This window comes from Mus caroli, unplaced genomic scaffold (genome assembly GCF_978045245.1).
Source record: "Mus caroli unplaced genomic scaffold, Mus_caroli_1 scaffold_2, whole genome shotgun sequence".
In the NCBI taxonomy this organism is placed as follows: Eukaryota; Metazoa; Chordata; class Mammalia; order Rodentia; family Muridae; genus Mus; species Mus caroli.
In genome coordinates, this window is record NW_028227257.1 from 31,284,031 (window position 1) to 31,428,209 (window position 144,179).

General features: G+C 43.3%; 1 long non-coding RNA gene across 1 annotated transcript; it reads left to right on the forward strand.

The window, feature by feature from the left end:
• The first annotated feature begins 36,344 nt into the window (after positions 1-36,344).
• On the forward strand, positions 36,345-73,677 carry LOC147005787 (uncharacterized). Its single transcript, XR_015044816.1, has 3 exons — positions 36,345-36,386; positions 54,060-54,151; positions 73,584-73,677. It is a non-coding gene; the product is annotated as an uncharacterized LOC147005787 (long non-coding RNA).
• Positions 73,678-144,179: the final 70,502 nt, after the last annotated feature.

Sequence of the window (144,179 nt, forward strand, 5' to 3'; positions counted from 1 at the left end):
AAACATGCTCTTGTTTGCTTGCCACTCTTCCCAGTTAGTGAAGACCTTTGTGATATTGACTCCCCCAACCAGCCTTTTCTTTGCATAGATAGGTCAACTATCCTGTCTGGCCACCCATGAAAATATTACATGAGGTGAGACCTAGCAAAAGCAACTCTATATGAGATATTCAGAATCTATTTTTTTAAAACATTAGAGACAGTTTAGCTATATAAAGCTATTGACCTTCTGTCAATAGCATTCTTTACTTTTACAAAGAACCAAGTTAATAAGAAACAAACCAATGAGCTATTTTTTGCCCACTGCCAACCCAGAAAAAAATTATCATAAGGTTGTTTCCAGGCACACAGTTTAGGTCTTGTATCTATCTCACTCTAATCCTCTGAAGGCATCTCATCTGTGTCTAATCTGTACTCAAGACTAATGTCAACAGAGCTGGAGTCTTGTTTTCATGGAACTTTTCTTTCTGATTGATGGTTCTTCTCCTTGGCCTACTACTCAACAGTGATTTATAAAAAGTCAATTGAGGGGACTAGAGACATGGTTCAGCGGTTAAGAGCACTGACTGCTCTTCCAGAGATCTTGAGTTCAATTCCCAGCAACCACATGGTGGCTCATAACCATCTTTAATGGAATCTGATGCCCTCTTCAGGTGTGTTTGAAGAGAGCAATGGTGTGCTCATATACATAAAATAAGTAAATAAATCTTTTTTTAAAAAGTCAAATGAGCCAGGCAGTGGTGGTGCATGCCTTTAATCCCAGCACTTGGGAGGCAGAGGCAGGTGGATTTCTGAGTTTGAGGCCAGCCTGGGCTACAGAGTGAGTTCCAGGACAGCCAGGGCTACACAGAGAAACCCTGTTTTGAAAAATCAAAAAAAAAAAAAAAGTCAAACGAATCATCAAGATGAAAGAGATAATTCTGGAATGTCACAGGCCTTAAAGATGGACTTAAATGACATTCATGGAGAATACCAAAGAGTTCTTATTCAATGACAGGGTGACTGAAAATGTTGGAAACAACAAAGCTATATGCCTGTCTCACACGCCCTTTTTTGTGTCATAGGTAAAGTAGAAAGATGTCCCTGGCTGCTTAGTGTGGGGGCACTCCTAGTCCACTGAGTCAAAACACTCTGACGAGAGTCCTTACTGTTTAGACCCTGTGATATCAGAGATACTGAGTCATTTCCAAGGGTCTCTTTCCTGCGCAGGACCTGCTGCTCTCCGACACTCTGGAAAGGTGTTATCGTGTGTTTCTCTTCTCGACTTGCAATTCAGGCTGCTCTGGGTCTTCGGCGGAATGTAAGGCTGGGCCTGTCGGGATAGTAGGTTTGTTTCACTTGCTATATGCTGCCATCAGTATGACCTGACCCCTTCAAGTTCTATAGGACTTCACAATGACTTTCCTGGACATTTTTTTGGGTTTCCCTTCTCTGGGGCTGCCTGTCTCCATATCCTGGTTGGTCTCATCCACTCCAAGGGTCTTGCTTGCAGGTCACCTCCTTTGCACTATGTCCACCTGTGCCTACTCAGTACCTCAGCAGTACACGGTCTTAATTAGTGAGCCACTTCACAAGCTCCCTCCAACTTCTTTTCTTTTCAAATAATTATTTATGGAGCTTGACAGGTGGCTCAGAAATCGAGAGTACTGGCTATTCTTCCAGAGAACCTGAATTTGACTCCCAGCACCTATATGGTGGCCCACAACCATCTGTAACCTCAGTTCCAGGTGATTAAATGTGCATCTTCTAGCCTCTGTGGACACTGAATGCACATGGTACAAAGACATATACCATCAAAATACTTACATATGTAAAATACTAAAAATATATTTAAAAAATAAATATTTATTTTATGCATATGGTTGCATGCCTGAGTCTATGCTTGTACACCATGTGGATTCAAGAGCCCATAGAACTCAGAAGAAGGTATTCTGATTTCTGTCTATTGCTAGATTTGTTAATGTTTGAAGATGGAGAGCCTTCTTGGCAGCTTCCACAGTAGTCTAGCTCTGCAGGCAATTGGACAGGAGTGCTTCTGCTTTAAGCAAAAGTTCTTAAGATTCTTTAAGTTCTATATGTGATATCCTCTCAGGTAGGGAGTTGATGCTTCATTAAATTGTTTGAAATTTTAGAAGAGATTGAAGTTAATCAGAGGAGCAAAAGGCTTGAGCCAGAGTAGCTGAGAGAAGTGGCCAGATAAATACAGCTGGTTCTTAAAGCTGGCACAGCCAGGGACAGGAGGAATTTTAGGCCAGCAAAACCACAATCAAGGGTTTGGTGACAGATGTTTAGGTAAAGGCACCTCCTCAGAACTCATTTTATGACAGAATTACTACTTAAACAGTTTATAAGACACCATCAACTGGAAGCCAAGCTCAAGAGCCTGCATGTCCTTCATTAGATTTCAAAGTCCTTTCCCTACACAGAAAAGAACAAGGAACAGAGGGTCTCTTACTGGGAGGAGAAGGTGTGCTCTCTACATTTGGTGAGATAGGAGGGGATATGACTCCTCTGTGTCAAACCCTGGTTATATCGAATATCAAGCACAATGCAAGTGGCCATGTATTTTGACCCTGTGGACCTTCTAAGAATCAGTCATGGGCTTTAAACTAAGCATTTGCTAGTCTATCAGTCACTAGATTTAAACACTGGGCCTATCGCCACAGCTTTATAAACCTGATCTATGAAATTCCTCCTAATCTTCCCATATTATCTTTATGTCATTTAGTAATACGCTATAGGTTCTTCTCCTTTAAATTGTGGTGTAAGTTGCATGAAATTCTAGTATTTAATAAGGTTTATATTTTGTCTTTTGTGGTTATATTCATAATTTTTCTACAACTTAATTTATACCTGCAAATAATGCTTGTATTTTTTAATTATTGCAGTTTATCCATTCTTCCAGAAAAAATACTATATATGTAAAAGAATCAGTCATGGGAAATTAAATATGATCTATGAAAGTGTGTAGTGATGTCACTAAGATTGCTTATAATACTGAAAATGAGAAGTGGTATGTTTCCAAAGTGGAATTTGAATCTGCTTTACATTTCCTGCTTCTGCTGAGCAGGGAGAAATGACAAAGCAGCTTTATGAGCTCAGTGGTCAGAGCACCAATTCAACCTCCTAACAGGAGCAGGAGGAAGGTGCTTCCTTACCTCAGCCTCCCCATACTATTGTTAAGATCCTCAAGGCTCATCAGGTACCACAGTGAATGTGTGGAAAGGCTCTCAAAGATACACATGAGCAAGGAAGATGTGACCCAAGAAGAGGAAATGACCTCTCACAGAGACCAAGCAGACTGTGACTGCAGCATATGCATAAGCATATGGAAAAGGCAGCCTTTCAGAGAACTAGGGATGATGGAATATTCAATAATGACATTTAGATGCGGTGATATTTGGATATGCATTTGAAGGGAGGCAAAGTAGATCCCCTTTAATGTCATTAGCGCTTCTGGAAGTTATCATTGAGAAAGCAATAGATATAAAAATCAAAATCAGAGTTGGCACACATGGGACATTGATACGAATAAGACAAACCCCATAAAGTTATTAAGCAAGAGAGCGAAGTGTAGTTCCCTCACCCTGTGTGACAGATTCTTGTTGTGCAGCTCACATTGTCCTTGAATGTTTTAATCTCATGTCTCCACCTCTCCAATGCTGTGATTACAGATATGCACCACAATGTCTGGCTTGAGGGTTTTGACTACATAAAAGCAATTTGAAAATCTTCTCCATCTGATGAAATGAACAGGCAGTTCCCCAAAGAAGAAAAGCAAATGGCCAACAAGTACTTTTCAAAGTGTTTAACATCCCTAGTCATCAAAGTAATGCAAATTTAACTACCTTGAGGTAGCACTTCACCCTAGTCAGAATGGCTATCACCCAGAAATCTAACAGCTAGTGCTGGCAGGGATACAGAGAAGGAACACCTACCCACTCCTAGTGAGAAAGAATACAAACTAGTACAGACACTGTGTAAATCAGTATGAAGGCGTCTCAAAATATTAAGAGTTGAATATGACCCAACTGTACCACTCCTGATCATTCATATATATACATATATATGAATTATATAATATGAAGTTTATATATGTGTGTATTATATATGTGAAGTATATATATATATATATATATATATGTGTGTGTGTGTGTGTGTGTGTGTGTGTGTGTATTAGCTTTCTGTCTAAGCTCCACCCCACAGTTACCTGGCAACAACCAGGTGGGTATGACCCACTATAAAAAGGGCTGCATGCCCCCTCTTCTCTCTCTTGCTCTTCCTTTCCTGCTCCTGCCCTCTTCCCATTCCCCTCCCCACTCTCTCTCTACATGCTCATGGTCGGCCTTTTCTTCTTTACTCCTCTACTTCTCTACTCTCTCTTTGTCTTTCTTTGCCTCTACTACCCTCTTAACTCCCCTCCCCATGCCCTTAGTAAACGATATTCTACACTATACCGTCATGTGGCTGGTCCATCTGGGGTAAGGGATGCCTCAGCATACCCCCCCCCACTTTATCTTTTTAAAAACACAACATTGGTGCCAACAATACACACACACACACACACACACACACACACACACATTAAAAGGTCTCTAGATCCCATCATGGAGACACTCGCACATCCATGTTTATCACTACCCTATTTGTGATACCAAGGAATTGAACCACCCTAGATGTCTGTCAACAGATGACTACATACTGAAAATGCAATACACATACACAATGGATTTTTTCAACTGTAAATTTCTCCACAGAGAAAGTGGGAGAGGACAAAAGGACTTGGCTGACCTGAAAGCAGGAGAGAAACTAAGGCAACAGGTCAGGGACTCAGAGACAGGGATATGGAGATGAAAAGGGGCGACATTTACTAAAATACACTTGGTTGAAAATGTCATATGGTGTTTGCTAATTTTAAAAAATGAGAAAAAGGCAAAAACGTTCTTGCTATAAAAGGTATCCTATCATCTTCAGGGACATGTTAAAATTTGGAGAGTATACATATTTTACATCTGTCTTTAAAAGTTGATTATATGAAGGAATTCTGAATTAGTGTAAAAAAAAGGATTAGCAACAGTGGGGAAGAAGAGAGGTGACCAGGTTGCTCACAGTGGAAGGAGTTCCCCAGCCAATGCAAACATAACCGGAGTTCAGGGAAATCCACACTGGAACATCCATGAGGTAAGACCTTGGGGCTATCAGCTGGCAAGCATTAACATGTGTGGTGATTTCAGATCTGAGCAGGTGTGGGAAACAGCTGTTTTCACTGGGAGAGAACAAGTAAACACAGCTACTTTGAGAAAAGACACACACTTTGATTCAGTGAGCCCACTTCTCTGCATCCATTCTAAAGAAGCAGATGAATGGAGGGCCGTGTGTGAAGATGTTCACCGCAGTGGTATTTAGTGGAACAGGAAGTCACAGGAGGCAGGGAATGCATGAGTGTGGGGCTATCCTTTTCACCTGGTAGGACTCTTGCTGTATTTTCAGCTACTGAAAACAAATCACTAAGTAAACAGATTATTAGACTGCAGAAGGCTGGGGTTGTGGTTAAGCAGCAGAGCACTTGCTGAGCGTATGAAGCATACATACAAGCTCAAAAGCTTATTTTAGATCTGTGTGGCTCAAAGGCTTAGAGCCTGTGATCCTACTACTTGGGAAGCAGACACAGGAGGATCCCCAAATTTGAGGTCATCCAGCATTACATAGCCAAATCCTGCTTCTAACGAGAGAGGAAGCAAAAAAGAGCATTACTCATGAGCTTACATTTTGTGGAAGGCAATTACACATGTAGGTTACATGAGGGAAAGAAAAATATGGAAGGATTAGTGGGTGAATGAGGTCACAGTAAAACGGGATCATAGGCATTTCCAACTTCTTGTGTGTGTGTGTGTGTGTTTAATGAAAAAAAATTTTTTTACAAAAGTATAGGTCATAAATGCACTTTTTCTTTTTGTTCTTTTTGAGACAGTGTCTTGCTACAAAGCCCAAGTTGGCATCAGGTGGTCTCAAATTCAATCTTCCTACTTCAGGTTCCTGAATATTGGGGTCACAGGTGTGTGCAAGTATGCCTAGTGTTTACTACACTTTAAACAGGTGTTATCACCTAAAAATTGCCCTGGTTACTTGGACTGATTGTAGAGCATTTGGTCCTTGTGTGAGGGGCTCTTGACCTGAAAGGGTTGGGGTCATGGGCTCTATTCTAGATTGTTCTCTATTGTGCAATGAACTCCATAACCAAAAGCAAAATGGGGAGGAAAAGGATTATTTTTCACATGTGTGTTTTTTATTGGTTATTTTATTTATTTACATTTCAAATGTTATTCCCCATTCCCATAAATCCCCTATCCTCTCCTCCCTCCCACTGCCTCTATGAGGGTGCTCCCCCCACACCCCTTTCCTGCTCATCGAGCCTAGCATTTCCCTATCCTGGGTCATCAAGCTTTCACTGGACCAAGACACTCCCCTCCCAGTGATACCAGATAAGGCAAACCTCTGCTACATATCCAGCTGGAGTCATGGGTACCCCCTCTGTACTCTTTGGTTTGTGTGAGCTTTGGGGGTTCTGGTTGGTTGATACTCTTGTTCTTCCTATGAGATTGCAAACCCCTTCAGCTTCTACAGTCCTTGCCCTAACTTCCCCATTGGGGTCCCTGCACTCAGTCCAATGTTTGGCTGTGTACATCCGCATCTGTATTGGTCAGGAATTGGCAAAGCCTCTCAGGAGACAGCTGTATCAGGCTCCTGTCATCAACCATTTCTTGACATCTGCAATTGTGTCTGGGTTTGGTATCTGCATGTGGAATGGATCCATAGTTAGGGCAGTCTCTGTATGCCCTTTCCTTCAGTCTCTTCTCCACTCATTGTCCCTGTATTTCCTTTAGACAGGAGCATTTCTGGGTTAAAATTTTTGGATATGGGTGGCTGGCCCCATCCCTCAACCGGGGTGCCATGCCTAACATCTGGATATGGTCTTGACAGATTCTCCCTCCCCTTTGTGGGGTATTTCAGCTAATGTCATCCCTGTGGGGTCCTGGGAGGCTCATGCTTTCCTGGCATCTGGGACTTTCTGTTTGCTACCCCCCCCAGTTACCCATCTCCCCCCATTGCTGCACACCTCTGTTCAATTTCCTGACCTCTGTACATCTCCCCCTTCTCCTCCCATACCTGATTCTTCCTCTTTTTCCCCTCCCTGACTTCTCTTCCTCCCAAGTCCCTCCCACCCTCTACTTCCCTTGATTATTTTGTTCCCCCTTCTAAGTAGGACTGAAGCGTCCACAATTTGATCTTCCTTCCTCTGAGCTTCATGTGGTCCATGAGTTGCACTGTGGGTATTTCACACTCTTTGCCTAATATCCACTTATCAATGAGTACATACCATGTGTGTTCTTGTTTTAGAATGAAATGTTCTATCGATATCTTTTAAATCCATTTGGTCCATAACTTCTGTTTCACTGTGTCTCTGTTTAGTTTCTGTTTCCATAATCTGTCCATTGATGAGAGTGGGGTGTTGAAGTCTCTCACTGTTATTGTGGGAGGTACAATGCGTGCTTTGAGCTTTAGTAAAGTTTCTTTTACAAATGTGGGTGCCCTTGCATTTGGAGCATGGATGTTCAGAATTTTGAGAGTTCTTCTTGGGAGATTTTTCCTTTGATGAGTATGTAGTGTTGTTCTTTATCCTTTTTGACAACTTTTGGCTGAAAGTTGATTTTATTTGATATCAGAAAGGCTACTCCAGCTTATTTCTTGGGACTATTTGCTTGGGAAATTGTTTAGGGATTATTTTTCTTAAACTTCCAAGTCACCATCCACGAGTGAAGTCAGGGCAAAAATCTTGGAGGAGAACTGCTTACTGGTTTGCTCCCCTCTGCTTGTTTAGCTAGCTTTTTACACAACGGAGAACTACCTGCCCCAAGATGTATCATAACAGTGGGCTGGGCTCATCCACATCAACCACCAACAAAGAAAATGCCCGACAGACATGCCTACTGGCCAATCAGATCAAGGCAATCCCCTAATTGAGACTCCTTTATACTATGGGTTGTTTCAAGTTGACCACTGAAGCTAAGTAGACAAGAGTCCTTTGGAGAATCTGAGGACAGCATACCTAAAAGAGGCTCCTCTGCCACTTCCAGTGCCAGGGTCTTCCCTTCATTCCTGCATATAGGGGTGGAGTCAGTCATGTCTGGAAGCCTGAAGGCAACATGGGCTCTTCTATTGTCCACTGACTCAACCTCTTCAATGGCTTTGAGGGCATTTGAAATGCAACAAACCCAAGGTGCTCTGCTCCTGATCAGGCATGCCTGAGTGGTAAGCATCCAGGCCAAACCCTTCCAGGCCAACCCATCCCTATATCCCTGGCTACTGCCAACTGGGCATTTTAGGCCCTCTACTCACTGGACCTCAAATCCACTAGCTCCTAGATCTGTGTCTAGAACTTAGAGGTTCTAGGTAGGAAAACCCCTCAGTCAGTGACCTCAGGAAGAGGTGTGAGCTGCAGAAGAGCATGGAGTGGTCACAGAGACTAGCCACAGCTGGTGGCATAAGAGTAGGAGCTTCCTTTCAGGTGACAGAATGGATATTTGAGACAAGGAGGAGCTGGCAGGGACAAGGTGGTATCCTGAACATCAAATCAGCACATACAAATGAGGAAAGATAAAGACACTCCTTTACCTTGATCTTTTAAATGACAGGATACATGGGGTTTTGGTAGGAAGTCACTCCCTTGTGTAGACAGGATTGGATGGGAAAGATGGCTAAGAAAGGGGACATATGGATATAATGGCTACATGTGTGTTTGCTAATGTACCTCTGAAACTAACTTGATGTGGGTAGGAAGTGACTGTGAAGGGGATGTGGAAGATGACTTCTATGTCGACACAGGAGAAACTGGTGGGAGTGTTGCCATGGTGATCAGACACCCAGTGTTATAGTGCCATTTCTTCCTTTCCCCGTGGGTTTGGGTCATCCTCTTGGCAGGTACCCTGATGGAATATCGGTTATAGTCACAGGGTCAGTTTGAGGTGTCAGTTCAGCTGCTCCAGGGTTCCAGTGGCCTTTGGGCTCCAAGACTAGCTGGGCTACACTGACAGTGATACACTTCCTCAACAAGGCCACACCTAATCCAACAAAGCCAGACCTCCTAATAGTGCCACTCACTATGAGCTAATAATTCAAACACATGAGTCTAGGGGACCATTCCTATTCAAACCACTGCATAGTTCTACAATACAATGGTCATTCACTAACCCTCTGAAACTATAAGCGAGCTCTAAGTCAAATGCTTTCTCTTCATAAGTTGCCTTGGTTTTATTATAGGCATTGTCATTTTCTGAGCTGTATTAGTGACACAAAATTTGCTTTATAAACAGTTGATTTGCTCCAACTTTGGAGAATTCTTTGATTTAGTTTTCAATTTTGAGGTAAAAAAGGACCAGGTACACCATGGTTTGGGTGAAAGAACTACTGAGATGTGCCCAGACGTCAACACCTGCTGATGTGTTAAATCAGGAAAAGAGCAAAAGCAAAGCCATCAAACAAGAGCCACAGACGAGTGCTTGGGTGGAAAGTCTCTCAGCATCCTGTAAACCACAAGCACTGTGCTTCCAGAGTCTCAGCTGGGCTGGCTACTGCAGATCAGTGCATGTACCTAGGGGAAAGTGAGGCTAGAGCTCCAGGAACCAGCCCATTAAGTGTTGGCCAATTAATTAATTTTGGTTAAGCAAAGTATACCTGTTAATTTTTGTCAGCTTGATGCAAACCTAGACATATCTGGAAAGAGAGTCTCAATTGAGGAGTTGCCTCCATCAGATTGTCCTGTGAGCATTTCCAGTACTGATGGAGTAATATTAACTCCTATGATTAGATGGTAAGATTCAAGATTTTGTAAGAATCTCTCTCTCTCTCTCTCTCTCTCTCTCTCTCTCTCTCCCTCTCCCTCTCCCTCTATCTATCTATCTATCTATCTATCTATCTAATTTGTAGAATCATCAAGTATTATATAAGCACCTCTGTGAGTCAGATCCCAGTGTGATTGTGTGACACACAAGTGACCATAATTCCTCTTGACTGCAGTTCCCTAAAGGAATGTGGACACAAATGAAGCTGTTTTATTTGCATCTTTAAAATATGACCACAAAGCTCCACACAGAGTTCACTGCTGGTCACAATTCACATCCTAGATCTCACAAACCACAGCTTACTACTTGGGACTTTTCATTGTAATGTCTGACTAGGGAACTCACAGGAAGACAGAAACAAGATGTTGTTTTGAACAAGAGAGGCTCCAACCTGCAGTTTCTACATTGACCCCATGGCTACATGCTGTGCATTTTTCTTTCTCTATTTGAAGGAAATCCAAGGAAGGGTTTATGTACTAGGACACTAGGACCATTCCTGGCCAGATGCAGCCCCTACCCCAGATCTGAATTTTATTTTTGAATAATATTTTTATCTTTGACTTCATATTCATAAGGCAAATAATAAGACTGGCCATAGGTGGTGAATCAGGAAAAACCATGCTGTTTCCTGAACCAGTATAAACAAAACACCCTCCCACCCCAAAGCATCCTGGGGATAATACAGCCTCCTTTTTACCTCCAGGGCTAGGAGAGGTCTGGACATTTGTTTCTGCTTGTTTTATTTTGTTTTGAAGCAACATTGGCCACGACGAAATGGTACTCTGGGCATGGCTTGTCCTAGTCTCTGTGCTGGCAGTTTTTCTGGAACTGTGTCTGCCATAAACTTAGCAGTTCTGCTCTGTGGCTTGGAGGTCACTCACTGTTTCATTATTAGGCTTACTACACACCAATTGGCTTGATATTTTCACTTCAGCTTTCATGCTATGTGGTCCAAACTGGCCTAAAATTCATAATCTTCCTCCCTCCCAAGTGCCAGGATAATGAGCATTCACCAGCACAGCTGGCAGAACCACTTTGAAGACACTGTTATATAACAGATTACATCCTCTGGCTAAGTAGCCACTTAACTGAACCATTAGTGTGCACAGGTGTGATTTGTTAACATCTTATAACTATATGTCATTATCATATTCTGTCAAGAAAATTCATGCATTTAGTCATGAAGGATTTAAAAGTAGGCTGATTTTTTGTTTTATTTATTTAATTCTTATGCTATATGAAGAACATTATAGGGACAATTGATGGAATCAAAATATGGACTGTGGGTTAGACAATATCAAGGCAGAGTTTTCTGGTTTTGAGAACAATTGTTTAGCTGTGTGCTAATGGGTTGTCTTTTCTTTTTCTTTTCTTTTCTTTTCTTTTTTCTTTCTTTCTTTCTTTTTTTTTTTTTTTTTTTTTTAGGAATTAAACATTGCAATAAACGAGAGAACATATCTACAGCTTAGTCTCAAATGCTTTGAAATAAAATGTGTGTTAGTGTGTATTGGATGGGGGAGGACAAAGCATGTGGACCAATATGTAATTAATTTGTAAATCTGAATAAAATGCAAAGAGGAATTCTTGTGCTATTCTTGTGACCCTTTAAAATTTGAAACAATATCAAAGTAAAAAGTTATCCCAAGTGCTGTGTTGAGAAGAAAACAACCATATGGTGTATGACCCAGAAAACAAATGGAGATCCTATGGCCTTACGATTTATTATCCATATAATACATATTTATGTTTATTATTTGTCTTAACACTTTAAAAACAGGCCGACAACACAGTGTTTCTTCTGAACCATTAGGGGCTTATGACAAAACAGAGTCAGTTTCTCAAAGAGCACTCTCTGCTCAGCCCATTCCTTCTGTTCCTTTTACTGACACACGGTGGTGCTATTGGCGATGGAACTCACATTCTGTGGCAGAAAGACTCTGACCTGGCAAAGGCTGCCTTGGAAGTGCAGAGTAGCTGGCATGTAGGCAATTATGGTGCAGGAAGAAGAGGAATAAAGTCTTGCAGGGAAATGTGGCAGGGTTAATTGTAGTGAGATAGTTTTAGCCTTGGTGAAGAGGTTTTGTTAAGAAGGAGACCAGAAGTCCCAATTGCATATGAAACAGCAAATGTGGAAATGTAGTGAATGAATGATTTGGTAGTAGTTGGGCTTCTCCATGGATACTGGGACATGTGTTCCACCTCTTCCAGGGTCTCGGCATTTGCAATAGAACTTGGATGCTCAGCCTCTTTTCTCCCCTTGAACCTGTTCTGACTGTCTATTGTATTCTAACTGGAGGGTGGGACCCCAACAGCAGAGCTGAACTGTCCACACCGAGGCCAGAAGAGTATCCCTCCCTAGCAGCTTTTCTGTAGACAAGAGTTAGTATACCTGTGGTTTAAAGAACAAAAGCAAACAGACAGATCGACAGACAGATAGACAGACCAAAAAAATAAAACCATGACAAGACAAAACAACAAAAACAAATCAAGAGAGAAAACATGGTGGTTGTTTAAAACCATTCTTGTAGGCTTAATTATGGGCATTCACTCTGCAACAACAAAAAGTATCACTGCTATTAATCTCTACTGCTCAGAGCCTGTGAATAGAGCCCCCCACCCCCACGCCCGGAGCAAAACGACTCTGACTAGGCTCCTGAGAGGATCCTGGATGGTACAGGCAGGTTCTAGTAAAAGGATCACAAGAAGACAGCAGAACAGGGCTGGGAGCAAGGATGCCAGAGATGTCAGAAGTCTGGAGAAATCAGAAGAGGAAAAGGAAGGGTTTTCCCCTTAAGCCCTCCAAGGAAGAAGCCTTAATTCAAGCCCTAGATGGCTCACTTTGCAAGTCTGATGTACAGAACAGTAAGAGGATTAATTTGTGGTACCTTAAGTAGCACCTTTGTGGTAATTTATCATACTGGTCATGGGAAACACAGTTAACCACTAAGCTTCTAGAGAGCTCCTTGTGCACCAGAGGGTAACTGATATGTGTGTGCTCTTTTAGCCTTGTGGAAGCTTTGGGACAAGAAAGAAAGGAGGGTGAGGAAGGAAGGAAGGAAAGAAGGAAGGAAGGAAGGAAGGAAGGAAGGAAGGAAGGAAGGAAGGGAGGGAGGAAGGGAGGGAGTCACTGAACTCGGAAAGGGGTGTATTGAGAGAGACTAAAATATACCTTGCCAAATATTTTGATGAAAATTTCTAACATAACATGCTATTTTAATGCATATTTGAACAACCATCTCAGAGACATAAATTTTCTTGTCACTTCATTACAGAAGCTTATGTCCTATATGCTGGAAGCGAAGAAATGAAACAGATTCTGTGCATATTAGAGTTTGGGTACACACCCTACTAAGGCCATCCATGAACGAGCAGTGAGCTAGGAAGGAGGAAGGCTTAGTGGCTGGCATAAGGTCACTAGGGTGTGTCTTTGAGGTGGGATGTTGGATCTGTACTTCCCTATTTCTTGACTACCATGAGGAAAGCAGCTTCACACCACAGCCACAGCACGTTTCCCTGGACTTTCCAGCTTCGCCACAAGCCCCAAGTGATAGGCTGGGCTAACCATGGGCTGAAAACTTTGAAAGTGTGAACCAAACAAATCTCTTCTTTCTTTAAACTATTTCTGGTGTCTTGCCACATCAAGAGAGCTGACTTGTATAATGCCCTCAGGGAAACTTCCCATAATTGTGTCCAATTCCATGTCCCCCATCCTTACCCTCTTCACCCCCTCCCCCGTCCTCTTACTCCTCCCCATCTTCTAAGGAGCTGAGCTGCTGTGACAGGTGTAAAGGCAAGGGCTTTCACCAGTATACATCCGGCATGCTTCCTACCTGGCCTGACTTTACCTTTTCATATCTTGCCTCTTTTCCCATCTGCTCCTCTGCCCTTACAATTTTCTTCTTCCTTTTTTATATTTTTCTTCTTGTTGGCGGTGGATAAACATTCTGTGTTTTTGTGCCTTTCTTCTAAGGTGAATGGACCTTCAATTTTTCTTTTTGCTTTTGAGACAGACTCTAACTTTATAGCTCAGGCTTACTTCAAAAATTCACTTTGTAGCCCAAGATTGCTTCAAACTCACTGGGATCTTCCTACCTCTCCCCTAAGGTGCTGAGATAACAGTATGTGCTGTTGACATACTGAGCTGGGTTTAGACTTAGCCATTCAAGTTGCTAAGTTTGTAGTGTTTGGAGAATCTAGATCTAAGGGCCACTTTGGTCTAGAGAGGGCCTCAGCCGACTCAGGGAATGTGATGTGTTGGCCAAGCCATCTAAACCACAACACTCATGTTTATTGTCCCACACACCACACAAAGTCTTGTGTTGACATGTGGCTGCTGGGGACTGGGGGTGTGGCTTAGTGATACAGCATTTGTAAAGGATGTGGGAAATACTGGGATCTAGCCTCAACACCACCCACATATGTCAAGGAGCTGCATTTTAATTTACATTCTTAAATAAATAGCTCCAGGCCACACCAAAACATCCTGGAAGAATTTTTAGATGGTTGAAGAAGCAAGTTTCTTTAGCAAAGAGATGTGATGGCTTCTCTAAATGACTGGCTTGTGTTATTTTGATGATGAAGTTGTACAGGGATAGAAGCAGTGGTGTGGATCATTTACATGTAGAGGGAGTGTCTTTGAAAAAGCAATTCTTTTGTCACCCAGGATTGCACACATCTTTGAAAGATGGCTACAGTGAGCACTGGTGCACTTCTTTTTTCCCAAAATCCTGCTGGATTGAATGTTGGTGACTAGCCTTTGTTTATAGGGGGCAGTTGTGCCGTCATTGTTTTGTTTTTATCAGATAAAACCACCCATCTGAGAAGGCCATGCTTGAGTCCATCAGAGGTGAGGAGTTATGGGCAGAGTGATGTGGAGATCCTTCTGTGTCAGCTCAGTTACAGAGGAGACAAATCGATCCTAAGACCTGAGGGTGGGAGTCTCAGGCAGCCCACTACATGCAGAGGAACTCCTGGGCTCTCTCAGAGTAACTCATGTTCTTCCAAGATTGCAACACTTGGCCAGGCGGAACTCATTTTTTCATTCACTCTCAGAATGAATTAGCATCTTAGGCAGAATAAATCTGGAGAAGACTGGGAAGTTTGTCTCATGTTTTGCTGTGGTGTCTTGTATTTGCTTGGGACAATGCTTACCTTAGAGTTCACTGAGTAGGCCCATGGAACACTTATAGGAACAAGCTTTGAGGTCTATATGACCTGAATTGCTGCCCATAGTGTTATCTTCTGTAAGCCCAACCTGATGCTGTATATCAGAAACAGGCCAGCTGCCTTGGTCCATGCAGGGTGCTGAAACCCAATGGCAATGAGATTTTAGGCTTAGTTGCAGAAGAGACAAATTATATTTCAAGCACAGAAGATACTAATCCAAACAGGAGGACTCACTCCACTCTTATGACCCAGTTGCCTCCCAAAGGCCCCACCTCCTAATAACATCACTTTGAGTGTTTGATATATTCTGCACTGATATATTAAGCACAAGTCAGTGCTTACATGAATTCATAAACCTATCATGTGTTGGGAAAATGTATGGCCAACACGGTCACTTCACAAAGAAGGTGGTTCTAGGCTATCATGTACCTGATAAGAAGTCTTTTGCTTCACCAGGTATCATGCTGAGTGTCTTGGATAGATGTTTTTGATCCTTGTATATTTGTAACATAGATGAATAGTATAGATCATGGAACTAAGCTTTAAAGGGCTAAGACCTCAGGTTGGAGCATGGCAGAGGCAGGAAATCAAATGGGCTGTCTCGAATTCCTAATGCCTAAGATATTTACACCATGTCAATACCTCTCCGTTTCTCTCCTGCCTTGCATACGTCTCCTTGGCTGTCGAGAGGACGTCCTTCCAACACAGAATGATTCACTTCACTACAATAAAATGTCAACCTAGAGATGTACAAGTTTGTTGTCTCATCCCTCCCTACTCAAGGCCGGGAGGGGAATATGAGGCTTGCAGGACAAACCTTTGTGGAGGCTCTGGGTCAAATGATTTTCAACTTCACTCTGGCTCTTCCTTGGCTTTTTCAGGGTAACTATTACCAAGCTTAGGAACAGGTCTCCAGTGTGAATACACCTAGGGCTTCTCTTCCTGGTACAAGTTGTCATAGCACCACAATGAATTTGAAGGATTTTTTTTTAATCTCATCATGGCTGCCAGATTCCTAAACCATGGTAGACCCATAGAGCTTAAGTTTGTATCTGCTGAGCCAACTGGGACTTCCTGTTTTTAACTTCTGGGAGGTTTAAAAAGCCTAAACAAATGGAGGTTGTTTTGAAGCAGGAGTAAATATTTCCTCAGAGTATTTTGCACAAATAAGCTTCCTTCAAAATACACACATTTCAGAGGAAAGGGGCTCAGGGAAGCATATCCTGGACTGTCGCTGAGTGGAAAATATAGCTGGCTTTTGTTTTCACCTTGCTCTCTCTCTCTCTCTCTCTCTCTCTCTCTCTCTCTCTCTCTCTCTCTCTCCATTTTGCTCTCTCCCTCCCTCCCTGACTTCCATCCTTCTTTCCTTCTCTCCCTCCCTCCTTTTCTATCTCTCCCTCTCCCTTCTTCCTTTTCTCAGTAGGTAATTATATCATGAATTCTGCTTTAGAGGCCAGCTCTCCTAACATGGCCATTACTGAAAGGTCTCTCCCCCTGGTCTCATTCTCTTGAGAATTTACACATACTGTGGGTAAAACTTGCTGTCAATCCTAAGACCTAGCCTGTTCTAGTAGTTGTGGGCATGAGAAAACAACCTTGGATTTGGAAGATGAAGAATGGTCTCTTGACACCCCAGGGAAGGGAAGTTGCTGCTGTGGGTACTGTCTAGTTCTACTTTGTTCCATCTGCCCTAGGTTCTGCTCCATACAGCTGATATCCACAGAGAAGCCTTAACAATGTCCAGAAATGTAAGACTGCTGCAGGCTGGGGCAAAACACTGAAGAGAAGAGAAACTGCTGTGAGGACACTGAAATACAAAGAGAACTTAGAGGAAAGGAATTAGAGGATAAGTTGGATAGCTAGGTTTGAGGAACTCTCATGTATGTTGCCATGCTGACCAGGATGTGGCCTTGATCCCAAAAGCCAGCTTCACATTCCAGACTCCCAGAAGTAGGATATTGGACTTTAAGGTGTATGACCCATCTCTGGCCCCAGGAAGAGACCTTCCTTCTACCTTGTCAGCTTTGAACAAATAGGTGTGTTCCTAATTATTCAATTCCTCACCATACTCTTATTTGTGTACACTGTTTGTTTTACTTTGTATATACTTTGAAAGCTTTAACCAGCCTTTTCCCTTCCTTCACTCTTTAAAGGCATGGATATCTATTTTAAACAACAGAGCAGCAAATCTTATTACAGCTGTTTGCTTGCTAGTTACTGTAAGCTGGGCCAAGGACTTGTCAGCAGTATCCCATCCATTCTGTACATCCCCCACAAGTGCTATTCTTGATTATCTACCACCATCACCATGTTAGAGCAAGGAAACTGCAGCATATGGACCCAGTCAAGGAACAAGGACAGGGGCAATGTGGCTTTTTAGCTTGCTTGTTACTTGCCCCATAGAAACAACTTCAGTCTAGGGTCACAGTTGATCATTGTGTCCCTAAGCACACCTCAGCACAGAGCCTTAGGTAGAAGGGGCTGTGGTCTCTGGTTGAATTACATTCGGTTTCTGGACTGCTTGTGGGAGTGTCTGCCCTGGCAGTGGGTAGAGAACTAGGGGAACAGAGTTTGGTGAACTCTGAACTGATTTAACGTAAGATAGCTATATGTGTTGTTCCAGCAGGCACACAGGCAGGATATGTGGCCTTCACATGAAGCACTATGGAATCCTTGGCTGCTGTCTCCTTTGTGGCATGAACTTAGCCAAATTCAGAGCAAGGCAGGTTCATCCCAAGGCCCAATAAATGGTAGAGCCCCAACAAAACTCGGGTCCCACATAGGGGAAGAGAAGACAGGGTGTCATGACTTCAGTTTTTCTTTTGTTGAACAGCCAGAGTGCAATTAGAAAATGACTTGGTGACAAAAGAATTGTTCCACTGGCTGCAAAGTAGCAACATCCAGATGCTGAGATAGGAGTGCTGTGAGTTAGAGACAAGCCTAAGGTACACAAAAACACTCTGCAGTATCAAACAAACCTTAGTAACTGAAGTCGTTGGCCATGCCACAGATGATTAATTATCCTGTGAGCAACTATCAGTACCTTCTTGGTTGCCAGGCAGGAAGGAGATGGAAGCCTGTAACCTAGGAATCTTGATCTCTACGCACTGTGGTATAGATGGAAGCCCAGAATATACACCACATGAATGAGTAGAAAGTGGGTAACAGGGTCACCAGTACCTGAGAGTGCGAGCACAGGCATCTCATATGGGCAGGCCAGGGATGAAAGGGTAATGAACTCTATACAGCATTTCATTTCTGTCAGGATGATCTATGCATCCACTTTCCAGTCTTATAGAGAGAAGCAGAATGTGACCTTCTCAACACATCTCGCTGTGTATTAAATTTCAAATACAACATTGGTTTTAGCCACACAGGAATGTGTTATGAGGCTTATAAATCAGCACTTCAGGGCTTTAGACAGCATAGGTTTTCTATAGTTCTACATTTGACCTATTAGATTTAAAAAGCCCATTGAAGGGCCCTATTGATATTTCATTTCTGAGGTTACAAATGACCACAAACACAGTGGCTTAACACATTAGCGTCTAACTGATGTAAACTGACTAACAGGCATCATTCAGAAGCCCAACACTGGTCACACTGTGCTAAGTCCAGAGGTTTGCAGGACTTCTCTGCTCTGCAACTTCTGGGAGCAACTGAGCAATCTGCCTCGATTTCCAAGTCTGGGCACCCTCATCTCTTCAAAGGCAGAGCCATTGCCCCTACCCTTTTGTCCCCTCTGTCACTGATAAGGTGTCTTGTGATCATGTTGGTCTGATCTAGATAAGAAGGACACAACTGTGTCCCAGCATAACATGGTTATAATTCTTTTCCTTACCATTAGTTATTGTTGTCAATCTCTTTCTCTGCCTAAATTATAAATTGAACTTCATCACAGATGTGTCTGTATAGCAAACCATATCAGATCTAGCATTTGGCACAACCCCTAGTCTTTGGCATCAGCTGAGAGCTGTGGACTGTGTCCCCTGTGGATAAGGAAGGACTAGTGGGTAGCATGCTTCAAAGGAATCATTGAAAGTACTAAACTAATATAGACTATTTTAATCAGTTTACATGAAACTGCCCAAGTGCTGAGCAAAGAGGAAATGAAAGTCTACTTAGATTTACATGTGTTTTCCAAAATGTACAAACAATAATTTGTAAGTCAAATTTGAAATTTATGAGGAAATTGAGGCTTCAATTTTTTTACATATTTAATAAATGAGATGTTAGCATGAAATATCTTTTCTCCTTGGACACAGGAGTTACTGATAGAGCTCCTCCCCCAGAGCCTCTTTCAGGATCTGCTACATACTTTGTTTGTAGGGCTGCTGGTGGCTCAAAGCCTTCCAGACAATTGATCTGAGTCTATAAGACCTGTAGGTCCAGTGACCCCTTAGAAGTGGGACAGCCCACTGTAAGGTCACAACATGTAGAACAGGCTTTCCATCCTCATGGAGTCAGATGCAGCTGACTCTGGGGAGCGTCTTGTTTTTTTTTTTTAAATTTTTTAATATTTTTATTACATATTTTCCTCAGTTACATTTCCAATGTTATCCCAAAAGTCCCCCATAGCGCCCCCAACTTCCCTACCCACCCATTCCCATTCTTTTGGCCCTGGCATTCCCCTATATTGGGGCATATAAAGTTTGCAAGTCCAATGGGCCTCTCTTTCCAGTGATGGCCAACTAGGCCATCTTTCGATACATATGCAGCTAGAGACAAGAGCTCCGGGGTTCTGGTTAGTATATCGTGTTGTTCCAACAATAGGGTTACAGATCCCTTTAGCTCCTTGGGTACTTTCTCTAGCTTCTCCATTGGGAGCCCTGTGATACATCCAATAGCTGACTGTGAACATCCACTCCTGTGTTTGCTAGGCCCCGGCATCGTCTCACAAGAGACAGCTATATTTGGGTCCTTTCAGCAAAATCTTGCTAGTGTATGCAATGGTATCAGCGTTTAGAAGCTGCTTGTGGGATGGATCCCTGGATACAGCAGTCTCTAAATGGTCCATCCTTTCATCACAGCTACGAACTTTGTCTCTGTAACTCCTTCCCTGGGTGTTTTGTTCCCAATTCTAAGAAGGGGCACAGTGTCCACACTTTGGTCTTCATTCTTCTTGAGTTTCATGCGTTTATCAAATTGTATCTTATATCTTGGGTATCCTAAGTTTTGGGCTAATATCCACTTATCAGTGAATACATATTGTGTGAGTTCTTTTGTGATTGTGTGATTTCACTCAAGATGATGCCCTCCAGGTCCATCCATTTGGCTAGGAATTTCATAAATTCATTCTTTTTAATAGCTGAGTAGTACTCCATTGTGTAAATGTACCATAATTTCTGTATCCATTCCTCTGTTGAGGGACATCTGGGTTCTTTCCAGCTTCTGGCTATTATAAATAGGGCTGCTATGAACATAGTGGAGCATGTGTCCTTTTTACCGGTTGGGACATCTTCTGGATATATGCCCAGGAGAGGTATTGCTGGATCCTCCGGTAGTACTATGTCCAATTTTCTGAGGAACCGCCAGACTGATTTCCAGAGTGGTTGTACAAGCTTGCAATCCCACCAACAATGGAGGAGTGTTCCTCTTTCTCCACATCCTCGCCAGCATCTGCTGTCACCTGAATTTTTGATCTTAGCCATTCTGACTGGTGTGAGGTGGAATCTCAGGGTTGTTTTGATTTGCATTTCCCTGATGATTAAGGATGTTGAACATTTTTTCAGGTGCTTCTCTGCCATTCGGTATTCCTCAGGTGAGAATTCTTTGTTCAGTTCTGAGCCCCATTTTTTAATGGGGTTATTTGACTTTCTGGAGTCCACCTTCTTGAGTTCTTTATATATATTGGATATTAGTCCCTTATCTGATTTAGGATAGGTGAAGATCCTTTCCCAATCTGTTGGTGGTTTTTTTGTCTTATTGATGGTGTCTTTAGCCTTGCAGAAGCTTTGCAGTTTCATGAGGTCCCACTTGTCAATTCTCGATCTTACAGCACAAGCCATTACTGTTCTATTCAAGAATTTTTCCCCTGTGCCCATATCTTCAAGGCTTTTCCCCACTTTCTCCTCTATAAGTTTCAGTGTCTCTGGTTTTATGTGAAGTTCTTTGATCCACTTAGACTTGACCTTAGTACAAGGAGATAGGAATGGATCGATTTGCATTCTTCTACATGTTAACAACCAGTTGTGCCAGCACCATTTGTTGAAAATGCTGTCTTTCTTCCACTGGATGTTTTTAGCTCCCTTGTCGAAGATCAAGTGACCGTAGGTGTGTGGGTTCATTTCTGGGTCTTCAATTCTATTCCATTGGTCTATTTGTCTGTCACTATACCAGTACCATGCAGTTTTTATCACAATTGCTCTGTAGTAAAGCTTTAGGTCCGGCATGGTGATTCCACCAGAGGTTCTTTTATCCTTGAGAAGAGTTTTTGCTATCCTAGGTTTTTTGTTATTCCAGATGAATTTGCAGATTGCACTTTCTAATTCTTTGAAGAATTGATTTGGAATTTTGATGGGGATTGCATTGAATCTGTAGATTGCTTTTGGCAAGATAGCCATTTTTACAATGTTGATCCTGCCAATCCATGAGCATGGGAGATCTTTCCATCTTCTGAGATCTTCTATAATTTCTTTCTTCAGAGACTTGAAGTTTTTATTATACAGATCTTTCACTTCCTTAGTTAGAGTCACACCAAGATATTTTATATTATTTGTGACTATTGAGAAGGGTATTGTTTCCCTAATTTCTTTCTCAGCCTGTTTATTCTTTGTGTAGAGAAAGGCCATTGATTTGTTTGAGTTAATTTTATATCCAGCTACTTCACCGAAGCTGTTGATCAGGCTTAGGAGTTCTCTGGTGGAATTTTTAGGGTCACTTATATATATTATCATATCATCTGCAAAAAGTGATATTTTGACTTCATCTTTTCCAATTTGTATCCCTTTGATCTCCTTTTGTTGTCGAATTGCTCTGGCTAGGACTTCAAGTACAATGTTGAATAGGTATGGAGAAAGTGGACAGCCTTGTCTAGTCCCTGATTTTAGAGGGATTGCTTCAAGCTTCTCACCATTTACTTTGATGTTGGCTACTGGTTTGCTGTAGATTGCTTTTATCATGTTTAGGTATGGGCCTTGAATTCCTGATCTTTCCAAGACTTTTATCATGAATGGGTGTTGGATCTTGTCAAATGCTTTTTCCGCATCTAACGAGATGACCATGTGGTTTTTGTCTTTGAGTTTGTTTATATACTGGATTACATTGATGGATTTCCGTATATTGAACCATCCCTGCATCCCTGGGATGAAACCTACTTGGTCAGGATGGATGATTGTTTTGATGTGTTCTTGGATTCGGTTAGCAAGAACTTTATTGAAGATTTTTGCATCAATATTCATAAGGGATATTGGTCTGAAGTTTTCTATCTTTGTTGGGTCTTTTTGTGGTTTAGGTATCAGAGTAATTGTGGCTTCATAGAATGAGTTGGGTAGAGTACCTTCTGTTTCTATTTTGTGGAATAGTTTGTGAAGAACTGGGATTAGATCTTCTTTGAAGGTCTGATAGAACTCTGCACTAAACCCATCTGGTCCTGGGCTTTTTTTATTTGGGAGACTATTAATGACTGCTTCTATTTCTTTGGGGGATATAGGGCTGTTTAGATCATTAACCTGATCTTGATTCAACTTTGGTACCTGGTATCTGTCTAGGAACTTGTCCATTTCATCCAGGTTCTCCAGTTTTGTTGAGTATAGCCTTTGGTAGAAGGATCTGATGGTGTTTTGGATGTCTTCAGGATCTGTTGTTATGTCTCCTTTTTCATTTCTGATTTTGTTAATTAGGATGCTTTCCCTGTGCCCTCTAGTGAGTCTGGCTAAGGGTTTATCTATCTTGTTGATTTTCTCAAAGAACCAGCTCCTTGATTGGTTGTTTCTTTGAATAGTTCTTCTTGTTTCCACTTGGTTGATTTCGCCCCTGAGTTTGATTATTTCCTGCCGTCTACTCCTCTTGGGTGAATTTGCTTCCTTTTGTTCTAGTGCTTTTAGGTATGTTGTCAAGCTGCTAATGTGTGCTCTCTCTAGTTTCCTTTTGGAGGCACTCAGAGCTATGAGTTTTCCTCTTAGAAATGCTTTCATTGCATCCCATAAGTTTGGGTATGTTGTGGCTTCATTTTCATTGAACTCTATGAAGTCCTTAATTTCTTTCTTCATTCCTTCCTTGACCAAGGTATCATTGAGAAGAGTGTTGTTCAGTTTCCACGTGAAGGTTGGCTTTCTTTTATTTATTTTGTTATTGAAGATCAGCCTTAGTCCATGGTGATCTGATAGGATGCATGGGACAATTTCAATATTTTTGTATCTGTTGAGGCCTGTTTTGTGACCAATTATGTGGTCAATTTTGGAGAAGGTACCATGAGGTGCTGAAAAGAATGTATATCCTTTTGTTTTAGGATAGAATGTTCTGTAGATATCTGCCAGATCCATTTGATTCATAATTTCTGTTAGTTTCACTGTGTCCCTGTTTAGTTTCTGTTTCCGTGATCTGTCCATTGGTGAAAGTGGTGTGTTGAAGTCTCCCACTATTATTGTATGAGGTGCAATGTGTGCTTTGAGATTTACTAAAGTTTCTTTAATGAATGTGGCTGCCTTTGTATTTGGAGCATAGATATTCAGGATTGATAGTTCCTCTTGGAGGATTTTACCTTTGATGAGTATGAAGTGTCCCTCCCTGTCTTTTTTAATGACTTTGGGTTGGAAGTCAATCTTATCAGATATTAGAATGGCTACTCCAGCTTGTTTCTTCATACCATTTGCTTGGAAAATTGTTTTCCAGCCTTTCATTCTGAGGTAGTGTCTATCTTTTTCTCTGAGATGAGTTTCCTGTAAGCAGCAAAATGTTGGGTCTTGTTTGTGTAGCCAGTTTGTTAGTCTATGTCTTTTTATCGGGGAGTTGAGTCCATTGATATTAAGAGATATTAAGGAAAAGTAATTGTTGTTTCCTGTTATTTTTGTTGTTAAAGTTGGCATTTTGTTCTTGTGGCTGTCTTCTTTTAGGTTTGTTGAGGGATTACCTTCTTGTTGTTTCTAGGGCGTGGTTCCTGTCCTTGTATTGGTTTTTTTCTGTTATTATCCTTTGAAGGGCTGGATTCGTGAAGAGATAATATGTGAATTTGGTTTTGTCGTGGAATACTTTGGTTTCTCCATCTATGTTAATTGAGAGTTTGGCTGGGTATAGTAGCCTGGGCTGGAATTTGTGTTCTTTTAGTGTCTGTATAACATCCGTCCAGGATCTTCTGGCTTTCATAGTCTCTGGTGAGAAATCTGGTGTAATTCTGATAGGCTTGCCTTTATATGTTACTTGGCCTTTTTCTCTTACTGCTTTTAGTATTCTATCTTTATTTAGAGCATTTGTTGTTCTGATTATTATGTGTCGGGAGGTATTTCTTTTCTGGTCCAGTCTATTTGGAGTTCTGTAGGCTTCTTGTATGTTCATGGGCATCTCTTTCTTTAGATTTGGGAAGTTTTCTTCTATAATTTTGTTGAAGATGTTTGCTGGTCCTTTGAGTTGAAAATCTTCATTCTCATCCACTCCTATTATCCGTAGGTTTGGTCTTCTCATTGTGTCCTGTATTTCTTGGATGTTTTGAGTTAGGATCTTTTTGCATTTTACATTTTCCTTGATTGTTGTGCCGATGTTCTCTATGGAATCTTCTTCACCTGAGATTCTCTCTTCCATCTCTTGTATTCTGTTGCTGATGCTCGTATCTATGGTTCCAGATTTCTTTCCTAGGGTTTCTATCTCCAGTGTTGCCTCATTTTGGGTTTTCTTTATTGTGTCTACTTCCCTTTTTAGGTCTAGTATGGTTTTGTTCATTTCCATCATCTGTTTGGATGTGTTTTCCTGTTTTTCTGTAAGGACTTCTACCTGTTTGATTATGTTATCATGTTTTTCTTTAAGGATTTGTAACTCTTTAGCAGTGTTCTCCTGCAATTCTTTAAGGGATTTTTGTGCTTCCTCTTTACTGTCTTCTACCTGTTTACCAGTGTTCCTTTGTATTTCTTTAAGTGTGTTATTAAAGTCCTTCTTGAAGTCCTCTACCATCATCATGAGATATGCTTTTAGATCCGTGTCTAGCTTTTCCGGTGTGTTGGGATGCCCTGGACTGGGCGAAGTGGGAGTGCTGGGTTCTGATTATGGTGAGTGGTCTTGGTTTCTGTTAGTAAGATTATTACGTTTACCTTTCGCCATCTGGTAATCTCTGGGGTTAGTTGTTGTCGTTGTCACTGTTTAAAGATTGGAGCAGAAGCTGTGTTCCACTCACCAGCAGTCTCAAAATCCTGTGGCGGGGTCGTGGGTAGCTGGCGGGTGTCAGCCGACCCTGCGCTCTAGCTACCCAATGCTGGTCTGGCCGGAAGAGGCCTGTGGTCCTACTCAGGCCGGTTTTCTGCTTCCCTAAGTAATGCAGTCTCAGGTCCCACGTGCAATTGGATTGGAGCAGAAGCTGTGTTCCACTCACCAGAAGTCTTAAGATCCTGTGGTGGGTGTTGTGGGTAGCTGGCGAGTGTCAGCCGACCCTGCGCCCTAGCTACCCAGGCGCTTTTCTGACAGGAGAGGCTTGTGGGCCTACTCAGGCCGGATTTCTGCCTCCCCAACCAAAGCAGTCTCAGGTCCCGCGTGATTGGACTGGAGCAGAAGCTGTGTTCCACTTACCAGCAGTCTCAAAATCCTGTGGCGGGGGTCGTGGGTAGCTGGCGGGTGTCATCCGACCCTGCGCTCTAGCTACCCTGGTGCTGGTCTGGCCGGAAGAGGCCTGTGGTCCTACTCAGGCCGGTTTTCTGCTTCCCTAACTAATGCAGTCTCAGGTCCCGCGAGCAATTGGATTGGAGCAGAAGCTGTGTTCCACTCACCAGAAGTCTTAAGATCCTGTGGCGGGTGTTGTGGGTAGCAGGCAAGTGTCAGCTGACCCTGTGCTCTAGCTACCCCGGCGCTCGGGGAGAGTCTTGTTGACCGTGTCTATTGTAGTTCCTGTTTGTAAAGCTCCTCTTGGGTGTGACTTCCTGGCAGGTCAGTTTCACAGAAGCTCAGGTGAAAGAGTTAATTTCCCTAGGTGACCCACTTTCTGTCTCAAAATGGAGCCTCCTGGGTGGACATGTCACTTTGTTAATGCATTCTAGACACGTTTGTTACCTGTGACATTTCCACTAATAGTTCTATGGAAGTGGCCTTTACTGTTTCTCAGGATTCATTCTTTTCATACACCAAACAAAAACAGTTATGGGTGGTTTTCCCTTAATGACTTAGAGTTTCATTTATTCATTTGGTGATGGTTAACCCAGTGCCTTGTGCATATGCTGTACTACCAAAATACACTACCTGCCATATTGATTTAGAAATAAAAGTTGGTACTTTAATTATCTGTTTCTTGACTTTCAAAGTATTAGCAGATTTTATAAAACGATGTGGAACTTACAGGAGAAGGTTAGGGTATTAGATAATCTCTCTTAGATTTATTTATGTATTTATTATCTCTATAGCTGTGTTCACAATTATGTGTGTCCAGCACATTTTAGCAATGCTCTCGACAGCCAGCAGAGGGTGTCAAATCCTCTGGAACAGTGGTCTTCGCCTTCCTAATGCTATAGCCTTTAATACATTTCCTTAAGTTGTGGTGAATCCCCAGCCATAAAACTATTTTGCTGCTACTTCATAACTGTAATTTTGCTAATGTTATCGCTCATAATATAAATATATGATATGCAGGATATCTGATATATGACTCCTGTGAAAGGGTCCTTTGACCCCCCCCCCCACACACACACACATACACAAAGCGGTCATGACCCACAATTTGCTTCAAAATTAGATTTACAGATGGTTGGGAGCTGACATGTGGTTGCTGGAAATCAAAGTTGGGTTCTCTGAAAGAGCAATCATTCTTTTAACCACTGAGCTATTTCTCTAGCCCAGTTTCTTAGGTTCTTATATGTGGCATGACGTCAATTGGAAAATATTTTTGCTTAGGTTGTTTGTATCTGTATTCATAGGCAGTGATTTGTTATTGTTTCTTCTCTCATTAACCATGTACAGTTGTTTTATAAAAACATTTTGGGGTTTTTCTGTTATCTCAAGTATGCTGGCCAGTCTAGTGGCCAACTGCCATATGTGGGTGGCTATTAAGCTTGTCAAGTGCCATTAGTGAGTACTAAGGCATTGAAACACAGTAGATTTTGAAGACTTTGTACAAAACATAAGAATATAAAATATCTCAGCAATTTGTATCTAAGAATGGTAATATTTGGAGTATATAAAACCAGATAAGATTTATTATAATGTTAGAATCTAAATATGCATGTATTGTCAACAGGAAGGCAACTCTACTCTTCATAGTATGTCTTAATATTACGGCACTGGAAGTAGAAAAGGACCAGAGGGGAGAAGGAGTAAGCGCTGATGTGGAGAGGGCTGTTTCTTCGGGGAACTGGCCCATGCCGCATACATGTTTGTATTTCAGGCCTGGTTATTAGGAAGATGAACATGGTGAGAGTTGTCTCCATACAAGTGGAAAGCCCCTTCAGGGCCTTCTCCTCAGGCTTCCAACCAGTGCTTGGAGGAGACCCAGACCACCAACTGTAAGAAAACAGGAGGAATCAGTACAGTGCCCAGCACAGGGCAGCTTACTCTCCAGGACAGGCTCGACATGGCACGCACACCAACTGGGTCTGTAGGACTCTTGCAGTGTGAAAGGAGAGCATGGTGACTTCATGACCTTGCTAAGCCAATTAGTCATCTTACTCTGAGGAGAAGAATAAGCACGAGGGTGGAGAAAGCAAACAGAAGATTGTTCCAGCTGCTCCTAGAACAAACAGATCATTTTATTCGATATTTATGGGGAGCTATTAATTTCATCCCAGACAATCAAATAGCAAAGGATTTTCTATTTATCCTGACAGCAGGAATTCCAGGCTGATACCATCCTTTCATTACAAATGTCATCACTTCAGTTATCATGGAATTCCTAGGCAGATAAATAAATAAACAAAAAAAGAATGAAATGAGAATCTGGTTCCTGGGGTGGTCACAACTTTGATGTGTTTTGCACTTTTCTCTATGTGTAATGTCCAAGGTGATGGTCGTTATCTACTATAAGCTTGGTCCTCTTTATAGCAATAACACTCATTATTTTCCCACTTCCAAGTCACTAGGACAAGAAGTTGGTATCTGGCTCTCACAGGTCATATGGTGGAAGCCTCGAGTTCCGGGGCTTGAGATCAGGGCTTATCTCAAAGTGTAGGGGTACAACTTTCCAATCTATTGCGCTGATCTTTGATAATTGTATGGTGGAGATTGTTTGCAGACCCTCAAAGAAACATAGAAGACTCCTTGTCCAAAATCCCAGTACAAGAGAATGAAAAAGCACCGAAACCCTCCCAAGCAGTAACTAAATCAAGATACCACAGCTCATTGAGGCACTTGCATATTATCTCAAAGAGAAAACTCACCTACAATGTGCATATCTTGGCATTAAGTTTGAGTCAGTGCATAACTTAATACGCAAATGGGTTCCAGGTTTGGATGGATGCCATGATTGTGGTTGGGAACAGAGAGCTGTGAAGTCTGGGCAGGGTAGTACAGAAAGTGTCCTGATTCCCCTGGAAATTGAAAGTTTCTACCTAAGCACAGCCTCTATGAGGCTACACCTACATGTGTACTGGATGAGGAAGGTGTGGAGCAGGGAGAGGGAAGAGGACTACCAAGAGAAAAAGCATGGGATGTGGGCTCTGGAAAGAACTTTGCAAAGAGGAGGGCTCTAAGAATATGAGAAGCAGCTCACTATGGGAAATGTGGAGGGACATCTCTCAAAATTGAGTCTGAAGCCTGGCTCAGGAAGAACTTTGGTGGCTCTATTGGGCAGGAGAGAGAATGCTTTGATAGTGGAAAGAGCAGGCTTTGTTTTGGATCAGAAGTCAGATCATAGACATCCTTAGAGGCCAAGAAGAGTTTAGATCTTAATGGAAAGCCAACAGAAAAGACACATGTAGCAGTGTTGAGTGGATGAGGGCTTTGAGTAGAGGAATAACATACTAGAATGTGTGTAAAAGATCATTGAGGATAATGGAGAACAGGGATAAACTGTAAGAAGGAAAATGAGACCAACAGACGGACAGAAAGAACACTCTGGGTGGTTGTGGAAGTAGTCCTAGGGTTTGAGGAGGGCTGGGGCATGAAGGAAGCAGTAGAGCCAAATTCCTTGCTCAGAGTTAGCTTTGCCTTATGCCTGGTTTAGAATGTGACTTCAAAGCCCCTGCTCATTCTAAGTTCTAAGGCTTAGACCCCCCTTTTCCTTTACTAGTCTAGAGCTTTGTCAATACTCACTGACAATCCTTCCCATTGGTCCAGTCCTTGACACTCATTGAGTCATTTAAAACTCATTGACGCCGGGCGTGGTGGCTCACGCCTTTAATCCCAGCACTCGGGAGGCAGAGGCAGGCAGATTTCTGAGTTCGAGGCCAGCTTGTTCTACGAAGTGAGTTCCAGGAGAGCCAGGGCTATACAGAGAAACCCTGTCTCAAAAAACCAAAACCAAACCAAACCAAACCAAACCAAAACAAAACAAAACAAAACAAAACAAACAACCCCCCCACACACAAAACAACAACAACAACAATAACAACAACAACAACAAAACCTCACTGACATGTTTTCTTATTTCAGACTGCTACAGCAAATGGCTATATACTGGGTGGCTTAAGAAATATGTACTTCTTACAGCCCAGGGCACCGAAAGATGAAGTTCACAATATTGGCTGATTCATTCTCTAGTGATATGTATTTATTTCCTTCTATGTCTTCAAGTGACAGAAGGGTGAAAAGCTCTCTAGAATGCAGTGGCACTAATCCCTTTCATCAGGGACTCCTTCATGACCTAACCTTACCTGTTAATACTATCACAGCAGGGTTAGTGTTTAAAATAAAAATCCTGACAGAACTATCCAGTCTACAACATTCCAATCCTGTATTCCACCCCATAATCATATTCTTCTTGCACAAAAATTACCCATTTTATTCCAAGAGCTCACAAAAATCTTAGCTCATTCTAGACTCTAAAGTATAAAATTCAAATTTTTAATTTAAATATCATCTAAATAAGATATGAATGAATCTCAAAGTTTTGATTTGTCTGGAGATAAAATTCTTCCTCATAGGTGAATGTGTCAAACCAGACAATGTGGATGCTTTCAGATTAAGGTAATGTGGTGGGCACAGGATATATTCTCACTTAGAAGAGAAGCTGGAAAGAAGACAGGAATGATGAATGGAGACAAAGAGTGACACCTGCCAAGCATATTGGCAACACGCCTCCTGCACATTTAAGCCTGGAGAATAATCTTCTGTGGCTTACAGACCCACCGGAGCTGTGGTCACCTCTGCTGAGAAGAAGTAGAAAGCCAAGGACTTGGGAAAAGGTCATCTGGCCTGCTGAATGTGAACCAGTCGCCTCCCTTTTTTAAAACCAAGGAGGTGACCCTGATGATCTCTGGATTTCCTGTGAGGTCAGTCTTTCCTTGTTTTGAAGAATAGAACACTTTCAGGGCCAATAGCTCCATGAACTTGTCCTATAAAATCCTAGACATCAGATAACTTTGCTTCATTCCTTCATATTCTTGTCCAAACTGGCAGTTTTTCCTGCTGGGGTAGCTGATTATGTCCGTGGTTCACGCCCACACTAACCTTATCAAAAGGTCAGTTGGCCACTCTCTGTGTGTTCTCTTCCAGCAGCATTTCTCCTTTTTGGCCACATAAATAGCTTGAGACTTTTCAAAGATTGAATGTCTGGTTGTCTCTTTGCTTAATAAGTTTGTCCTGGAGTCACTTCTTCCTCTTGGCTTTTGCAGCCAAGAGGAACTAAGACACTCTGTCAACACTGCTTAGAAATTTCATCACTAGCCTTTTCAAGCCCCACCTTCCATAGAACACAAGACCACAAGCATGACCCAGCCACTTTCATTCCCACTTCATACAAACCATGCCTTTCCTCCAGTTTCCAAAACACATTCCTCATTTTCATTGGAGATCTCACCAGAATGACCTTGATCATTTGTCCTTTGCTTGCTTGCTTGCTTGCTTGCTTGCTTGCTTGCTTGCTTGCTATTTTCCTTTTTTGTTCATTTTTAGATAGAATCTCATTCTATGGCCTTTGCAGTCACTAACCTTGTGACTGGTTTGGGTTCCCATGGACTTCAATGACATAACAAATACCCTAGAGTCATGTACCCTAGAGTCAGGGTAGACATATGCTGCTATCTATCCGTCAAAAGTATAGCCAAGAAAAAGTAGGTGACTGCAAGGCTCTTTGGTAGCTTGCCTAAGAATTTCAATCAGGAGATTTTCTACTTTTCAGGGAAAATTCCATTATCATTGTGTTCTTTGGAAGTCTTGTGCCCTAGAAGGTAGCCAGTAACTCTAGAGCTGTTCCATCTGTGGTCAGGCCTCAAGCACCTTTTGGTGGCATGTAGAGAGTGGAACAAATAGGTATGAGAATCTTACCTGAGAGCTAATGTGAGTGCTAACCTCACTAGGGCCAACAGGGAAGGGAAACACCTTCTATGTCCTCTGCCTCCTTCATCAAATCACTGCCCATTACACAGCATTTTTTTTTTGTTGCTTTGCATGAAAGCGTAAGTCTGCATAGACATGAGATCTCGAAGTTTATATTGTTCAGATACAAACTTAGCATATAACTCACTGATACCTCCACCCTTTTGCTGTAGATAAAGATAAAAGTGGAATAGAACGTGAGACTCTCACGTATAAAAATCAAGAGCAGTAATAGTAGAAAACACTAAGTATCGGCTGTTTGTCAGGCAGTATACTCAAAATTATCATATATTTCCAATAAGTTCTTTTAATCACTTTTGGGGTGGATAATATTGTTACCCAAAGCCATTTTTTTCTATTCAACAAATGAAAGGCTACAATGTGACAAATATCACTCTGGTGTTAAATAAGAGGACAGCGGGATGTCTGTCCCCATGCTAGTCTAGATATATGGGACTCTGAAGCTTACAGTGACTAGGTCAGTCTTGAAGGTTAAACAGTGAAAATAGTAACTCCGGGTTGCTAACAGGGCATGGGTGATCCAGTTGCTGCCTTAGTTTAGCTTGGACCCTTGAAGTTCCTGCGAGTATATGAACTTGCCTCTGTGGATCTGAATATCACTTGTTGAGACTATTATCCATGTGTGAAGCCTTTTTACTTCTTTTTGATCAATACAGCAACATGGTAAGCTATCTTTCTCCATGCAATAATTTCTAATGACTATCTGATAGAAGTGGCTTGATACACCAAGGTGGTGATAACCCATTGTTCACAGCTTCTTGGAATACACTGTGCTCCCATCTCTCAGCTTCCCTTGCTGTTCATACAATACAGTTTCAACACTCCACAGAGTCTGAATTCTGAACCCCTGAAATGGTATTTCAGAAACCAGTGGCCACTGGAGGCCTTTACCTGAGAAAATGATTATCTGTGCTTAGTTTAACATGTTTTAGGCTCTGCAAAAGACAGAGTGAGGTCAGCGCCCACATTGCTTATGGCAGAGAGACCTGGTTGTTTTGGTGAGATGAAATGTCCTTTTAAGCCATGGGCTTGGTGGAGGGAGCCATGCTTGCGGTGTCTGCCTTCTAGAGTTTGGCTCTGCACTCTTGGCTTCAGGTCAGGGGGGTTAGAGTTGAGCTAAAGGTTTGCCTTTCTGCCATGTTTCAGGGATCATGCAGGGACTGCTGGTAAAAACCCTTCTTTAGAAAAGGCCTTTGCTTGGTGGAATAGGGCATTACAGGTTTTTGGAGACAGATATTTCTATAGGACACTGACATATTTTCTTGTCTTTGTTGCCAATCATGGCAGGGTGATCTGGTCATGAGGGATTCAACACTCCTCTTGGAGGGGTGGAAACTGATATATGCTCATGTTTGAACTACTTCTTAGGAAAATCTCTCTATTTTGCAGCTGAGATAACTCAAGGTCAGAAATTAATAGCCAAACTGGACTCAGAATTGGGCTGGCATGGTCAGGCTGTCCCCCACCCTATAAGCTTTCCTTCCAGCAATGCTGCACCCTGGTTGAAGATGGTGGGACAACAGGACATTGTATTAGTTTGTATTAGTGATCTTTTCCTCTAAAACTTCTCCATTAAGGAATGAATCCCTTTGCATAGGCCAACTCTATAAGAGGGAGATGAAAGCACGTAGGCCAGTTGGCAGAGTGAATAGAAAGAGGCTCAGAGACAGGGACTTGATATCTCACATAGTGAAGCATATCTGGGCTGCCAGACCCTGCATGTCTCCTCCTCAACTGAATGAACAGCACCAAGAGTCTGAGCAGTGCAAATTGTAGAATCTAGCCATAAGGACCTTGAAATGGGTGGGAGCTGGGCCATGCATTTTTAATGCTTTCTTACAAGGTGAAAAGAATGTTTCTGAGGATAACTCAAGTGTTCTAAATACCCGTGACACAGTGGCCATCTCTATAAAAAGAAACTGAGAATTTTGATTGTAAAAGAGCTGGCTACTTAATGAGGGGAATTTGTCAGCACAGAAAAATGCATTTATGAGTGTTTGTACTCAGGCTTGACTCTCTTTCACAGCACTGGGGTCCCAGAAGACTTTCTACTGGGACGAGTGTCCTTGTATGGGAAGCCATGGGAGAGCAATGGTATAGGGCCGTCCTAGGCCACTGCTGCTTGCTCTGTAGTGGTACCTCTCATATTTGAATGCCATGTTCACCCCCAAGAAACCATGTTAAGATAGAGATTCTCATTCCTGAAGTCTGACACAAGGTCCAGGAGAGATGAATTTTGACAAATTGACGAGTGTCCTTGAGTAAAAGGCACTAGAGCAGTGGTTCTCAATTTGTGAGTCACAACCCCTATGGGGGGTCGAAGGACTCTTGTACAGAGAGTTCATATCAGATATCCTGCATATCAGATATTTACATTATGATTCACAAAAGTAACAAAATTACAGTTATGAATTAGCAACAAAAATAATTATGTGTCTGGGGGTCACCACAACATGGGGAATTGTACTAAAGGGTTACAGCATTAGGAAGGTTGAGAACCACTGCTGTAGAGAATGTTACTCATAGGTATGAGGGGAAAGTGATTGAAATGTGTTTTGTAGGTAGGTGTTATTGCTGAAGGAAGCCAGGCTCTGGGTGATAGCTTAGGAGTCAAATGGAATCCAAGTCTCAATTTCTTGGAGAGGCAAGAAGGAACATTGGGACTGTAAGGCTATAGCAAAAACTTCAGCATGGACTGCCTTCCCTTTGAAGTCAGAATAGAATCAAATAGGGATGTCTCGGGACTCAAAGACATAGAATTTCATTGGGAGAGGCTATGGTACTGCAATAGGAGGGGATACCAGTGCAGGAGAGAGAAGTCAGAAACATGAGAGCTGCAATATTTTGCTACCATGATAGAATATTTTGACAGCACAACTTAAGGGACAAAGTTAATTTTGATGGGAAGAAGGGAGTGGAGGCTAGATTTAGCCTTCCAAACATGCCCCTTTATCCTACTTCCTCTAGCCAGAGCGCTCACCTTTCAACGTTTCTATAATTTCCCCAAATAGTTTCACCAACCAGAGATCAAACTTTCGACATAGAAGCCGCCAGGGGATATTTCATGTTCAAACCATAACGGCAAATATATCAAAGGTCAGATGAACAGAAAGGAAATTTATTTGAAAGGGAGGAGTGTGTACAGCTTCAAAGAAATATTATGGGAAGTGAGATTAACAGGTGGCTGGATAGGACAGTTGACAAGAAACGGACAGTGCCCCTTTCCTGTTCCCTCCCCACTTCCTTTGCTGTTTCTCTTTCCCCACAGAGGGTGGTTGTGGGAGACAACTGGTGTTTGTTTCATCCAGACCCAGAATTTGACAGGCAATTTCTTTGGTTAGAGAATCATTTCAGCTGATCATAGATATGGCAAAGAAAGAGAACTGGGGACATATGTGAGCTTGTCAAAGAGAGGGGCTGTCTGGTATCTTCTTTAAGCACACGAGGGCACAGTTTTATGCAGTAAGCTGCTTTTAGGAAATAAAGAATGTGGGTATTTCCTATTTGTGACTCTTTAACAGGAGCTCAGGCTCTGCCCCCTTCATGAACCCAACATATGGGTCAACAGGTTTGTAAATTTTTCTTCTTGTGCAAAAAATTAACATCAGGACTCAGAGAATGAACATCAAATGTCTTATTAGGTCATTAGTAAGAACTCAGTAGGAAGGAAAAGCTGACTCAAAGTAAAGAGGGGCTGAGTTTACACACACACACACACACACACACACACAAAATCTTGAAGCTGATTGTGGTGATGCCTACTCATTATTCCAGCTCTGGGAGACCGAGGCAGGAGGATCACTATGAGTTAGCAGCAAGCCTGGACTATGTAATGAGATCCCGTCTCAAAATACAAAGCCAATCCAATCCTAAGTAGCTTAAGTTTGCTGACAGTGACACCACTAGCTAATATCGTGCAGGACAATAAACATAATATTGGGGTTTATTTCTCTAAAGGATAGAAATTATACATGTCTTTGCTAGATGGGCCCTCCAGAATATCACACAGTCCCTGTGCCCTGCCTCAAGTAATGGTTTAATGGCAGATCACACACAGGTGCATTCCTCTAGATAATTAAATAGTTTCTGAGTAGTCTCTAAACATTGCCCGTTGTGGTAATAAAAGTGAATATCCACTTTCAGGCCACATTTTAAGTGGCTTTTTATAATATCCCTCAGATTTCCATACCAGAGAGCCTGTTCATGAGCTGACCAGGAGACAGTGTATCTTAGCCAGAGCTGTATCCCTTGGGAGCACCTGAGGCAAGGACAACATCCAGGCTCTTCGTGACTGGCAACTGGCATGGAGATTGTGGCAAGAATGACGTGTTCTTGTTTGGCCCTCTGGATTTTCCACAAGGACCATTTAGGAAACTTTAAAGTAGTAAGGGATTGCAAAGGGAGTGTGCTCCTGACACTAGAGAGCAAAAACAGTTTAATAAGCTTCAAAACAAAAATATTTTTCTGAAAGCTGAACAATGCACACTACCAGTGGCCTAATGAGTTAAGACTTTGCTGCAAAGTGCAGCCAAGAGAAGTTATTATTAGTTCTCCCATGACCCAGAAGCCCTTGTTTGCACACCCAGATGGGGCCACACTTCCTAAAACCATCAAAGCCTGCTTTAATTAGTCTGTTAATAGAAACTTGTTGTGAGCCCTGGTACTCCCTATGGCCAGCTTTTGCCTCCAATCTCCGTTAATTCAGGTAAGTATCACAGTAGCTGGAGGAACACAGTGATTTTGTTAATAAAAATAAGCTAACTGGCTTACCAAGTGCTAACAATCAGATTGAAAAACAGGAATCATTTGGTGATCTTTCCAGCTCAAATGTGAATAACATGATGTTTATTCTTTGGCAAAGCCTTCCATGCTGTATACAATGTGTTATTTATGAAGAAGGTCTTTGGGGGATTGGTATGAGACTTTTAGGCTCCCTGACAAGCTGAGGTCAGCATTCCAGTGGGTATAGAGGATGTACAAAAATATGTAAGGCAAAGGTGAGTAGAGAGAGGGCTCTGCCTGGGAGAGTTGAGAACATACCCTGGATGAGAGAAGTCATCCTCAGCTTCAGTTCTTTCTTATTCATCCCTACCTGTTTCCCCATTCTTCCTCATGGCACCTATCCCCCTCAGAAATTGAATTTATTTTGTATTTGGCTTATTTCTATCCACCCCCACCTACCTGATATTAGTGTTCCTGATCTGAGGTAGATGCTGTGTAGGTCCTTGATGTTCATTTAATTTTCAGAAACCACAAGAGGTGGTGGGTTTGACACTGGGTAGATGGATAAACTTGGGTTCTGGGAGATGAAATGACAGTCACCTGTGGTGGTGGCATGGCTCATAAGAAATACAGTAGGATTTGAAGATGTTTGACCTCAAAGATCATGCTAGCTAAGAACATGATGACAAAAAGTCACATTTCCATCAGTTTCTTCATCAGTTGGGGCAGTGACCATTAAGACTTACCTCTATTCCAGTGTTCATTTCCTCCCCATCCTGAAGGATGCTTACTTTCTCCAGGATATCTGGTAAGTTTTAAGCCCCCCCCCCATTTATGTTTGTCAGTCTGCCAAGTCCCATCAGATGTCATGCTTCCTGCCAGGTCCCCACTGCCTACTAGGAATTAATGTTTCAGCTCCAGGATTCTTGTGGCATCTTATGGCTCAGCCCAGCCTACCATGCCCTTGGTTTCCATTTGATGTCATTCTTTCTTCTTCTAGCTGCCCCCTCCCACCCTCTCCACATCCAGAAGGGACCTCCTGCCTCCCCATTTTGTTTAAAATGGGAGGCTAGGCCTCAGACTGTTTTCTTCATCCTTATGACTTAAATAAGTCTGCTTATTGTGTAGCTGTTATATGTCCCCACCAAAGTTCAAACTGAAAACTGACCATCAGTATAAGAGTAGAGAGGTGGTGGGACCTTAAGACAGTGATTAGGTTATGGTGATCTACCATTTTGAAGGGATTTGGGCTGTTCTTCCTTCCAGGAATAGGGAGCTGGGTAGATTCTAGAGGACTTACTCATGACACCTGATTATTCACCAAGACAGAAACTTGTCAACAAAGCCATGAGCTTCTCTTGTGTGCTCTCTCTTTCACACTTTTTTATGTACTTCTGCTTTTCTGCTATTCTCTGGTACAGTGTGAGGCCTTTGCTAAGTAAAGCTGTTCAGTCTTGGAATTCCAGCTGCACAATATTATCTAAACAAATCTCCTTCTTTACTAAATCACACACTCTCAAATAGTCTGCTATAGCAACAACAGACCAAGACAGTGCCTTTTCCAACAGTGGAAAAGTATCTCCTCTCCGTTGATGTAAATGAGGCTCAGACACAGGTTCCTGGAGATGCAGTGGGGAGGGGTGCATCACCCAAGCCTGTACCAGTGTAGAATCCTGATGAATGGAGAACACTTGCCTCATATGGGGTCTGTGGCTTGGGTTACTGGATTCATACAACCCAAATGTTCTGACCAAAGGAAGGCCACTTCAGCCACAAGTACACCTGACTCTTTAGACAACTCACATGGCTACAGTGCAAGGCAGAGGCCCTTCACCATTCATTCATAATAGGTTTTAGTGGTCTCTGCCACAGGGTGATTGTGCCAGAGTCCAAATCCCCTATCCTCAAGTTGGTCTGTAGTGGCAATATTTTGAACACTAGAAGTTTGACAGGCAATATACCCTGTTGTATTCATGATAGCTGAGCACCAGTCCTCTCTAGCCTGGTACCATCATCACATGTTTATTGAGCTGCAGAGGGAATAAGACATAGCTGACTGAATTGCATGTTTGGTCCTTTTTTTCACTGGGCCTAGTGTTGAGGCATTAATTCCAATGTACTTTATATTTTAAAAATGATTCTGCTCAATTTTTCAGTGAACCTGAACTTGCTTTGTAAAAGAAAGTCTATAGAAATCAAAGTAAGCAGATTTGACATAGATTATGAATTAAAAAGAAACGAACAGATCATTGCTGTGTTTCCCTGCAGTCCAGTTGGGAACTACATGGCTGCAGATTTCTTGCCAACAAATACAAACAAAGTAAAATATTAATCTGTTCATCAGTAGCCATGCAATCAGGGGCTTACTTCGACCTTGGAGCTGAGTCCTGGGACTGCAGAAATAGTGTATATTCACAAGAACAAACATCTTCCCATGGGTTTCTGAGTTAATTGCAGAGTGACCTGGAATCACATGGCTCCTGTCCTTTGGACTCTGCACTGTCAAAGTTATTAAAGTTCTTGGCTGGAAAGAAGAAGTGGAAAGGTGCTTCGCTTCGTGCATTCCAGAAACTTTGTGAGGAACCTCAGACATCTCTCTTCTATTCTTATACCCATGGATGTTACTAGAGTGGTTATAGAATCCAAGCCTGGACTCTATCAGTCCCAACAAGCTAGGGCTGGCCACCTTAATCCAATATACCAACCAAAGAGATATATCATGCACCCATTTACTCCTTGGCACTTCATGACAAAATTGTGCTCTGGATTGTCTTGTGTCATATGAAGGTTGAACTTTATTCTTTTGCATTTGAACATACAGGTTTCCTAATACCATTGTTGAGATGTCTGCCTCTAATCACATCAAATGGTCTTGTCACCTCAGAAGTCCAGAATCTCTTCCCTTGCATCTCTATCCCACTTGTCAGAATGTTCAATGGTTCAGATGCAAGAGGGTCTCACTAAGACTCAGGTTTTCTTGGCAGGGATCCCAGGTCAGTGCTAACTTCCTGTCTGGCCTCAATCAAGGCTTTGGGGGAGATTTTGCTTCTTCATCTGAACATTGAAACACTTGAATCAAAGCAGTGAGTTTTCAGATGAAATGTTCTCAATGTGTGGAAATGACCTGCTTGCATGGGCATTCCAGGAGAATGTTTTGGGGTTCTCTGTTTCTAATTCTCTGACTTTCTTGCCTCCTATACCATCCATTCAGGCACATTTCACTCTCTAGGGCTCCATGGAAATGTCTCATCTCCTGGTATGCCAGTCTCTGTTGACCTTGACATTTGCTGACATTTTATTTCTTCCTCTGTAAAAGCAAAAAGGACTAGATTCTGTTGTCTCCAAAGATTAGCTGGTACCTGTCATTCAGCACTAAAATATAACACTGAGTGGCTGCTTCATTTTAGGAGGCAATGAGGCTGTGCAGTTTCCTCTATGAGAGGTCAGGTGTGGGTGATCCATTCACCATGGTTTCTGAGCATTGCACTGCCTCCTACTGGCATTAAGAGGTATTGTTTTTCATGTGGCAATGTAAGAGGGTACCTGGATGATATAATGGCCTCTCATAGGGTGATCCAGCTACATGCTTGGGATCACACCTCTTTTAAGATATCATTTTCCTAGAAAAGACTGTTTTTACTCATAAGATAGACTGATGAGTTGAATTTTGGGCAAATGGGACAATTTTAGCCTAAAAACAAGCAACAAAGAACAAAGCAAATTAACTAACAGAAGCACACATAAATAATGGTTTTCCAGATAGCAGATAAATTGAGGGAAGTAGTGTATGACTTTAATCTCATTGCTGTGTGTATGGATCTTTGTGTACTTGAGGCCAGTCTGGTCTACATAGCAAATTTCAAGCCAGTTAGGGCCATGACATCTTATCTTAAGAAAAAGAGATGGGGGGGGTGGAGAGGGGAGAGAGGGGAGAGAGGAAGGGGGAGAGAGAGGGGAGAGAGAGGAGAGAGGGAAGAGGGTAGAGGGAGGAGGGTGGAGGGAGGGGAGAGAGGAGGGAGGAAGGAGGGAGGAGGGAAGAGGGAGGAGGGAGGAGAGAGAGAGAGAATAGATATAGCAGAGAGCCAGCAAGGGAGGATAAGAAAGCCCGAGGGACAGGAAAGAAATGACCATGATGCTTCTGCCTTGAGAGTTTCCAGGTCACAGAACAAGGGGAAGGGAGTCCTGACTAGAGCTTCCTTGAGCCTCCAAATTAAATGATTGAACTGAGAGTTCAAGGAAACCCAGATGGCTAAAATGTATAGGCCAGAATTCCCAAAAGAAGAAATCTGCATAGATAGAGAAAGCACTTCCAAAGATATGCACAGGGTCTCCTTAATATCCAGAGTTTCTTCTGAGTTTAGACATTAGGAAAAAAATGCCAAAGACTCAGGAAAGAAGCCCCTGAAAGGACATGAATGAATGGGGCTATGGGTCTGCCTAGAGTAAAGATTCATCCCTACAGTGTTAGACCTCTTTGTTGAATTAGTAAGTGTTTGGGGGGAAATATTTACCCATGTCCTTTGTTTCTTCTGCTTGGCTATAGTAATTTATATATTTCCCTCTCCTCTTGTGTATACAGATATCTGAAGTATATAACCTTAAGATTGTGTTCAGGCTTCCACATGCACCAATGTGCATGGACTTACTCTACACACTAACACACACACTCAAAGACATATACACAATACACACAAAAAGAGAAATTGAGAACAAATAATGGAAAAGTCTCCATTCTTGGGTCAAAAGAAAACCTTCTATTCATGAATGGGTGTTAATATTAAGATGTCAATTCCACCCAATGTAATAGATTTAACTCAATATCTATAAGTATAGCAATGACATTTTTATTATAGAAGTTACAGAATTCCATTCAAACCTTCATATTCACTTCTATGGATTCCAAGTAGCCAGAAGAATCTTGAAAAAGAGAAACAAGGTTGGAAATCTTCCCGCTTCAAAATTTACCATAAAGTTATAGTAATCAAAATAGTGCAGGGATAGTGTGACGACAAACATAAAGATGAATAGAATCAAGACTTCAGGTTTAAGCCTTTTCATGTGTGGCCCACTGATTTTCAAAAAAGGTACCATGACCATTTGATGCGATTAGAGACAGACCTCCCCAAAAGGGTCTTAGGGAGCCTGTATGTTCAAATGCCAAAAAATGCAGTTCAGCTCTCACACGATACCATATACAATGTTAATTCAGAATGGATCAGACACCTAAGTGTAAGAGCTAAAACTATATGAAAACGTAGGAGGAGACTAATCAAATGTGACTATAATTAACTGTACATTAAAACAAAGTACAAGGCAATAAAATAAAATGTGCATAAGCTAAAGGAGACCCAAACTTAAAACTTTTCAGGCATCAAAAACAATATGAAGAAAGTGAAAAGTAACCCATTAATTGGAAGAAAATATTTGCAAGCCATGTATTTGAGAGACACCTTTAATTTTTGAAAAATTAGATTTATTAATTTTATTTTATGTGTGAGTGTTTTCCTGCACGTATGTATGTGCACCACATGTGTTTAATGCACATGAGGGACAGAAGAGTCATTGCATTCCCTGGTGCCATGTGGATGCAGGGAGTCGACCCTGTGTGGGTCCTCTGCAGAAACAACAAGTGCTCAAAACCACTGAGCCATCTGTCCAGGTCTCCCTTGCTTTGTGAGGCAGGGTGTCTCATTGGTTTGTGCTTACCAACTCACTAGGTTGGCTAGACAAGTCCTAGGCATTCCCTCACCCCCGACACAGTCCTGGGATAATAAACACCTTCTAGCATGGCTGGCTTTTATACATGGGTACCAGGCATAGAACTCAGGTCCTCAGGCTTATGCAACAAACACTGACTAAGATATCTCCATAGCCCCATTAAAATATATCTTTTATTGATATTTTACAGCTTTCAATACAAATGTTTTTCACTCTTTTTGATATGTTTATTTTTAATGAGGTTTTTTTTCTTGGCACTTCTATAAATGGTATTATTCTCTAAATTACCTTTTCATATTATTCATTGCAAATGGATAGAAATACAACTAATTTTTCAATGTTGATTTTTCCCCTGAGGCATTTTCTTAGAACTATATGTATACTTAGACAGCTAAACTGAATAGAATTATTTAAAATACATTGTGGTCCAACCTTTAGACATAGCTTGATATCATATACTAAATACATGCCCATGGAACAGAGCATTTCTTTCAAACACAGTTTTAATAGCAGTTTAGTATGTTGTTACAGGAGGTTCTTTTCCCTTATCATTAGATATAGTTCCAAATTCTAAACTTATATAATTATAAATAAAACAGTGATATGCCGTTCTTGGACATACATATTTATGTTGAACTATTTCTTTTCTTAGATTAAATTCTTAGAATTAGAAGGTTAGGGTACAGTGTATTACAGGCCCCTTCCCATTGGCCCTTAAGAAAGATAGCCAGATTCAGTTCTACATGAAACTGGCCATGAACTGTTCTGCTCAGGAGCTCTGGGGGCCATTCTTCATACCATTTGAATGCTCAACAGTTAATGTTTTGTGCTGTTTCACAAGATGGAGGTAATGTGCCCCCAAGAGGAGATGCAAGAGAAACAGAACAAACAGTACTTACAACTCATACACGGACCTGGAAAGAGGTTGTCACATTCTGTATAGGATCGCAGGGGGAATTACTATGTTTTGGTCAGGAGGCTAAAGATGGGAATGAGGAGAGAGCTCACTGATCTACAGTTTTTACTTTGGTTTCCATGGGAAAGGAAAGATAGGGCAGTATCAGCAATTTAGGGTACGTCTGTTGCCTACTTTGGTGTGGGGGTTGTTGTTTGAGCACAGTGATTGTCTTGAGCTGCCTTCCATTGGCATCAGAATGCTTAAAACAGAAAATAATAGGAGTAGGACCACAGGCCTCATCCGGCCGGATCAGCGCCGGGGTAGCAGGAGCGCAGGGTTGCCTGACACCCACCAGCTACCCATGACCCCCGCCGCAGGATTTTGGGACTGCTGGTGAGTGGAACACAGCTTCTGCTCCAATCCAATTGCGCGGGACCTGAGACTGCATTAGTTAGGGAAGCAGAAACCGGCCCGAGTAGGGCCACAGGCCTCATCCGGCCGGATCAGCGCCGGGGTAGCGGGAGCGCAGGGTTGCCTGACACCCGCCAGCTACCCACGACCCCCCGCCGCAGGATTTTGGGACTGCTGGTGAGTGGAACACAGCTTCTGCTCCAGTCCAATCACGCGGGACCTGAGACTGCTCTGGTTGGGGAGAGAGAAATCCGGCCTACATAGGGCCACAACCCTCTTCCGGTCAGAAAACCACCGGGGCAGCTGGGGCGCAGGGTCGGCTGACACTCACCAGCTACCCACAACACCCACCACAGGATCTTAAGACTTCTGGAGAGTGGAACACAGCTCCTGCTCCAATCCAATTGCACGCAGGACCAGAGACTGCATTAGTTAGGGAAGCAGAAAACCGGCCTGAGTAGGACCACAGGCCTCTTCCTGCTGGACCAGCACCGGGGTACCGTCAGCTACCCACGACCCCCGCCGCAGGATTTAGAGACTGCTGGTGAGTGGAACACAGCTTCTGCTCCAATCTTTAAACAGTGACAACGATAACAACTAACCCCAGAGATTACCAGATGGCGAAAGGTAAACGTAATAATCTTACTAACAGAAACCAAGACCACTCACCATCATCAGAACCCAACACCGCCACTTCGCCCAGTCCAGGGCACCCCAACACACCGGAAAAGCTAGACACGGATTTAAAAGCATATCTCCTGATGATGATAGAGGACTTCAAGAAGGACTTTAATAAAACACTTAAAGAAATACAGGAGAACACTGCTAAACAGGCAGAAGACAATAAAGAGGAAGCACAAAAATCCCTTAAAGAATTGCAGGAGAACACTGCTAAAGAGTTACAAATCCTTAAAGAAAAACAGGATAACATAATCAAACAGGTAGAAGTCCTTACAGAAAAACAGGAAAACACATCCAAACAGATGATGGAAATGAACAAAACCATACTAGACCTAAAAAGGGAAGTAGACACAATAAAGAAAACCCAAAATGAGGCAACACTGGAGATAGAAACCCTAGGAAAGAAATCTGGAACCATAGATACCAGCATCAGCAACAGAATACAAGAGATGGAAGAGAGAATCTCAGGTGCAGAAGATTCCATAGAGAACATCGGCACAACAATCAAGGAAAATGTAAAATGCAAAAAGATCCTAACTCAAAACATCCAAGAAATACAGGACACAATGAGAAGACCAAACCTACGGATAATAGGAGTGGATGAGAATGAAGATTTTCAACTCAAAGGACCAGCAAACATCTTCAACAAAATTATAGAAGAAAACTTCCCAAATCTAAAGAAAGAGATGCCCATGAACATACAAGAAGCATACAGAACTCCAAATAGACTGGACCAGAAAAGAAATACCTCCCGACACATATAGTGTCTGGTATAGTGACAGACAAATAGACCAATGGAATAGAATTGAAGACCCAGAAATGAACCCACACACCTATGGTCACTTGATCTTCGACAAGGGAGCTAAAAACATCCAGTGGAAGAAAGACAGCATTTTCAACAAATGGTGCTGGCACAACTGGTTGTTAACATGTAGAAGAATGCAAATCGATCCATTCCTATCTCCTTGTACTAAGGTCAAGTCTAAGTGGATCAAGGAACTTCACATAAAACCAGAGACACTGAAACTTATAGAGGAGAAAATGGGGAAAAGCCTTGAAGATATGGGCACAGGGGAAAAATTCCTGAATAGAACAGTAATGGCTTGTGCTGTAAGATCGAGAATTGACAAGTGGGACCTCATGAAACTACAAAGCTTCTGCAAGGCTAAAGACACCATCAATAAGACAAAAAAACCACCAACAGATTGGGAAAGGATCTTCACCTATCCTAAATCAGATAAGGGACTAATATCCAATATATATAAAGAACTCAAGAAGGTGGACTCCAGAAAGTCAAATAACCTCATTAAAAAATGGGGCTCAGAACTGAACAAAGAATTCTCACCTGAGGAATACCGAATGGCAGAGAAACACCTGAAAAAATGTTCAACATCCTTAATCATCAGGGAAATGCAAATCAAAACAACCCTGAGATTCCACCTCACACCAGTCAGAATGGCTAAGATCAAAAATTCAGGTGACAGCAGATGCTGGCGAGGATGTGGAGAAAGAGGAACACTCCTCCATTGTTGGTGGGATTGCAAGCTTGTACAACCACTCTGGAAATCAGTCTGGCGGTTCCTCAGAAAATTGGACATAGTACTACCGGAGGATCCAGCAATACCTCTCCTGGGCATATATCCAGAAGATGTCCCAACTGGTAAAAAGGACACATGCTCCACTATGTTCATAGCAGCCCTATTTATAATAGCCAGAAGCTGGAAAGAACCCAGATGTCCCTCAACAGAGGAATGGATACAGAAATTATGGTACATTTACACAATGGAGTACTACTCAGCTATTAAAAAGAATGAATTTATGAAATTCCTAGCCAAATGGATGGACCTGGAGGGCATCATCTTGAGTGAAGTAACACAATCACAAAAGAACTCACACAATATGTATTCATTGATAAGTGGATATTAGCCCAAAACTTAGGATACCCAAGATATAAGATACAATTTGATAAATGCATGAAACTCAAGAAGAATGAAGACCAAAGTGTGGACACTGTGCACCTTCTTAGAATTGGGAACAAAACACCCAGGGAAGGAGTTACAGAGACAAAGTTCGTAGCTGTGATGAAAGGATGGACCATTTAGAGACTGCTGTATCCAGGGATCCGTCCCATAATCAGCTTCTAAACGCTGACACCATTGCATACACTAGCAAGATTTTGCTGAAAGGACCCAAATATAGCTGTCTCTTGTGAGACGATGCCGGGGCCTAGCAAACACAGGAATGGATGTTCACAGTCAGCTATTGGATGTATCACAGGGCTCCCAATGGAGAAGCTAGAGAAAGTACCCAAGGAGCTAAAGGGATCTGCAACCCTATTGTTGGAACAACATGATGTACTAACCAGTACCCCGGAGCTCTTGTCTCTAGCTGCATATGTATCGAAAGATGGCCTAGTCGGCCATCATTGGAAAGAGAGGCCCATTGGACTTGCAAACTTTATATGCCCCAATATAGGGGAATGCCAGGGCCAAAAGAATGGGAATGGGTGGGTAGGGAAGTGGGGGGCGCTATGGGGGACTTTTGGGATAGCATTGGAAATGTAATTGAGGAAAATATGTAATAAAAATATTAAAAATCAAAAAAAAAGAAAATAATAGAATTCTCAGAGGTGAAGGAAGGTAGAATGGGCTCAAGCCAGTTAGAAAGGGATGGTCCTTGATTAAGTGGTTTGCATGTCAAAAATATTCTCTGGGTCACTCCATTTCACCCTTACAGCTGAACTGAAAATAGAAGAGTCTATCTGCCCCACCCCTCAAGGGCCGAAAGTTCCATCACTGGTGACTCCTGCAGATCTGGCTCACCTTGAGCTTATGGAGTAGGAGTTTGTAGCATTTGAGCTGTCATCAAAATTTCTGGAGCAGTTAAGAGGAAAGCACTCCTCCCCCATGATCACCCTAGCTCTAGATCTGAAACTGCAATCTCCTGCTGGTCAGAGGTTCTGCATTCCCTGGTCTTAGGATCTTTGAGGAGCAATGATGGAGGAGGAGGGTGCAGGACTGTATGGTGTGTTGGACTTGTCCTGGAGACACTTCTTTGCCCAGATTGTCATTTCAACAGCTTCTTACATGAGTCTAATTGCTTAGAGAATACTCTATGGTGTCAGCAGACCTTCTTTGTATGGTGGCATGGACAAGATGGACAATATCAGTCAGCATATCTTAGAAAACCTCTGTCAGAGATATTAGACTCTTTTACTGTCCTACTGGCATAAGGACAGAATCAGGCTTGTGGGATCAAACATCAGAGCATGAAGAGCCTGTGTGTGAGCTAATTTAGTTCAGGGGTTGGTATACAGACGCCAACAATAGGATCCATAATAACAGTAAGTAAGTACCAAACATTATTGGCAGTTGTCTTTGAACATTAAAGGATGTGTAGGGGTCACTTCAAGTTATGTCAAACAGTCTGAAACTCACATGCATTTATAGAAATGACAGGAGGGACAAGTGACAGTTCTAGGAGAGTTAAGGAAAATATGTATAGGGAAGTTCTGTCATTTGCCTGAAAATCCTATGCCAGATTTGAAGGTAAACAGGAGTTAGCTACTTTACCCTAACCCTACCCTAACATTCTTTTGTGTTATGTATTGCTTTCCTTCAAGGCCCAGAACTTATTTACTTAAAAGTTTTTGCTGGGATTATAGAAGCTGCAAGAGTTACTGATCACATTGGCTGGGGTTTACATAACTTAAATCCTTCCTCTGTGAGGACTCATCTCAGGGTAAAGGACCTTCTACCTGAGAATACAGAGGATCCTTAAATATCTTTAAGCCATAGATAAAAATAAAATCACCCTGTTTCCTTGCCACCCAACTGATCCTTCATCTAAAAATACCCATAAAGTCCCTCCCCATAGGAATTAAAAACTTTGTGATTGAGACATACATCTTCTAGCATCTCATCCATCTTCCATCCTTTCCTATACCCACATCTCCTTCACTCATCTTCTTATTGACTTTCTTACAATGTACAGCTCAGAAAACAACCTGTAACTTCATTTCCAAAGGATTCAATGGCCTCCTTTGGCCTTCACAGGTGCCAGGCATGTATGTGGTACACATATATGCATTCAGTCAAACACCCGTATACATGAAATAAAAAAAAAGAAAATAAAAAGTAAATTTCTTTTTGTAAAAAGTGCCTTTTCTCTGTGCAATCTACTTCCATGATAGTTTAACCCAGGCCACTTTAAAAGTACTCAGCACACAGGCTCCCCAATGAAGGAGAGCTATAGAAAGGGCCTAAGGAGCTTAAGGGGTTTGCAGTCCCCTAGGAGTAACAACAATATGAACCAACTAGTACCCCCAGAGCTCCCAGGAACTAAACCACCAACCAAAGAGTACACATGGAGGCACCCAAGGCTCCAGTCGCATATTTAGCAGAGGATGGCCTTGTGGGACATTAATGAGAGGAGAGGCTCTGGGTCTCCTGAAGGCTCAATACCCCAGAGTAGGGGAATTCCAGGACAGGGAAGCAGGAGTGGATAGGCTGGTGAGCAGGGGGAGGGGGGAAAGGATAGAGGATTTTCAGAGGGGAAATGAGGAAAGGGGATAAAATTTGAAATGTAAATAAAGAAGATATATAATTATAATTATAATAATAACAATTTTTATTATTATTATAAAAGTGCTCAACAGTTGACACTAGCCTACTGTTGGACAATTTCATGTGAACCTGATCTTATGATAAGGTGTTGAATCCCTGATGGAACTCACTGTGTAATATGCTGAAGGTGAAAAACCAGAATGATTGTATTAGTATGCTATCACACCATAGTAAAGTAGAAACATTACATGGTGAATTGGGAAAAGCTTGCACCTCATCTGGAGAGAGAAATTCTGCCCTGTTGCGTTCTCATGATGCTGCTTCCGTGGTTGAGGCTTATCTGTGTCTGAAACAGCCCAGTGCATGATGGGTTCTGACTTGTTTGTACTTGGAGCATCAGGTCTGAAACTTGTATTTGTCATTCCACCATAGCCTAACCTTCCTTAGGTGTGCTTGAAGAATTGCCTCTTAGTAATTAATTGGCGATGCATATGTGGAGTTGAAGTCTCAAGGGCTTGCTGAGGATCTGTAAGATGCAATGGGGTCGTGTCTGTGTCCTCAGACTCCAGAGCGGGTAGGGGTGTGAGCAAATTGCATCCTAGCCTAAGCTTCGTGTAACTGTAGGGCCTGAGGCAGTGACCACCGCTGCTATTCCTTAATCCTCTCCCCTGTGAAATAGTTACTGCTTTCCTCATCACAAAGGGTGACCCCAGGAAGGGTGGCCCCAGGAACCCCTCTGAGGAGGGCGTCAACAGCTGAGGAAGCAGTGCTGGAGTATCTCAGCTTCCTTGGTGGTCCAACATGCCAACATGTTTTAAAATGCCAGAAGGCCTTGAATCCCCCCACAGGCCACCTGCTGTGACAAAACTAAACAAACAAACAAGTAAAGCATGCTATAAGCCCAAATACTGAGAGTTTAAATCCCAGACCTAAAATCTATTAGCTTTACAACTAACCTCAGTAACCTCAAGCAGTTTCCTTTCCTGCCTGAATAATGGGATGGGATTACTAACCACAGAGTTCCAATCTACAGTCTGGACAGACCATGGGTACTTGATAAATGTGGTTACCGACACTCGAAGAGGCACTGTGGCTACTGAAGATGAGTGGATGAAGGATGGTATTGTGAGGGACAGATGAGGACAGTTTACTGAGCCAGAAAAAGACAGAGAGGTTTGATTGGCGCTTCATATGCGTGTCTGTTATCGAAAGGGAGGCTTCTGGGAATGAGAGTAGACTCTCAAGCAACACGTCTTCCACCAAATAGCACAGGATGCAAAGAGCTTCATTGACAACAGATCTTTGCTATAGAGGGGCTCCTGATGCTGCAAGGATCACTAAAGGCAGAGGTATGGGAAGGCTGTATCAAGGAAAGGGACAACGTGTGGTGCTTGGCCTTGGAGATATCAGAGATTGGTAACTACCCTCCTGATACTGGATTGGATCCTGCCTACAGGTAGGTGTGCCTGGGCCCAGGTTGAATCCTATATTCTGTTTTTCTATTTAATATGGTGATATTCATCTAGCCCTACTGTGAGGTAAGCTCTATCCTATCTTCTGTCTACAGTTGCCTCTGCATTGTTACTCACGTTGGGAAGGGCACATTGCTCTGAGGCCCTTACCTCAGGAAGGAGAAGACTGCTCCTAACTTAGGATCATCACCAGGGAGGTCTTAGTGCTTCAGGAAGGGTCTGTTGCAGGGTCTCTGAGGTCTTCTGGGTGGCTCTCTTCTCCTTAGTCCTCCACCCTCCACTCAATGTAGTGAGGAAGCTACAGTGCACAGTGTGTGGTCCAGGATCTGGAAAGAGACTAAGGGAGGGGACTGGACTGCAAGAGGTCACTCCAGTTCATTCTTGACGCTCATGCACAGTCTACCCAGCAGATGCTATAGTTCTGATGCTTTTCTTGACCTTTGCTATGTCTCTCTGATCTCTTGGAAGGGTTTGTACAGGCAGCTGCCAATATGCAGGATGAGACTCAGGGGAACCATCTTAGTGATACCCACGGGTAGTTCTATCTAGAAGAAAAGGGCAGCAACTGAATAACAAGCAGCCTATTCTGGACTTCTTCCAGACCCTGTCACCACTTTCATGGGCCTAAGAAGTTCTGTTTACTTGTGACACTGGCTCTGAATTTATACTTCTCTATGTTCCAGGAGGTATCCTGTATCCCTCCTTGTGATTCTTTGCCCAGTTGTCTGCTCTTCTGCTGGAGAGAGATGACCCAGAGATCTTCAGTCTTGTGATGACAAGTAGTCTGTCCCTAATAATTACTTTACAGTTTTTATTCATGACATAAGGCATGATGACATTAAATAGCACTTCTCTCAGGGCTGAGGACTACTACCCTCATTGTTACTTGCCCTCATAGCCCTGGCCATAGGTGGGTTGGTGCTGGACGAACTCTCCTGGAAGACTTGGCAGTAGAGCTGGGTTTTTGAGAGATGAACTGGAAGTCTCCTATGTGTAGTGAGCATGAGAATGGAGATCATACATGGTTTGTTCAATGACATGGGTCAAGCTAGTATATTTAGGGAAGTTGACATGTGAAGAAAAGATGGATCTGTGAAGAACACTCATGAATGCTGCCCAACATTTCCAAGTGTAGCCTATTCAATTCACCATCATATAAACCCCTCTGTCTAGTTTCCTGAGGCCTTCTCTGGCCAGCCACTGTTAACCCATAACATTCTAGTTTAGGCACCCCTGTGTCTCCTGGCCAGGTGAACTTATTAACAGCATTAAATCACACCTGCATTCCAAGCTGTGGCTTCTCAAGCAGAGAACCCTTGCTGGAAGGCAAGACCACTTTTCTTGCGGGCTTGTTATTCTGACTCACACTCATCCGATAGAGATGGTGTTGCAGAGACCCACTGCCAATTGAAAAAACAAGACTCAATAACAATAAAGTGTTTAAAATGAAGAGCCAGGAAGCAGAAAAGGGTCTTATGATCTGGTTTTTGGAAAAAGCATGTTTCTTCATCAAAACTACCCATAGGGATTATAGTGTCAACATAAGATGATTGTAGGGGAAGGAAGTCACCAGACTCCCCAGGTCACCAGACCTGGGAGTCCATGTTCAGAGAGCAGAGACAATGATGCCTGTGACTGGTCTTTGGGGAGGCCATCCTGTGTGCATCCTATCTTCTATAATTTACTCCTCTCCAGTTTTTTTTAAATTTTTTTTTATTACGTATTTTCCTCAATTACATTTCCAATGCTATCCCAAAAGTTCCCCATACTCTCCCCCCACTTCCCTACCCACCCATTCCCATTTTCTTGGCCCTGGCGTTCCCCTGTACTGGGGCATATACAGTTTGCGTGACCAATGGGCCTCTCTTTCCAGTGATGGCCGACTAGGCCATCTTTTGATACATATGCAGGTAGAGTCAAGAGCTCCGGGGTACTAATCCTCTCCAGTTTTTAATGTGAGGAGGTTTGTTTTCACCTGTTCTTCAGGAGAGAGCACTGAGGGTTGACAGCTTATGAACATTAAGGTCTCAATGAACCTCCCTCTGTCAGCCCAGCAAGACAGAAAGACAGTGCTGAGGGCCTTGTGGCCCCACAACATCCAGACCAGGCAGCAGCTGCTGGACAAGCAAGCAGATAAGCAACTGGATCCTGCCATTGTCTCCCTGAGAAGTGGAGGAAGAGGAAGGGCAACAGCTCACAGCTCCTGGGTCTGCCTGCCCTGGTGACTGCCTCCACTCACATCAGCATTTAGCCCCAACAAGCCACTAGATTGGCTCTAGTTGGGGGGGAAAAAGCAGGAATCACACTGCTACATTTTGTTCTTATGGAAAGAGCTGCTTGGAGCTAGGGGTGCTAAAGGAAACATATTCTTCCCCTTTCCTCTTTAGGGAAGGCTGAGAAGATAGGTGAGCTCACACACTAGTCTTCCCTGTCCCCCCTCAATTCTCACAGACATCTCATTGGCCCTGAAAGTGTCCCAACTATTAGATATTTCAGGAATGATGACAAAATGGGGTAGATAGCATCATCAGGAGGACTTGTGGCATCAACCCTGTGAAGGTTAAGGTGGTTGGTACTTGGCATTCTTACTTTGAGTGCAGCAAATTTACTTTTATGGATGGAGTTGGCCTTAGATACAATTGGTCTTCCACCTTCTTCTCGTAGCAGTAATAATAGAAGCCCAGAAGAAGTGTATGCTTTTTGCTCAAGGTGATGATGGTTCATTGTCCTTAAATGGGAGTTTGTTACTCATCTTGTCTTACTGTTACCAATAAGGCTGTCTGTATCAAGGTCATGAGTGCAGCAAACATTTTTGAGCCCCTGCTAACATGGCTATAGTGGGTTATGGTTAATGAAGAGAGTGGAAAGATGCAATGACAAATAACCATGCCTTATGGCTTCCAGAAGGATGTATATGGCAACCATGGGGACTATGCTTAACTCTTTAGACAGCAGGAAAAAGTGTTACATTCATGGCAAAAGAAGACATGCTGGTCAGACTTTCAGCAAGACAGATCTTGAGATGGGAAGAGAGAGCCAAACCCCATATGAAGTGTTCCTGAGACCATCTCAGAGATGGGGTGAGCAAGGTACAGGATGGGGAGGGGCACAGTAGTCTCTGATATTAACTCTTGAGATCCCATTCTGCTATGAATTTCTGATGCTTCGATGACTCTTTGGAGTTGTTTTAGACAGACAAGAGATACAAGTTACCATGCCTTGATTTTGAAGTGATTTTTTTTAATGCTTCTCCCAAAAGGGGGTGCGCTTTTAGAAAAGGTATTCTTTTCAGCCCATGCAATCTCCAAGGGGCTAGGCCATGTAGTTGACACCTCTGGGATCAGTCTTTTACTCCTGGATTACTACAAAGAGTTGCAGGACTCCATCCTCTTTATATGTCCTTGAGGCATCAGTATCTTACCAGATTTGAACAATTTAGAGGGGCCTGTCTCTTTGCAGAGTTCACGACTTCCTCCATGTTGTCATTTATTTGTGTCCCTAAGTTTGTCCCCCCTGAATCACAGGAATTTGTACAGAACCTCCAGAGGCCATGTGCCTGATTCAACTGAGGGTACAGAGGCAGGAGAGTATGACATTGAGCTTCCACAAAAGGAATGAGACACTATTTGGATAATCAACAGAATGTGTCCCTCTGAAGTTTTCAGAAGGAGGCCCAGGAGTCTATGTTGAACTTGGTAGTGAAGAAAGTATAATGTATTTCATGACAGGCAGATCTTAAGTGTAAGGGCTGGTAACTTCTTAACTGAAGCTTGTCAAGAATATATATATGCCTTTGGTTGTAGGACCATCCTGGAGGGACCAAAGGAAGTCTGATCTCCTACCGCCCCTTTTGCACAATAGCTCAGTTATATAAATACTAAATACCCGATTCCATCTTGTTCTGCTATTAGATTCCTTATCCAGAAATGTAATGTTTAAGGGAAGATGGGAAGTGAGCCTGGAACAGTTGCTAAGGACTCAGTGTGACATCATGTGGATAAAGGTAAGGATCTCTGGTTTGTTTCTCTCCTCAAAGTCAGGTAGAAACTTGTTAATTTTCTTTGCCTTTTTTCCCTTCTTTTTGTCCTGTTAGTCAAGTACAAAGTATGTTTATAAAGTACACAAGTTAACCTGTGTAGATTTCATTGGTAGTATGGCCATCACAACTATGAGTTCTTCAATCCATGAACATGGAATATCTTCATTTGCTTAAGTCTTCTGTCATTTATTTCAGCAAAATTTTTATATGTTTTACCTGACTGTACTATTCTCATTAAATCTATTACTAAGTATCCTATTTTTTTGGTAATATGACAAATAGAATTAAATTTTAAATTTAATTTTAGGTTACTTATTACAATGTAAAGAAACATTTTTGAATGTATGTTCTTATCCTTTATTCTACAACTTTCAGAGGTTGTGGTGCCGCTTTCTTTTCTGTTGTAGTCTTGTTCTGACGGTAGTTGTCATCTGCAGAGGTGACCCCATCCTTCTGTGCTTCTCAGAGGGCCAGGACTCTTGGCTGGTTTTCTCCCATGATGAGCATGTTAGTTGGTTCCAGCCTCCTGATGTTGAATATTGTGTCAGGAGCTAGCCACACTGACCAGATAAATTATGGAAAGCTAAACAGAACACATTGGGACAGATTCCTTCTTCTGTGGATACAGTCAGAGTCTGAAAATGTAAAGAATGGTAAGCATGTGTACTAGGGGTATAAAAATCCAAGGAGAAAAGCTATGCTGCACCATGATCAAAAGAAGACATAATAACAGAAGCAGGTCGAGAGTAAAGGCTCCATAAATAACCCTAGGGAGACCAGAATGAGGAAGGTAAGAAAATAAAACATCCCTTTGAGATGCAACATCACCCAGGGTTCAGGAGAACCTCTCACCCCTTGATACCAACAACATCCTGTGCCGACTAGAATGTAGTAGAAATTATTCACTAATGATCTTTCCCAGAGGTTTCACTTTTGTATATCATGGCCGGCCATTTGTCCTTCCCTGGACCTTCTCTCTGCTGTGGACATGAATCCTACTTGATTTTCACTGGAGATGCACTTGGTTTCAAAGCCATGTGCCATAGCTCTGAAGGCCAGGCCCCCTCACTGCAGTGCTCTGAGTTCTTCTACATTCCTGTCCTTGTCAGAATGGCTCTGGGACTTTCATTTTCTTGGAGCTCCTTGCATAGGATTGATCTCAGCCACCCACCTAATGACATTGGCTTTGTGAACTGATGCTCTTTGAAGAAGCTACATCTGTATTAGGCATCTGAAGACTGTTGACCATGGCTGACTAGGATGTAGTGACTTCATGATGCAACGTTTCAAGTCTCAAGTGAAAGTTAACTTGGGCTACCTTAGTGCCTTTAATAGCCACTACTATGAATTCCTGCATCTGACCTAATGTTCCTGTGACTGTGAGATGTAAATCTTAGAATTATTGCTGTACTTAGCTGGTTTTCAGTTTGCATCAGTTCTCAAGTCAAGAATGCCTAACACTTAACATCTATGAAAGAGAGATCTGGCTCTGCAGAATTCCTCTTTTCTTATGCTACTGTCAGTATGTTCAATAAATACATATATGTATTATCTTATGGCTTCTGTGGCTAGAGTTCAAGCCACTTCTTCCACGAAAGCACATGGCTCTGTATCTATATAATTGAGTTTGTGCTCCTGAACCATGGTTGTTCATATTGAATCACTGTAAACTATTTTCTCTGTTAAGAATACATATTTGTGTGTGAGTGAACATAGTGTGTGAGCATGTGTGCATCAAGTGACCTCTTCTAGTCTTTTCCACTTTATTCCTTTGAGCCAAGGTCCTTTCCTTAACTTGGAGCTCACATTTTTGACTAGGCTGGCATACATTAAGCCCCAGTGTACTTCTTGTCTCTGCCTCTCTCAGTGCTGGAGTTACAGGAATGCCAGAGGCCATTTCTAGACTATTATATAACACTGGAATCTAAACTTGGGACCTCATAGTTACATAGCAAGTGCACTTAATTACTAAGCCATTTCTCCAGCTTCAATGTATCCTATATTCTTTAAATCAAAGGCATTCTTTTATGTCGACTCAGGGAGAACCCAGATATGGCTTGAGGGATAAATGTACCTTAATGGCATGTACCCTATTGTGTGGCTTGAATAGGTATGGCCCCCTTCACAGCTCTGACACATGCCTTTGACTCATGTATTTGAATGCATGTATTTGAATTTGGCCCATGGAGAGTAGCAGTATTAGGAGGTGTGGCCTTGTTGGAAGAGGTATGTCACTGTTGAGGCAGGCCTTTGAGGTCTTAAATGCTCAAGCTACTATGCCCAGAGTGAAACACATCTAGTCTTCTCCTGGCTACCTTCAGATCAAGATGTAGAACTCTCTGTCCCTCCAGCACCGTGTCTTCCTACACACTGCCATGCTTCCCATTGTGATGATAATGGACTAAACACGTGAAACAGTAAGCCAGCCCCAATTAAATGTTTTTCTTTATAAGAGTTGCCTTGGTCATGATGTCTCTTCTAACTAAGACAAGGCTTGCGGTTTAAATACTTGGTCCCCAATAGACGGTGTTATTTGGGAAGGCCTTCATTCTGAAACTTTTTCTGGATTAAGCTTGTGCATGATGTCTCAATTGCTGCGAATTCATATGTAAACCATTCTGATATGTCTAGAAAACACTTTTCTTGTAGTTCTCCACCAGTTCTGGCTCTTACTACTCATCTCTCAGCCTTTCGACCCATCTTCCACTACAGTCCACAGATGTCTCAGATAGATTGAACATTTCACAGTCTCTTATTCTATGAACCATGACCAGTTGTGGTCCTCTATGTTAATTGCTATGACGGTTTGAGTAAAAATGGTCCCATTCATAGGGAGTGTGGCACTATTAGGAGTTGTGGTCTTGTTGGAATAGGTATGGTTTTGTTGGAGGAGATGTGTCTCTAGGGGTGTATAGGGTTATTGGGGTCCCAGGTCCACCCAGCCACAGGGCACGGCTGCTTGGGGAGGCGGGACACAGGAGTTGACCTTGCTTACTGTCCCCCACAAGCTGTCTCCAGGCCAGTGTTGGGCTATAGGATAGCCACAGGACACCCCTCCAGGGGTGGGGAAGCACAGTCTGATGTAAGGGACAGCTGGAGCTGGTGTGGGGGTCCCCAGGCCTGCAAGAAGGCTGGTGCCATCTGGTTCTCAGGCTCTTAGACACCGAGGCACCGCTGGGAGCCGTGGAAGAGCTGAGAACTGAGTGGGGGCCCATGGGCTGAGGGGGAAAAGTGAGACCTCTGACTGGTCCCATGGGGAGAATTCTTGTCTTGACTGTGGTTGGCTTGGGCTTGGTGGCAGCCGTGGCTGGGAGCATAGAGAGGCCTTCTACTGGAGATTTGTCGGTGCCTCTGTAGGCGAAGGCCTTCTCCATGGCTCCCAGAGACATGGTTTTAAGGCATTTATTGTCTTGGCAGAAAGTGGATAAGTAAAACCATACCCCACATCTCAGGGTGGGCCTGATGTTAGATACATTTTGCAGGGAGGAACGTCTGGGAAGGAAAGCTTATTGGCTAAGCCCTCCAGGCCTTTAGGTACCTCATTAAAATAGAGATCTGTCTTGAGCCTTTGTGACCACAGGTCATATCCTCCACAAGTGGAGGGGCTTGGGGCACTGCCCTGACATGACTGATGGCTACAAATCTAAAGAGAGCTGTGGCTAGTGACAGGGGTGTGGTGCCGGGGAACAGGTGAGGCACCTACCATTCCTTCAGGATTTCTGAGGTTTGGAGCCTTAGCTTAACAGGGAACTATGAGCTCCCACAAGCTCAAGCCAGGCTTAGTGGCTCACTGTCTTCTCATCTTGCTGCCTGCCAATCTGGGTATAGAACTCTCAGCTATCTATCTCTCTAGCACAGTGTCTGCATGTGTGCCACCATGCTTCCCACCATGATGATAATGGAGTAAATCTTTAAACAGTAAACCACCCCAATTCAATGTTTTTCTTTATAAGAGTTGCTGTGGTCATGTCTCTTCATAGTAAGTAAAACCCTAAGACCATTACCATAAGCTTCTTTGATAAGTATACTACATTTTAAAATGTGCTTCTGGTTCTCTTAGTTAACACCTAGGTTACTTTGGTAGCTTGGCTATTGTGACAAGTGTCTCAGCAAACATGAAGTATGGTGATTCGGAGTCTTTTGGTACTCCTGTAGCTGGATCCCTTGATAGTTGTACATTTAATTATTTGAGGAATTTCTGTGTTGGTCTCCACAGTGACTACATCAGTTTACATTCTTGGACAACATTCTTCAAAGATCTTTAGCCATCACTAAATAGGGATGATATTCAATAACATTTTGGTTTCAAAGACAGGCTAAATATAATCTGTCCTTACAGGGGTGCTAGTATAGGTTTTCCATAACAGAATTCACAACACACAATGGCTGGCCCAGGTATAGACTGACACCACTCTTAGTTCATCATCAGCCGTAAGAAGGATGCTGGGTTCTTCCTTCTGCTGGACAAGTATCTCATGGTGGGCCCTAGTGTTGCTCTGCTCTTCTTACACTAACTTTGTTTTTGTTCTTTGCCATAGCAGCTTCTTTAGCCTCTGGGATCCTTGAATTCCCTGACTTCCCCAACCGTCAGCCTTCCTCAGGACCCTTGTAGTTAGCCTCACTGTCACCTCAGGTCCCAGATCAGTGGACACGTTGTCTCTGAACACCCTGTCTAAGGAGACACTCTCTGCAGTCCTTATCACAGAATACCATTTAATACTAGTTTGAGGGAAGAACCCTTTCCTTGTGTACTGTTTGTGGTTATCTAAACTGGAACATAAACCCCAGACACACAGAGCTCTTTCTGTACTTTCTGCCTCTCCATCTACAGCATCCACAACAGAGCTTGCCTAGCACATGTTGGGCTCAAGAGTTCCTAAGTGAGTGTTGGCTCTCATTCCTGCAGCATTCCATACATAAAATAGAGATAAAATAGAGCCAGATCAGAATATATGCTGACTCAAGTCCCATTGCCTGGCATTCTTAGGTTATGTAGAAAATTTTTCACATTGCTGAAGATGCAAAATGTAATGCAAACTGCAGACTTTTTCTGAGACATATTAAAGCAGACATCTTGTCCTTAGTAAATAAGCATGCCTCCTGGATGATCTTTGTAAGTCCTTCATTCATTCTAGGTATGGTCCAGGAGGCCTTAGGGACCAGACATGCCCAAAGCCTCTGGCTGTACTTTATAAATACTGAGATACTTTTCTGGAGTCTGTATTTTTAGTCATTATCCACAATATTCTTGGAGGAGCCTATAGATATCTTACTTGCCTGTCACCAGGTAACCTATTCAGAGATGCTTTACCCTCCCTTGGTTGCTGCTTTAACCTGGCCTTGGGATAGAAATATCTGGGTGCTGAGCCCTGGGGAGACCTGGTGGGGATAGAGTAACATGGTTCCTTCCCCTAGGACAGGGCTCCAGTGTGAGCTTCAAGGAGATACTAAGCCCGTGTGTCCCTGATGGGGACAAACTGGCATGGTTCCATGCTTCTTGCCCCTGGGAGAGGGCCCTGGTGTGAGCCTCCATGAGTGTCAAAGGCTGATATGGGTATAAGGCTTGTTTGTATAATAATGTACATATTTTCACATTTCTCTGAGAAATGTCCACTCGGTTTATATTAATTACTCCATGAGAATTAGAAACAGCACAAGCCCAAGAGTCTAGGGTGTGACAGTCTTCACAAAATGGTAAATGCTAGCACCTTCAGGACAGCCTTTAAGGCTATGGAAAAGAGCTCTAAATATATGCAAAATATAAGGATGCATTGTGGACTGTGAAGGGCTTCATGAATTTAAAGGAATAAAGGAACGCAATGATCCAGTTTGTTAGAGAGATACAAAAGCTGGTAGATTCCTAAATTCATCGTCTGCCTAGGACAGAATGAGGTAGGCCCAGGCATGGGAGAAATGGTAATTTTAGGGCAAGGTTCCACCTAACTAACTTATCATCTCTGCAAAGTCAGACAGATCTCTGAATTTTTTTCCCAATGTTAAGAAAAAAAAGTCTCTTAAGAATCAAAGGGCTGGGGTCACAGGATGCTGATTCATAAGATAATCAAAAGGAAACCTGGAATAAATAACTGAATTGATATGTAAATAAAAACTGGACTTTTGGTCTGCATGAGATGAGCTAGCAAAAAGCAATAGCAGTTCTTTTGATTTTTCTCTAGCAAAAGCTGAGCTGTTTGGAGATCTCTGGGGAGCAAGAATTTTTCAAGAATTTTTTCTTAACAGGATTTCTGACTTGGTCAGAAGATCCAATCATTTTTTTATAGCAACTTTTCTAACTTTAGTCAGAAAAGTTATATGCTATCCTGATTACTTTTAGAATTTTTATTAGCAGAGAGAGCTATCTCAACCAGAGAGTTTTTAGACTAGCAAGAAAAAGTTGTCTAAAGCAGGGCAGAACACACACACAGAGAGACAGACAGAGAGAGAGAGAGAGAGAGAGAGAGAGAGAGAGAGAGAGAGAGAGAGAGAGAGATAGAGAACAGTCGGGAAAACCATCTCAGCAGAACCTAGGCTGCCAACTTGGACTGTCTATTTGATTTCAAGTTGCTGCTCCCAGATACCCCTTTTTCAGAACCCCTCTCCATGTTGAGGCTGGTCCTTGGCATCTGGGGACCACTTGGATATTGCCAGGGTCTGTAACAATGTTCATGCTAGACACATGAGGTACTTGGGTATCTTTTGAAGACACAGGTCTGCTAGGAATGGGAAATAAGAGGTACCTCTGGAAGGCAGTGGAGCCAGCCTGGCAGAGATAAATATACCCTAAGGAGAAGCTTCTGTCTCTCATTCTACCAGAATGTTGAAGCCATGTCCCCAAGAAAAGTGGGATTTCTCTAGGGAACAACATGCTGGAAGAAGCAAAAGGCTCCAGACAGAGGGAGAACTTGTCTCCCAAATGAGATTAAACACAGTTCTAACAACTTGTTAGACTTGTTACCTTACAGGGAAATACAAAAGTCCAGATGAGGATGAGCCGATGGTAGGTGGGACCATACCTTCACCAGGACTGCTTAGCTGTGCTTCGATGTACATATCCTTGATTCTGTATTTAAACTTTAAGACTCCAAAGACAGACTTGGAGGATGTGTTGGATCTCTTTGTTCCTTTTCCCAATGTGGCTGCATTGATTATTTCTCAACATTTTGCTTTCTATTATTAATTTGGTTCTTTTTAAATGGTGTTTTGAAACGAGTGGCTGAACCTGGCCTGAAGCACAGGCTGTGATCTCCGAGACTGAGAAAAGTAAAAGGTATGGGAATGTTCCCTGTGGGCTACTGACTCCCTACCAGCAGCACTGTTACCAATAGCCCCTATCATCCTGATGGGACAAGCCCAGTCACAACCCTAAAAAGCACCTCCCCCCACTTTTTGGTAAAGGTCCGTTTGAATTTGTTCCAATGAAAAATTTTGTCTATCTTTCTTTATCTTCTCTCCCTGATCCTGCCTCCATCTCCTTCTCTTTGATACTTGCTGAAAAAACTTAAATCTTTCCTTTTTGAAGCTGAATATTTTAGTGGGTGAGAGATACAGAGCCCAGGAATAGAAGTACAAAAGGGAAGGGAAAAGGAAATAAGAAGAGAGGAGCACAGGAGGGGACAGATGGAAACTCAACTAGGCCAGCCTCTTGATAGAAGAGGGGACGGCAAACCACATCCCCACAATGTGGCTGGCAGGATGGATCATGAAATAATATTTGTCCATCAGATATCTCAGGCATGTGTATGCATTTTCTCACAGTGAATGGAGGTTGTTTTCTCCTGGAAAACATCCTAAATGAATAGAGCTGGCAGAGGCAGAGAGCAGTGGAAAACAGGGCCCCAGTAGCACTGCCCGTAATTCCTACTAGCAGGGAGGGGCCCTCTCTCCCATGTTAGAATGATCTTAGCAAAGGAAGTGTTTCTGCAAGGTAAATGCATCTCTTCACTGATGACAGGCCACCATCAGCTTGTTCTCACCATTTCTGTGCCCACACTGGTGTGACAGTGATAGGTAGCTTGATACTTCACCTAAGTTCAGCCATGGTCCCAGCTATCGTCCCAGGATGAATGCTGAAAGAGGGTGGTTTAGAATTTTTTTTTCTCTTCTAGCCTGGTGTGAATCAAAGAAGAAGCAAGAAAACAATGAATTATCTGTAATTCTGAGGTCCCCAGCTTAACCTTTGTTTTGTTTTGCCTGTGAAGACTCCTGCCCCTGTAGCCAAGACTCTCCGAGGGGACCACTCAGGCGGAAGGTGCCACCCAGCCCAGCTCAGAAGGGCTTTGAGGAGGCCATAGTTCTTTATATGCACCTAGGGTTTCACATTTACTTCTACGGTTCAACAAATATATACACACACGTGTACATATATGTTATATATACATACACAGAAATTAAGACACAAAGACAACAGTAAAACACTAAAATTGGGACTCCAGCTAAAGAGTGTGGAAAAGTTTATTGTACCTCCTGGCTACTTTGCTGTAGCTTTGTCGTTTTAAACACAGGGACACAGATTTCAATAAACACATAAAGCTAACTTACTCTGTTTACAAATAGAAACACTGGCAAGGAAGTGATGATTCAGGGCAATGGAATTCTGGGAAGGATAAGCTTATGAGGGAGAACTTCACAGGAGTATCTGATACTGCAAGTATCTTCACTCTATTATGGATGTTGGATTTTCCTGTGCTCACACCACCAGGGTGAGCTCTCCAGCACTGCCTCAGCTAGCTCACCCAATGTCAAAGCAGGCAAGGGAAGGGCCAGCTCTCCCATGCTCACTCCTTCCTAGGTGGGCTTACCCACACCTATGCCACCAGGGTTAGCTTTACCATGTTGCCCAGGTAAGGTGCAGGGGCCCCTCTCCAGAGTGCTGCAGGGTGAAGGGCAAGGGCAAGTCTCCTACTCTCATGACCAAGGGGCCAGGTCTTCCAACTGTAAGTGACAAAGGAGGCCGTAGTTCTTAAGCCTCCGTTATATCAGAAGAATCTGAGTTAAATTCAGGTATCCAGGAATTAGAAGCAAGGTCCTTTATAGAGCTTTCCAGGTGATGTGGTATATAGGAGTCCGAGATGCTGCCTTTGCAGTAAAAAGTGACAGTTGTCAGCAAGGCATCATTGCTAGGACATGGTCTCTCAGGCTCTGTTCTCATTGCTCCCCACTGCCCTACCTCAGGTTGTGAGTGAGGCTTCCTCTTTGCTCTTTCTGCTGTCCATTGCCAGTCCTCTGTGACCCTCTTACTCCACACAAGAGGAAGGGAAATCTTTTCAAAGGCATATGGCAAGAGCTAGCTATGTTCCCTCTTCTGTTGAATCAAGAGTGACCTCATGTACTTGGTCCTGTCCTTGGCCGTCTCTCCAGTCTATCTGGTCCTTTGTATCCAGATGTTTCACAGTGACTCATTTTTGGTCTGTGGGGCTGTTCGTCTGCAGATGTGCGTTAGCTTAATTGTGTCTGTTTCTGCCATCCATTATGCTGCTAGCCCAGGGTTGTATGAGGTTTCAACCCTGACCTCATCAGAACTGCAAACCTGACACAGCTTTTCCGATGATGCTTCTGGGGCTCCTATTAAGACTTCCTGTCAAAAGTTGGGCAGTGGTGGCCCATGCCTTTAATCCCAACACTTGGGAGGCAGAGGCAGGTGGATTTCTGAGTTTGAGGCCAGCCTGGTCTACAAAGTGAGTTCCAGGACAGCCAGAGCTATACAGAGAAACCCTGTTTCGAAAAAACAAACAAACAAAAAACAAAAACAACAAACAAACAAACAAACAAAACCTTTCTGTCAAACCCGTGGCTTTGCCTTTCAATGTCTTCCTTGCCACGCAGCCACTGAATCTCCCTTTTGAACACTGCCCAATGCATTTGTGAACCTAATTGAATGGATTCAAGAAGGCTCTGGCTGGGCAATACTGTCTTAGAAAAAGGTCAGTTGTGGTCACAGGGATCAAAGTACTTTTCCATAGAGGCTTGTGAACGGACGCAAAGGCAATTTCAAAGTTAAAGAGTCCATGTGGGCCTCTGGGTCCTTTCGCAGCACATGGGCTTACTGCATAGGAAATGCAGGCTGCTTGGCAAGCAAGGCCACTGTGAGCCAGGCACTCACAGACTTCCCTTCATGATGCCTGGATGCAGAATCCCTGCCTGAATCAGCTGACTCCCAAACTGAGTCCTGCAAGTGGAGGCTGCCTCCTATCTCTCAGACAACTCTTTGCATAACACAAGAGTGTGGTCATTGAGGGATCAATCCCTGGAGGGAGGAAATGTGCAGAAGAATCTCATTTTTACATACTGGCTTCCAAGTTTGAGCAAGGCTCTGCCAGCAGAGGGCATGGTTGGCTTCTTTGCTGCCCAGACCTTCCCTCCAGGCTGTTTAAGATGCCCTGTTAGGAACTAAGATGGGTTAGATGTCCCTAAGGACACTGCAGATTATAGCTTCCTTCCTAAATACTTCTTAAAGCCAGGGTGGAAGTGGCGGTATTCCCCTGTCAGGAGCCTCCCATCTCCCTCTCTGTAGATATGTGTGCCATAAATCCAGGTCCTGCCCAAGCTAGGTTCCCATCTTGATGTCTACAGGAGGATAATGGCAGCCAACCACATTTTGAGGTTCAAAGTTCCTTCACTAACCTCTCTACTGTTCATGTCTATGATAGTAGGACAGCAGACCACTGCCCATGTTTGTGACAGCAGCATCGCAGGCCACTGTCCATGTCTTGAGAGACAGAAAGCTCCAAGTTATTCCACTCTTGTGAAGGCAGAGTAACCTGTTGCTATGTGATTCTTTGAACACTTAGAACTCAGGGTACCAGATCTTAAGGTCCATCAGGAATGCATTGCACTGCCAGGTGGTGGGCAGACCTCTGCACAGCATTGCTGGGCTTCCTATATATAACAAATGGAATCCATGCCCATGATGCTAGGGGGCTGAGGTGTTGCTTCCAGGGGTTCCCCCTCCTGAATGTGGAAAACCGGGACATAGATATCTGATGAACACATCTGGGTTCTTTGTCCCTTTGGCTCTGAGAAACCCTGGCCTAAACTATAGCACTACCACTGCTGTTTTATGACACATGCCTTCAGCTTTGCCCATGCTTGGAGTCCTCTTTAAACCATATCATTTTATCAATACTGTGTGATACTGTTCTACCAGCAGATCAAGGGTATAGACAGAAATTCTATGCCTACAGGGCTCATATCCTGGGCTTATAGAATACTCAACATGTTATTTACAGGACTTCTGTTCTGTACTAGCCCAGTGGAGGAACCCCAGGATAACGTGCTGTAGTATTGATTTGGAGTGACTCCAAAGGCCAGGTCTCACAATGGCACTTCTGGAAGGTGGTGGAATCTTTAGTAGATGGAGCCTAGTGAGTGGTCTTCTGGATTCAGGAAGCATAACACTGAAGGGGATCATGGGATCTCACTCTATCTCTTTTATTTTCTACCATGAACAAGTGTCTTTGTTGTTCTCATCCATATTCTCCTTCCGCAAAGCAATGGTACTAACTGATCATGGGCTGAAATCTTCCAAGCAGGTACAAATAAACCTTTACTTTTCATACACTGAATATCTCAGTTATTTGTTATAGTAACAGAAAGCTGACCAACACAAACAGTGAACCAAATAAACACCAAGGTGGAGGTATAGATATACTCATTTTATTAGGGTCAATACCTGTAAGAGTACCATTAGGGAGGGAGCCAAGACAGCTAGAGTGCTGCCATCTCCCTCTGAGGATTAGAAAGCCAGTGGCTTATATGGCAGTTTCTTGGACCCCCACACACATGTGCTGGCGTTGCGCAAGCACACTGAAACCGAGTAGTCACTTTGAATACTTTCTTTGAGCTCCCTGTGGTGTGCACAGAATGGAAGTTTTGGTTGTGAAGTGATGGAAAGGCCCCATAGTACCACCAGAGGTTCTGAAGAAGCTGACACATGGCAAAACCTCTTCTATGAAGGTTCACAGGCAAAGACCCTACCTACATCCATCAGACACCCTGAGGTCTGGGAGAAATGTGAGGATCATTAGCCCAGGGGAATTTCAGAGATGGTACTCACCGCAGGAAAATAAGTGTCTTTGAGAACAGGACTCTGCCTGTGAGTTTGTGTTGCCCTGGCTGGAATACATCACCATGGAATTTTCTATGAAGAAGTCTATACTGCTTGAAAGGAGAAGTACTATGACAGCCTGATTTGCATGAAAATAAGTCTTCTACGTTTCTTGCCTTGCTTTTTGGGCCCTCACCCAATGTCTTGTATAGAACTTTGAAGATTGCAGCTCAGCCTCATCTCTTGCTTACTCCTGAGAAGTTTAGTGTTAGCCAGTTAGGATAGGGATGCAGAAGCCATTGAGTGGGTAAAGAAAAGACTGTGGGTGAAAGGCAGGGAGAAAATGAGAGTCTTGCCTCTTGGATCCTTTTTGCCTACAAGAATCCTTTTTTGTTTTGATTATCTTTTCTTCTTCTTCTCCTCCTCCTCCTCGTCTTCTTCTTACTCCTCTTCCTCTTTCTATTAGTATTATCATTATTACTATTTTTATAAGCATCTGAGTGTGTGTGTGTGTGTTTACTGAGGACAACTTTGTACTGATCCTTTCCTTTTACCTTCACATGGGTCCTGGGGTTTGAACTCGGGCAGTCCAGCTTGCACAATAGTTAATTTTGTCCACTGAGCCACATCACCACCTCTGTTTGGAAGAGTTCAGGTCACACACAAAAAAGGTTGGACAATATCCAGTCTGTAAATTGCCCACGGAGCACAGACAGGGTTAAGTAGGAAATACCAAAAGGCCAGATGTGTTGGTTTTTGTCATCTCAAGTGAGAGACTACAGAGTTAAAGGACAGGAAAATACATCTGGAGACTCTTAGTTCAGTGTTGCTGTGGTCTGGAATCCAGTCTAGTCTCAGGCATGGGAGTGAAACCTGCAATTAACCTTTCAAACTTGTGCTTTGGAACTGCACTTCTCTGACTGACTGTGCTGGACCACACAGAGCTCCAGGTTAAATGTTGATACTTTACATCTATTCAACATTTGGAATCACATCTCAGAGACGCTGCCAGTGCCCTGCGTCTGATTTCTAAAACACACACACACACACACACATACACACACACACGAAAGTCTCAGTAGTGTATTTTGAAGAGAACAGCTGGGAGTATCCATCACGTCATGCTAATGCATGCATTCATCCAGGAAGCCCTCCTGTCCATCTCATAGGCTGATTCAAGTTCAGTTTTATTTCATTTCTTTCCTTCTCATTGGCAAAGATATTACCTTCAAACGGTGTCCTGCTCAGGCTAGGAGAAATGTCTTTTTTTGATGGAAATTTCCCAGTGACCTCTGCTGCAGAAAGAAGTGGTAACAAAAGGAACTCTATCATCTACTTGAGACAGGCCTCAGAGCATCTAGCCCTATCCAATCAAAGCTGAGGACTGGGAGGCCACCTCCTCCTGGGGACACATCCTAATGCTCACTAGCAGACTCCCTGGGATTTGTGGAGAGAACTACAGCTCAGCCATCATGAACTGAGCCTTGATGAAAAACCCAGGGTCAAGATGTGTGGAAGTCCTAGGCTTGCATTTTGTGTCCTGTGCAATGGCCAACAATGTCTCCTGTAAATTGCTCTTACAATACAGTTCTGGGGGTGACTCTCTCCTTTTGTCCCCAGTCAGGACTGGTTGCCTGCCCCACCTCTAGCTTGTGCTTTCCCTGATTTAGGAGTGGAGTGACCTTCTGAACAGTCCCCTTCAGGGAGCTTGTGTTCCCTCCACCCTGCCCACACTTCCTCTGCATTTCCCTTCTCCAAACAAGGCGTTGCCCCCTTCCTGTTTCCCTGTCACTAATGACTGCAACCCAGGGAAGGGAAATGTCGCACTAAGCCCGTTCCTTTGTCCTTACCTTCAGACTTTGCTTTAGGACTAAAGCCGGTGCATGGCAGGATTAAAGGATGGGTGCATCTACCCAGTCTCCTATTCTGATGCTTCCTGTCTGAAGATCCAGTCATATGGTGGGGGGGACCCCAGTCTTCAAGCCAGTCTGCAGGAGCTACAAATGCTGAAATGGTACTCCAGGCAAAGGGTGGGATGGTAAATCAGCCCACATGAATATCCTGTCAGCATGAGAGATCCAACAGCTCAACTGCTTCCAGCCTCTGATACCAGAGTATCAGAGACTGAAGATAAAACAAAAAAGTAACTTCTACTTTTAAGGTTGCAACACTTTATTACAACACACATAGTGTCAAAGGACAGTATTGGACATTGGTTTCCCTATTATGTGTCCCTATTATAACTATGTTCTTGTTCCACATTGTCAGCACCAGTGCAAGTCGAGTTTTCCCAAGTTGCTTCTATGTCTGCTAGGGGATGTCTCCCCCAGAGACAGAGCTATGAAGAGCCAGGAGCAGCACACATGGCCAAGGAGGCACCTCCATCAGCAAGGCTAGTGGGTAGGTCACCCTTTGGTTATGGTGTATAAAAACACCTTACCAGGGGGGACAAAAGCGCGGGCAATAAATGGCCCCCAGAACGAATGGTTCAGGGGCATGTAGAAGGCCCATTGTAATAGCTGACCTTTCCCCCACTGCCCTCTAGACCTGAGCTTTTGTCTTCAGTGTAGAGATAGAGCAGGGATTGCAATCCCACTCCTCCACAGCTGTGCCCTCACTGCTGCCTCTTGAGTAAATGGGCATTGCTGCAACTGAAGGAGACCTGTGGTCAGTGGAGGTGTGGTTTACTGGGTCAGAAGGTACTTTTCTGGGCATGGTTGCCAGTTTCTGACAATGAGTAGCAAAGATAACAATCCTATGTTCCGTTTCACACTGTGGCTATTGTGAAGCATCCTTATGAATCTCCTTTAATCCCTTTGGGTAGTGCTGGGAGGGACCCTAAATTTAGTTTCCATTTTGTTGAAATGTAGGCTCAAAGAAGTCAAGTAACTTTCCCAAAATCACACAGTAATTTAAAAAACTATAGTTCTACCATTTGTGGAAGGAAATCCCAAGACTTTGACCTGAAACCCAGGTATGGTTCCCTCTATATATACATATCTATAAAAATTTACCTTACAAGTCAGACACAACATGAAGTTTATATTAGCTAACAAGACAGAGTAACCATAGCAATGCTATTTAAAACCGATGAGTTGTTTGTTCCTGGAATTTTTCATTTAATATTTAGAGGGGAGGAAGTGACTGTATTTATGGATTATCTACTTTATTAAGCACCATTACTGTCGTCACATGATCTACAACAGTAGAGGACAGAAGGTCCCTTGGTCTGGCACACACAGACGATACTCAGTACTTCCTGTAAGTGACCCGGTCATGACAGTTTGTCCCAGAATGGAGCCGGGAAGAAACACAGCACTTCTGAGTGTCACTTTTAGACGAACCAAGTTGGCCTTTAGGGATTTGCTGTGTCATCCAGACAGACACATATTAGAGCAAGAGACACCTCACTGTCCCTGGATGGCCAGTAGGTCTGATTCACAGCCTGCTCAGCTCACAGCACACATTGTTTCAAGCGAGTTAACAGTGTCCAGAAAAAGTGGAACTCAGTGAGAAACACTAGCCAGTGCCCACGGTGAGTGTCACCTGCCCTTGGAAAAGACGAAAAAACCTCTGAGAAATATTACAGGATTTATGGAAAACCAAGGAATATATAGGAACCAACTCCGGCATCAAACCCAGAAAAGCACACGTGCAGCCTTGTGAAAAAGACTTAAAACATTCTTTCAATGAAATACTACCCTCCTATTTAAAAAAGAAAGAAAGAAAAGAAAAAAAAAAAGCCAAGACCAATAATGGGGAGGGAGAGGGAGGGATGGGGAAGACAGATAAAGAATACAACGACATGCCTTGCATTGAAAGACGATGCAGCCATAAGATGAACTCTTCAGAGTGAGGCAAGAATATGGCACATCTGAGACAGGAGCCAGGGGAAAGGTATAATGTGCAGTTACATAGGTTTTCTCAGTTGCTGGCTAAGAGGTCAGGCCAGGGCTGATCATGTTATGATGCGCCCTGCCTCTGGGTTCCAGGGAAAGGAGAACTGTTCGTAGCTAGCTCTCTCTCTCTCTCTCTCTCTCTCTCTCTCTCTCTCTCTCTCTCTCGTAGCCTTCTCTTTAAGTAGAATCATTATCTGTAAGGTCACATGCTATAAGCAAATACTGTCTTTAAAAATTCTCGAGTTCTGTAGATTTCTAAATTGAGACCTTCAGAATGACGAGAAACTGCCTGCAGGGATTAAGAATTGAGTAACTTGAACCTGTACACAAGAGCCTCCGTGTGTCTCTGCGGCGTGTGGCAGGGGATGCATTTTTGTAGGAAAGGTTTTGATGCATTGTCTTATCTATGGCAAACTCAGGGTCCGGCCACCTGCAGATCCCCCTTCTCCCTGTGATGTTATGTTTTTGGCTACCATCTTGTCCCTGAAAAGTCCTGCCTCTCCCTTTACTCACAACCTCATCCTGTGTCAACATCCTGTTCCACTCCCTGGCATCACACTCACACTGTTTCAGACTGGCCAGCTCTGGTGTTCTTATATAAGATAGGATCCTGCCCTGTTTTAGGTGATAGGACAAATGCACAGACAGCTCCTCTGAAATGAGGGCTGGCTATGTGGAGTGACTGCAGATGAGTCTTTGTAAGTTTCCCTTTCTGTCTTTCTATCATCTGCAGTACTCTGGGACCAGAAACCCTGTGAAAAGTAGTGTAGTGGGCACAGCTTACACTCATCTTTGCGAGTTTTGTCTGAAGCAGGGTACTTGTGCCAGCTGTTTTAACAGCCCAGCTGTGGGTTCAGAGTTCTGTGTATTAATTAATCAGGGGAGGCCAGTGTCTCGTTAAGGATAGATTGACCATCTGAGATTGGTACAAATCTGCCTACCTCCACCCAACTGAAATGACACAGTTGGTGGCAGGCTAGTGTCAGGATGATTAGGGAAATGACTCAAATGACCTCACTCTGACCAGTACTCCTCAGGCTACAGTGTCCTAGGAAACTGTCTATGGTGCTTGGTGACGTCTTCAGAGTAGCAGAGAGTAAGCACAGGCTATCACTGACAGGCCCTCAGAGACACAGCTCCTTCCAAGAGAGGTCCTCCCATGGGCTGCCTAAGTGCTGGGAAAGTATGGACCAGCATCCAGCTCATCTCCCTCTTGGGGCTTAAGAGGTCCAGAAGCAAGAGCAGGAATTACCATTGAGTCAGAACGCTTGTCACAGAAGCAAATCCTTGGCTATCGTTATGAGGTTGGACATAAAGGATGCTTCTTCCTTGTTTCTCCGTTGGGTGGGAAAGAATGGATGACCCAGCCCCTTGTACCAAACCCTCTCATGAGCATCTGGTGCTCATAATTTTTGGAAACCCTTTGTCAGAGCTACATCCCCAGGAAGGAGCCTGATTTTCATGGGGAAATTTCTTCCTTGTATCCATTTCCAGCCCTTTCTATTCCACTTTTCATTTTAACTAATCAATTATTAATTATTAATTTATCATTAATTAGCTTATTATTAATCAATCATTAATTTATTATTAATTTATTATTAATTGTGTGCATGTTTGTGTGAGTAGGTGTATGTGTGTGCATGTGCATGTGGAAGCCAGAAGACAACCTTGGGTGTAGTCTCTCATGTGCTGTCTGCCTTGTTTCTTGAATAGGGGGTCTTTCAATGGGACCCGAAGTTCACGAATTAGGCCCAGCTTGCTGGCCAGTAATGCTAGGGATTCCCCTGTTTTTGAATCTCCAGTGCTGGAATTAAAGAAACAGACTATCATCCCTGGCTTCTGTACATCACTGGTTCTGGGGCACCTCAGGACCTCGTGATTGCATAGCAAGCACATGCCTACTAAGCTATATCCCCAGATCCTTTTTACCCCTTAGGCTTCGGTGTACCAAGTATTCCCAGAGGGTCGCTATGGTAATGGTAATGGGGTTCCTCTCCCTTTCCCTCTTCAACAGTGTACACTGACACACTCACCTGCTTATCTTCAAGATCTTCACACTCCCATGCACATCGGCTACATGTGGGAGGTGGGGCCATCTTCAGGAAGCCAGTGGTTTGAGAGGAACAACCTCTGCCATCAGTAAGATTGTGTGTGCCCTTCTCCCTAGTTATCACGACAAAGCCCCACCCCCCAGGAAGTACATCAGGAAGTAACTGGTTTGAAGACATACTCTTTCTGTAGGCGATAAGGCCAAGTGAGGTCATCAGGGCAGGTTATGATCTAATATGACTGGTACCTTTAATAAGCAGCAAGCGGGACACAGACATGCAGAGAAAATAAATGAGATCCTAGCAAGGCTAGGGGCTACAGAAGAGCCCCGACCACCTCACCTTGACCTTAGATGTTTCTCTTCCAGAAACACTAGGAAACAAACTCCTGCTGCAAGACTTCTAGAAGAATGCCAATCTGCTGTTTGTGAGGTCTGTCTGACTTGTGTTCCAGATGTTAAAATAGACACCACAGGAAGGCATTGGGGTGTAACCCAGTGGCGGAGTACTTGCTTGCCTTTAGGCCCTGGTTTCCTAGCCCCGAAAAAATCTAGGAGGCCAGGCTTTAGATGAGACCCATGCACGAAATTCTGACAGACCAGGATAAAAATGAAAATAGAATCAACTCTGCTTAAATTCCCATCACTTGCCTAAAATGAAGCTGTCTGGCTTTCCAAGAGACTAGGATTAAATGTTCCTTTTGGGTCTGTCCTTGCGCTGTGTAAGGGACTCTACGTGACCTGATGGTAACTAATCAGCCAACTTCCTATTGTTCTGTCACCTCTGGATTATAAGGAACGTGACTTTGAAATAATTGGCTCAACTTCTGCATTTGTTTCTTCTCTTTTCAGCCCTTCTCTGCCTAAGAAATATACATCCTCCACTCAGCCCAGAGGCCACATGATCTATTTCATGGAACAAAGTTTGCTTGATTCTAGAATAAAAATTAAGCCTTGTAATATTGTCCTCTGATGTAAGCTTTACTCCCTTAGGGAGGTTCTAGACTGATGTTCACTTTAGCGACTAGCCCTCAGGGATAACACAGAGGACAGCTTTCCAGTTACTTGCAAATAAAAACTGTGGCATCATGAAGAGAAGCAGGGTAGCTGACAGGCTATGATGGCTGCTCTTCATTGTCAACCTGACTACAGCTGGAATTAACTACAACCCAAGTGCATGAGCTTGAGTAGTTTCACCTGTTATGAGGAATTTTTTAAATTAAATTATTTGAAGTGGAAATGGAAAGATTCACATTTAATCCTGGTCTTTTGGAGACACACCTTGAATCTTGGCCACATCTCTGGCAGTCTAAAGGACATGGAAGAAGAAAACTAGCTTATTATCTGTCTCTCTCTCTCTCTCTCTAACAAGTTCATTCCTTCACTGACAACAGAATTCTTCTTCAGGATTCTGGGGTATACTGAAGACCAGCTGAGACATGCAACCTTATAGATTGAACAACTACTGGATTCCAGACTTTGAAGTAGCTGCACCACAGACTTTAAGGTATTCTAATAAATTTCACACACACACACACACACACACACACAGGCATGTGTGTGCATGGACACACTCATTTTTTCTATAAATTCTGTTCCTCTAGAGAACCCTGACTTATACACAGCCTATTTATTGTTCTGCTCTGTTAGTTTGAAGTTAGTATTCTATCTCATAGATATACTTAGAGCAGTGGCTCTCAATCTTCCTAATGCTGTCACCCCCAGATACAGTTCCTCATGTTGTGATGACCCCTACTATAAAATTATTTTCATTGCTATTTCATAACTATAACTTTGCTACGGTTATGAATCTTAATGTAACCATCTGTATTTTCTGATGGTCTTAGGTGACCCCTGTAGAAAGGTTGTTGGACCCCAAAGGTCTGGCTTAGAGCAAGGTTCTGGAATTTAGGGTGTATCTGATAAAATCTCCAGCCCTCTCTCATCCCTGAGCCTTACCCTGCAGGTTCTATCTTCTTTCCATATTAACTTCAAAAGGTCAATTCCAGAGTATTTCAAAACTCTGAGTTAAGTTCCAAGTGCACTAATCTATATTTCTTTTTTTTTTTTCCTTTTCGAAAATAACAATTTAGAAAGGCCACCAAAGATGGCCTATGCCCTAAATGCTTAAATTTTGTTCCTGATGAAATGCAGAAAATGGCTTAAGCATTACCTAAGAGGGACATGATTAATGCTTATTAGCCAAGACTTATGCCTCAAAATGAAATGCTTTCGTCACCATCTATGCTTGAGGAGAGGGGCTGGAATGCCTCATTCCTCCATGGGACTGGTGATGCCTGTGACACAGGGGCCACTGCTTCTGATTCAGACATGCTATTTTCTGCTGGTCTTGGCTAAGTGGCTTCAGGTCACGTACCATAGTCACTGGGGTTATCGCAATGGTGTTCTCCATTCCCCATTAGGATGCAAGATCTACCTCAAAGGTGACGCACACACACTATGACAAAGGGTAGCAATCATAGTGACTATACAGTATCCTTTTGACACAAAGAGACTGCCAGTAAGGAGACTGGTTTGCTGACTGGTGTTTGGCACGTAGGAGGTTTCCTAAGGCTAAAACTGCTGTCGGGGTCTTTCAGATTACAATAAAGTTGTAACAGAATTGTTTAGCAGTAGGGATGAGACATGGTCTTTTCATAATATTCTCATTTTCCCTCAGAGCAAGCAGGGCTGCCACAACATTGTTTGCCTCCCTGCCCCTATACTGATGCTATGTGGTGACTTTAGTGCTGCCAAGAAAAGCAGCCTGTCTGCATAACCTAGGTGATGTGGGCATAGTCTCTTGGTCAATAGAAGGAGAGCCAGGCCCACAGGCTCTATGCAGGGAGCTATCACGATGGTAGCTAATGTATGTATTTCAGTGTGTGTGTGCCCTCATTCTCCAAGGCCTCTGACACCAGGGTGAGTTCTGGTCATGAGAATTCCAACAGAAACAGAGGTGGAGGTTATGGTATATGGGTATCAGGAGAAACAGGTGGAGACCTCCGTGTTTGGTATCTCTTCTCTAGTTAATCCTCTTGGCTACAGCAACAGAGCAGGTTCTCTCCCATGTCCAATGCTTAAGAAGAGGGAGGGGTTCTTTTCTAAGATTCCCAGTGGTTGCTAAAGAAAGCAAAGTTGCTTGGGTGACTCCCTAGTATATGTGCATGTATGTATTAGTACACACATGAGAGAGAGGAGAGAGTGGGGGGAGGGAGAGAAAGAGACAGATACACACAGAGACAGTGAAAGAGAGAGAAAGATACACACAAACATATACACACGGAGAGAGGTTTCTTTCTTTTTTCTTTTTTTATTAGATATTTTCTTCATTTACATTTCAAATGCTATCCACCCCCCCCCCCCCGTCCTGCTCCCCAACCCATCCACCCCCGCTTCCTGACCCTGGCATTCCCCTTTACTGGGGCATATGATCTTCACAAGACCAAGGGCCCAGAGAGAGGTTTCTTATGGATAATATTGCCTTTTTCCTCTGTTCAGGAGCAATAGAGCTTCAGGGTTTATTATTCTCTCTGGGGTGGTAGAAGAGGCTTGGTTGCTGTTGTGGTGGCATAGTCAGGCTGCATGAAAAGCCAGGCACTAGTAATCTGGCTTCTGCATGTCTTTACTCTCTAGATCAATGTCAGCTTCTCAGCTTTTGTTTTTTCTACCTCTCCCTTCTGATTGTCCAGCTTTTAAATAGTATCCTATCAATTATAGAAAGTATCAAATGTCGAAGATCAGCTGTGGAAAGAGCCCACTCTCTGGGATATGTAAAATGCAAAGAGGTGCTTCAGTGGGCAGGCCAACATACTGTGAGTTCTGCATGAAAGTCTGTTATTCTAGACAACCACATAGGGACCAGGAATGAGGAGAAAGGTAGACTGAGGCCAGAGACACAAACTGCAGTAATGTTGCTGTTTAGAGTCAAGTTTAGGACTCCAAGAGATGGGGTGAAGCTTGCTTCTCTCAATACTGTGAAGAAGACATAACTTGGACCTTGAATTGAGCTGTGTCTTGGGCTCTCAGCAACTGTAGGAGACAAATCCTGTCCTTAGAGAGCCTGCCACCTGGGGACCTGGATCTAAATGAAGTTCTCCCATGAAAAATGACTCACAGAGGATGTCTGAAAGGGACTCCTGGAAACATGTACCTGGTCTCCCAGTTGTCCCTCTCCATGAGTAGCTTCCTTATCAGAGTAGGAGAAGGTGACAGTTCATGCACATTTTGTCTAGGAGCACAGACATGTCCACAGGAATGCAAAGCTGGGAGACTCCAGCTGTGTTGATTCTGAGGTCTCGTTGGATGGACTATAGGGTTACACCACAAGATCTCAGCCCTCCAACCCACTGCCACTATCCTCGTGGGAACCTTTGGGAGTCACAGTGTGGAAATAAGAAGCCATTGATAGGAAGTTGGGTGCAGCTTATGGATGCACAGGCTACCCCATCTTCATCTTCACCTGACCTCAGTGTGAGGAAGGTAGCATAAGTGATCTGAGCTCTGCTCACAGATCCTGTATGCTGGGACCTCAGAAGAGAAAATGTTGTCTTTGGGCCATGGCTTTCTATCTTGTTTATTCAGTTGGTAAGAGAAAAGTCAAAGAAGACATGAGAGGCACACCCACAGGTTTAAAAGACTGAACACAAAACAGAAAAGGACCTGCCCTGTGTTTCCTAATATTAAAGCCAGGGGGAGAGAGAGATGTGTGTGTGTGTGTGTGTTTGTGTCTGTGTGTGTGTGTGCACATATGTCTGTTTGTTTTGCATATGTGTATTGCTTTATTTTTTGGCATTCTGCCTTTTCCCTACAGGATTTGAGAATGAAGAGGAAGCAGAGAAAAATAGTAAGTGTTAAATTGGTATTTGGAAATCAGTAGTTTCAGTGTGTGGTGCTGGATAGAATGCAGAATGTAAATCTTTATATTAAAACATAATTCAGTTCTCTGGGGACTTAAGAGAAATGCAAATTCCTCAGCCCACCCTAAATTCAGTGATTTGTATACATGCTCAGGTGCAAGGGCCACACTTCTAAGAATAAGGAAAATCTCTTCTTTAAAACAGGTACAGCTCGCTGGGCGTGGTGGCGCACACCTTTAATCCCAGCACTCGGGAGGCAGAGGCAGGCGGATTTCTAAGTTTGAGGCCAGCCTGGTCTACAGAGTGAGTTCCAGGACAGCCAGGGCTATACAGAGATACCCTGTTTTGGAAAACCAAAAACAAACAAACAAACAAACAAACAAACAGGTACAGCTCTCTAAAATGAGGCAGCAAATCACATCTCTGGGGGCATTTAAAAGAAAACCCAACAGCCATAAGCCACATGTGTGACTAAAAAAGTGAGCGCACCCAACAGAGTTGAAACCGCTATCTGGTTGCTCTTTTATTTAGTAAATATTGAGCAATAGGTGACAGGAAGAGAAGAATAGCAGATGTCACATGCTTCAGAAACTCTGAATCCTAGCATCCTCCTCCCTAGGCTATGACCCTTCCTGCTGCTCCTTGTTTTGACTACCAGACTTTGGTCAGTCTATGTGACTACTGACTGTGGTATGGCTTAACTGTGGTCATTAGACCTCCCCACAAACCACTGCTTTCCTGCATGCCGCTGCTTCATACCCAGAAAAGGAGCACAGAGGAAGAAGCCATGACCCCTAAACGCCTGGAACTCCAAGTGAGAGGACTGAGGCAACTTCCTGGGCCATGCACAGTGACGCTACTTTCTCTGTCTTTTTGAGTCATGTCTTGTCACCCTTGCGTCACTGATTACTCAGCTGGGCTAAGAAATCCTAGGCTTGTATTTCATTCATAGAGAGAGGTGGGGTTAGAGGAGAAAGCTGCATGCCTTACCATGAATTTGGTCCCTTGGGCACAATCCCTCAGGCATGTTCCAGATTCCTGAGGCTTAGCACTTATGATAGATAGGGAGCAGGGAGTAGCTGTTTCCATTTACTTAAAAACATGAGCTATTATGCAAGTGAGGCACATTTGTTGGAGGAAAATCAGCAGAAGTGAAGAAATGAACCCAAACTCTAATCCTCACAACAATGGCTTGAAAATGGGTTAGCAGGAAAACCAGCCTATGCATATCTGTCTCTGTCTCTCTCTTTTCCCTCCCTCCCTCCCTCCCTTCCTCCTCCCTCCCTCCCTCCTGTGTGTGTGTGTGTGTGTGAGAGAGAAAGAGAGAGAGAGAGTAAATGTATGCAAATTGGGGCAATAGGAGAATCATGCTGTAATGATATATTTCTCCATAGAAAGTTTTGTGAATATTTTTCAATTTGCCAAATCCATTATAAAGCTATGGAGCATTCTGTTAATCTTGATGTTTAATTGTCTAAGACTATAATTATTTCTGTGCCTGTATGCATCTGCATTATAAATACTTATATATGCATATATTACTGTGTTCCTGTGGCCATCCATGTGTGCCTATGTGCACATATACATATACATATCGAGAGAGGTCAGAGGTGGAAGTTGGGTGTTTTCTTCAATCACTCTGCACCTTATTACTAGAGGCCAGGTTGCTCACTAAATCTGGAGTTTGCCAGTTTGGCTAGACTGTGGTCAGTGAGCTCCAGGGATCCCTCTGTTTCCAATGCTGGGATTACAGGTGTGTGTTCCCATACCTGGCTTTTTACTTGTGTGCTGGGGATCTGACATCAGGTCCTGGTGATTGCACAGTTGCCATTTTACTGACAGCAGCATCTCCCCGGCTTCATTTTACTTCTAAAGAAATCTTTGTAAAGTACCTCACGTACTTCTTTGCCTTCTTTCCCTCCTGTTTCCAAATCAGAAGCTGGAATGTGACACAGATTTGTCTGTGGCTGCTTGGGGACAGCTATTATTTTTTTAACCTAGTGAAAGTAAAGTTGAAAAGAGGAAGTGGCTTGGCAGAAAGAAAAGATCTCTGGACTAGACATCAACAGTGACTCTAGTCATACTCAGGTTAGCTCTGGCCCTTGGGTACATTCTGGAACTATTCCTGCCTCTGCTTCCCTGATCTAATTAGGACTCACTTGGAAACACCTCTAATCCCCTGTGGTTATGAAGAACATTCTTAAGCTTGCTACCTGCAGGATGGATCCAGTGTGGAATTCTTGGTTATGACATCATCTTCAATGTTTAGCAGAACCAGTCCACACCAGCAGTTGCCCTTTGGAGAAGACGGGATCAGTTACAAAGGTTAAGTTCATCACATTTCCTGGGGGGACACGCTAAAGTTGTAGGTTCCTGGGTCCAGCGCTGCTTCTCCAGATTCAGCCTCTGTGGGTGGGTGGGACTCGGAAAACATGCTTTTTGATAAGCAGCTCTGAACTCCACCAAAGGAAGTTTAGCTCATTGCACCCCTCCCGCAGTGGTATTGCTCCTAGAATTTTGGAGCGAGTTCCGTTCATTGTTGATTGCTTGCTAGATGCTTAGCCCAGAGTGAGCAGGGGCAAAGAGAAGACAGACAAAAATGAGCGTTTTGCATTTTTCTCTCCATGTTTCACAAAATATTCATTCCTTGTGCCTCTTGTTGTTTTAGTCCCAGACCAAGAACCTGTCTCTTTATGCTTCCCTTCTCGGAATGTGTCTTCACTCTTTTAATCCCTTGTTTTAAACCTCATCCTTCCTGGATGGGGATTAACCCTAGATCCAGATTCTTAACAGCTGTGGAGAACAGTGTGAGCTGAGAAAATGTGAGACACGTGCTGTGCTAGATGCAGATTGCCCTTACGTGACAGTTTGGTTCACTGGAATAAACATTCCTGTGAGGATGATTGTGAAGGTCTGTGTGGTCTGTGCAGATTCCATCGGGTTTATCTTGGCTCTGCCCAGTGATAACATGGCTCTCGTGAGAAGTCACTTAGCTGAGTTGTTTCAGTTTCTAAGAAGCTGGCAAAATCACTGGGTTCAGATTCTCCAAGAACACAAGGCCATGCCTTGTCTGGTTCTGACGCCCTCTTGGGAGCTTGGAATAGTGTGATTCCTCATCAACTAATGTTTATTGATTAATTACAGACTCTTGAACCTGCCAGATGCCTTAGGAGGAGGCTGTTATTCAGCAGGCTCACTGTGGGTGACCTGTAACACTTGGAGAATTGAAGATGTAATTTAAAGCTGCTTCAATGAGATGCAACCAATTCTACATATGTCATTATAAACTATGATAGAGTAGATAGGCCGATAGCTGTTCACTAAGAATCTGTTTTTCATAAACAGATTTTCATTTTAATAAAATCATTTCATTCCTGTGAATTGTTTCCATGAAAAACTTTCATAAGCAAGATACAGCTCTCTCTCTCAGCAAGATGTTTTTGCTTATATTTATTTTTCTGTTGTATATTATGCTGCATGGGGTTAAAGGAATGACATGGCTGACTGTCATCACCATACTTGATATGCTTCCTTCCTGATTTGGCATTTCTAGGGATGCCTGCCTATCTGTGTCCACTTGTCACGGCTAGCATATGCTCTCTGCTAGCTCTTTCTAGTCCACAGACTCTTATCTTGACTTGGTCCTTGTTGCATGGCTGTCACCTCATACTTTTCTCACTGTTGGAGCCTTCTAAGAACCCTCCCTGTTTCCAGTATCTTCTACTCTTATCCTGTCGTCCTCACCTACCAGTCAGGAGAGGCTTTATTTTTAAATAAGTTTTTCAGATTATTTCATTTTTCTCTTGAACAGCCTGTGTTATTCAGGTTTCTGTTATTTACAGTGTCAAGCATAAGTCAGTTTCTGTAACAGAAATTTACAACTGGTCAAAATGTCAAGAATACATGATTAGTGGTCACATCTGCAACACAACCCTGATACCCAAGGTCCAGGGAACATTGTGGAAGGGGGCTAAAAATGATTACAAGAGTCCGAGGACCCAGACACCCACTATGAGATAGGGCCTTCTGGACACAACAGAAATTTTATATCTATGATCTCTCTACAATGTGGCTGCCTGCACAAGTCTCCAAAGACAACACCAATTGACACACCAACATGAGTAAAAGGACATTTCACTAGCTCCAGGAACAGATGAAGCTTCTGAAGAAGAGAGATCCAATTGGTTTTGTTTTCATGGGGAAGATCCTAATCCTAAGCCACAAGTATAAGCAAATATACGAAATTTAGAAAGAGAATGGATGTTTTTGGCTCACAATTGTAGTTCTAGTCCATGGTCAGTGACCTATCATTCTGGGACCTTAGGGAGGTGATATATCATGGTGGAGCGTGGAGCTGAGAAAACTGCTTACTTCCTGGTATCTGAGAAGTAAAATAAATCAGAGTCCCACAGCCCCCTTCAAGTCCCCCACAAAGCCCTAACTAACCTTCTCCCACTAGACCTTGCCTCTAAAGGCTCCACTATCTTGTTGTATGCTAGGGAGCAAGCCTTTAGTATATAGGCCTTTAGTGCACAGTAGTACAAACTATAGAAGATTACAGTTATATTCCATAGCAGCAATAGAATCTTCCTTTTTGGACTTCTGTTGCTAGCTTCTAGTTGCTCCTGGGATTATAAGACTTATCTTTGTACCATCTTTCCCTTTATTTAAACCAAGCCTTTGCCCAGACTCTTTTTTCCTCGTGGGCTTCTCTTTCCTCCTGAGTGCCCCCTGCTCAGTCTCTTACTGTTGTTTGTTTCTTTACCTAAACAAACTTTCCCAAGCCTCGTCTCAGGTTACTAGCCATGCTCTGTCATAGCCATCTGTTTTCATTCACCATTGACACTGAATTAAACCCTGGCATGTTAGTACCTGTCATGTGGAAGAAAAGGAACTTACTGACATTAGCAGCCCCATGAATGTCAGTGAGCATGTGTGTTTGGGGGTATGTGTGTTGGAACAAGATTTTTTTGTCCCAGGGACAGAATTGAATCTATAAAGCTAAGAGGAAATTCCCATCAGCCCACAGAGAGATGCTTACACTTGTTTGGCAAGAGTGGCGACCCTCACCCCTTCCTCACTTGCTTCTCATTCCTGCAAAGAGAACATTTGGGAAAGGGTTTCTATGGCAGTGGATCTGGGACAAAGAGATTCTTGCACAAGAGAATCCCCTTGGACTCTTAACAAGGCTAGAGTGTGGCTAGAACACCAAACCAAGGGAAAATATATTTCTTAAAACTTTCCAAGCCAAACTAATTCATACTTCATAGTATGTCTCAAGGGACTTCTGTATTGTGGAGCCAGCTTTGGTCAAGAGTGTTTTGAGAAACAAATAACATTATTATGCTTCCAATCACATCCTGTGTTTGAGATGAGGGAGAGAAGCAATAAGCCAACACAGATTTGGGAATGTATATTAGTAGCTTTGGGTAGCCAAAACAGGAGTCTCTAACATAGAAAACATGGGCTCACTCTCTTCTGTTCTATGACCATGCACAGATGAACTGTTTCTAGGGACACCAGGCCTGATATTCTTTCCCCTGAAATCCCAGAAACAGATGATAAAAAAATTCTGCATGAATCAGCATCACACTTTTATGAGAAACGGGCTATTTGCTCTAGGTCTGAGTCTCAAGTTCACGTCAAGGTGAGCTAAAACATGTAGTGGAATATGCAGGCTTCCCAAAAGATGTGAAGAAGAAAAAGAATTTATCAAATATTGATATGAATTTGTCAGTCCAAAACCCTCTTCATTCCTCAGCCATCCCTGTACCAGGCCTACCATATGAGGAGAAAGGCAGTAAGCATAATTCAGACAAGATCAGGGCTAATGTGAGGATAAGATACATCACAGAGATACTCAGATTTATGTGCACATGTATGCACAAATATATATGTATACAAATGTTTGTGTATCTATGTACACATATATGTGTATCTTCATCTATGTGTGTATAACTTTCTATCTATCAAATATCTTTCAATCATCTGCTTGTCTGTCTCCCTGTCATGTATCTATTTGTGCCTTCCTTTTCTCTTCTCTCCCTTCTTCCATTCTTTTTGTGGAAATAGAACCTTCTTCCAAGAAAATTAGTTTCTAGAAGTTCCAGAATTCCTACATTTTTATTTTCTGAATCATTTTGGGTAGAATAATTCTTTTCCCCCTCCCCATAAGTTGTGTGCTTTCGACACAATTTAAAGGCTTGTACAACTTCAAAACTTGGTTCTGTAAGAGTTTTCTTTGTTCTTTATCCATCTCCTAGAATCCCAAGGTTAATGGAAACTTTCTGAAGATTTAAAAGTGTGTATTTAAAGTGATTATTTAAGGATCCCCACAAGCCTGAGTTGTTGGCATTCCCTTCAAAAGGTCCCTTTTATTCATTCCTACCATGAGATGACAGACTCTGTCATACACACTGGATTTTATGTTGTCTTACTTTCTTATAACATCACAGAAATTGGCCTGGTTTCAAGTCATCTGGGGATTTCTGGTCATAGGCTGCAGGGGTGACCCCTTTCCCTGCTTTGAGAGTACTAGCACGTAACACAAGCATGTAGGACAATATTCTCCCTTTCAAATGATGCATGCTTAGATAAAAGATTCAGCAAATGTTTAAAGATGCACAGGCAAGGCCTAGGTATTAGGCATCTGGCTGTGAGGAAGGGTGCTATTGCTTAAAGGTGACATTCCTTTTTTTTTTTTTTTTTTTTTTTCGGTTTTTTCGAGACAGGGTTTCTCTGTATAGGCCTGGCTGTCCTGGAACTAACTCTGTAGACCAGGCTGGCCTCGAACTCAGAAATCCGCCTGCCTCTGCCTCCCGAGTGCTGGGATTAAAGGCGTGTGCCACCACGCCCGGTTTAAAGGTAACATTCCTGTGGTTGGTATTCAGTGTTGTTGAGGCTCAGGAACTACTGTTATTTTCAGAATGTCACTGTTTATTAGCTCAGTATACTACCATAAATTGCCCCAAATGCCAGAATGTTCAACTGGTATGGACTTTATCTCTCTCTAATATAAAAGCTATGGAATGGGCTATGAGTGCAATTACAAGAAAATAGAAATTGCTGGATCTTGCCTGCAGCATCTCTCAGTTCTAGTTATAGCATCCCAAAGAAAATGTCCTGTGATGTACCTTCATAGGGAGCTAGTGGCTTCCCTGGATGGACCAAATGATGCTTCTGCTGGTATAGAACCCACCCAGAGGCATCTCTCTTTACTCATGTCATACCTAAAGAACTGGAGGCCTGGGGCTAGGAGGAAGGAGAGAGTGGATATGTGGATGGGAATCTGTTGACTTCAGACCCCTTATGAGGCTCTCTCCATGCTTGGCTGCTCACTCTGTCTGTAGCCAGGTATTAACCAAGCTGATGAATTTGAAGCATGGTGCTTTGGGCAATATTTATTACCCATACCTGAGGCAGTACTCATTCCTGAACATTAATCAGGTTCCTGCCACAGCACAAATGTCAACTTCTTAGGCATTGCTTGGCCACCCTCCCAAAATATCATCCCTTCCTCACTTTGAGGCCCCATGATTTTTATTTTGCTTACTGCATATATCTGCCTGACACCACACAGTGTCTAATTGGCTATTGGTGGTCACCCTAGCATAAGGTAAGTCCCACGCAGGGCATAACATGATTCAGTTTGTTCCTTACCACGTCCCTAGTGTTTCACAGTAGGAACTTGACAAATGTTTTATGACTGACTGACTTACTGAATGAATGAAAGAATGAATAAAAGAATGTGTCCATCTCTCGGCTCCCTACTCTCTTGAGCTATTAGGCAGAGTATACTAATTTTGATCACAAGAATGCTGAAGTCTTTCTGGTTGTGTTGAGGGGACAAAGCCATGGGAGAGTTTGTCTTTATCCTTTATTCAGTTTCATTGATTCCAGTAGGAGACACAGGCAAGTGCAACGTCTCAAGTCCAGGGACAGGAGGCTGGAAGAATCATGACCTCAGACTTTCTAGCTCTCTGCTAGCTTGCTCTTCCAGGCTTCAGCTCAGATTCCATCCTCTCCTTAACTGTTATCTCTGTACCTGTTGGGGCTCTGTGGCTCTCCCGAACTTTGGCCTTTTGTCACTTAATTAGGTGTTTGTTCCCCAAATACTACTTGCCCCAAGAGGTGAGAATCATGTTCTGTATGTATCTGTAAGCTTGATGCTGGCATGTGAATGTTCATTGAACAATCAATCTCAGGCTTAATTGTCACTGGAGATCTTATGGCCTACGTTCAGGAAGCAGGGGCAAGAAAGGGGGCAGAAGGTTCCTCTGCATTAGAAGTACATTGTGACTAGTCATTCATGAAAGCAAAATCTTTCACAAAGAGCAAGGCCCAGGTTCTGAGCTTGGCTTCTGGGGCTCTGGCGGTAAGTGGAACTGTTCTGTGACAGCTCTGTGGCAAAGCTCTTTAGGAATGACATAGAGAATCAGTCAAGCCTGAGATCCATTTGGCCAGCTGGGTCTTGCCAGTCTTGGCCAAGTCTTTATACACTGCACTCAGATCAGACTGCTTTGGGCTGGGTGTGGCCAACACCCTCTCACATATGCCATATTGAGAAAGTGAAGTCAGGTCAGCCCCCAGTTCTGGAAAATCTGACCAGACGACCAGAGCTAATAGCAACAGGTCCTCAGACTTATGACATTTCTCAATACAGAATGTCATGATAAATGGGGAGGGGTGTGTGTGTGTTTCACATGAAGTCACTTCATGATGATAAAGTCATGCAACATTTAAAGGACAATGTCTTAATTACATCTTTATTGCCTTGACAAAACATCATGATAAGGAGCTCAGTAGCGACAGGAATGGTATGGGAACAGAAGGCAAGAGATTGTATATCCTTTTTTGCAAGTTGGAGGCAAAAAGCAAGCCAACTAGGATGCTGTGGGCCTTTGAACCTTCAGTAGCATCCTTCAACAAGGCCACACCTTCTAATCCTTTCCGAATAGTTCTACCAACTGCAGACCAAGAATTGGAATGTATGAAGCTATGGGGGCCATTCTCATTAAGATCACCACAGACATGAACTCTAAAACAACTTAAAAAAATAACAAGCTAAAACCTCAGCAGAGGACAGAAGGGGTGTAGTACTACTTGGGAGTGCCTAGGCCCATGAATCAAGACTCACATCAAGTTAGACATAGATTCCAAATATCCAATGTTAAGGAGCTTGTGTACCCCAAGACAACTTGAAACATGAAATAGAGTACAGGAAAAAAAAGCACACAATGGACCAAGCATTTTAATGTCAAATGTTGGCCCCCTAAAAGTTAAATCACAAAGAAGTGATTATCCCATTGTATATGTGTACAACATTTTCACTATCATTCACAACTTGGTGTTCTGAGACAGTCTACTTCTGGGACCTGGGGCTTTCCAATTTGTGTAGGCAGGCTGAAGAGTGATCCCCAGGGATCTACCAGTTTCTGCCTCCCCAATTGTACTGGCTAGTTTTGTGTCAACTTGACACAGCTGGAGTTATCACAGAGAAAGGATTTTCAGTTGGAGAAATGCCTCCACAAGATCCAGCTGTAAGGCATTTTCTCAATTAGTGATCAAGCGGGGAGGACCCCTTGTGGGTGGTGCCATCTCTGGGCTGGTAGTCTTGTTTCTATAAGAGAGCAGGCTGAGCAAGCCAGGGGAAGCAAGCCAGTAAGAAACATCCCTCCATGGCCTCTGCATAAACTCCTGCTTCCTGCCCTGCTTAAGTTCCAGTCCTGACTTCCCTCAGTGATGAAAATGTAAGCTGAATAAACCCTTTCCTCCCCAAACTGCTTCTTGGTCATGATGTTTTGTCCAGGAATGGAAACCCTGACTAAGACAAATTGGTACTGGGAGTGGGGTATTCCTGTGACAACCTGACCATGTTTTGGGGAGGACTGTGGAAGGACTTTGGAACTTTGGGCCAGAAGGTTGATTCAGTGTTAAGACCTCTTGATATGTTGTGTAGGAGCTTGGAAGATAATGTTGAGAACAGTGCAGAAAATGGAGGCCTGGCTTGTGAAATTTCAGAGGGAAAATGAAAGACTCTTTTCAGGGCCATTGCTATTTTGGATTGTGAAGATTCTGTGGTTCTGGTTAGCTGGGGCTGAAGAATCAGTTGTGATTAACAAGACACCAGAACTACTAAAACAAAAACTTTGCATTACTGGGACTATTGATGCTAGTTAGCTGGAGCTAAGAAATTAGCTGTGATTAAGAAGAGACCAGCATCATTGAGGTGACATCTTCTGGGAAGTATTTTCTGAGAGCACAGAGGCTGTGTTCCAGAGATAACCAAGGTTGTACCTTGTGCTGTGGCTGGTCTTGGTAATGTGTAAGAGTTAACCAGGTGGTACTGGTTTGGAAGGCATGAAAGGGTCACGCAGAGCAGCTGAGGCTCGGCACTGTGAGAGGCCATGGAAGGACATTGGTGACAGTGAAGACTCAGTTGCAATTGATGGCCCAGGACTGAAGGGGTCATTCAAAGGATTTGAGGCTTAGCACCATGAAGAGAGCCTATGAGAGGCTATTGTTGAAGCCAAGTTACAGTGGAAGACAGCAGCATTTTGGTAATGCCAGTACCATGAGATGACTACCAAGAACAGCAGCAGCAGTGGAGTACAGGCAGCTGGAGCCTAGAAGACAATGTGTGTGCTACAAAGGGCATGGCTGGAGAAGTGACCCAAGCCCTTGGAGGATCCCAGAAGACCGTGAGTTGGATCCCAGACATTGGATGGTTGGAGATTGAATTTTGCTTTTGATTATGACTGTGTCCTGATATTTTTCCCTCTTGAAGGAAATTTTTTAGTGAAGCCCACAGTTAAGAGACTTTGAATTTTAAACTACTTTGTATTTTAAAAGATACTGGATATTTTAAAGGGATTGAACTTTTAATATGTAAAGACTGTGAAACTTTTAAAGTTATTTAGATCTTGGGGATAAATAAGAACTAAGGGTTGAGATGGATCCCCGGATATGGCAGTCTCTAGATGGACACCATTGTATACACTAGCAAGATTTTGCTGAAAGGATCCTGATATAGCTGTCTCTTGTGAGACTATGCAGGGGCCTAGCAAATGCAGAAGTGGATGCTCACCGTCAGCTATTGGATGGATCACAGGGCCCCCAATGGAGGAACTAGAGAAAGTACCCAAGGAGCTAAAGGGATCTGCAACCCTATTGGTGAAACAACAATATGAACTAACCAGTACCCCCCGGAGCTCATGTCTCTAGCTTCTAGCTACATATGTATCAGAAGATGGCCTAGTCGGCCATCAGTGGAAAGGGAGGCTGATTGGTCGTGCAAACTTTATATGCCTCAGTACAGGGGAATGCCAGGGCCAAGAAGTGGGAGTGGGTGGGAAGGTATGGGGGACTTTTGGGATAGCGCTGGACATGTAAATAAAGAAAATACCTAATAAAAAAAGTTAAAAAAAACAAAACTAAACTAAGGGTTGAGGCTTACTAGTGTTCGAGAACACTCTAGCTCCCAAAACTAGTGTTTGTGTGTCAAATTGACAAGGGGTCAATTATACTGGCTAGTTTTGTGTCAACTTGACACAGTTGGAGTTATCACAGAGAAAGGATTTTTCAGTTGGGGAAATGCCTCCACAAGATCCAGCTGTAAGGCATTTTCTCAATTAGTGATCAAGGGGGGAGGGCCCCTTGTGGGTGGTACCATCTCTGGGCTGGTAGTCTTGTTTCTATAAGAGAGCAGGCTGATTTTAGATTTAACCAGTACCCCGGAGCTCTTGACTCTAGCTGCATATGTATCAAAAGATGGCCTAGTCGGCTATCACTGGAAAGAGAGGCCCATTGGACACGCAAACTTTATATGCCCCAGTACAGGGGAATGCCAGGGCCAAGAAAATGGGAATGGGTGGGGAGGGAAGTGGGGAGGGGGAGGGGGAGGGTGTGGGGGACTTTTGGGATAGCATTGGAAATGTAATTGAGGAAAATATGTAATAAAAAAAAAGAGCAGGCTGAGCAAGCCAGGGGATGCAAGCCAGTAAGAAAAATCCCTCCATGGCCTCTGCATCAGCACCTGTTTTCTGTCCTGCTTAAGTTCCTGTCCTGACTTCCTTCAGTGATAAATGTAAGCTGAATAAACCCTTTCCTCCCCAACCTGCTTCTTGGTCATGATGTTTTGTCCAGGAATAGAAACCCTGACTAAGACACCAATGTAGAGATTACAAAGTATACCACCATTCCCAGATTTTTACATGGATGTGGGATGATATGCATCAAGTGAACTATCTTCCCAGTCACCTGGCAGCCTTATTTTTTAAAACTTACTTTCAATTTCAAATATCCTGTCTGACATTACACTAGTATTCTTACTGTCAGCCAAACATGTATCTTAATTTTTGGTTTATCACTTGTGGTCAGCAGAAAGGAAACAGATCTATAAACGTCAAGAGCCTACATGTCCATTTCCCAAGAAGCCACTATTATTACATTCATGTGTGCAGGAAATGTGTTGGCATCCCGGAAGGACTTGGAGTTCTATACCTCTCTTCCTCTTTTGTTCCATGAAGGTTTCCATGTAATTGTCCTAGACAAGGGCATGTGTCCTTCACTTTGTGCATCTGGAAGTCCTTATCCAGCTAGCTTTTGGAGGAAGAACAGCATCTTGGCAGTCAGAGCCAGTATATACTTGCCAAAAACATAACAGTGGAATTCCTGTAGAACTGTCTCAAGTGCCATGTCACTGTAGCCAAGGAACCAGCTGTCCTTCCTTACCAAAGGCCACATGGACTTTAGGGCCCCATCTAGATGTCCTGAAAAAATTGAGACCACAGAAGGGTGATCTGAGAGGTGAAGATGGGATGAAACTTATGGAGGTTTGTCTGAAGCAGCTTCAAGTCCTCTGCCAGTGGGTGGAGGACCTGTCATGGAAGTCTTACAAACCTGCCTGAGCACTTTTTATAAATCTACCTGGCTGGGTTCCTTAGGCTTCCTTGAATTTCTTTTCTTTTTATTTGATTAGATCAAGATCATAAAAAATGCAAGTAGGCTCAGGGTGTAGTTCAGTGTCAAAATGTTTGACCGATGTGTGCAAGGCCCTGACGTCGACCCCAGCACCGGAGGGGAAATGCAATCAGTCTAACCAATCCAACCACGAGGGAAAGGCTTTATTGGCTATTAAGGAAAGAAATGTGATTGTGATAGTCTATCCTCAGCACCAAATTAAAGCTAAGACGATAGGGGTATGAGACGAATGGACAGAAAGCCTCTTCTCCTGGCTATCCCATAAAAGCTGTTCCTTGGGGGACAAAGGATAAATCTGTGGGCTCATCTGCACCAGTTGTACAGCCCCTTGGAGACAGAAAATTGTTGCCTGTAAATCATAGGGGATAGTGGTATTGGTGGGCCCCACTCAGCTCAGGGGAGGGAATCACCCAAAGCCCAAGTGTGACTCTCTGATGCCTTGAGTTTCCTTAAATGTGAGATTTCCCTGTGGACTGTTTTACTGGTTGCTTATGGCATCTATTTTTTAATGTTTTAAAAAATAATCTGTGGTAAAATATATGTCATCTTGACCATCATGTGAAGTACACAGTCAGTACATATTCATACACGGTATTGTGCAGCCCATCTCGAGAACACCCTAGCTCCCAAAACTAGTCCTCTGGACCCATCCAGCTCACTCCCAAGTCCTGCCACCTGCCATTCTGTTTGCTGTCTCTAGGAGCTGATTACTTCAAGTTTCCATCCTGAGGGAAATTACACAATATTCATTCTTTTATGATTTTCCATTTATTTATTTTACTGCATGTGTTAAGTGGGAGGTGGTGTAAGTATGTGCATGGTATACATGTGTACATGTGTATGCTGCTGCATGTACCTAGATGCCTATTCGATGTCTTGTTCTGATTCACTCCACCTTATTCTTTTGAGATTCTCCCTGAACCTGGAGCTAACTAAGCTTCTGGCCAGCAAGCCCTTTCACCTTTACCCTCCCCAGGACTGGAGTTATGGATACATGTGTAGCCACCATTGGCTTTTTACATGGGTTCACACTTAAGTCCTCCTGCTTGCTCAGAGTGCTCTGATCCAGTGAGCTAGCTCTCCTGTCCCATGCTCTTAATTTTTCTGAAACATTGTCTTACTGTACAATCCAAGGTGACCTCAACTTTGTGAGCCTCCTTCCTGTCTTGGCTTCCTGAGAACACAGATCACAAATGTGCACCACAACAGCAGGCTGTGTGAGACCTTTTATAACTGGGTTATTTCACTCAGCATATTTTTTTGAGGTTTATTCTTGTGCTATGTGCCACAATTTATTCTTTTAAGACTAAATAATACCCTACTGCACACAGAGATGACATTCCATTAATTCATTAATGTACTGATGGACACCTGGTCCATCAGTTGCTCCTACTTCTTGGCTATTAAGAACAGTGCAGCTTTGAATGTGAAAGCATGAATATCTTTTTAAGACCCTGCTTTCCCTTCTTCTGTGTGTATAGATAGCAATGGGATCCCTGGATTGGATGGCTTTTTCCACATTGACCTTTATTTGAGTTGTGTTCTTTGGAAGAGTCATTCTTTCCCATTGGTGACAGTGTCATTTAGTGCTCAATAGTTTTCGCACATGGTGAGCAGCATGCTGCCGTTTGTTAATATAGCACCTTAATTAGGATGTCATGATGTTTTTGAGTTGAATTTTGCTAATGACCAACAATGCTGAATTTCCTTTCTTGTGTTTATTGTACATTGTCTTCTTTAGAGAATTGTTCTTTGGCCATTTTAAACTTTTTTTTAATTTATTTTTGTATTGTTTAGTTGCAGGAGTTTTTATATATATCCCGAATCTTAAATCTTTTACATATTCTGGATCTTAACCCCCATCGGGTACAATTTGTAGGTGTTTTCTTTCTTCCAGTTTCATGCATTGTGTTCCACTCTGTCAATTAGGTCCCTTGACACACAAATTGATCTTGATATAATTTATTTAGTTTTAGTTTTATGTTCTGTGTTTTGGGGTGTTATGTTATTAAAAATTCAGTGTCATAAGAATTTATTTTTTTTCTTCTCAGAGTTTTAAAGCATCGAGTGTTGTGTTTGAGGTTTTGGTACATTCTAAGGTAATTTTGTATATGGTGTAAGGTGAGGGCTGTCATTACTCTTTTCTGTAGAGATCCCATTTCTATAGCATCATTTATTGAAGAGACTGTCTACAGCTTCCAGAATGGCTTGTGTCTGGGAACTCTAGTGTGAGGGAGTAAAGAGACAACAAACACATAGACATACTTACAGAAAATTTTGGGTAGAGTGGGCCATGCTCACTCTGATGAAAGGCACTAATTATGCAATAACCTAGAACCTTTACACATTTATTACACTTCTCTTGGCTTTTACCAATTCTTTTGACTGCCCACCAGAACTAGAGATAAGACCCATTGCTGAAAACACAATATACTTTGGTGGCAGGACAGATTAAAACAATGCTAGAACTGAGACTGAAGTTGGCTAGCTTCTCAGTGCCAGAAAGTGCTACTGGGGGTTTAATGAAGTCATCAGTGCTGTTGTAATGCAGGGGTGGATCCTGCCTATTAAAGTACCCACCTGCCAGGCAAGATGTGCTCCCTAGTACAATTGTGGCATAGCTGTTGTGGGAGTAACCATGGCTTTCTAATTGGGTTTGAGGCTGACTTCACAGGAAGGAATTCAAATCTAATACTGAAAACGTGGTCAAAAGCTTGTGATTGAGGAGGCTGTGGACTCTAAGAGGGATAGGAAACCTACCATTGTGTTTCACTGATGGATATGTCCTCAAACTATCTTCTAAATATTTATACTCATAGATTGGTTCCACTTTTAGTCAGAAAAGCTTCTTTTAGCCCTAAGCAGTAGTGAATGCAAGACTTATAATTGGCCAAAGTGCTGAAAATAAGTGATCATAAAGCACACAGCCTAAAGGAACATTTTTAGTGTTGTTTCCAAGGCTAAGGAGCATTGCAGAAGTGTGGGTAGAAAGTATGTAAGAGTTGGAGGGTAGGAAGGAAGGAAGGAGTGCTGTAACGTGCTATCTTCTGGACATGACGTGACCTCACACTCAGAAACTCACAAGAGCTGCATAAAATCAAGGCAGTCCACATTCCTACAGAGGTAAGAGAGGGGCTCACGTGTCCCCACCCCTGGCTTTGGACTATTGGCAGTTATTGTTGCTAGAGGCTGGAAGTCATTTTTCTTCAGTAGTATAACCACTGGTAAGTTGCCCATGCTTTAATAAATAACTCCTCAACCACGTTCATGCAAGAAACCCTAATTAAAGTCAATGAATTAAAAATAAAACAACATAAAAGTAGGAAAGAGTGGAAAGGGAAGAAAAGAGAGTAATATGAGTGGAAATGACAAATATAGAAACATAGAAAGCATACAAATAAAAAAATTAAGAAAAAATCTTGAATTCTAGGATGGGATTTTATGCTTCTAAAACAAAAGCAAAACCACTCCAATTGTGATTTCCATAGGGATCACATTAAATCACCAGATCACCTTGGCTATAATAACAGTGCTACATCTTGCCTTATATACATGGTCTTGGAAGGGCTCTCCACTTACTCACTACTTCCTTTATCTTGTCCATCAGTGATGTGTATTTTCAGTGCACAAGTCTTTTGCCTCACTGGCTAAGTTTATTCCTATGTGTTTTATCTTTCTTATGCTATTGTAAATGGAGTTGTTTACTTAATTTCCTTGTCATATTGTTCTTTGTTGCTGGATTCTGTAAGAACTTTGCCCTGGTAGGTGTGGCTTGTCATCTAGCTAAGGCAGTAAGATGTTAGAAACCTGCATAGCTAAAGAGCCCTAGGCACCCTCAGGTTAGCCCTGGAGAAAGAACATGAGTCTATAGAGGCCAGCTTTTTTCAATGCCCACATGATACCCAGTGCTCACTGGATAAGCATGGCAGCAAAAACCTGGCCCAGTCATGCTTTGCCCAATGAAGATGCTAAAACTCTCGGATCACGATTGCTATGGACTTTGAAAGTGAACATGTAGCTTATCAGTGATTCAGGCACATAAAACAAACCAGTAATCAGAATTGATGCTCTGTAGAGCTCAGCCAATCTCCTTCTCATCTCATCCTGATTAAAGCAAACTGATACACAGACATTAAAACATAAATAAATAAATGTTTGCTAAAATTGCAATGCAGGAAAGAGACACAGACACCCGGCTTATAACCACAAAGGTACAGAGATGGGAAAGCATCACATGGCCCTCACCCTCTCTTTGAAGAGCAATGCTTTTTGGCAGGGAAAGCACTCAGATTACCCCAATTATGGGGAGGGAGTGGTCCTCTATTATTGATGCTGCTGTCTCTAAGATCTGCAGTCTCCAGGGGAACTATTTGGGCATTGGAAGCTGGGGAGCTTAGCCACCTCCCTAAGGTGCCTTATCTTTAGCTACACTTCTGGAGCCAGGCCAATGATCTCACTCCACCCGTCGTAACCTTTTCTGACTTTAAGTTCCTGGAATTGTTAGGACAATCTCTTTGGAAAGTCAAAGCCAGCTTTGCACCCTTCAAGCTGCTGTTCACGCACAAAGAAAGAGAAGACTGAGCTGGCTGCAGAACTCTGCTGGAGCCCCACCACACTCAGGGTCCTGAGAGGGAGTTAGACTGTCTTCTGCTGGGTCATCCAGCAAGAATGTGGAAGTAAGACAAGGCTCTACAAATATATGTTCAATTCCCCCAAAAGGAAACTTTTAAAGAATTATTCAACTCATACAACTTATACCTCTACTTTTCAATATGAAATGCAGACATTTAGGACACACAGAGAAACCTAGCCCCTCCCCAGCTCTCACCTATCTTGACAGTACATAAGACTTCACCCATAGTTACCTAATAACCTCATTAGGCTAGCCCTGTTGACACATGACTGCTAAGGCACACTGAAGCATAAGTGGCTACACAAAAGCTCGTGATGTTTTGCTCTTATTGAAAAGTCATTCAGAGCCAGGTGGTGGTGGTAGCATGTGCTTTTAATTCCAGCACTCTGCAGGCAGAGGAAGGCAATCTCTGAGTTCAAGGCCAGCTTGGTCTACAGAGTGAATTCAAGGATGGCCAAAGGGAAAAAAAAAAAACAAAAACAGAGAAACCCTGTCTTGAAAAACCAACCAACCAACCAGTCAGCCAGCCAACAAACCAGCCAATCAACAAAACAAACAAACAATAAGCAAGCAAACAGTCATACATAATTCAAAGATGGCAATGGCAGGGTCCTTCTCGGGAGTGGAAGAGTGGCATGTAGAAGCATGCTTGAGTTCTTGTCCTCGACTGAGGACATTCCTGAGGTTTCATCACATAGGACTTCTTCCTTCACTTTGTGTCTGCTCCTGGGATGGGACAATCTCCCAATCATTCGGCAACTATTCATTGCACTGTCTGAGTGGCAGAGCCAAGCTCTGGTGTTGGTTACCCACACCTCTCAGCTTCAGGGCCTGTTCTGTCTCCCATTGTGCACTGAGAGTAGTCTTTACTCCCCAAAGCAATAAATTCTTTCCCCTCAACCATATCCATTCCAGAAGAACGAGGGTGCATGGAGTTAGTCTTCTCCATTTTAACAGTCTCTGATCTTCTCAGACAATGAAGAACTCACTTATGCAGATAGCAAAGACAATTCTATTATTTTCTGGGTTTGGACTTCAAGTACTGGATTCATACTGTCCTTTAGGCCAGTGCTAAAGTAAGCCAAGAGGTACCCATGGAGTGAGTCCAGGATCCAAGAGAGGGCACTGCAGTTGTCCACTGAACAATTCATGCCCTCCTCCCTTGGATCCACACCATGGACCTAACAAGCTCCATGAGGACTTGAAGGAAAGACTGCTGTGATTCGTTTGTAGGTTCCCAACTATTGGACAGAGATTCTTTGACCTCTGTATCAGTCATCTTGGAAAGGTAGCTTCAAGGTAAGACAAACCCCTGTCCAGGTTGACTGGATAGTCGCACTGTTCTGGGGTGTGTGTGAGACGATAAGAAACAGGAAATAGCCAGGGCATGATCCACATACCAGAAAACAGACTTGTGATGTCAGAAAGACAATCAGTGGAGGTTTAACTGATAAAGAAAAAGGACTGCACTAAAGTCACCACGGAACTTCAGAGGAATGTGAGTGGCATATGCAGTTTTGTGACTCTGGAAAGGCCTCACCATATTTCATGTGTGGAAGAAATTTCTGGAACTGTTGCAGCCTATAGATGGCTACCCAGTTACATTCATGAAGTTTGAGGCCAATGTGAGCTCTCACATGCCATTAAATCTTTATGAATATGACAACTGGAAGCTGTCAGAGACTCAAGCAATGCTCATGAGACTAAGTCTTTCTATTATAAAATAAATAAGAAGTGTCTTTAAAAATACGACACCATACGAGCTGTTCTCTTGTAGAGTCAATGATGTTACAGAATGACAGGATGCTGGCTTTTGCAGGCCTTTGTCTGGATGTGCCACCTGTCTGGAATAAGATCGGGGAAAGGGAACAAGCCAAACATTTTCATAGAACTTTGGGTACATAAAGCAAGCAGTGCAGATCATATTGGATACAGAGCATGGACTTTACCAGTGGGATCAGTAACAGGACACTAGAGCCAACTGTTACCCAGATTCCATCTATTGCAACATAAGAACTTACAGGATACTAATTCATGTGACTTTCACAGACAGAAAACATTGATAAGTTTGGAAAATGTCACTTCAAAGTAAAACAGTTTTTCTTTTTATTTACAAATCATGGTGCCTTTCATGTACTAACACAGATATGATTTAGTGACAAGGAAATAACACTCAAATCATTTGACAAGACACTTCTATTTTCTTTATTTTTATTTTTTAATGCAATATATATAAACACACACTCCAAAGACAGCAGCTTGGTAAATGCCTGCCAAAATATTTGCAGATAAGGGGATACTGTGCATTTATTTCTGTGTAGAGTGTTCTCTTTTATGTGGGAGGGGGTAAGACAATTGTCTTCTGACTGCTTCAAAGCCTTTGTATGGCTGAAGCTGGATGTTTTGTGATTCAGGGACAGAACCAACCTTGGAAATAGTGCTCAGCAGTTTTGCTATGTCTGTGCTTCTGCATGATCTGTTTTTGTCACAGGGAGACAAAAATACCAGATAAGCCAGAGGCACTGGGTAGACTTTGTAAGTCTTGTGTAAGTTTCAACAACAACAACAACCTGCTTTCTTAACTATTTTTTATGGAGACCAGTACTGAAACTTATCCCACGTCTGTCTAGGGTGTCTAAACTAGACAAGAAGCCACTGGGCATGGGCATGGCTTGGGCTCTGGAGATCTGACTTATAGAACATATGTGTGTCATAGAGAGGGACTCCAAGAATGTCCTCTGATATAGCAGATAGGAACTCATGCTCAGAGGTGACTCTGAAAAGCAGGAGTAAGAGGAGAATAGCAGGGAGAGAGGAGGCCACAGTCATTGAGAGTGAGGAGTTTTTGGCAATTTCCTCCACATTTATCTCTATCAGTTGAAGTCTGTTCCCAAGGACAGTAACTGCTTATGTTTGTTCCTTCCTGGAGCACCATGAAATTCCAGTGTGTGTCCCCTACAGGGGTGTAGACAGCGGATGGGCCCAAAATTGGCAATAGGCTCATGGTGTGACTTTTAAATCCAGCATTTCTTGGGGTCACACCTATGGATTTTGTCCAACCTGGGCTTTCCTCCTGCTGCAAAACCTTCAATGTCTGCCACTCCCCACTGCCTCCGAACTCCTCCAAGCTGCAGCTCATAGGGCAAAAGCTCTCTGCTCTGCCTGCTCCTGCTCTCAGTTTCCAACCCTGACCGTGTTTATTTATGGAAAACAGCTTGAACCTTGTGTCTCCTTCCAAAGCCTACTCACTGCTCAGGTTTCAGAGAGGTACAGACTGTATTCTTCCAGGGAAATCAGAAAATGCTCTATTGGCACCCAAAGTACAAAAGATAGAGGCCTCAGCTTCTCCCTTCCAATCATGGCCAGAAATGGAGTGGTAGGCTCTAGAGCCATTGAACTTTATAAACTTCACCAGTGTGGTCTTGATAGGCAGATAGAACATCCCTCTTGGACTACCCACCCTGTTAAGCCACCGTAGCTAAAACCAAGGCCCTGAATCTTGTTTTCAATTCACTCTGCCTGATGCCTGTTAGGTGAGACGTAGTTTTCAGCTCTCCTCCTGCCCAACCCGGGCACTCATGCACTATTTTCAAATTAGTATATAAAATACTGAAGCTGTATACAGTAGTGGGTCTTGCTCTGACATGTCCATACATGTACGTGATATACTTTTTAAAGGTGTGAAGCACTCCCCTTCACCCTTGCAGAAGTTCCTTATAAAAACAGATAAACTCAACCTCCATAAGACTATCTTAAAGGGGGTTGGTTTTGTTTGCTTTCAATTGCAGTGATAAAACACCATAACCAAAAGCAACATGGGGAGGGAAAGGTTGATTTGGTTCACAGGTTATAGTCCATTATCAGGCAACACAGAAGCAGGAACTGAAGCAGTGGTCATGGAGCATCCAGACTTACTGGCTTGTTCCCCATGTTTCTCAGCCTGCTTTCTTACAATGCAAGACCACTGGCCCAGGGGTGGCACCATCTCCAACACACTGGCCCTGTCCACATCAATCATTATCCAAAAAAACATCTAGAGATTTGATTACCATTAATCTGATGGAGGAACTTTTTTTTCATTCATACACTTAAATTCCAGGATGGTCAAAATTTCATAATTATAGAGGTGTGTTTTCTGTGGCTTCTTGTGGAAGGATCTAGTGAGAGCCTTCCACAGGGTTGCCTTTCTGACCTCCCTGTGTGCTTTTCAAATCAGACAGGATGTCAGAGTGACTCTAAATGGTCAGCAACAGCCTATGTGGCTTTTTAGGACAACTGTGGTTTGAGAGCTTGCTCTCGACCTCTACATCTCTTAGCCCAGTATATTATAATAGTTTCTGTGAGAGATGAAATAGGGTGAGACAGTGTTGAGCAGTTGGTAGCCCTTTTGCAGACAGGAAGGTGTCGACTGATTCTTCTTCAAATGATACAGACCTTTTACTGGAAGGCTGCAGGAGCGTGAGCATGAACCTTGGCCATCTGCAGGACTCTTTCTAGGATTGCCACTATGCGCCCTTCAAGGTCCTCTCCCCCAGGGAGACATTCCAGATTATACTGGACCTTGGGCACATGGAGAGAAGATGGCCCCCAGTGACCTAAATAAGTTATTTTGGGGGATGTTTGATCCTAAGTCCATATATTTCACCTGTACTACATCAGGCAGAGTCCTAGGGACATCACCCTACTTCCAGTTCCAGCAATGAGCACATGGTGGCTTGTCGTATGGATGCCCTTGGGATTCTTGGAGTTCTACTAGGTACACAGGCATGGATGAGCCTCTTTCTGAGTGTCATTGCTTCCCTGCATGCCCTAATGTTGTTTTATGTCTCTGCTGCTGCCATCTGCCGGTACCCCATACGACAATGAATAGTACAACTTCACCATCTAGTTTCACTCAGAATTGGGTAGGGCAGTCCTGTGGTATGTGAATTCCATGTCTTTTGTGCCTCCAGCTTCTTCTGACCTCCCTGCCTTCCTGATTCAACTTACTACTCATTCTCTAGGCTTGGTCTCTGCTCTCAAGTCTTGTGGACTACCATCTGGTCAATTCAAATATAGTCCACAGCCCTCATCTGAGCCTGCAGACCTTTATCCAAGCCTCAGGCAAGTCATAGTCCAGCTATCCAGTACTTCCTGCTTTCTCTGCTCCGTGGTCCAGCAACCTATGCACTTCCTTCCTAGGTCAGGCTTCCAGTTCCTCGTGTCGCTCCTCAGGCCAGGTATCACCTGATCCCACTGGGCCCTTGTTCTTCATTCTTGGTTGGGCTGAAGTTTAAATGCCTTGTCCCATATTCTCTCTGCTGAGTCTGATACTCATATTATCAGGCTCCTCTATCCTGACATCTATCACCAGATTCCTCCTGACACACAAGCACACTGTGCTCATTATCTAAGGCCGGTATGCCCACAGCATGAGACTTTCATTCTCTGCATTAAGGTTTAAACTCCTCATATGACTAGTTTCTTCACCCTCAGCTCACTCTGGTCTCAATTCACAGACAGATTTTCCAGAAACTCATAGTTAGGCTTCTTTAGTTTCCACCTATCCTACCCAGTCTGCTCATTGTTGTGTGCCTTAAGACTCCTTGGCTCCGTGTTTGTTTTGTTTTCATGCAAGAGAAAAGTCTGTCAGTCCTTAAAAGGACACTCCCCTTCAACAGCCATGCTTTCCTTGTTTCAGCATACTGAGGAACCTAAACCCCATGCTAACACCTCCTATTTGGGATATGTCAGGCCCAGCCTGAGCCCCTGGTGCTCCCAGCCTCTGCCAGGCCTATGGGGAGCCTTGAACTCAGATGGAACTCCCTCTTGAGAGCATCCTTTACTCCCCGATCACATTGTTTCTATTTAGAGGAGTTCTTATCAACCAGTGAACAACACAGGTGACACTTGCAATGGCTGGATTGTCATTACTGGGAATGTTCCACATGGAGTGGGGAAATAGAGTTCTAATCAACTCTAATGCTCACAAGGTCCTACCAGAGGACACTGTGGCCCAGATGCCAATAATGCCAAGGTGGAGAGACATAGGGTGCAAGTGATAGCTCAAGCCACAGGGTTTCTGCACAGGGTGCAGAATGCTAGGATGGAGACCAGGAGCTCCTACTGTGAGCATTTTGTTTGGCATAGGGGAATGATAGCATGAAGGCTTTTACGGTTAGGAGTTCCTTATCTTTGCTGTCCTTTAGGAAGACAGCAGCCATGGGCAGCTAATTCCTCAGCTTCTGGGGGTCTATGTATTTTTTATTCATGGCTTAACTGTGATGAACTTAATCAAATAGTCACTTGTGGCTGATGTTAAACAGGAGCATAGGTCTAGAGTCATGTGAGATTTCTGGAGAAAGCTTGACTCCTAGAACCCAAGGTTCCCCCCCACACACACCCCAGTTACTGTTTTTCCTAAAAGCACTCAACCATCTATACTCCTGGGATACACTCATGAGCCCCCTATCCACCCTTTTAGCATACCCAGCTTCATTCTTTAGCCAGACTAACCTAGTGCCTGGATGCCATAGGATGTTGCCATATGCTGCAGAAGTGGGGGGCTTTGCCTCTCCCTCTAATCCTGTTCAGGCCCCCTCCATTCAACCCAAGAATCCAACATCTTCTCAAGTTTGGCAGGAGGGTACCAAAGACAAGAGAAAGGCAGCCATGTGAGGCAGGCAGCTGTGGGCCTTTTGAGAAGAAAAGTTGGGGTGACTGATCACCTACTGTCAGGAGGAAAGCCTTTCTGATTTGAAAATCACCCTCTAGGATCTCTCTCACAGGTCCCTGTAGATCTCTCTCGCAGGCCCCCGTAGGACCATCTTACTTCCCTCCCAGTTTCCTTATGACCTTTCTGTTTAGGCCCCCCCCATCTCTTTGGGCCCTTTGACCCCTGACCTTTCCCCTTTTCTCCCCCCCCATAGTTTTTCTTTATCTTCCTCTTTGTCTTCTTCCTCTTCCTCTTTGTCTTTTTATCCTTCTCCTTTTCCTCCTCCTCCTCTTTTTCTTCTTTTCTCTGAGTCATGTGTCTGTAACACTGGATTTCTTTAGTTTGGTTTTTCTAATATGGTGTTCTTCCAGTCCCATTTTTCTCCTGGATGGCTCCTGTGAGAAGCCCACATGTTGGCTGCTCCACCTCCAATCTCATGGCTTCCTCCTGTTTCTGTTATTGACCTGGGCATTTGAAAAAGATATTAGACTCCTGAGTGGTAGAGATCCAGGGAAGCATCTATCCACTGACCTCCATTTCAAGGTCCAGGTGGAGATGGTATGAGGAGACTTGATGCACCTAACATTGAGAAGCTTGGCTTCCAAATTGGTATATGGACTTTGCTCTCCACTCGTGCAGACCACTGCTGCTTGCGGAGCTGCTGTTGATGCTGGGGACTCAGGGTATGTTTTAAAAACAAGGGAGTCAGCTGTTGGAACCAGGCAGGGTTGGGGTGGGAGTCTTGTATGTCTGAGGCCTTGCTGCTGCTTTTGAGGATGAGAACAAGAACGAACCATCTGAGGACAGGCCTGAGGGATTCAAGTGCAATGCCTCTGAGAGCTGGCTGCTTACTCACCCTTGACTGTGCTTCCCGACCATGCAGCAGCCCTTACTCACTTGCTGAGCTCTTCCTCTTTCCCTCTTCCTTTCCGCATTCCATTGAGAAATGTAGGTTCTAGGCAGCAGCAGGCCGAAAATCTGGTCTGCCGTGCTGGCTGCAGAGCTGGTCTAAAGTGCCTGTGCTCAGTGACAGCTGGGGCTGACAGATATCTGATCTTGCCTTCCTAGCATGTAGATTCTGGTCCTCTTTAGGTCATGTGCTCTCTAGTGTGAGTTTGTCACTCTTAACCACAAGCGAGTTGGTTGAGTGACCATGTGCCCTTAGCTGTGTTTCACCCCATTGACCCTTCGTTGGCATAAATCTTGGACTCCTAGGACTTGGGCATACTAACATTGCTCCATCTGGAAAACTGGCTAATGACAGCCTCTTAGTAAGATCTGACCATATGTCTATGGTTGCAAATAAAGTTTTTATTGGCACAGAGCCACACCACCCATGGAGCTCAAACATAGCACCTGATACGAAGTAAATACTATTTAACTTTTAGGCAAAAGGAAAGAAAAACCACAGTCTTTAAACTTGTAGTTGTTTACTTGAAGAATAACAATCAAAACAGAACAAGACAAAACAAAATAAAATAATTTCTGAACTGGGCAGCTCTAGAGCCAAAACAAAGTCAGAGGATGCTAGGTGGGCTGACCTGAGGACATTTACAGGAAATCATGTGCAGCAAAAAAGCTCCACTGGCTGAGGCTAGATTGGGTGATTGTTAGTGAGCTGTAACCAGTAAACTGAGGCTCACCAAGTGGGATTTAACTTGGACTGATTTGGTCTATTTGTGCTCAGGTCTGGAGCCCACACTAAGCCAAAGAACTGTCACACATTTTATCTGATATTACAATTGTCGTATCAGTAGCACTCATAGTAGGTCCCTTTCAAGATAGGAAAATGGCATAGCATTGTTCTTTTTGTGCCTGGAGTCAAGATTTATGTTTTTCTTATCATCTTTATTCAAGAATAACTAAGCGGCCATGTGGCATCCTTATTTATGGTGCATGTTAAAGGCACACAATTTAAGGAGCTCTAATGGTTTTAGAGATCTGATGATTCCCCACCCCCACAGTCATAGTGAGCGTTACCACTTTTGAAAGTCCCTTGGCAGAACAGTCCTCTTGTCCTGGGCCATGAGGACCAGTGACCAACTCATTGTCCCCCGAGACTCATTTTCACTCTCAGAGAGTGCAATGACATACACATTTTCCTGTCTGGCTCGTTTTACTTGGCACAGTGATCTGGATATTTGGAATGATGCTGTGTGCCTCCATAGTTTGGCTGTTTTCCATTCTTGATTTTACTTTGGAATTCATAATGGGATACCACCGCATGCTGACCATAGTAAATGTCTGATCGTTCTGACTACTGGTGACAAAGTGGAGCAAAGAGTCTTGCTCTTCACTCCCATGGGAGTATAAAATTGTGCAATCTTTAGGGAAAACAACCTATGGATTCCTAAGTTTTATAGACATTTTTCCATTGTACACTGAGTAAACCTGGAGGGCTAGGACATGGCAAATCTTTACCACAATGAGATACACAACCTCTGGAACTGTTTTTTGTTTGTTTGTTTGTTTGTTTGTTTGTTTGTTTGTTTTTTCCCCCGTTGAAACTGGCCACAGGTATATCAGCCAGCATGGCCCTGTCTAGATCTTCACTGTACCTCAGGGTCTTCTCCAGTAGTAGGGAATGGTGTGTGTGTATGTGTGTGTGTGTGTGTGTGTGTGTGTGTGTGTGTGTGTGTGTGTGTGCGTGTGCGTACACTCACATGTGTGTGCACCACAAGTTCACAAGACATTGGGAGATTAAGAACTTTAGTTACCTTGAAATATTTTAATCTTTTGATGATGTAGTTTTCTATAGATTTATCAATACAGACTAAGATTTAGAATAAAATGAATGAAAATGATTTTAGATAAGATATCTAATTCTTTGAAATATATAAAAGATGTCTCCACCTCTGTGGGTTTTTTGTGTCAAAACAATTATTGGTGATTTATAATCACCAGTGAGTTCCAGCATGGAGGCAGCTATGGGTGTCTGGCCTGAGAGCCACACTGATACTAAGAAAGTTACTGAGATATATCACATATAGTCATGCTCATAAAATCAGAAAGAGCTGGACTTTTGTCCTTGGAGTGGGGGCTTCATCACTTCTCAGCTGAGGACCTTGATTAAGCCACTTTCCCTGTCTGGGTCTTGCATATAAGTTGCAAAGAATGACAAAACCCCAAAGTAAGACAGCGGGTGGGGAAGCAGGAGAAAATGTAACTTCCCAGTTGGATAATGAGAATCTAGTGTGAGCTGAGGCACCCTGGTTAGCCCCCACTCCGGGAGAACAAACAGTGGGTCACATTACTGACTAACTTTACTCCTCCTTGTGTCCTTGTTCTCTGACAGGTTACTGGATTCTTCTGCCATGGGAAATGATCACTCTAACCCGTAGCCCTGGGCTAGAATGGAAGGTTCTATGGCTATGGCATATTTGTGAGTAGATGGTGTGATAAGAAGAGGCACAAGGTGGATGAGAGGGACTGGTCTCAGCCACTCCAGCCCAGAACATGTAGAAATGTGAACAAACCCACCTGCTATCTGCCAGTGTTCATCTGACTCTCAGATCTATAGAGTATAGAGTGAATTTAAATTGTTTCCTTCTGAAATGCCCTAACTTGGAGATGTGAGTTTCCAGAGAGCTACACAGTCAGATGAAGCACTAGAGGAAAGGACTAATAATCCAGAGTCCTTGGTTTCCATGGTGCACTTAGCTTTAGATCCCAGCAACAGGACTTACAGACAGCCAGGCTTTTCCAATGACAGTGGTTTCACTGGGTCCTAGCTGATGGTACTTCAAGGGCCTGAGCCTGGAGACAAAGAAACAAACAACTTCCTTTGAATTTATGGTGGGGTGATACAGAAAGAAGTGTGCTTTTACCTCTCATGGATCTATTATCCAGTGAAAGAACACCCAGAAGGCTGTGCCATAGCTAGTCCTATGTGACATTCAACATGCTGGTTACAGATATATAGAGATGACGGGTGGCATTTATCTGCAGATAGGCCTGTTGACTCAATCCTAGGGAAGCTGCTTGTTGGCTGGAAATAAGCCTCACCAACTACCTCTCCATAGGTGGGATGCTACATCTGAATAGAAAGTCTTGTTTTATAGATTAAGGGTGTGTGTTTCTTGTTTCACTGACTTCTTGGATGAATCCTTTCATTCTATGAGCTGAAGAACTTCATAAGAAATGGAGAAGGGGTAGTGAGTGGAGAATGATGCGGGACTGGCGAAGGAACTCTCAGAGCAAGTATCTATAACTGCAGAGAAGAAAGAATGTGTGCTGGCTGGTTTTGTGTGTCAACTAGAACCATCAGAGAGAAACAAACCTCAGGTAAGAAAAAGCCTTCAAGATATCCAGCTATACGGCATTTTTTCTCAATTAGTAATTAATGGGGGAAGGCCTAGCCCATTGTGAGTTCCATCCTGGACTGGTGGTCTTGAGTTCTATAAGGAAACAATCTGAGAAAGCCATGAGAAGCAAGCCAGTAATCATCACCCTCCATGGCTTCTGCCTCAGCATCTGCTTCCAGGACTCTGCCCTGTTTGAATTCTTGTCTTGGCTTCCTTTAGTAATGAACAGCAATATGAAAGTGTAAGCCAAATAAACCCCTTTCTCCCCAACTTGCTCTTTAGTTATGGTTTTCATTGCAGCAATAGAAACCTTAACTAAGACAACATGGGAGGTTGCAGTCATGGTTACTTTGTCTGAGGAAGTAGAGTGACAAGAGGTCATGGCAATGACAGGGTTAAAGCACAGATAAACTAGGCAGATGTTTGAGGGACACTGAGAAGACAACGGAGTATGAGAAATTGGTAGTGCAGCTTTGCCAGGAACTCAGGCAATAAGTTCACTTCTTTCATCAACTTTGGCAACCTTGAGCCATTCCCAGACTATCCATGTAATGTAGACACTGAACAAACCAGCAACCCATGGGCATTCCTTGTTGATAAGGGTCACCACTTCCCTGGTTCATGTAGGGGGAGAGGAAAATCCTTTTAGACCTCTGTGTCATGACCATCAACAACAGAGCAAGGATACTCCCAAGAAAGACAGAGTTAACAAGACTATGCTCAGCTCTCCGAAAGTCATAGGTGGAATGTTCAGAGACCATGGGAAAGAGGAATCCTGCAATAATCTCCCAGGGATTACTTTGTGTGCCTCTAGGGATTCTACTTTGGCTTGGTTTGCAGATTAAGATCTCACAGCCAGGACTCAAGTGCAAATGTAGCAGGAAGTACTCAGAGGGAGCAGGTAGAAGGAAGGCTGGGAGGAGTAGGAAGCTGGTGAACCTAAGAAACATTCTTAGGTTTCTGGGCTACTGTTGATGTGCCTCAGAGTTATCTCCAGTGACCTCAGAATAACTTTAAGCTTGTCCTTGAGGCTTAGCACCCTGCCCTTCTAATCCATCCTATAACCCCAATGATGGGATCCTTAGACTCATGCCCAGATCAAGAGACACCAAGCAGACACAGAGTTGCAGGACCTCAGAATGGGTCTTACAGTGACCACTCTGGAACTCACATGACAGGCTTGGAGTGCTATGCTCTTGGGCTGTCCTGGGGCAATGGAGACAGTAGGTCTCCTGAGTCATTCTGGCAAGAGCATTCCAGAACAGGGTAGGATGTCCACGACTCTGTGGTTTTATAATAATGTGCTTCCACCTTATTAACACCAATCACTGAGCATCTGTCCCACAGGGACTGATCTGGGCCCTAGGTATGTCACAGTGGCTTATATGCCATCTTCTCTTGATGTAGGCCAGACAGATGGCTTGGCAAACCATGCCTGTGCATTTGCCACAACACAGGAACCCAGAGAGCTCAGAAGAGGAAATCAGATCCCCTGGATCTAGAATGCCAGTAGTTTTGAGCCACTTCTGCAAGTGATAAGAATCGCTGAGCCCTCTCTCTATCTTGGCACTCACTTTCTTAAACTGTGAACTATGACCTCTCTGTGTGCATGCCTCCTATATGGACCTGGTCCAGTGGGACAGCCCAAACAAACCTCTGTGGTTACTACAGAAGGCTCTAGAAGGCACAAGGAACATTGAGCAATCTTTCTAAATGTTGACACCAAAGAATAGTGTGAGTGAATGTGGTGGTCATGAAAATCTTGTCAATAGTAAAAGGCTTCTGACCACAAAATGGCCAAGATTAAATCAAGATCAGATGGGCAATGGATCAAGGTATCTCTGGCAGCACTTACCCACTGAACATCACAAGACTGTACTGCAGCCTCAGTCCTATCACACGAACAGTGGGAGTAGGCACTGCAGAAAATACCTTGCTCAGATTCAAGGCCGCTGTAGATTATGGTTTTTTTTTCTGTTTATACAGGTTTCTGCTCTTATAGAAGCACAATGGCTTAATTACAGAAAAGAGGACTTAATATTTTACTGCCATCATTCCTCAGCATATGTCAAATTGATGTATCTTTTCATTGTATTATTGTTAGATAGCTTATTTTAAAAATTGCTACTTGACCAGACAAAGTCCCCTAGCTCTGAGCATGGAAAGTAGACACAAAGTCTCGTGAGATACTCAGGAGGCTACTTGCAACTCATACCTGCTGGTTCAGGGAAAATGAGTTTTCTTCAAAGGAGTGTCACTGGGTGTGTCTATCCAACTCTGGGCAGGCTCTATGTCCAGGAGCACTCCTTGGGTATTTTTATTTTTATTTGTGTGTGTATGTGAGAGAGGGGTGGGGGAGTTTTTGTTTTGGTGTTTCTTTTTTGTTTTGTTGGGGGAAGGGAGAGACAGAGAGATAAAGAGACAGGGAGAGACAGAGAGAAACATGAAGTTGGTAGATAAGAAGAAGGATAGGAAGGATCTTGGGAGAGTTGGGAAAGGGAAATGAGTATGATTAAAATATATTTTAGGAAAAAAAAGAAGTGAAAAATGCTATTTGTGCTGCTGACTTGCATTTTGTTTGTGACTGGGACAGAATCTCAGACAATTTCAGCACTACACTAACACTTTAACTATTTCCTACTATGCACTTATAGGAAAAGGCAACCTCAGTTTAGATGAATTAAGAATCAAATATTGATCAACTCAGAAAAAATTAGCCAGAAATAGAGAAAAGGACCCCAAATGTAGGGGGAGCAGCAGAGCATGGGAGTGGACAAGAAGTGTCAGCCAAATAATGCCAGGTTTGTGAGAAGCAAGGGGTATTTCTTTTACAAGCTTTGAAAGGGTCAAAGGCGGGCTGCTGGGAAGACTATATAGACACCCAGTAGTCAATCTTGGGTGTCTGCAGCTGACTTCTGACAGGTGATGGAGGTGGGATGTAGCCATCTGAGAATGGGCACAAAGATTTCTTGCCAGGCTGAATGGAGGGGTAGGAACACTTTAGTGGAAGGGAGAATGGACAGTGACGAGGTCAGTTTGGTCAAGCCACTTGAGCAAGTGTCTCTCTCTGAATGAAACTGTGCATAAGTTCCTACATGGATTTGGTGCTGAGGGGTAGCTGGAACAAACCTCTGAAGTTCCCATAGAAGACTCTGGAAGACCTAAGGGGCACTGACCAACCTTCCTAAACTTTGGAATCCAGGGAGCAGATACTGAGAGAGCTAGTGGAGGTCACAAAGGCAGGGGAGCAGGGCTAGCCTGGGACTGTGGTAACTTTGGCCAAGCAGGAGTCAGACAGCAACAGAATCAGGCTCAGGATCTGAGAATGAATGGCTTGATCCTTGGCACTGGGTGAGCCAGTCTCTCTCCTGATGGCGACAGTTTGCATAAACTCACTTTGATCAGTGGACCATCTCTGACTCTGCTGCTCCTCGCCATGGTGAGACTCATTGTTCTAGGCACAGGAAGGAAGAAATGTTATTGTGCCGAGGGGTCCACTGCCCAGTCTCCTGGTTTATTTATCTGCCCACTCTGCTCCCTCCTCCCTTCTCTCAGCAGTTCTTCTGGAGATAGGTGTGGCTGACCAGCTCCCTTCCTGCTTCTAATCTTATCCTTTTCCTACCATGAGTGAATTTACCCCTACGTGTGGAGAGAGGTGAAGACAAGAAAATAGAGCCACACCAGTCTCACTCCTCAGGGACCCTGTTGCTTGCAGCAGTGTTCCTAATTAAGTGGACATACAAGCCTTTGTGAATCGAGTACAGTAAACGGTGTGTAAGGTACTACTGTGCCCATACACAGTGACTGTCCATTACCTGGCAGGACTGTGGAGGCAGGGGACTCCAGGGACAATGCCTCTCCAATCATCTCCTGTCCTCTCCCTTCATATAAGTGACTAGCTCAGACCAAGATTCTTATGTTTACTCTGTAAAGGTGTTCTAAGGTCCCCTTGATCATGCCTTATTTAAATATAAGACTCTGAGGCTTTAGAAGGTGACCTGACACATCAGGGTCACCTGGTGTATTTTGCATTTTGAAGGGTCTTTTATTCTACTCTCAATCCTGCATGGTCTTCCTGCCCTCTACTTGACATACATCTACAGCCCAGCCCTGCTCTCCTGAGAAGACAGATTCAAGGGTTGTCTTTCCTTCTGCTTACACCCAGATCCTGGTCCAGAACCTGTACATATAGTTCATCAGCTAACCCATATAAATTGACTCTCTGTTGCCCTGACACTTACCCAAGGGCTTACAGGGCTCAGTGATCCACACATGTTGGAACCACTGCTACATTTAAGAAGCTAGGGGTAAAGCCCATTGGGTCTGTGTCAGGTCAGCTTTTCTGAGACGCAGTTTCCTCATGGGATCAGCCATCATCAAGGGCACAATGGTATGATGGCTAATCTTTATTATAAACTTAATTGGGTTTGGAATTGTCTAGGGGACATGTCCTTGGGCATGTCTCTGAGTCAGTTTGTAGAGAGATTTAAATGAAGGATGAAGAATTGCCCTGAGTAGCACTATCCCATGGGCTGAGGTTCAGAATGAATAAAAAGAGGAAGAAAAGACAGTTGAGTGGGCTGATATAACGTGAGCAGTTGCTTCACACTCTTGCTCCCGTGACTTTCTTGCCATGGTTGCCTTTATTCCTTCAAACCTTGAACTCAAACAGAACCTTGTTTCTTGCTAGGCATTTGGTAACAGAAATGAAAAAAGTGATAAATAAAAGTGGCAGCCCTGCAAAGTCCATGTTGGTTACTGACACCTCGTACCTAAAAATGACACCATAATTAGAGCTAGAGTCTCTAAGGAAGTAAGGACATTTAAATGAGGTTATTAGGATAGGCCCTGTGTTAGTTTTTCATTACTGTAATAAATAACTGAGATAAATCTAGTTACTAAGAGGAAGGGCTTGTTTTAGCTCACTGGTACAGAACTTTCAGCCATGACTGACTGGGTCCTACTGAGTTGGGCTTGCAGCAGTACAGGATAGCATGGAAGGAGAATGTGATAGAACATCACAGTGGGGAAGCAAGGGCATAATGGGAGGAGACCACAACCCCTTCAAAAGCATGGCCTCAGAGGTCTAAGGCCTCCACAAGATCCTACCTGCTAAAGTCTCTAACACACACTAGTTGCACCACAGTGGAAAACAAGTGTTTCGCAAATGGTCCTTTGGGGGATGTCTAACTGCAGTTAGTGACCATATAAGAGAGGAGATATGCACACATACAAGGTCCTAAGGAGAGAACTGGGCAGGCCTAGGGAAGACATTGGAACAGACTAGAATAGACTCTTCCCTCAGTTCTTAGTAACAGCCAGCTCTGCTCACAGCTGGATCTCAGACTTCAGTCCCCAAATGTAAGCCAATACATGTCTGTTGTCAGAACCCAGCCTAAGGTTCTGTGCCACTGAAACATCTGAGGGTTTTATGTCTGTGAACTAGACATAAGGAGAAGAGAGTACAGGATGTGGGGGCTGACCCCCTGCAGAGGAGGAAAGGACCAGCCTAGCAGGAAGAAGCTCAGAACTCCTCAGCCAGCTCAACCAGTGTTGTCTTCAGAAGTGTGTGGAGTAGGAGTCCTACCAGCTCAGTCTGTGGCCAGCCTCTGCTCAGTCACAGTGATGGGTCCAGATGAGTGCATTAAATTTGCTGCCATCATGTCTCCTACAGCACAGAACAGAAAACCACTGTGGCAGCATCTTCTTTGATTCCTGGTGTAAGGAAACTGTTGGAGGCAAATGTGCCCAGGAAGGGAAGATGGTGGCTCAAGGATGAAGATTTTGTGTCTTGACCTAGAAGCCAGAGAACTTGTGATTCATTATTTACCACACTCCTTAGTAAGAACAGCCTGTCCATACCATGACCACAGCCACGTCTAAGCTTTAGTGGCTCTTCTTCTCATAGGCAACCCCACAGACACACACCTTACTGCTGTCTCTTTAATGTGACAACATCTTATGTGTCCTAGGAGAGAACCATGATGCCTGAGGATGTCTGAGCTATTCATCTAACAGGTAATCAGGAAAGATCCCTAGTGGGAGTGAAAGAGTTGGGATGAGAGGGACAGTACTACATAACAGAGAAAGTTGGGGAAAACACTGCCTCTCACTTACTCTTTGGAACATTGGAAGAGCCCTTAAAGTTAGACCTGAGTCTTCTCAACATCCTGCTGAAAAAGACTGTGAAGCCCTGGTCCAGACACACCTGGTGTATGTGGTTCCTGTTTTCCTAGATGTCGTTGTTTTTCTTGATACTAAATATTGAAAGTACTTCACAGAGTGTCCTTGTTAGCAAGCCTGTTCTCTTTAGAAACACAAAGCTGCTCTTCTCAGAGTCATAGTGTGATGTTGACACCAGCCTGATTATCCTCACAGTGTGACCCTGCAGAGACTCAGGATCACTTGCAGAGACCAAAGGAGACCTACCCACCTACTCTCCACCCTTCTGAGTCTCCTGTGTGAAGTGTAAGTACCTTGGATTCCCAATGTACAGCAGAGCCATGTGCTCATAATATCATAATAGGAGTTTGGGGAACTGGAGAGGATCACATGAGAAAGAATCAAAGAAAGGCTGTTTACTTTTAGAGTTCCCATTTTCACCACTCCTCTCTTCCCTTGTGGCAAGCCTGTTCTGGGGGGAGGGCCAAGTGCCTGCAGAGTGTGGAAGATGAGAGGAGTCACAGATCCTTCCTTCAAGGTTTAGGGTGAGGGTCCCGAGTGAGGCTGAGCCTGGCTGGTGAGGCATACCCAGGGCTAGACATGAATGCTGACACCTCTCTAGGATTTAAGAATTCCTCTCTGCTGCTTTAGGTTGTAGGGTTACATTGACAAGAGACTTTGCAGAGCTCAATAGTGCAGGAAGCCTGTCTGTCATTGCCCAGGGGTCATCCATGGGCTTTCTAGGATGCCAGGATATGGGGTTTCCAGGAAGCTCCTTGAAGAAACTCATTGGTTGGTCTACAGTAGAGTGGGAGCTTGAGGGTAGGAAAAGAACTGAGTTCCTTCTCAGAATCTATATGTGGACTCTGGGCTTCAAGTTTTTACTATAAATGTCAGAAGACTGAGACAGAGGCAAGGCTAATGGATAAAGGAAGATGGACTCTTCTGAAGTTGAAGCTACAAATCAGAAGTGCATCAATTTCATTGGCCAGGGAGATCTTTGCATCCTACTCTTGTCATTTAGCTTTGGTGGCTTTGGTTCAAATGTATGGAAGAACATGTTTCTTCCAGCAATTCCCTGGTCACCCTAGTCTCTCATCAAATTGGGAACTTGTCTGTCCTCAGGACTGATATTGAGTGTTGTGCTGGCCCACTTTTCTTTTACTGTGACAAAGTACCCGAGAAAAACAAGTTAAATAACTAATAACTTTTAGCTCACAGTTTCATGGGCATCCATCTGCGTCCCTTGGCTCCATTGCTTTTAGTGGCAAGACAGAAATATCATGGAGGAAGGGCTTGGAAGAGAAAGGCTACTCACTTCATGGAAGTTAAAAAGGAGAGGTCGTATGCACATGTGAGGGGAAGAGCAAGAGAGAGGGAAAGAAGAAGAGCAATGGAGAGGATGAGGCAGTATCTGGGGATAGGAAAGCCTTTAAAAGCTTGCCCTCTACAGTGCCCTATATCCTTCAACCAGGCCTTTCCTTCTAATAACACATTTGACTTGACCTATTCAATGTATGAATCCACTGATGAGAAGAGAGATCTCACAATCCAATCACCTCTCAATAGCAGCACCTCCTGGGGACCATTCCTTCAACCCATGAACCTTTTTGAGAGGTTGGATCATCTCTCAAAAGTAGTAGCAAGTATCTACTCTAGTTTACTCCATACCAGTCATACTTTGATATGTGTGTCTTGGGATAGGTTCTGGGACAGAGCTCATCCCAAGGGTAGTAAGCTATATGTCACAGCCAGAGGTAGAACCTGAGAGAAACTCACAGATGGAATTTACTAGGGAGTAACGGGGGTAGGGTGGGTGTCATGTTGAGATGAATGGGGGTAAGGGGAGGGAGGCTTCCATCTGAGGAAAACACATTTATATTTTTAAAAGTAATAATATTTCCATGGCCCTTCCATGAGAAGCAAATGAGGTCTGTTTTCATTTGCATGTGGCTGATGGGTACCTAATCTGTTTCAAAATTGTCATATTCAAGGTCACCTCTGTTTCCTGAGATCTGTGAAGGGACATTTTTCCTCTACCATTTTTGGTATAATTATGGTTTCTTCATCTTCTCTCTTCTACTCCTCCTCTTTCTCTTCCTCCTCCTCTTCTTCTAGGGTTTAGGATGAGGTAAATAACTTACCATCAAACTACATTTCTAGGCTCAAGCTGTATCTTAAAATAGAATATATAATTATTATTGTAGATTCTTCTTGGTTATCTTGTTGCGAACACTGCTGTCTGCTTGCTATGTTGTCATCCAGAGGGACTTAGAATCCTAAAGAACAAGCACACTAAGAGTGGGCATCTCCTTTTTAGCAGGCTATGTTTCCCCTTGGTACAGGGCTCCTGCCTGAGGCAGCAGCCAGAAGATATTGCCCAAGCATTGTCTGTTACCCACAGAGAGATATATGGGGATGGAGACTATTGAGAAACAGGACCCTGGATCTTTGATATTAGAAACTTGGTACCATCAGCACAGTGTTGTCCACTGTCCTGCTCTACCGATTGAGAGAATAATAAAAGCTACATCACTCTGAGGTCTGTATTAAAGCAGTTTTGGTCATTCTCCAACTCACACGTTATCTCATGGTAATGGTTTCAGCAGTGACATGAAGACTGAACGGGAAGAAAGAGGCAGCTTGTTCTGTCCCTTCCATAAGGTCTTGTGTTTCCTTGTCCCCATGTCTTGTGACTGACATTCCTATTTTGGATTCTTGTCGGGCCAGCTAAAGCCAACAGTCATATTTCTGAAGATTAAAAGAAGTCTGGGGTTCCAGTCTACACCATGGAGATAGGAGACAGAGTCTGGCAAAGAATAAATGAGTTGCAGGTGGGTGGAGTTGATAAAGTGCATATTTGCAGTTAAGCTAATTGACTTTGACCTCCTCAAAACCATTACTTCATCCACCCATAATGGGACAAGGACACCTCAGATTGAGCCTGTGTGTATTGTATGTTTGTGTAAACTATCTCAAAGGAGCCTTCCTTGAAATTGGGGCAGATCCTTCAGCTACTGAAGCATCTAGAAAATGGTTTATCCTAGGGAGGCAATGAGTCAGGTGGCCCATTCCAGACTTAGACTTCACCAGAGTGAGAGATGTCTACACACAGGAATGGTTTGAGGGACTGGAAGAGAGGCCAGGGTTAGGAAGGAAAGGACTGGGCTACTTCCCTTCTCACCTTCATTGCCAGCTAACCCACTAGTTGGGGCATCTGCTTCCTCCCCTGATGCTGATGCTCTCTTCTGTGAACTGAGGAGTCTGAAGCAACCCTTATTGTCCCACTTGTGTTGGTTTAAAGTTAAAATCCACTAAGAAAGTGCCATGACCCATACAAGCAGTGAAGTTGTGAGTGGCATCTGGGTGACAGTCAGCTATTGTGTTGCATCTTTCTAGCTGAGGGTAGTTGGAAAGAATTTCAATGCACACCTGGTCCCCTAGGCATACCTACTCCTCTTTCTCTCCTCTTCCCCAAGCAGAATGGCACAGAGAAGGACCTGACTCAGAGCTTTCTTTGGGTATTGCACATGCTGAAGGTCAAGTCTTTACCCAGTCAATGACCTGTAAAATGTTCTCAGGCTTTTATGGACGTAGGTGGATTTCAAGATGAGGACAGCAAAAACTGCTATTTGGACTGAGTTAACAGTCAGAGATGATGGAACATCTGAGTGCTTGCGCATAAAGAAAAATATAGGACTACAAGCAGATGTGGTTTTTGAAAAGAAGCAGGCAGAGCCCTGAGGGGCCCAGTATAGAAAACACACAAGAATTTCCGAGTAGCATTTTGGTCTGCAAACAAAGTAGGGCTATGGCTAAAGTACTTTCTAAAACAGCCTAGCAAGCAGTATTTCTGGTCCCCTGGGCTCCTCCTTCACCTCATCACCCTCTGTCACAATCCAAAGTCTATGTCCCTTCATCTGTACCTCTAGGATTGTTCTTATCTTTATCCTTGGTGACTCTTACCTGCCATCTTTTTACACAACCCTGGTACATAGGTATATAACATAAGGATACAAGTTAAGCATTACTGGTAACAAATCCTGAAGAAACTTATCCGGAGACAGTTCTTTGTTTTACAACTTTACTGTTTATGAATGACAAAAGATAACTTGCCCTAGTGAGATGACCTGCTTCCTAATGTCTCCAGTGCATCCCAGAATGGTACTACCATTGGGTAGTAAGCCCCAAATATAAGAGCTGGTAGGGAATATGTCCTGTTCAGACAATAACAAGCTCTCCTCTCTAAAGGACTAGCCTGTGTTTATACTCTCTATTTATATTTCCTCCTTCCTAGTATGGAAAGGCCCAGCTCTTCCTTCAAAGCCATCCCATCTCTCACACCCTCAGAATAGCACAGTACCTGCCCCTCACCATGGACCAGACATAGACTCAGCCGCCAAGTCGATGGCTACAGAGAATCACAGTATCTCCTTGCATCTGTCTCCCTTTTCACCTGGAACCTCATCAGAATCTCACCTAACAGAACGTTAGTGCCTTGGGAAAAGCTGACAGCTAATAAAGGTCCTGTGTCTGGAGTAGTCCCAGCTGCTGGCATTCCTCTGGGATAGGTTTTCACAAAGCACAGCAGATGAGTTTTCCCAGAGTGATATGTCAGAGCCAATGGGTCATACTTGTTTCGAACAACTTCCCTGGCATTTCAAAGATGACTTCACATCTCCTTCCTTCACCAGAGTCCTCAGAGGGAGGACATATCATAGTGGGCAGTGTTGCCAGCTTACTTGGAGTGGAGGACTTCAGCTGTTTTGTTTTTCAAGACATGGTTTCTCTGTGTAGCCCTGGCTGTCCTAGAACTCACTCTGAAGACCAGGCTAGCCTCAAACTCAGAAATCTGCCTGCCTCTGCCTCCCAAGTGCTGGAATTAAAGGGGTGTGCCACCACTGCCCAGCTTTAGCTGCCTTCTTTATCTAGCTGAGCACATCACAGGAACATGCTGTGACTGATCATAAATATCTAAAGCTACTACCTGCCAGGATCCACTCCCTTGAGGAGGTTAGGAACAGAGATAGTATGAACTGCAGTTTGACAAAACAGCTTTTCAGGTGGCCTAGCCCCAGACCTCAGGAGCAGATTCGTACACCCCAGGTGGACACAGAGTCTGAATTAATCTCCTGCTAAGGAAGAATGCAAAGGAGAAGTCCCAGAGCCCACTGAAGACTCAGGGCACACAATAGCTTGCCTCTAGGAGAGTCTATTTCAGAAATTTGATGGGACACAGCAGAAAACCAGAGGCATGTGAAATGTCATGGTGCCTTAGGAAAGCAAGAGAAAAAGATACTCAGTTAGAAACTCCAGGAAGCCCCATTTGCTCCTGAGGTACACAAGTGAAGCTTGTTTGAGAAGCTGTCCCCACAAACTACTTCTGGCCATGGACTCTCATGGCAGGCATATCAGAGAGAACATTCTAAGGAGAGCTGGTTAATAGAACTTTCTGTTTGAGAAAAGACCTGATACTTGTAGAGCGCAAGCTATTTTATAAGAAAGAGGCTTCCTTTTATCTTTTGGTGTCCCTTGATGCACCAGAGGGTCAAGATGGAGCTTTGAGACAGGCATGGTTCTGAAAGTATTCCAGGTGACAAGATAAGCTAGGCGATGGTGGTGCATGCCTTTAATCCCAGCACTTGGGAGGCAGAGGCAGGCAGATTTTTGAGTTCGAGGCCAGCCTGGTCTATAGAGTGAGTTCCAGGACAGCCAGGGCTACACAGAGAAACCCTGTCTCAACCCCCACCCCCCACCCCCAAAAATAAGATGGCTTGTGTAATCTATTGCAAATTGGATTCTCCTCAAGTTTCAGGGTATCCAGTGCCCTCTTATAACCTCTGAGGGCACCAGACATGCAAGTAGAGCACCTGCAGATAGGTAAGCAAAAAGTGAATACACATAAATTATGTATATATATGCATACATATACATATACATATACATATACATATACATATACATATACATATACATATACATATACATATACATATACATATACATATACATATACACTGACCATCTTAACATCTTAAAAATTAACTAATGTTATAAGAATAAAAATGACAGGAAGAGAACAAGTTTTTAAACTACTGCATTGAGACCTATTAACACAGCCTCACCTACAGCATCTGGTTTTGACCCAGACAAGTTAATTAACTCTACCAGTACTTCAGCTGTGTTACCCTGATTTAGCAATATCTGTATCCCATCAAAACCTTTTAGGGTTGCAAAGCACAAAACACGATTGGGGATTTAGCTGTACATGGGGACCTGGTTTCTCTTCAGTCTGAAATATGCACATCTATAATTACAGAAAACTGGGAATGAGAGACTTGTCTAGGATCAAATAGTTGGCCATGTGCTCCACTTCCTTCCCCCTCCCCAGCTAGCAGGTCAGTGCTTTCCTCCCAGTGTTGACAGGGCTAAGGTGACCACAGAGACCCTAACACTGGGGTTCCTCTGCTTGGATACTGAAAGATAAACATTTCCCAGGATGTGCATAAACCTTCTGATAACACAATTATGCACAATTCATCATTCTGTGGTTACATGACAGTTAACTATACATACATATATATATGTATGTGTATATATATATATATATATATATATATATATATATATATATAATTGGATCCCTATAATACTCTTATTTTGTTTCCATAGTTCCACAATATTAACAATAAACACTGGTTTTATAATTAAGATAATTCTTTTAGGATGAATTCCCTCCAGAGTAATCATCTGGAGAAAAGCAGTAGTGTAAGTCCACACACACACACACACACACATACACACACACATGTAAATGTCATATTCTAGTTTGGCTTCTGCAGCTGACTGGACAGTTCTTTCAAGCAGGTCAAGTCATTTAACCTTGCTCAATCTGATTTCTTTGCTCTTATGAAAGAATGGCTCGGCGCTTGGAAACAGAGTGTTGCTGGAGCAACAGAAACGCTATTCACAACAGGGCTGATGTCACTCTCCATGGTAGACTTTAACATGTCGTATTAATTTGAATCTCTGCTTTAGAGGACATCTGATGATGTTGCACTACCTAAAACATTCTTTCATATGTAGCCTCAGTAGAAATTAAATATTAAAAATTCTGTCTTACTTTTCAGTTGGAAAGTAACACAGCAGGGGCTGTGGTGCAGTGTGGAGGTAGAGAACATGCTTAGTATGGACAAGGCCCTGGGTTAACTCTTCAGCACACTGACCCATCCCAACATGTTCTGAAAATAATGTATCTACCAGCTTCTGCTTCTTGTCACATAACTTCAGCCACCACCATCACCTGGATGTCTCAAAGTAGCATGGTGTTCTTTACGTTGACTGTTGAGGACTAATGAACGTCAGAGGCATTATAATCACACCTGAAATACAGGTAAACAAGGCTCAACTCTATTATGACCTTTAACATAAAAGATCAACCAGTGCCTGGTCTGGAGTCTCTAAACCTTCTTTCCCCACCAGTGACCCCTAGCTTAGGCGTCTGGCTAAGGAATGCTGAGCCAACAGGCTTGCAGCCTACTCTAGAAACAGACCTGAAGCATTCAAGGTGCTGTCTTGGCTTTCAGGGAAAACTGAGGGACTTTTTAGTATAGCAGAAGTCCTCTGTCCCCATCCCCACCCCCAAAAGGTCCCAAATTAAATGCCTTAAATTAAAGAGTTATCGAAAATGATCTAGGCACTTTTCTTTAAACTAAATTGAGAAACCAACAGTTTAAAACACTCGCAATGCACAGGAGCTACACAGCAGCAGGAACTCTGTGTAGATGTGGGTTTGTATTAATTCCTGGATACCTCACTGAGCAGCTGGAGAGCAGGAAGCCCACATTCCTGGCCGTCTGGGAGAAATGGGGGGGATTTCCATGCTTCCATGGATTTGAAAGAGTTCTTCTAATTATGAACTCTAAGCACTCACTGCTAGTCATGGCTCTCAACATTCAGCCTGAACTTGGCTGTCTACACATTGGTTACCTATAGCCTCAGGGAGATGAAGGTCTCTCCAAATCACCGGTCTATTTTCACCATGAAGCTAAGTCCTCCAATAGTGTTTTGTGCTTTGTAACCTTAAAAGGGTTTTAAGTGATACAGATATCACTAAATCAGTGTAACAAAAACTGAAGCCCTGGCAGAGTCAATGAACTTGTTCTGGGTCAAAAAACAGATGCTCTATGTGAGACTGAGTTAATAGATCTCAATGCAATAGTCTAAAAACTTATTCTCTTCCTGTCATTTTTATTCTTATGACATTAATGAATTATTAAAACCTTCAGTATATATAATTAGTTTTTAAAAAGGTTTTATGTATATTAATGTTTTGCATGCATAGCTATATGTGCTCTACCTACATGCCCAGTGCCCTCAGAGGTTATAAGAGGGCATTGGAGCCCCCTCACCTGGAATTACAAATATTTGTGAGCCATCATGTGAATGCTGGGAACTGAACCTAGGCCCTCTGCAAGAACAGCATGTGCTCTTAGCCATGGAGCTGTCTCTTCATCCCTCAACTATATAAAATTTATAAGCAAGGCTGAGGTAAAAGCAAACGTATTTCCTCATTCATTGTGTTTCTCTTTTCTGAAGTGTTGAGGCTAGGACAAGGGGTCCTTTACATGCATACATTAGACAAGTGTTCTACAACTGAGACATATATCCAATCATTTATTAAAGCTTTTAAATTAACAGTCTTCCCTAAACCTTAGCATTACTGAGCCCCATCCTAACTGCTTTTCTGAAAGTGGGTTTCTGGCATGTAGTATTTGACAGCAAGAAAAAAAAATGCAGAAGGCAAGAACATAGTTGTAAGATAGCTAATGTCCAGCCCTGCACACCAGCTTGGGACAAAGCACCATGTCACCTAGGCAACTAGCAGTGACTCACAGACCTCGAGTGCCCAACAAGGAGGAGCTTGTTCCCACTGACTAGCCAGGAGAATCCTTTGTGTAATGAAATCAACAGCTGCCCAGTAAGGCTGACACTATTTCCTGGACCTTGAATCTAATAAAAGGACTGATCTGACACATTTCCTGAAGTCCTATCTTGGTTTTACAGAAGAAAACCTTAGGCTCCTTATTAGGGCTTAACCTGTGGCCTGCTAGCTGGACTGAAGTTGTGCTCCTCCACTATCTAGCATCTTGAGGCGGGGGGCTTATTTTCTGACTATATTTGTCTTCTTGCTTGTATGTCTTCCCATTGTCAGGCATCCCTAAACTAGCTGAACCCTATCTTTTACTGTGTCATAGGAACCCCTTTGTGCCCAATTAGGGTCCTAGGGCCAGGACCCTTGTGTTAATTGGCATGCTGGGCTGTTCATGTTTCCCAGAGTTGGCAGAAAAAGTATCAGTCATTATTACATAATAATAATAATAATGCCATTATTACAAAGCAAACTATGTAAACTACTAAGTAAATATGAAAAAAACAATTTTTTGCATTTATGAGTTCTTAATAGTCTTATTTGATTTTATAATAATCTGAGCTTCTGGGTTCTGTTTAGTCTGTGATACCTGTATCATGGAAATGTTACAGGATGATGGGCTACTCTGGTATGAGTCATACTCCAGAAGTATAAAGTCCTGAACACCACAATTATAAGCACTGATATGAAATGATCAAAATCCCCTAAAGTCTAACATTTGGTAAATCACAATCCCAGTAGATTACAAGTCCAAAATGTTGTAATCTTCAAATGTAAAATTCCCAAAGTCTCAATTTCCATGTAAAACAGAAGAAGAGAGACACAGCTGGGAAAGCAACGCCCTGGGCAACAGTGGAAATGCTGTTGTTTTTTTTTTGACAGGCTCTGCAGCCACTATCAAATGTCCCTGTCTTCTGTGTCACATGGAACTCCTTCACTCCTCCCCTCTTATATGTCCTCATATCTGCCACAGTCTTGGTGAAGTCTTGGGCACAGTCCTGGTGAAGCACACCAGAAGTGTGTTTTAAGCAGCATCTTGCCCTACCAAGCACAGGATCATTTCCAAGCAGCCAGAGGCTTCCCTGGCTTCTCCAGGCAGATAGTTTTAGTTTTTTTTTAGATGCTCTTGAGAGTTCAGATGCTAGAAAGGATGCATGAGTACAGAAAGTGATGCATTTCTGAAAGGGAGATTTTGCTGTCCTCATATGGTTTTCAGGATTCCCCTCCATAGGACTTGATGGATTTCAGACTTTGGAATTTCAATGTGTGGGATTTTAATGTTTTAGATTGTGGTTTTGGAGATTTTACACTTTATAGATTTTTAGTTGTAGAGAATTTGAGCTTTAGGAATGGGAATTTCAAACTCTAGCATCATGTCTTCTGAATGTGTGGCTTTGGGGGGGAGAGGGGTGTGAACAGCCCCCTCTTCTCTCCCCAATCCAAGATCTGTACTTAGTAAACAGCTAGGTCTTCACTGAGCCTCATGATGCTGGTACTTGGATAGCAAGCTTTCCTCCAAGAAGTTCCAGTGAGTTGTGTTTTGTATATTTTACTGTAATAGAATCTTGGGCATGAGAACCAACCTTGCCAGGATGCTTGTTTGGAATCCAGCAATATGCAGAACACTTTGGTCTTGTCCTCAGTCTCTGAATGTCTGTCCTATGTGGCTAGACCTGCTTCACTCGTCATGCATCAAGCATTGGAGCAGAGTCAAAGGTTTGGAATTCAAATCACACCAGACCATGACCTTGACCCAGGATAGTTTCTACAGACGTCAGTACCTCAGCTTTGAATAGGATTGACCTAACCGCTGGGACCCCCTCCCGTGGTTGTTATGAATGTTTGAAAACATGATAAGTTGATAATCAAATTAGTCATTGCTGCTCTCACTGCTTTTCTGGGTTGAAGCTCTGGTTCTCATCATAAGATCTTCCCTACCCTGCTGTGTGGGCCTCACCAGTTTCCTGGGGAGAGAGAAACAGTGCTAGATGTGACCTTGCTGGAGGTCTAGTCACATGGCGGAGGATATCAGCAGGCCTGGCGAGCATCACAGGGAAAACTAGAAGAGCAAAGTGTCCATCAAACTATCCCAGGGCCATTGCTGATGTCAATCACTGGCCAGTAGGGCTAGGGTCCTTCCCTCAGTGGCTGTTGAGCAAACCCATATAGAGCTTCTTTATTGTTGATTCCTGCTCAATCCAAGCACCCCGACTTCACCTCACAGCAGCTCCTTCCTGTCTATGACAGTTTCTGCCCACTGGGAGCTGACAAGGCAACAAGCATAAGAATCAACACTCAGCTCATACGGCTAAACAACTTTTCCAAAACACCTCTTTGCTTCAACAGAAACTCCTTCCATCCTGAAGTGAGATTTTACAGACATGTGCTGTTATACCACAGGCTGCAGTAAATGTCATGGTGGTGAAGGAAGAGCCCTTCAGACAGTCTGAGGAGAGAGAATGTTTTATGATCATTGCTTCACTCCACACTAAGGCCATTATTCTGTTGCTCCTCATATCACGTTATAAATGTGTCCCAGTCCACTCGGATGCATAAGGTTTGTTCCTCCCAGCAATTTGCTTTTGCCACTACTTTTCATGTTTACATAAGTTTTCAGGGGATCTTAAAGGGATTGATCCTAAGAATCTAGACATTTAGGGTATAACATTGTCAGCTACTTTCCTTTTCAATTAGAAATTTTTATTGTGGGCATTTTCAAACACAGAGATCAAGGGAAGACTATATTTATAGTTATTATAATAACTAGTAATTTAGTGATTTCAATGTTGTTTACACAACAAGCTAATTGACATGGGTTTATTGACTAGCTCTTATCACTGTGCCTACCCCTGTGAGCCCCATTCAGTGGGGAGTATGGAGAATCTGAGCCTTCTCCCTCAAACCAGTTCTGTTGTCTTTACTTAGTTCTAGGATCTTTCCATGACTGTAAACTGGAAGAATCACTTCTCTGCCATTATTCAGATTAAAAGCATGAGATTTGCGGCATTTGGGGGGCGGGCAGTGTCTGGATGAGGTCTGTCTTGAATATGTAACTTGGTGACTTGGACTGTCTCTGCCTCCAAGGCCTCTTTGAGTGAGGTGAATGTCCTGAAGGGGATGGGTGTAAGTCATTAACTGTCCTACTCATGGTAGCTGACTGATGGGAACATGGCTTGGGATACTCTGAGAACAGCAGCTACTACTAAGCCAAGGGAATAAGAGGCACTGTGGTTTCCATAGAGTTTAGCAAGGTAGTTCATAAAATGGAACTCATTTCTGATTTGAAAATTCAGCTGGGTACAGTGGCCAGCATATACATACCAGCACCTTGGGAAACTGAGGCAGGAAATCACCAGGAGTTTGAGGCCAGCTCAGCACCCTTGTAAGACCCCATCTCAAAAACAAACAAGCCAAGAAGCAAACAATCAAACAAGCCATTTTTGACTTGGAAGAAGTATATTTGCTTCTTCAATATGATAAAAGTACTACTAGAAAAAAATACAAGCCTAACAGCAAGACTAGGAACATTCTCATAAAAGCCTGGAGCAAGGATACAAATGAATGCATATCCTATACCAGTGATTCTCAACATGTGGGTCACAACCCTTTGGCAAACCTATAACTACAAAAATATTTACACTACAATTCATAACAGTAGAAAAATTCTGGTTATAAAGTAGCAATGAAAGTAATTTTATGGTGGGGTCACCACAACATGAGGAACTGTCTTAGCTAGGGTTTCATGGCTGTGACAAGACACTAGAATCACAGCAGGTCTTGTAAAGTAAAATATTTAATTGGGGCTGGCTTAGGGTTTCAGAGGTTTAGTCCTTTATGGTCATGGTGGAAAGCATGGTGGCATGCAGGCAGATGTGATACTGGAGAAGGAGCTGAGAGTTCTACATCCAGATTGGCAGGCAGCAGGAAGTGAACTGAAACACACATTCTCCAACAAGGCCACACCTTCTCTAAAGCCACATCTCCTAATAGTGCCACTCCCTATAGACCTATGGGGCCATTTTTATTTAAACCACCACAGGAACTACAAGTCTAACAGCAAGGGTACTTAAGGGCCATTGAGAACCACTGTTATATAGCTCTTCTAAGACTTATGTGTTTAACTGGAGGAGAAATGTGGAGCTTAAGGATGTAAAAACAGAGCAAGTGTCCATGGTCGGAATAGATTGAAAGCGCATAAGACATCATGCGCTGGACAACAAGGTCCTTGATTACAAAGCCACCTTGCAAAAAGCCCATTAACTTTGCTCCATAAAGGTCTGGAGATGTGGCTTAGCGGTTAAGAGTCTGTTTGCTTTTATAGAGGACCTGAGTTAGGTTCTCAGCACCCATGGCAGGTAGCTCACAACCACTGGTATCTCCAGCTCCAGAGGATTCAATATCCTTTTCTGAAGTCCTCAGGCACCTGCACTCAAGTGTACATGCACACACACTCAAATGTACAATTGAAAATCGTGGAAAAGGATTGGAAAAGTGATTCACACTCAGTAGAAAGCATCATCCACAGAGGTTTGAACTTGTCTCTCCCTGGATTAGTCATGGGCAATCCAACCAATCCGCTATCATCCTGCTCCCAGTCTGCTGTGATTGGAGCATTCCACTGCCAAGCTGTGAGGTTGGGTACCTCATACCTTGAGCTATTGTTAGGTTTGGGGAAGATATTATCCCCACTCAAAGTTGAACATCTGTAGATAAGTTAATTTTTATGTGTGGAAAATTTTCATGGGAGAACCATAAAGGAAAAACAAGGTTAAAAGATATAGGGCATTAGATGTAGAGGTTATACATATACATTGGAACATAGTAACTCACTTAAAGAAGTCTAATCAATTTGGCATGTTGTTGTTGTTTAAAAGTCAGACAGATCGATAAAAGAAGACCCAAACAACAAACCTAAGATACAAGAATTTAGTTTATATTTCAGGCAAATGGACTGAACTAGAAAATATCCTGAGTGAGGTATCTCAGACCCAAAAGGACATGCATGGTATGTACTCACTAATAAGTGGATATTAGAGAAAAACAAAACAAAACAAAACAAAACAAAACAAAACCTGTACAGAATACACAAGATGCAATCCACAGAACTCAAAAAGCACAACAAGCTGAAGTGCACAAGTGAGGCTGCCTCAGTCCCACTTGGGAGAGAGAAGAAAGCAATCACAAGTGGGAAGGGAGGGAGGGAGGGACTTGGGAGGGTAAGTGGAAGGTATTGGGGGACATGGAGGGGAGAGGGGAACCTGATCTGGTATTGGGTGAGAGAAAAGGACTAAAGCCCCGAGGGCCAGCAGAAAGAATGGAAACAGGCAACCTCAGGAAATAGTAGGTTGGGGGACACCCCCCCCAAAATGCACCAGAGACCTGGGAGGTCATAAAGGGAGGGACCTTAGATGAAACACCCGACAGTAGGGAGAGGGAACTTACAGAGCCCACCTCCAACAGGAAGACAGGACATCAAGTGAGGGATGGGGTTCCCATTCCACAGTCACATCTCTGACCCATAATTGTTTCTGTCTGAAAGAATTACAGAGATGGAAATGGAGAGGAGCCTGAGGAAAAGAAGGTCCAGCAACAGGCCCAAAGTGGGATCCAGTTCAAGTGGAGGTCCCAAGGCCTGACACTATTACTAAGGCTATGGAGTGCTCACAAAAAGGGATCTTTCATGAATGCCCTACGAAAGACCCAACAAGCAGCTGAAAAAGTCAGATGCAAAAATATTTGCACCCGAACCAATAGACAGAAGCAACTGACCCCTGTTGTTGAATTAGGGAAGGCTGAAAGAAGCTGAGGAGAAGGGCAATCCTTTAGGAGGACCAGCAGTCTCAATTAATCTGGACTCCCGAGATCTCTCAAACACTGGAGCACCAAACAGGCAGCATACACTAGCTGATATGAGGCTCCAAACACACATACAGTAGAGGACTTCCAGGTCTGTGTTCATTCAGAGATGATGCATCTAATCCTCAAGAGACTGGAGGCCCTAGGGAGTTTAGAGATCAGATGGGGTGGGGAGTGGGGGCAGCCACATGGAGACAGGGTGGAATAGGGATGAGGTGTGGGATGGGGAGCAGTCAAAGGTTGGATGGGGCAGGGAGAGGGAATGGAATAGGAATGTAAAAAATAAATTAAAAAAAAAGAAAGAGAAAAAGAAAAGAATGTAGTTAATAATAAGAACAGTATTCAAAACTGATAGAGCAGGATTTATTTGTTCTTCAATTAGGCAACAAAATAATCAACAAGAATAAAATTAAGTTACATCAATAATCTACTCCCATCATTCAAAGTAGATTCCTAATACAATAACAACAAACTTTAAGAAAAAATAATACTGTAGACATACTAAAGGAGAACAAGGGCCTTTATTCTTCCTTTTCTCCTTTTTAGTGTGTGTGTGTGTGTGTGTGTGAGAAAGAAGATTCTTTTTATGCAAAACACAAATGTAAAGCCAAAAGGCACATGGGCAATGCATTGAATTAGATAAAAATTAGAATGCTCTGGGAATAAAAACATGCCATAAGTGAAGTCGAAAGATAAATGGCAAACTGAGACAAAAGAGTTCACAGTAGGGAGCATGCAGGCACATCTCACAGGCAGCTGCCTTTACAAACACGCATCACATTTCCACAAGAAAATTACCCAAATCCCAAAGGAAAATAAACACTTCGCCCAGACTCCTCTAAAGAAAGCAGTTCCAGGGGATGGCCAAAAAATGCAAAGGACGAGAGAGGTCAGTGCATACTGGCTTAGGGGGAAAAAATGTCCTGCTGTAGGGGCTGATAAGGGACACCCTCTAAGACATTTCCATGTGACCGAGTAGGACAGTGCAGGATTGCACATATATGGACATGTTTGTATTGGAAGAGAAACTTGCGGGAAGACTTAGCAGAAACTATTCCCCACAAGAAGGGAGCCCGAACTCTGGGGAGAAGGGGCTCTTGCATTCATGTCTACTGAACCGCCTAGGTTTCAAGTCAAGTGCATGTCAATAGGCACTCCATAAAGCTAGGTAACCTTTTATAGAATGTTTATAAAATATCTGGTTCTTTAGCAGCTGCCATAACCAGGAGCCAGAGCACTTTGCTCTGTAACAATTGTGGACTGTAGGGGTTGTAGGGACTATGGGAAGGACTGCAGCAGAGCACAGTGCATGGAGGCTATGCCTCTGGAGTCACCCTTCAGGGTTCTTGATCCATACAAGAAACCCATTCAGGCTTTCTCTGGAGGAACACTCCATGCTAGCAAAGCAGGGATTTGTGCTGGGGGCTGGAGGCTGGCTAGAATAGGACTCAGAGTCATTATCCCTGTCTGTGTGGCTTTAGCATACCTGGGTCCCTATTGCCATGCACCCCGATACACTGCTCTCTGGGAAGAAAAGTGGCTTAGCGTGTGAATGAAAGCAACAGACTAGAGTCTACGTGATGTTACACCCTCCATCCCCACTTCTCCTTCAAAGATGAGACCTAGGACTGCATCTCTCATCCTAAATCAGGTATATTTTGAGGTTCTTATAACACTGCTTTTTACTGAGTGACCCTAGGAACCCATGTAAGGTTTGGAGGCTCTTCTTGATGCACTTATCTAAAACTGGCTCCATAGTTTTAAGCCATCCATCTACTACTTGAGGATATAGCTATTTTATCCCAAATCTCCATGACTGAGAGAAATTTTCTGGCTGCTGCTGAATAGTGGATTGAAGGGAGAGGAATGGGGAGGTCTGGGGGAGTTTTAAAGCCACAGTGACTCTGGATGCCCAGCTAGCTCTCTATAGAAAAACAAAGTAGCCAAAAGGAACATCCCTTACCTTCCTGCCAACCTTCTGCTGGGGGAAAAAACATTCCCGATGTGCAGGGTGGGCTCTAATATCACACTTGGTCTCCTCTGCAGGATATTTCCTGGCTGGAGGGAGCAGAGATGTGATGCTTACTGGCCAATACCCCCTGTCTCTTGCAATGTAATTCAAAAATGCAGTTGGGAGAGTGGGTTTAGGGAGCTAGAAGATTCCATTGTCACTAAACAGGATGCTACAATGTCCACTGTCTAAACCCCATCACAGCAAAGTGTGTTTTATTCACAGAGTAGAATACTCAGGAAGGACAGGAGGTAGGCCACCTCCAGCCACACCCAGTGATGTGGCTGGATCTCACAGGCTTGGTAGTAATATAAAGGTACCAGACACAAAAGAATAAACCTGTGACCCATTGATGTGATCATCAAAGATGTTGGCGCAGACAACAGAGGAATACCATTTTCATTTGACAGCAGGGGTTGGGGCCAGGACAACTGTTTTAGGAGCTGGTTTCTTAAGTAAACTTCGTGTAAATTTATCAGGCAGGAGGAGGGTTCCATAAAGCCTTGGTCTTGTAAGCAAGTGATATTTCAATAAGAGATACAGTGGGTGGTTAACAGGTAGGGGGTTAAGGGGTGGGGGGTTAACAGGTAGGTGGTTAACGGGTGGGATTAACCTATTTTCTTTCTTCTCTGAGTGGGGGTTGGCATCACTAATAGGAAAATCCCTGACGCTGATGTCACACGTCTTCCTGGTCATGTTAGTCTGCTTTTCATTAGTTTTTGTTCTTATTTTAAATGAGCTCCTTTTTTTAAACTTCCTTCCTGGCATTTGAGTCATTTCCCATGTCTTTGTCTGCTACAGCTAAGGAACTTGCTCCTCAGTGTTCTCTGCAAGTCCCACTGTTAGTCTCTTCGGGGGCTTTCTACCAGATATAGATATGGGGTGAGCAGAAGACTCTGGAAGGGATGAAGTTTGAAAACAATGGCTGCGTTTGACCCCGTGGAAAGACTGTGCCCAATCACTTTGACTAAAAGCCTTGAAGGTAGACAAGTATTCACCTCTGCAGAGCTAAAATTTTGCTTTGTGAACTGCCCCTGAAGGTGACCCAGGGAGAGCTTTCACCAGCCCCTCACTTTCCAGCCTTGAGGGAGAGTTAAACACTCTGACCACATGCTGTAGTATAGCAAGAGCCAGAAGACCTGCTTTCATATTCTATGGGTTTGTTTCCTTTCAGTCATTCAGAAGCAGCTGGGATCTGCTTACCTCAGGTGCATAAGAAGAAGTCTAGGCATCCTTCACACTGAGATCAGCTCAACACCCCGCATTTGCCTTAGCTTTTCTGAAACCTGGTTCTAAGGATTCTGACAAGGACTAATATAATGCGCCTGAGCTGGTTTTCCAGGTCCTGAGGTTCTCTGTGGTACTTAAACAGGTGCACCCTCTAACCTGCCCAGAGTTATTATCTATGCCACATGAGTTATAGAAAAACAGATGTGCTATACAAACTGCAATAAGAAAGGACAAAGAGTTGCAAATCAGAGCCTATGGTTCAAATCTAGATTAGTGCCTATGTGTATAAATGAAGTTTTATTGGAACTTGGCCATGAATGTTTCTTTATATATTATTTACAGGCACTTTTAAGTTACTGGAACAAAATAGTTTGATAAACACTGAAAAGGCCATCAAGAAGAAGATATCTACTGTGTTCCTCTAGTTGCTTCTGCAGTGTGATCCTGTTTGAGTAGAACTTTTGGGAGACAATGCCTGAGGAACAACAGCCATTGTGCTAACAAATAAGCATTTTCTCTCAGTGGCAAAGATGATTTGGTCCGATTTCCCTCAATAGTTCATGGAGTTGCCTGTGATGGCAGCTATGCACAAGGCTAGTCACCACTTGTCTTAGTTACTGTTCTTATGGCTGCTATATAATACATTGACAACAACGAACTAAAAGGTGAGTTTATTCTGATGTACAGTTCCAGAATACAGTACATTATAATGGAAAAGCCAAGGATTAAGCAACTGATTACATCACATCCACAAACAGGAGGCAGAGAGCAAATGAGCACATGCATACTAGCGCTCAGTTTGACTTTTTCTCTTTATACAGCCCCATTTCGCCTACCTAGGCAATGGTCCTTCCCACAATTAAGATGGGTCTTCCCACATCAATGAATGTAATTAATCTCCCAAGCATCTTCCAGTAATGTCAAGCCTCACCAGTTGCTCTCTTTCCTCACCGCCCTCTGACACCTCTCGGCAACCATTGATGTGTCCCCTTCCTATAATTCCATCATTTCAAGAACATTGTGTAAATGAACCCCACCACACATAACCTTTGGGACTGTTTCACTCATCATGGTCCCCTGGAGATTCTGCTACTTTGATACATGTGTCAATAGCTTATCCATTTATTACTGAATAGTATTCCATGAGTGGAATTCCACTCATACCATGAGTGGACCACAGCTTATTTTTACCATTCATTTGTTTATGGAAATTGGCTGGTTTCTAGTTTGAGTTGTTAAAAATAAAGCTGCTAAGGTATGCAGGGTTTTATGTGAACATAGAATTAGTACACAAAGATCTGACCCCAGGGAGCAAAAGACTTCTGGTATAAATCCCTTTCTTTGACAGGATCCATGGCAAGTGACTCTTCAGGTTAAAAAATGCATAGGAAGATGCCATTAGTAAGGTCTCATTCATGTTCCTATTCTCCTATTCTTAGGTCTGACTTAGAATCTTGCCTTTTCCATTACTCCTAGCTGCTCCATCTCTTATTCCATCTCTACATCACACATGGCTCCGATGCCACCACCTGTGGTTCCTTCCTCACCCTGGCTCAGCTATCATCTATGCTTTATCTTCACCACCTGATCTCTTTAACACTCTTGGCTCCTCCATCACTCATAGCTCTGTCTTCACTCCCTGGATCTCAATCAGCCACAGCTCCATCATCACCTCTGGCTCTTTTATCACTCCTGTATCCTCCATGATTCATGGCTCCATCACCATCCCTGGCTCTTTTATCACTTCTGGCTCTCCTATCTATTTTGAGTCCATTATCAATCATCACCTCTGGCACCTTAAATACTCCTAGCTCCTTCATTATCACCTTTAGTTTCCCTGTTGTTTCTGGTCCTCCCTGGAGTGACCCTGTTTTCCTCATCAGCAACCCCTTGGGAAGGGTATTAGAAGACCTGCCTAGGTAGAAAAGACTGTGGATACTCATCTCAGCACACCAGTGTGTGAGCTCCTACTGTGCAGGATGGTAGACAGGATAAGATGGGAAAGTGAGTTCCTGTGGGCTTGTGCTTTGCTCAGGGTAGAGTGAGTGAAATCCTCAGTGAATGTGTGTTGTTGACATGGGCATTGACATATCAAAGACCAATGCCTTAGTCCTATGGGCATGGCAAAGCCTTCCTCAGGGTTGAGGCTCAAAGGGATGGCAAAGCCTTCATCTGGTCAGAATGCAAATGTCAACTCTGTGTATATAAAATGTCCACTGTAGCTTTATATCTCCTTATGGGCTACAGAGATGGTTCTACTGACATTAGTTAAACATGAGTCCTTGTTTATCCATATACCATAAATCCTGCTGCCTTAGTTCAGCTCTTCTTTCCAACCATACATAATAAACATGCTGTACTTCCTGGGTGTGGTGGCTTCTATATCAGATTATCTAATTCCAGATTTTTCTTTGTCCATGTATCTGTGTGTCCATCCTTTCTTCATTTCCTTCTTGCCCCAGTTATGCCAGTCCCTGGAGCCAAGTGGAGAACTACACTTGGTATGTCACTGGGTTGGGGGTGGGATTGGGAGAACACCAGTGTGGGTTTGGTTTGAGTGACTGTGCAACCTCAAGAGAAGGTTAACAGGCATTTGGGAGCTCTAATTTAGAGCTAAAAAGACTGTGCATTAGTTGTCTTTGTGTTGCTGTGACAAAGATACCCAACAGAAACAACTGAAGGAAGGAAAGATGTATTCTGGCTCACAGTTTCAGTCATTTAAATCCATCTCAGCAGGGATAGGGTAAGTTGGTGGTACTCAGTTCATGGCAGCGGGAGTGTGTCCAAGGCCGTTGGCCGTTCACATTATAGCAGATCAAGGAGAGGGAGAGACAGAGATAGACACACACACACACACACACACACACAGAGAGAGACAGAGAGAGAGAGAGACAGAGATACAGAGAGACAGAGACAGAGACAGAGGCAGAGACAGAGACAGAGAAGCCAGCTCTCCTTCAAAGCCCTGCTCTGACCTACTTCCCAGGCCTCACTAAAGGGTAAGGGAATTCCCAAAACAATGCCACAAACCAAAGAGGAATAATCTTTAAAACATGAGTCTGTTGGGTGTTATGGTTCATCTCAGATACGAACCATAACATCCATGAAGTCCGGGCTTTAGCCCCAGGGCCCTGCCTCCCACAAAGCCACCCAGAAGAATATGCAGTAGGAATATGTTCTTTTTAGTATCCGAGGGGGAAGGCCTGTCAGAGCCATGTTCTCCACACTTGAGCTGATCAGAGTCCCTTCAGTATCCATGACAGGCAGAGTCAGGTTTCTCTGAGGGAACTCCCTGAATGTGTACTGAGCAGTCAGAATATACCAGGCACTACAATTGTGCTGGATCGAGGGAGTGAGGTGAAGTAACATGGTGGTGGAGTGAAGACTGCTTTAGTCTAGATGAAAAACAGAGCCTGGGAAGTTTGGGGGAGGTGGGAGGACAGGGCATCTCCTACACTTAGTATGTCACTGGGTGATGGGTGGAATTGGGAGAACACCAGTGTGGTTTTGGTCTTGGTGACTGTGCAACCTAAGAGGAGGAAGAAGAGGCATCTGGAAGCTCTGATTTGGAGCTAAAAAAACACTGACATGGATAGAAGAAGAAACCAGAGATCTGGGAGTTTGGCGGAGTGAGTTCAATTGTATAGAACAATTGGGGTATAAGGAAGACAAGCCCAACATCATAAAGGGGAGAAGAAACCTGGGGCAGGTCTCCCACCAAGCATGCACAAACAAGAGTATTCGGGAGGCATGTCTAAGGATCTAGTAACTCTGGATTGTCATGGCCTGTGGGGATCAGGAGCCTATGTGAACAAGCTTTAGGACATTAAAGACATAGACCAGGGAGTGCTTATTGGAAAGAGATAGTGAGAAGAGAGTAGTGGTAAGCACACCATTGGAGAACAGGGAGCTGGACTGGAGGAAGAAGGTCTTTGGAGCCTGGAATTTTGAGTCAAAAGCTTCTTGCTCCTTCTGTGTCTTTCAGCATCATAATATCTGCTTCACTATGTCCATTGTTGCACTGTTCATAATAACCAGGTGATAGAATCAGCGCTGATACCCACCAAAGAACAAATAAAATGTGTCCCACATATACAATGGGATTTTTTTCAGCCATAATAAGTGAATCACACATTTTCAGGAAAACAATTGGAATTGGAGATCATCAGGGTGATCAAAGTAAACCAGAGCCAGGAAGACAAATAACTTGTGCTTTCTCTCACGTGGGGAATGGTTATGGATATAGAAGAGGAAAGGGGGATAAGAAAGAGCAAAGAAGGATAAGTATAATGAGAGTATATCTACGCATGTGTAGAAATGTCATAACGAAACCCCTTATCTGTCCAATAAAATATATACCTTACTCTGTTCAAATACACACACACACACACACACACACACACACACACACACACACACACACACACACACACACAATCTTGGGTTGTGAAATACAGGGGAGATCCATGGTAAGCTCCATACAGCAGAACTACGTCCAAAGTGCCACGTATAGCCTTTAATTTTTTTTGACATATTGAGTTACAGTTTCTTGGCCTGACTGTGTTTTCCCATGGGGCAGTTGTCTCTACAACTTGAAACTTGGAGTTGAGTAGAAATTCATTTGTTTTATTGCATTCAGTGGAACTGGCTGATTTTGCAATGGGCAATACCACTCCTACAAATTGGTCATCCTTTAAGATTATAACTTTTCCTTTGGGTTCAGAGATGACTTATTAACACACCCAAATCTCTCCTGTTGTACAAGAGCTAGAAGAAACTCCTCCCACTATTCACTGACTCATCATGCAGGTGCAGCATTGGAAGCCTCAGGTATTCCGGCTTTGCCCATCTTAGCGAACCATGTGAAACTGCCTCGGTGTGATGGGCCAATGCCATGTTTCATCCTGAGCAGGCAGAGGACGCAGGATGCTCTCAGTAAGTTTACAACAGCTATAGCGTGTTGAGACCTGGACAGGCCAAATATCTCACTCTGCTGCATACCACCCTTGTCATTCCCGTGGGAAAAAGCAAGGTGATGGCTGCTGCATGTGAATAGGTGTGAATACCAGATCTTGGCCAGCTCAGGCACATCTGCCTATGATCTTGTTTGTGCTCTCTGCTGTCATTGTACACCAAGATATAGATCATGAATACACCAGCAAAAGAAAACAAACAAACAAACAAGCCTTCCTAGAAGTGTGTTTTTCATGTTTCAAGACATCACTTGGACTTTGTGCTAGAATTAGCAGTCACTTCCCTCTTAGGCCTCAGCTGTTGCTTTGGAAGGAGGCTACTCTTTCCCCAGGAGCCAGTGTCTGGAAGGCTTTCTCTGATCTTTACCATGGATGGGAAATTGCAGGGCAGTCTGACCCTTAGAACTGTGTGGAGATTTGACTCTATTAACTGACCACATGCCTATAGGCCTGGGAAGGACTCCAAATGCTTCTGAATCACTTCTTGTCCCACAAAGTGGAAGCGTTTAGGATGTAGAAGTCTAGGGAGTAGGAGTACTATGTAATAACCTAAGCGTAAGTTGCTCAAGAAGTAAAAATATGATCATTTCATAGGACATGTTTCGGGAGCACTAATTACATGTCTGGGTCTTTCTCCAGGTCCTAGTAGTCTTGGAAAACCCAGATGCCTGCTTTCCTTTTGCACTGTATTTCTAGATAGCTCATCTAAACTCAGCAGCTTGCAAAGCAGCCCTCAGAAGACCTCCGTGTTAAACAAATTGAGCACCCTTTCTGTCTTGCCTCAGGACCAGTGGGACCTTCCCAGGAGCACAATGTGTTTCTTCTAACCACATGAACAGCCTGTGCAATGTGTCCCTCCTGAGTCAGGGATTGGCAAGAGGATAGACAAGCCATCTCGAGCTCAAACTTGTCAAAGTGCTTCACCTGGATAGAGGAATCCGCTAACATCTGTTGAAATTCATTTGGCAATTAGTACACAAAGGAACTTCTCTTACAAAGTATTAGAATTCATCTAAAAGGCATAAAAATTCATTAGAGGTTATATTTATGGTTCTCCACTGCCTAGTCTATACCAGGAGAAATGAACACAAATACTAAAGGGACCCCAGATAATTACTGCTGCAGGTCTGTCTACCCTGGCAGGAATATGGGCTATTGATTTGCTGTTTAGTGAGGCTAAGGGATACATGAGGTCATTTGGAGCACCAATGAAGCTGCTGGTTGTCATCAGTAGGTGATAACAAGGCCCGATGACGGGGATTTTTCCATAAGATAAAGAAATCTTGAGTTTTAATTAAAATTCCACAATGAAGCGTGAGCAATTGGTTCATATATATATATATATATATATATATATATATATATATATATATCCAACACAGTGTCGGTCAAACACTAAATGACAAAGAGCTGGACTGACTTGGAAGCCAACAGCTTCCTTCATCCAGAAGAAATAAGCCATGCCTAAAAGTTGTCATTAAGAGTGAGGACCATGGATCTCATCTTGAAGGCATGAATTTGAGGTAAGAATGTATGAAAAGGAGGCACCCAGGATTGGGTACTTGTGTTGTAGGAGAAGTCTCAAAGCATTGTTATGTTCTCCTTGGTTCAGGTCACTTTCTAACTTCCACTTTCTAGAAGGAACTGGAAAAGAGAATGAGATGTACAAGAGTGCTTAGAAGACACAACACATTCATGCTTCTGCAGTAGGCAGGCACTCTTGCCATGCAAGACTTAGGCGGGGCATTACAGTGTGATTCACAGTTTCTGATTGAAACCAGATGCAATCCAGAGCTTTATGGGAAAGGAAACGGGATGATGAAAAGTAGCCACTGGTAAAATGATATTTGACAAGTGACCCCAGCAATGAGACACATGGATGACAGGTGAGTTAGCAGAGGTAGCTGGAGAACAAGGGCGGTGACCCCTTCACACCCTGAACAGTGTGCAAAGTTCCTCCGATTCACCCCAGCTTAGTCTTTGCACACTGGTATCTGGTGTAGAGGTTCCAATCTTGCTTGTATCTTGGAGAATCCCATCATGATGGGGATATTAAATTGATAAGAATCATTCTTCATCATGCCACCCAGGAGTACATGCCCCTCCACATCCCAGAGCCACACTGTTAGCATACATAAACCTCACTTGGCTTCAAGCACTTGAAGGATGTGCCTCCTGTGGACTATCTCCATCTACGGGGGTGCAGAATAGTTGTATCTCTGGCTTTCACTTTGTTCCTTCTGAAGCCTTTCCTGATTCCCTTTCCTCTTTCCAAGAGGTTGACACATGAGACAAAGGAAGCCATGTGCTATTTTCAAGAAAGAAATATTAAAAAATCAACCAGGGTCCTTTTGAGAATGAATGTAACCCAGTTTGGTCAACGTGTTACTTGTGGGGCATCAAGTGCATGTGTTCTTCATTCATCCACACAATAAGGACAGAGTGGAATTCATGCTGTGTGGCTGTCTTGCCTACCCAGCTCTGACTTCTTTCAGATGTGTAGATGAGGTTGGCTGCTCTCACTGTTCTGTCACAGAAATAAATCTAAGAATATAGGGCAGTCAAGTTACTCCCCAGAAGTCACAGCATGGGCAAGTCAAGAAGAGAAGAATTCACTGGTATCTGTCTGTGTCTGTATCTCAGGGCTCTGTTCTTCACACTTCAGAAATACAGTTGCTGGGAAATGGCCAGGGGACTCAGCAAGACTAGGCTCTTGGGAATAGGGTGTGACTGAATCTTGCCACCAGGGCACACAGAGAGCTCCATAAACATCCATTGCAAAACCGCTATGCTTTGCCAATAGCTTTGACTACGTCCAGCTGTCTCTAAGGAGAGGCCCAGCTCTGATTTGGCTGACATCTGAAGCATAGGTAGCACATTTGAGCTCTAAAGGTCAAAGCATTGCCTCCCGGGTGGACCTGAGAGTTGCAAATGCAGCATCTCTATAGTATTTTTCTACACCCCAACAAGTGAGGTCTGTGCTTTGAAGCTATAAAGGACATTGCTAAAACGAAAAGTGATCTTAGTTCACAGTGTGCCTATGACAAAGTACCTGCTACTGGATATTTATAAAGGAAAGAGGTCTATTTTGGTGATGGTTTCAGTGCTTGGACAGTACAAACTACGCAGTGCTAGTGCCTGGTGAGGCGCTGTGGCTGTCTCACATCATGGCAGATAATATTCTGTGGGGTCATAGTGACAGAAAGAGATACCACATAGCATAAGAAGAGCAGAACACTGAGAAATGGCCAGGCTCCTTCTATTATAACAAGCCATTGTCCTAGGACTAATCTACTCTGGCAATAGTCCCCTCATAAAGTTGATCATGACTTAATCACCCCTAGACTTCATCTTTTACCTTCCAAAACCATTACACAGATGACCAAGCTTCCAACATGTGAATCTTTGGAGACAAACAATATCTAAATGACAGCAGCATAATTCCTGGGTCACTTGTGACATCAACAGTTTCTAGATGTCCCAGAACATAATATGGCTCTAGGAGCCCAACAGTACCATTACAGTGTCTCTCTATAAAGACACCACTGACTGACTGCATGATACCAAAACCTTTACAATCACACCTGGATGCTGTCATCCCAAGACAGGCAGTAGAAACTCCCAGGGCATAGTCTAAGATTCCATAACACAATGCTGGGTTTAGATACACACACTCACATGTGCACACATATACATGCACATGCACATGCACACACACACACACACACACACACCTCTACAGGATCCTTTGCTGTGCCCACTGACCTAGCTGGCTCCTTTCAGATCCATCTCCTGCCTGCTCTGTGTGTACATGGGCTGCTATCTGGCACTTTTGCTTCATTCCTGGACCTGTGAATGTGTGTAGTGTGAATGTGTGTAGTGTCTTAGGACGTGTTAAACTCTTTCTCCTCCTCTTCCTCCTCTTCTTCCTCTTCCTTTTCCTCCTCCATATCCCCTTCTTTTTCCTTTTCCTTTCTTTGTGTATTTTCTTCATTAGTAAATGCTAAACTCAAGGCCTCATGCATGTCATGCAACTACTCTCCTACTAAGCAGCTTCACCCATCCTTAGTGTTTTGAGACAGTCTTATTGTGTAGCTCTGGCTGGTCTTGAGTTTGTGTTTCTTCTGTCTTAAGCTCCTAAGTGCTGGTGTTATAGAAAGGTCCCATCCCTCCCATTTCCTTCTAAGACATTTCTGGAGGATTGGCTAGGGCAGAAATAGTCACGAGTTTTAGAATTGTGAGTGGGAGGTTATATTTACATCGCTGGTCATGGCAACTGTTAACTAAGTACTCCCTATGCCAAGAGTTTTATTAAGCAACCTCATTAATCCTTGTACCTGTTTTTCTGTTGGGCAGGGCATGACTTCCTTGTAAGGAAACCAAGGCCCAGAGATGAAAAGATTCTTGCCCAAGGGCATGTGGCTATTAAGTGGCACGTTTTGACTAGTGATCAGAGTCACAGAAGACCGGAGCTACTCTATATTTTGTGCTAGCAATGAGGCCAGGGAAGGCAAAGGCAGCAGCCTGGCCACTGGGGACTAGGGTGAGCCCCATCTTATCCAAAGGCTTGGCAGCAGCCTCAGCAGTTCTAACCCCACTTCTAGAACACCTGGGTGTAGAGCTGGTTGCTTCCTGCCTCTGTCTTCGTCCAGCTTCTAGAAGATTCTCTATGGATACTTTCTATGTTTACCCATCCACAACTACCTTACACTTCTCTAGGAGTCTGCAAGATTCTCCAGTCAGATTTCTTTTCAAAGGCAATTACATAATCTCTGCATAGCAGGTCTGTCTGGTGAGCTCAGTGGCTTCTTTACAAATGACTGTTACGTCACATGTCTTATGACCATGGAGAACTACATCTTGATATGTAGGGCCGCAGAGGCTGTTCAGTGAGGCTGTATAGTCCCTCAAAGACTGAAAGGTCAGCACAGATGACTGGAACTGCTCAGACTGTTGCAGATGCTGAGTGGAACATGAATGTCACCCTCACCAACCACAAGGGCAGGCCCAGAACTGTTGTTAGAAGTGCAGTAAAAAAAAAAGATCTGGCCTAAGCTCTCTTTTCCTTCATGATTTATCTTTTTCCAAAAGCTGAAGAATTGCCTCGGCTAATCAAAGCAGGTTGTCAGCAAAGAGTACAAGTTAATCTTAAAAACAACATTCATCCTTGTCAGGCTTTTTGCAAATACTGTACATGAGAAAATTAGGTTAGGAGGCTATTTACTAAATGTGGAAAAATCAATAATGCTCCAGAAAGACTGTTTATGGAGACAAAGATCCAAACAAAGTCTCCCAAGTAGAAGACGTTGAAAACCACAAATTTCCATCTTCAGTAAAGGAGATACAGTTCTGCTCCCCTGTGTTCCCCTTGTGTGTATGTTGGGAATAGGGTGAAGAGGAAAGGAACTGCAATAATCGTTCTTTGCTTCAGAGCCTCAGACACCCACTGGTAGGTGGTAGCTTCTAGGTGCTGGGCCTGCAGGAAGCAACTGGGGCTAATCGCTTTTTCCATTTAATCCCCACTGTCTTAGTCAGGGTTCCTATTCCTGCACAAACATCATGACCAAGAAGCAAGTTGGGGAGGAAAAGGTGTATTCAGCTTACACTTCCATACTGCTGTTCATCACCAAAGGAAGTCAGGACTGGAACTCAAGCAGGTCAGAAAGCAGGAGCTGATGCAGAGGACATGGAAGGATGTTCTTTACTGGCTTGCTTCCTCTGGCTTGCTCAGCCTGCTCTCTTATAGAACCAAGACTGCCAGCCCAGAGATGGCACCACTCACAAGGGGACCTCCCACCTTGATCACTAATTGAGAGAATGCCTTACAGCTGGATCTCATGGAGGCATTTCCTCAACTGAAGCTTCTTTCTCTGTGATAACTCCAGCCTGTGTCAAGTTGACACAAAACTACCCAGTGCACCCTCCATAGCTAAAAAGCATCGGGGCCTTATTCTCCCCATTTGATAAGTGGCGAGGCCAAGCCTAAACAGGGGAGACTTAACCCAAGTCCAGGGCCAGTAGAAAAGGTCCAGATTTGAGGAGGCTGAGCCCAGCAGGCTCCAGATGGGAAGGTGATTTGGCAATTGTCTTGAGTGCTTCCCAGGTATGAACTCCTTGGCAAAGGCCCAGCAGGAGCAGAGACAGAGGAGCAGTGCAGTGGCTCAGTAGCTTGCCAAGGTAACAAGGCAGTGGCATTAGTGGCATTTGAACTAAGTATGGATATCTTTTATATCTTTGGTTCAGAGCAAGGGTCAGTCCCCAACACTCCACTCTAAGATGAAAAAGTATCCTAGAATGCCATTGTTTATAGTAAGCTGGGATCTTTGTGCCCAAGCTGGGCTATTGCAGTAGAGCACATCTCCATGCAACAGAATACTTTGGAGAATAATTGTGCTGTAACTAATATGAATAGTTTTCCTTAATTTATTCTTTATTACTAAAGCAAAAGATTAAATTGGAGAAATTTCAATTTTAAAACATGCTATTCATGCCAAAGTTTCACCTGTAGAATCCCAGGAGGTTTAGAGTGAGTTTAAGGCTAGTATGGGTAGGCTATAGAGTAAGATCATGTCTCAAAGCAAAACAAAACAAAACCCTATTCAGATTATTCACGTACTTCATAAATAATTGTGTCTCACAAACTCTATTCTGTGTTCTTGCCGTACATTTTGAGCATTAAACTCCCAAGCCAAAGTAGTTGCTGTTTGGTTTCTGACACCACCCTACTCCCCACCCCCACCCTCCCTATCTCCCCTACCCTCCCTACCCCACCTCCACCCCCACCGCATCCTGGACAAGGAACCCCCCACCATGTGCTTATTTTACATATCAAAGCAAACCTGGCCTCCAGGTTCTCCCAGCATCCCTCAGTCTCTACCTAACATACCCAGTCGCCAACCCTGAACTTTCCAGCCCAGGGGCTGGGTTGCCCTTTCTCCAGCAGCTTCTCCCTATATAATTCAGGCATTTTGGTGTCTTTCCTTCTCCTTCTCTCTCTGCATATGCGCTCTTTTTCTCTTTCTCTTCCCCCTCCCCTTTCCCTTCTCTCTCTCCATGGTGACTTTCTTGGCCTCACTCCTTGGAGCCAGTGAACTTGCCCAAGAGCAGCTTCCCAGTAAACCTGACTTTAATATATTCTAATCTGGCTTGAATTGGCTCATTTCACTGGCAGAGAAATAACCTATCAGTAGCTGCTGGGAATCAGAAACCAACACTCCAAAATATGGCATTTTGGGAAACTGGGCATTTTAAATGAAACACTCTTAACAATGAGCAGGTGATGCTGGAGGCATCCAGCCCCCTTATCTGCATTAAGCACAGTTGCACCCAACAGTAGGGACTGTGTCCAATTCTTCAAATTCTCCATATAACAGCAGAGAGAAATGGCAACAGCTCCTATTGTCCAAGCTGGTGTCTTGTTCAGATCCTAGAAACAAGCTCACTTTGGCCCCAGGGTTCATTTATCTCCCTCAGATCATTCTAAAGATCAGTGGTTCTCAACCCTCCCACAGTTAACTCACCTTGCAGTAACCTCAACCATAAAATTATTTTGTTGCTACTTCATAACTGTAATTTTGTCACTGTTATGAATCTAAATGTAAATATCGAATTACAGGGTATCTGATATGTGACATTTGTGAAAGGGTTGTTTGAGTTCCAAAGAGTTCTAGACTCATAGGTTGTGAACTGCTGCTCTAGATTTTCTGTGCCCCACCCCCATGAAAAGAGCATTTATGCTGAGTGTGATGGTGTGTGTTGGTAATCTCAGCAGTCCAGAGGTTAAGGAAGGAGGGGCAAAAATTAGGGGTGAGCCTGGGCTATAGCCTGAGAGGAAGCCTGCCTCAAAATTATACAGATGAGAAAAGGATGCAGGACCTAAGTCTCACATGACCTTTTCTTTGAGTTTCATTATTTTTCATGGCTCCTGAGTGCGTTCGTGTGTGTGTGTGTATGTATGTGTGTGTGTGTGTGTGTGTGTGTGTTAATCTATTGTTTGTTTGTTTGGTCAGAGTATATTTAAAATTGCCAATCGAAAATGTGAACTTCCTTGAGTCACATGGGATAATAGTGTCTTAGTGACTCAGTTCTCAGAACTCAGGATCTATCTAGTCCCTTACACTCTGATATTAGCATTCACTGTGAATCCACTTATAGAATGTAGAATCGTAGGGGCTTGGCCATCATTCCTGCTGAGTGACCCCCCCCCCCAACTATTATAAGCTTACTCTCTGAGAAGCAAGGATACTTTTGAAACTGGCTCCGAGTCTGGACACACCGAGACACAAATTCATCTCTTAACAATGTTTCTGTGCTTCCTATAGGAAAGACATCCAGAATCCATTCAAGGACAGTTGGAAAGAGATTTTCAAAAACAGATAATCTCAGACGAAGCCAGTTTGTCTAGTCCCTGACTTTCCGAGGTCACAGGCTCAAATTTACCCTCCCAGAACAGGATAACTCTCCAGAAAAGGAACGCTAACCTGGAGGACAGTGAATAGCAAAGAGCCTTGACTTTCCTTCTCTCCTCTAGCGAAATTCCTCACAACTGATGAGGGAGGTGACTGGAACTTGTGACAAATGGCTTTCTTTTGCTGGTCCACTGGTCAATAAAGGGCTTTAAATTAGAAATCTATTTATTTATTTATTTTTATTTATTTGTTTGTTTGTTTAATGTGGGTGCTGGGACCCAAACTCAGGTCTATATACAAGTTCCCCTATACCAGACCAAGATTTTGATTTTAAAAAGATGTTATTTATTTATATAGTGGACTCTTTTTCTCTCTATCTCTCTCTGTCTCTGTCTGTCTCTCTGCCTCTCTGTCTCTCTGTGTGTGTGTGTGTGTGTGTGTGTGTGTGTGTGTGTGTGTGTTGATGAGTGAAGAGGTGCATGTATGTTATAGGGTGAGAGTGGAAGTCAGAGGATAACTTTTTAGGAGGGACTTGTCTCTTTCCACCCTGTTTTTAAGGGAGGATCTCTTTCTTGTCTTTTCTGCCACTGGACAGTTTCCTGTGCAAACTTCTGGCTGACTCTCTTCACTTCCATCTTGCCATAGGAGTGCCTGGGCTGAAATTACAGACTGGAAGCAACACATCTATTTTTTATGTCTGTTCCAGGGATAGAATTCAGGCCGTCAAAATTACTAGGCAAGTGTTTATACCTGCTGAGCCTTCTTGCCAGCCCCAGATTTTGATTTTTTTTAAATTGGGTATTTATTTCATTTACATTTCCAATGCTATCCCAAAAGTCCCCCACACGCTCCCACACCCACTCCCCCACCCACCCACTCCCACTTCTTGGCCCTGTCATTCCCCTGTACTGAGGCATATAAAGTTTGCACGACCAATGGGCCTCTCTTTCCACTGATGGC